Below are 144,179 nucleotides of genomic sequence, written 5' to 3'. Positions count from 1 at the left end.
GCCACCCAGCGGTTGCCACCCCAGGCCGTCATCCGTTTCGCCTGGCCGCACCGCTGGTAGCCGAACATCTGGCCGTTCACCAGCGGAGCAAGCTCCCCCTCCCGGCCATCTTAACAAGATGGCCGATGAACCTATAGAACAAATGGACGATGACTGTCCGCCTGCTGCTAGCTGCGGCAGTGCTCGCTCGAAGCCAGGCCCTCAGCGGCCTTCGAGATGACCCCTTCTTGCATCTTCTTCTTCTCACGATGGCACTTATTCACTGGAATATTCGCAGCATTCGCTCCAACCGAGAGGACTTGAAATTGCTGCTCCGCTTGCACCGCCCGCTCGTCGTAGCCCTCCAGGAAACGAAGCTACGCCCATGCGATCACATTGCCTTGGCACACTACACCTCTGTGAGTTTTGACCTACCCCCTGTGGCAGGTATTCCGACTCATGGAGGGGTTATGTTGCGGTCAGGGATGATATCTACTATGATCCCATCACATTGCACACTGGCCTGCAGGCAGTTGCCGTCTGCATTACTCTCCCCGCTTTTACATTTTACATTTGTACCGTTTACACTCCATCGTCATCTGCCGTTACCAGGGCAGACATGATGCAAATTATTGCCCAGCTCCCTGCACCATTTTTGTTAACTGGAGACTTCAATGCTCACCATCCTCTTTGGGGCTCTCCAGCATCCTGTCCGAGGGGCTCCCTGTTAGCAGACATTTTCAACCAGCTCAATCTTGTCTGCTTCAATACTGGCGCCCCTACTTTTCTTTCAGACACATCTCACACCTATTCCCATCTAGACCTCTCTGTATTTACTACCCTACTTGCTCACCGGTTTGAGTGGTATGCACTTTCTGATACATATTCGAGTGACCACTTCCCATGTGTTATCCATCTCCTGCATCATACCCCCTCTCCGTGCTCAACTAGTTGGAACATCTCTAAAGCAGACTGTGGGCTCTTCTCTTCCAGAGTGACCTTTCATGATCAAACCTTCACAAGCTGCGATATTCAGGGCGCATACCTTACGGAAGTCATCCTCACTGCTGCTGAATATTCCATCCCTCACACTACTTCTTCTCCACGTCGCGTACCGGCCCCCTGGTGGACCGCAGCATGTAGAGACGCTTTACATGCGCATTGTCGTCGTATTATTACAGAAAGCAAGAAAGCCAGCTGGGCTGCTTTCACAAGCACCTTCAACAGTTTTACTCCTTCTTCTGTTGTCTGGGGTAGCCTGCGCCGGCTATCTGGCACTAAGATCCACTCACCAGTTTCTGGCTTGACGGTTATGAATGACGTCCCTGAGGATGTATCCAACACCTTCGGCCGCTTTTTCGCAGAGGTTTAGAGTTCCGCTCATTACCACCCTGCCTTCCTCCCCCGAAAACAGGCAGAGTAGGCTAGGCCATATAACTTCCACTCCTCGAATCGTTAAAGTTACAATGCCCCATTCACCATGAGGGAACTCGAAAATGCACTTGCCCGGTCACGGTCCTCCACTCCAGGGCCTGATTCTATTCATATTCAGATGCTGAAGAACCTTTCTCCTGCGGGTAAAGGTTTCCTTCTTCGTACTTACAATCGCATCTGGATTGAGGGACATATTCCCGCATCCTGGCGCGAGTCTATTGGTGTACCTATTCCTAAGCCGGGGAAGGACAAGCACTTGCCTTCCAGTTATCGACCCATCTCGCTTACCAGCTGTGTCTGTAAGGTGATGGAGCGAATGGTTAACTCTCGTTTGGTTTGGCTGCTCGAATCTCGATGCCTACTTACCAATGTACAATGTGGATTTCGTAGGCGCCGCTCTGCTGTTGACCATCTGGTTACCTTGTCGACCTTAATTATGAATAACTTTTTGCGGAAGCGCCCGGCGCGGCTGTGTTCTTTGATATGGAGAAGGCTTACGACACCTGTTGGCATTCTCCGCACCATGCATACATGGGGCCTTCGCGGTCGCCTCCCTCTTTTTATTCGTTCCTTTTTAATGGATCGACAGTTCAGGGTACGTGTGGGTTCTGTCCTGTCAGACACCTTTCGCCAGGAGAATGGGGTGCCACAGGGCTCAGTTTTGAGTGTCGCTCTCTTCGCCATAGCGATCAATCCAATAATGCATTGCCTCCCAGCTGATGTATCAGGCTCCGTTTTCGTGGACGATTTTACCATCTATTGCAGCGCGCAGCGTACATGTTTCTTGGAGCGCTGTCTTCAGCGTTCTCTTGACCGTCTTTGCTCCTGGAGTGTCGCCAATGGCTTCCGTTTTTCTGCCGAGAAGATGGTCTGTATTAACTTCTGGCACTACAAAGACTTTCTCCCACCGTCCTTACGACTCGGTCCCATTTCTCTCCTATTCGTGGAGACAACAAAATTTTTAGGTCTTACATTTGACAGGAAACTTATCTGGTCTCCACATGCACAGCCGTCCATCTTACACCGCCTCAACTCCATACAACATCGGTGTTTATGTCCTGCGATCGGAGCATTTTATACTAGTCCCATCGAGAGTCTTCATGCTGAAGCCAGTGAATTGCCACTCACCTACCTGCGCGATATACTGCTTTGTCGTTATGCCTGTCGGCTACTGTCAATGCCTGACCACCCATTGTATCGTTCCTTTTTTGACGACTCTCTCGACTGTCAATACGGGTTGTATGTCTCTGCCCTCCTACCCCCTGGAGTTCGCTTTCGTCGCCTCCTTCAGCACCTTGATTTTTCACTCCCTGCAACCTTTAGAGTGGGCGAGAGCCACACACCACCTTGACCTCAGCTCGCTCCCAATGGAGGTTACCCCCAGTTCAGTATACCACTCCCATTTTGTCGAACTTCGTTCGAAGCTCATTAATATGACCTTCATTTATACAGATGGCTCCAAGACCAATGACAGGGTCGGGTGTTCTTTTATTGTCGAGGCACAAAGTTTCCAATACCGGCTACATGGTCATTGTTCGGTCTTCACAGCTGAGCTCTTTGCCCTCTACCAGTCTGTTCTTTACGTCTGCCGCCACCGACATTCTGCTTATGTCATCTGCTCCGATTCTCTGAGCACCATCCAGAGCCTCAGTGATCCATATCCGGTTCACCCTTTCGTGCACCAGACCCAACGCTCTCATAAGCTGGTGGACGACGGGTCTCCAGTTAGCTTTATGTGGGTTCCTGGCCATGTCGGTATCCCTGGGAACGAAGCTGCAGATGCCGCGGCTAAGGCTGCGGTCCTCCAGCCTCGGACGGCTTCTTGTTGTGTCCCTTCATCAGATTGTAGCAGGGTCATTTCTCGGCGCATTTTATCGCTGTGGCATGCCGATTGGGCTGCACTTATGGACAAAAAGCTTCGGGCCTTGAAACCTCTTCCCGCGGCTTGGACGTCCTCCTCGGCGGGAGGAGGTCGTTTTGGCCCGGCTACGAATTGGACACTGCCGGTTCAGCTATCGCCATCTGCTGACGGCTGCGCCGGCGCCGTTCTATCCATGTGGGCAATTGCTGACGGTCCGCCACATTTTAACATCCTGTCCGGATTTTACTACACTGTGTCTTGATCTTGGCCTGCCATGTACTATGGATGCCATTTTAGTGGATGACCCAGGAGCTGCTGCTCGCGTTCTTCGTTTTATCAACTTGACACACCTGTCTAAGGACGTTTGATTATGCTGTTGTTTTTTACTCCTATGTCTGTTAATACGTCTTTCATAGTGTTGTCCCTTTCAGTTGCTGTTTTAACTTTGTGCCTTGCGGTGCATTCCTAACTTAGTCAGGGCGCTAATGACCATTGTAGTTGTGCGGCCTAAAACCACAAACACAATAGCAAACAACAACAACACACACTCCCTGACCAGAGAAATTCTCCGACACAACCGGGAATCAATCCTGGTCCCCTTTGCATGGCATTCCACTGCACTGACCACTCGGCTATAGAGGCGGACACTTGTCTAATGTGTTCAGTAGAAGTCACTTTTGAGATTCTTCTTCATTATTTTACAGTTTTGCTCTAATTAACAATCGTGTAACATGATCATGTAACTAATGAGGAGGTATTGAATAGGATTGGGGAGAAGAGAAGTTTGTGGCACAACTTGACTAGAAGAAGGGATCGATTGGTAGGACATGTCCTGAGGCATCAAGGGATCACAAATTTAGTATTGGAGGGCAGCGTGGAGGGTAAAAATCGTAGAGGGAGACCAAGAGATTAATACACTAAGCAGATTCAGGAGGACGTAGGTTGCAGTAGGTACTGGGAGATGAAGAAGCTTACACAGGATAGAGTAGCATGGAAAGCTGCATCAAACCAGTCTCAGCACTGAAGACCACAATAATAACAACAACAACAATTAACAATCATAGGCAATGAGCACAAAATGGCAGTATCACTTTGAGTTCACTGGCACTCTACCGAATGTGAACTCTGTCCGGTGTGGTAACAGTCCATTCTTGATGAATTATATAGGGCCGTGTTGCTCAGATCTCTGATCGTTTGAAATGAAACATAAACAAAGTAATCATTTTATAGGGATGTTCATATTATTTCTGGTATAGATTTTTTAAAATGTGTTTTGTAAACAAAATTTATCATTTGTTACTGAGGTGATAAAAAATTCTGCCACATAATTGAGACATGTTCTGGCACACAGTTTTATGTGCCATATAGTTTCTAAAACACCATATACACTGTTGCGAAATTAACATTTCATTCTGGATGTACAAGCATTGTTGTCACGTGTTTGTTTTGTGATCTTCATTCCGAAGACTGCTTCGACGCAGCTCTCTGTGCTATCTTATCCTCTGCGAGTTCTTCGTTTCCGAATAACTACTACAGCTTGGACCTGATCACTGGACCTGATTACTGTACTCTAGCCTCAGTCTCCCTCTACAATGTACACCACCCTACAGTACTAAATTGGCGATACCTTGATATCTCAGTGTGTCTCCTATAAATCACCATCTTTTCAGGTTGTCCAGTTCTAAATTTATTTTTTTCCCAGTTTAGTACCCGGTCATTAGTTATTTGATTTACCCACCTAATCTTCAGCACTGTTGCATAACACACATTTCAAAAGCTTCTATTCTCTTCTTGTCTGAACTGATATCGTCCACGTTTCACTTCTGGACGAGGCTATGCTGCATGCATGTACCTTCAGAAAGGACGTCCTTTCATATAGTTTATATTTGACGTCAGTAAATTTCTCTTTTTCATAAATGCTGCTCTTACTATTGCTTTATTTGACATCCTCTCTATTATGACCAGAGTCAATTATTTTGCCGCCCAAATGAAAAATCTCTCCTGCTGCTTTTAGTGTCTCATTTCTTAATCTAATTCTCCGAGAATTTCTTTATTTAATTTTATTACAGTCCATTACATTGTTTTACTGTAAGTTCTTGTTTCTTCTTCCTGAACTTCAAATCTCTTTTCAACAAACATACACACAAAATTCAAGCTTTCGCAACCAATGGTTGCTTCATCAGGAAAGAGGGAAGGAGAGGGAAAGATGAAAGGATGTGGGTTTTAAGGGAGAAGGTAAGGAGGAGTCATTCCAATCCAGGGAGTGGAAAGACTTATCTTAGGGGGAAAAAAGGGCAGGTATACACTCGCGCGCGCGCGCACACACACACACACACACACACACACACACACACACACACACACACACACACAACCAGACATATGTAAAGACTTCCTAAGTAACAAAGATTCTGTAACTTACCAAACGAAAGCGTTGGTACGTTGGTGTGTGCGTGTGCATGCGCGCGCGAGTGTATACACCCCCCCCCCCCTCCCGCCCCACCAAGGTAAGTCTTTCCGCTCCCGGGATTGGAATGACTCCTTACCCTCTCCCTTAAAACCCACATCCTTTCATCTTTCCCCCTCCTTCCCTCGTTCCTGATGAAGCAAACGTGGGTTGCGAAAGCTTGAAATTTGTGTGTGTGTTTGTGTTTGTTATCGTCTCTATCAACATACCAACACTTTCGTTTGGTAAGTTACAGAATCTTTGTTTTTAGATATATTTTTTAGATTATTTTTTAAATATATTTTTTCCATGTGGAATATATATTCTTTGTAGGTCTTCTATTGTCAGGTTGGTTAGCAGCTGTTCACCACAGATTTCTATTTCGGCCTTCCTCTTGAGAGTGGTATAGGTGATGCAGCTGATATCCTCCACAATCTGATTGATGCATTCTAGACCCGGTCTGCCTTTTATATTTTTCCCTCCTACTGCCCCCTCGATGATACTTTTAATGGTACCACCGTGTCTCAGTCGAAGGCCGACCTGTGTGTCCCTTCTGGGTTCGATTACTGTCAGGAGACTAGGCCTCTCTCCCTCCAGTCTGTCAAGCACCTCTTCATTTGATATCTTGTTCACACAGGAAATCTCGAACATTCTGCAGTATCATCACATTTCGAAGGCTGTAATTTTATGTTTTTCTGCTTCTAGGAGTGTCCGTGTTTCACTTCAGTACAGGAGGACACTTCAAATAATCGTCTCTGTGAGGTTTTTTCTGAGATGTTTGTCTGTGCTACTGTACATGAAGAGATATCTTCTCTTGTTAAAAGCAGCTTTCACCTGGTGGATTCACTTGCACTAGCCTTCCTTGACCTTCCACCTGATGTAATTATACTTCCTAAGTAGGCAAAGAATTCAACGGTCTCTAGTTGCTCATTGTTGAGTGAGTGTTGGGCAACAGTGTGTTTTGTTTTACCTTTATTAATTTTCATATTATAAGAATAGCGGACGATGGTTTCCATCTGGGCCAGCATCACTTCTGACTGTCCTGGATGTTCACTTAACACTGCGGCATCATCAGCAAACATCAGCACATCTATTTTCTTAACATGAACTTTAATTCCTCCTGTAGCTCCTAGTTTCTCCCTAACTTTATCTGTTACCCTCTGAATATATCCCTTGAACAAAGGAGTGTGTGAGCAGCCCTTGCTTAATAGTAACTACTTCTTGGTATTCTCCACACTTTATCACAGTCACCTCTTCTCTTTGAAATTTCTACATTAATCTTCTATCCTTATAGTTTATGCCAGTCTCAAAAAGCTGTCACCAATCTACCCTATCAAATACTTTTTATGAGTTGATGAAGGCAATGTATTTCTCTTAACCTTGCTTTAGTATTTCTTCAAGAATTAATCATAAGCCGAGTATTGCTTTTCATGTGCTTCCACCTCTTCTGTAGCTAAGCTGGTCATCTGTGATCATTCCATCTATCCTGCCTTTTATCTGCCTTAGAATTATAGAGGTCAAAATCTTTGAGTCATGTGTTACCAAGCTCAGGGCCCTATCTTCACATCTGTCTACAGATGCTTTCTTTGGTATCGGTGCTTTGTTACATTCCTGCAAGGCTGTTGGGAGCTCCCCAGTTTCATATATAACGTGTATGAGGTGGAACATTTCTCCGTGTAACTGTTCTCCAGAACCCTCCGTGACTTCTGCCGGTATACCACTGACTTCAGTGGCTTTCCAACATTTTAGCTGTTAGACTGCCAGGTCGAACTAATTGTATAAGACATAGTATCCCTCTCCTTCCAGATCAATTTCCTCAGTGTTCTCCAGTTCCAGACCTTCATTATTTCTCTAAATCTACAAATGCTATAAATGTGGGATTATAATATGTACAGAAAGTTGTGGTTGAGAATTACAGTTTATTTAGGAATAAATGAGATAACTCATTGAAAGTCAGAAATGCTGCATCATTGACAAGTACACAAAATAAAGGTACAGAGCTTGGCTTGCTTCCGGAATGCACTTCCTTTTTCCAGTTTGTAGGAAAAAAACACACACACACACACACACACACACACACACACACACACACACACACACACACGCCTTCTCTCTCACTCACACATCCACATGCCTGTCTCCCTATTATATTGTGCTCAGTTGACTGCCAGCTCTTTCCCGGTCCATTGTGAGTGTACTGTGGTGAGGTAGGGGTGTGGAATGGGGAGGGGTGAGGGATGTAGAGAGGTGGGAGGCAGGAGGCAGGGAAGGGTTTAGGGGGAAGCATCTAATGGCTCGTGAGAAAGTGGGGAGCCACCTGTGGGCTAGGTAGAGAAGGTGATGGCAGGTGGCAGATTTCACGTGAATCCATAGACTAGGGCATGAGATGACAGCACACAATTAGTCAATATGGAGACAAAAATTGGGCGGGACTACTGGGATAGGGGATGGTGTGCGTGCATGTCCAAACTCCCCATCCCCTTGCGCGCACGCACTCGCTCTCACTCACTCACTCACACACACACACACACACACACACACACACACACACACACACACACACACACACAATTGGGTGCAGGTGAGGGGGGCCAGCGAGTTCACTTAGGTTTAGGTCAGGAAGTTACAGGAACGAAGGATGTGCTGTAAGAATAGCTTCCAGCTGCGCAGCTCAGAAAAGCTGGTGGTGGTGGTGGGGATTGTGAAGCAGGCATTGAAATCCCTCATGTTGTGCTTTGTTGCATGTTGTGCCACTGGGTGGTCCACCTTGTTTCTGGCAACCGTTTGGCGGTGGCCATTCATTATAGTTGACAGCTGTTTGGTTGTCATACCAGTGTAAAACGCTGTGCAGTGGTTGCAGAAGAACTGGTGTATAACACGGCTGCTCTCACAGTCGGCCCAGCCTTTGATGGGGCAGAATAAGCCTGTGACGGTACTGGAGTTGGTGGCGCTGGGTGGGTGGATTGGGCAGGTCTCGGATTCGGTCTTGCAGAGGAGTACGATCCCAGTGGCAATGGGGTGAGAGTGTGAGTGGTACTAGGATGTTGCGGAGGTTGGGTGGGCAGTGGAACACCACTTTGGGAGGGGTCGGAAGTATCTTGCGTAGGATCTCTCTCATTTTAGGGCGCGATAATAGATAATCCACAGAAGGCAGAGGTCCCGAGGTAGTGTCGGTCCGGCACACAGTGTTAATCTGCCAGGAAGTTTCATATCGGTGCACATTCTCTTGCAGAGTGAAAATTTCTTTCCAGTTTGAGGTAGTGTCCCGATATGATACACCGTATGTATCCTTTATCAAAGTGTTCATCCTGACCTCCTGTGTACTTCTGTGGTACATTGTAAACAATGACAGTGTATTTAATAATAATAAAGAAAATAAATAACTGTCCATCAAATATGTTGTATCTCAGAAACTGTTTGAAAAGGGGGGGGGGGGGGGGCACTTGTTTGTTTGAAGTCTTTTGCTACAAATAATCATTGCTGCCATATATCTGAATATTGACCATTCCTCCTGGGACACCATGCAGACTCCTTCCAAGATTCAGCTTTCCATTCTTTGGCTAGTACTGTCTTGCCACCTGAACTCTTATTATTTGTGTTCTGGATGTAGAAATATAATTGTCACAAGCGCAGTGAAACGTTAAAATACAAATATTTACCTCTGACAGCAGAGGGTCGAGTAATTTGTAACGTCGTGTGTTCGGTTGCAGACAAGTTGGAGGACGTGCCGAAGGTGCAACCGCTCTTCATCACAGTGGACCCGGAGCGAGACACGCCCACCGTTGTGGGCAAATACTGTGCCGAGTTCTCGCCGCGCATCATTGGGTTGACCGGCTCGCCGGAGCAGGTGCAGCGCGCCTGCAAGGCGTACCGCGTCTACTCTAGCGCCGGCCCTCGTGACGTCGAAGACGACTACATTGTGAGTGTTGGCGTCTGCCCGACTCTGCTGCCTCCTATCCCTGTGCCCGTTCACAGTTATTGTAGTGATCTTCAGTCCCGAGAACGGTTCGACACGTTTTCCACACTAAGCTATCCTGTTCTAGGAGAAAAAGTTTTAATTTTCCTCCTACAATGACAGATTTATATACTTCACATAGAATCTTTCTGTAATTTTTCTCTGAACAGTACGATTGAGTCACTGTTTACAATTCTGTGATACTGGCCATTTCAGTAAAATTATAGAAATATCAAAGTTGCACGTAAGTCCTACTGTAACACTGTAATGTTAGTACACTTGCCATATTTCTTCTTCAAGTGTCGAAGTGCGAGATACTGTTTGCGTATAACAATACAGTTCTGCGTGCAGCAAAAACCTACTGCACGCAGCAACGAATTATTGTATGCAAATAGTATCTTGCACTTAGCCACTCGTACGAGCAATGTGGCCACCGTACAAACATTGTGGTGTTACAGTAGGACTTGCGTGGATGGCTTGACAGTGGACTAAGATCTAAAACAGCTCACCATTTAAATAAAAACAAACTACTGCGCACTTTGACTATTTTGTAATTTCATTGAATCCTGTTAAGTTCTGCCTACTGTAATCGAGAATGCTGGAAGTGGGAAATACTTTTTGTCTGTGATCTGCAGTCAGTATATTTTACTGTTAACGTTTCACCATTGTAGTCAGATAAATCCTTCCATTACGAGCCAAGAATTTTCTGAAAAGAGAAGTTTTTCTAGAATCAAATATGAATTTAAGTTAACATACATAGTAGGTATTCCTGACCCACGTTGAGTCTCACCATTATCTAAGATAAGTGAGCAGGAGACCTGTATTTGAATGTTGGTGCTGGTACAAATTTTGATTTGTTGCTTTGTCCTGCATCATTATCTTTGATAAGTTTCAGTGTTAGGATGCCTTTAGTGAAGGTATTTTTGTAGGGTGTAGCCTTGTACAGTTGCGAAACGTGTGCAACAAACAGTTCAGACAAGAGTGAATAGAAGCTTTGAGATGAGGTGTTCAATATAAAATAGATATGTCAAATAACTAATGAGGTGGTACCGAATGACATTCGGGAGGGGGGAGAAATTTGTGGCATAACTTAACTAAAATGAGGATCAGTTGATAGGACACATTCTGAAGCATCAAGGAATCTTCAGTTTGGTGACGGAATGAAGTGTGTCAGAGTCATCGAAGGAGACTGACGCTCAGCTGCAGGAATGCCCAGAAAGTAGTGTGTCGCATATTTCTTTTTTATTTATTGCTCAGATACGTTCGACAAATTAAAATTCTTCAAAGTGTGGCCCTTCTGCTTCATTACATTTTTTACCAGTGCATTTTTTGTACATCATAAGCTTTCCGGAACTCCTCATTCAGGATGCTCTTCAGGGAAATGGTCAAAGCAGCACCCCTTTTCAGCAGAGGAAACAAAAAGGTCCACCGGGGCCAGGCTGGGATTGTGGTGCAGCTGTGCCACTGTTGTCACTATACTGATACAGGCAGATAAGCTGTGACAACGGGGGTGGTGTGAGCCATCGTGTTGTTGCGGTGCGGCTTTCACAATGCGTGGAACTCCTTTTTGGACGTGGGTGACCTGCCCAGGGCATACAAACTTGTGCTGCACTAACCGCATTACATAAAGAAAGTGACTAGCACAGACTTCATAAGGGAGCCTCCTGGTGTGGGGATGACTTTATGTGCCATTCTGCACTCTGCCTCTCTGGCTGCAGATCTGAGAGACCTGTCACTCGTCCCCAGTGATCACGTCATCTAGGAAACTGGGATCACCTACACAGAGTTGCTAGAGTCCTCCACACACTCGGTGTCGCTTTTGCACATCGGTCGAAATTCTGGACACGAGTTTCGCACGGATCTTTGGCACGGCCGAGTCTTCTGATGCGCCGATATGGTATCGTGAGCGAGCGTTTTTGGAAGTTTGGTAATTTTGACATCGAGTGAACGCTCGTTTGATAGTGTGAATTCAGTAACTGGCACACAGGAATCGCACGGTCGTCCGTTAACGATGTTGACGGGCGTCCGGCAAGGGCCACATTGGCGACCTCCTCCTGACGTTCTCTAAATGTCCTGTGTCACCTGTTTGACTGAGATTGGAAAGGCAATTGCCCCGGAAGGCTTCCTGAAGAACTCCAGAAGTTTGTGGCAGTGTCTCGTGGAGCTTCACGCAAAACTTTATCGTGTAGCATTACGCTCAAGTTTTCTCCGTCATACGTTTGAGGCGATCACTACGTAGAGGAACACGGAAGAAGCCGTTATAACTGTCCGAGAACGATTTGTGGCCTACTGCTGGAAAGCTGATGGACATCCCACCCCCCACCTCCCGACCCTCCCCATCTGTTCCAACTACTCTGCATTGCAAAATGTGGAACACATTACTTTCTGATCACACCCTCTACAGTAAGCACATTCAGTCGGATGATGTAAGTTGCAGTTTTTAGGAGCCGGTGAGTTTATGCTGTGCACGATAATAGTGACATTGAGTAGTAAATTGGGACTCCGGGGGGGGGGGGGGGGGGGGGGGTGTACGACAGGATAGGAAAGGGGGATGCTGGGAAGAGGTTTTTGTACAGGGGTTTAGTAGATATTGAATCCAGGACTCAAAGGATGTGTTGTTAGAGTAACTCCCATATAGGTAGATCAGAAAAGCTGATGCTGGGGTGGGCATACAGGTGGCAGACGTTGTGAAAGCAGCCACCAAAAACTAACGTGTGCTCGGCTCGGCATTGCAGTCTGCCACAGGGTGGTGGACTCCGCTCTCGGCCTCAGTTTGGCAGTGAGCATTCGTTCAAATAGACAGTAGGCCGCTGGTTGTGCCCAAGTAAAGTGCTGTGCAAAAACTGCAGCAGAGCTGGTATATGAAGTCACTGCTTTCACAGGTGGCTTTGTCTCTGCTGATGGGAATGGGTGGGTGAAATGGGAAGATTTTGCACCTGTGTCTTCCACATTCATGTGCTTCTTGTGGCAGCGGATTGGGAGTGGGAGTGGCATAAATTTGGAACCGGATGTTGTGTGGGTTGGGTGGATGATGGAATACCACATTGTGGAGGGTTATAAGAATTGTGGATGGTATGTTTCTCATTTCTGGGCACGACGATGGATAGTTGTAACCCTGACGAAGGACACAGTCCGGGGCCTTAATGGGTGTCGGTTGGGGCACTTCTTTGCAGCTAATTCTTAGGGGTAGTGGGGGCCTTAGGCAAATGTGGAGGTATGGTGCAAGAAATCTGTTGTTCAGACTAGGATTGGTGGTAATGCCTGTCTGTGACAGCCTTTGTGAGACCAGCGAATTCTCGTCACTGCAGATATGCCATCCACAGATAGCCAGGCTTAAATGAGAACGATTTTTTTGGTGTGGAAGGGATGACAGCTGTCAAATTGCAGATACCGTCATGCTTAGTGGTCTAGCTGTGGACAGAGGTATGGATGGAGTCATCAGAGAAGTAGAGGGCAACATCTAGAAATGTGACGCATTGAGCTGAAGAGGACCAGGTGAAGCAGATGGGGAAGGAGGTGTTGAGGCTGTGGAGGAGGAATTGAGGATAGGGTGTTTTCGACCTGGATCCAGATCGTTAGGATGTTATCAGGGAACCTTTTGGTGTTTTGGCAGGCTGGAAGGTGGTGTCCCTAGATGGCTCACGAACACTTTCGCATAGCAGGGTACCGTTCAGGTGCCTAGGGCACTGCAAGAGATCTGTTTATGTTTCTTGCCCTGAAAGGAGATTTAGTTACATGTGAGGATTAGATGTATAAGGAATGAGGTAGTGAGTTTGGAGTCTTCAAGATGTCAGGAGAGGTAGTGGTCTACTGCAAGGCCTTGCACAGCTTACGTCTCAATATAGGAAGGTGGCATCGACAGCGACAAGTAAGGATGCGAGTGGTAACGGGGAGTGTATCGTCTAGACTCGGTGAATTTGAAAGGGTAGGCCACAAGCGAGTGGTCGGATACGTTGCTTCACGAGAGTAGAGATATATCAGTGATAGCACAGTAGCTACACTGGGGCATTGGGGATTGTTAGGTTTACAAATTTTGAGGCGAGGCAGGAGATGGATAGGTGGAAGAGATTCTGGGATGTGATTGGGGATTTTGGTGGACTTCTGGCCCGGGATCACTCCGTAGGGCTCTTAGGTGGAAGGATCAGACAGTTGGCAGGTGCCCTCAGTCGGGTCGTCACTGCGATTCGTCTCGACGGTAGCGGAGACTCGGTGTGTGGGAAGGACGAAGGGCTGTCCTGAGGTGAAAGTTCTTTGTTCTGTTTAGAGGTTTGTGTTCTTTGTGAGGGGCCTAGGGATTGCTCCAGTTTCATCACAGGCCATTTTCATTTCATCAGTGGCACAGCCACACGTGAAAGCAGCCACATCGTATACTGGCTCTGCTACAGTCTCCTCACACCATTTTACATGGGCACAACTGCCGATTAACTGTCAGCCCGAGCGAGTGGCCGTCTCGAAGCTGTGGCAGAGAGTGAAGTCGACGGCCTAGTGGTGGAACACGATCGATTGCCGTGGCCACTTCGGAACGCATGCCCTCTGTATCCCGTTCCACAGTTCCGCCTGTCCTGAACTACGAGGAATGGAGCTGTCGTTGCAGCGTACCCTTTACTCCCACGGTCCTAGCCTCGGCGTTTGCTGTCACCCGTAACCAGACATCTCCTGCTCCTCTGTCCTGTCACCCCCTCCCAGTCCACTCCCCACATTGCCGCCAACGTGCGGCTCCGGTGCTCGTGTGTGGCATTCCTAATCTGTGCAACTGCTGCCTCTCCCTCCCAGACACCGGCTGCCTCTCTGACCCTCCTTGCCTCTGTCCACCTCTTTCTCCCACTACCCACTCCACCGCATCCGAATCGATCCGCCACCCCAGTACAGTAGCTCAAAAAAGCATTCGTCCAAAAGGTAGCAAAATTTTCATTCTTTTTGTCCACCTGTCGACAACTTCAGTCTTGTACTGTTCGTCGAACTCTTACTTTCACTCTGCTACATTATGAAACTCGTTAAAACTGTTTGTAGTTGCTTTACGAGGCTTAAGATACGTTCTGCCGGTGGCCTGTAAACTGTCATTACCACGAGATCGTGTGTTTTCCGGTCCTTTGTTGCGCACTGCACTCGGAGAGGCAGTTAGACTCATTTATTAAACTAAAAGCCTTGGGACTTTCTAATTTGAATCTGAAGCCACTACATTTTTCTTACACTGGTTGTAGAGGTGTATAATATTAGCATGCATTCATCAGAATTAATTTCTTAGATTTCAGTGAGCTTCATGTGATATGGTGTACATTATGAGTCTGGTGAAATTCCATCTACACATTCATTCCCCTATAAGGATATTAGAAGTTCATCGTTTCTTTTATTAATTAGATTTCTGTAGCGAGTGAGTGTTCTTTAAGATCCGTGACTTTGTCCCAGCGCGCACATTTACTACCTTCATCGTAACATTGCAAACGCCATTAACAAAAAGGAGGAATTTCTACTATCTGTACAGAATAATGAAAAGAAAAGATGGAGTACATGTTGATGGGTTGTACTTATCGGAACAATAAATAGAAACCACATTGCTGACTCCACTGTCATTTCCAAATTTCATTCTACACTGATGAAGTCTGTGGGGTTCGTGCAAAAAGTTCTCGGCCTCATCCGTAGGTCACAGCATTGCATGCACGGCTTATATCCCTCCAGAGTACGGTATGACTTTCGAGAAGGTTTTGTGTGAAATTGCGAGACAGTCCATCCGGTACCCTGTAATTCGAGGCCCAATAGCTGCCAAAATTTGTTCGAGCTTCGTAAATGTTTCTGGTGACTGTTCTCAGATTTACACTGTGACAAAACGTGCTGCCCCATTTTAAATGAGGCCGTGACAGTGTCAGAGGTTATTCACACGGAGAACATTCAAAATATGCTGCTATACGATCGACTGTAGTAAAAGCGTGTGATAATAGTCGTGAACACGAGGAATGTGAAATTGCCGAGATTGTAGAGATTTCAAAAATAACGCCGTCAGCTTTGTGTCTAAATTTATCATTTATTTAACTGCGAGTGGTTTCTTTGGTGCACTCCACCATCATCGGGCCTCTCTGTGGCAAGTGGTGGAGCAGTTGTTTGGTGGGCTGCACCAGGTGCACCACACGCTAGCAGGCCTGTGCATGTAGATGTTGCCAGTCCTCTTATGCTGTCAATTACCTCTGACTGTATGATCGACATTTGCCACAGGGGACTTTGATGACAGTGGGGTGGACCACCAAACCACTCGCATTAAGTAAATGGTAAAGAAACACACAGCTGACTGCGGTTTTTATTGGTTCACATATACTTAGCAGCTGCTGTGCCACTATCTGTTTGAAGATGGAGGAACGAAAATTTAAAAGAAAGTGCCAACTACATTGTGTACGAAGAATTTCACACTGAAAAGCTTTTTTCAGACAGGTGCCATTTCTCAGTGGATTATAAAAAAATGTGTGATGTGACTGCTCGTGCTAAACAGCAATTTCACATTTGAGTTCTGTTCCGGCACTAATTATCAGTTCTACATCTACATCAACATCCATACTCCGCAAGCCACCTGACGGTGTGTGGCGGAGGGTACCCTGAGTACCTCTATCGGTTCTCCCTTCTATTCCAGTCTCGTATTGTTCGTGGAAAGAAGGATTGTCAGTATGCTTCTGTGTGGGCTCTAATCTCTCTGATTTTATCCTCACGGTCTCTTTGTGAGGTATACGTAGGAGGGAGCAATATACTGCTCGACTCTTCGGCGAAGGTATGTTCTCGAAACTTTAACAAAAGCCCGTACCGAGCTACTGAGCGTCTCTCCTGCAGAGCCTTCCACTGGAGTTTATCTATCATCTCCGTAACGCTTTCGCGATTACTAAATGATCCTGTAACAAAGCGCGCTGCTCTCCGGTGGATCTTCTCCATCTCTTCTATCAACCCTATCTGGTACGGATCCCACACTGCTGAGCAGTATTCAAGCAGTGGGCGAACAAGCTTACTGTAACCTAGTTCCTATGTTTTCGGTTTGCATTTCCTTAGGATTGTTCCACTGAATCTCAGTCTGGCATCTGCTTTACTGACGATCAACTTTATATGATCATTCCATTTTAAATCACTCCTAATGCGTACTCCCAGATAATTTATGGAATTAACTGCTTCCAGTTGCTGACCTGCTATTTTGTAGCTAAATGATAAAGGGATCTATCGTTCTATGTCACCAAATATTTGTCGAATCGCACAGCTAGTGTATCTTAATATTTTGTACTGTTAAACACTCTCTGATCAAAAGTATCCTTGCATCTATTAGTGGACGTTAAACATTCGACTGCTTTGGATGTGTATACACGTACTGCTGTGCCAATCCCCAGTTGCTGTGAACACGTATACATGTGCCACTTGGGTTTTCCTAGTGCTGTGGACGTCTGTATGAGTTCTGAGCCACCAAACTCTCACTGCTGCAGATGAGTTGCTTCTGTATCTAAAAGTTTTGAGTATTTATTGTACAATATATGTACAACACTGCATGCTATCATTTGCAAAAAAAAAAAAAAAAAAAAACCTTGTTTCAATATCTTGAATTATTTACAAGGTATGACAATTGTTATAACAATGTGGTTCACGATTCACAGGGATGTCGCATGTGTCGTGTAACTATCCGTCAGATATACAGGCTGTGGAAAAAAAATCATTTCGTTTGGCATGTCTACATTTCTGAAACTAATAAACATATACAATTAATTTTTTTATTCGATGAATGGGTGTTCAGTGTGCCTCCCTTGAGATGCACGGCATATGTCAACCTGGTATTCAAATTGTTCCAATGATGCAGCAAACCTGTTTTGAGTTACAGCTTCCACAGCTGCTGTTATGCGATGTCTCAGTTCCTTCATTGTTGTTGGTAATGGAGGCACATAAACAGAGTCTTTTTATAAACCCCCCACAAGAAATAATCACATAGAGTGACCTTGGAGGCCAGTAATGTAGGGCTGACTCATTTGGTCTAATGCGACTGATCAATCGTTCAGAGGATTACTGATTTAAAAATTCCCGCACTTTCAGATGCCAGTGTGGCAGTGGCCCATCCTATTGGTAAACAAAGAAGTGCAAATCAGTCTCCAATTGTAGGGAAAGAAAGTCCTCAAGCATATTAAGACATATGCTTGCTGTGACAATGTTCTTGCAAAGAAAACTGGACCACACACCTTTTCCCATGAAACTGCACAAAACACATTAAACTTTGGGGAGTTCCTCTCATGTTGTACAACTTCATGTGGTTGTTCCCTACTCCATATTCTCACATCATGATGGTTCACCTTTCCATTTCTGCGGAATCTTGTCTCATCCCTAAACAGTAAGTGTGGAAAAAACTGTCATCTTCCATCTTGTCAAGAACAAAATTACAGAACTCCACAATTTGTTGTTTCTCATCTTCACCAAGAGCTTGCAATAGCTAACTGTGCACGGTTTCATTTGTAAACGTCGGCGCCACACACACACCAGACAAGCATCGGAGGCATGTTGAGCTGTCAAACTGCACAGGTCTTTATGAAACTACGGTAGACACATTCGACATCTGTGGCAGACACTCGGGGACAGCCCGCTGATTTGCCTTTATTCAAACAACCTGGTTCTCAGAACTGTTCATGCCATTGTCTAACACTCTGTGCTGTAGGATGATACACACTGTGCCTTGTACAAAAGTCATGCTGAACAGTTATTACAGACCTGCACTGCCAAAACTTTGAACACAAAATGCTCTCTTTTGTCCCGACACCATTTTTAGTAGAACTGAAGTGGGTGCACACTGCTGCTTATCTCAAAAAAGATTATTTTTTTTTATATCGGATGATTCTTTTTGATGCACCCTGTAAATTTCTTAATCAATTATCATATAATACATAAACTATATTGTCATTTATAAAATGCTTATTTTACACAACATTAGCTCAACAGAAACATTGAAATAGACATCCATTTTTCCACAGACACATGTAACAACATACAACAGACAAAACTTAGATTGTGTGTAGAAATATGTTTCACAAATACAGTTCAAACTGCATCCAGCCATCCTGATTTAGGTTTTCCATGATCGCTCCAGGCAAATTCCGGGATGGTTCCTTTGAAAGGGCAGAGCCGACTTCCTTCCCCATCCTTCCCTAATCCGATGAGACCAATGACAACAGCCCCCCACCACACACACACACACACACACACACACACACACACACACACACACACACACACACAAAATCTAGTATCGAATGCCTCACTCTTGGGGTGTGTATCAAGTAATGAACTGAAGGAATTTGGCCTGGCACATAAAAAATGCTACAGAATTCTTCCCCTTCCTAGCTCGTACTTAATGAGAATCCCTCACGTCGACAACAGTCCAACATTCATCTACATCTACATGACTACTCTGCAATTCACATTTAAGTGCTTGGCAGAGGGTTCATCGAACCACAATCATACTATCTCTACTATTCCACTCCCGAACAGCGAGCGGGAGAAACGAACACCTAAATCTTTCCGCTCGAGCTCTGATTTCTCTTATTTTATTTTGATGATCATTCCTACCTATGTAGGTTGGGCTCAACAAAATATTTTCGCATTCGGAAGAGAAAGTTGGTGACTGAAATTTCGTAAAAAGGTCTCGCCGCGACGAAAAACGTCTATGCTGTAATGACTTCCATCCCAACTCGTGTATCATATCTGCCACACTCTCTCCCCTATAACGCGATAATACAAAACGAGCTGCCCTTTTTTGCACCCTTTCGATGTCCTCCGTCAATCCCACCTGGTAAGGATCCCACACCGCGCAGCAATATTCTAACAGAGGACGAACGAGTGTAGTGTAAGCTGTCTCTTTAGTGGACTTGTTGCATCTTCTAAGTGTCCTGCCAATGAAACGCAACCTCTGGCTCGCCTTCCTGACAATATTATCTATGTGGTCCTTCCAACTGAAGTTGTTCGTAATTTTAACACCCAGGTACTTATTTGAATTGACAGCCTTGAGAATTGTACTATTTATCGAGTAATCGAATTCCAACGGATTTCTTTTGGAACTCGTGTGGATCACCTCACACTTTTCGTTATTTAGCGTCAACTGCCACCTGCCACACCATACAGCAATCTTTTCTAAATCGCTTTGTAACTGATACTGGTCTTCGGATGACCTTACTAGACAGTAAATAACAGCATCATCTGAGAACATTACTGAGAAAAGATTGCAGCTGATTGATGTTTACAAGAAGGGTAACATAATTACATGCCAACATCTCTAATGTCAGCCTGTGTAGACCCCAGGGCATAGCCCAATCTCGAATCTTCAGGGAACAGAAGTTTCTCCAAAAGAATCTTTGCAGCACAGATTAAGAAAGAGCATTTGTGTTAAAGACGTTTTACTTTTTTCACACAGGATTTTTCCACAGGCTCTTAAACGTAAACTTGTGCAATCACTCATTGTATTAAACCTCCACTATTGTGACATAATCGGACACGGAATGAATAGTGAGAACATGAGACAACTAGGACCAGCCACAAATTCTTGTGTGTAGTACACCTGCAGCATCTGTATATATGACTGTGTCAGTGCTTCGTACATTCAGTTAGGTCGGTTGCAACCGGACAAGTCAAGAGACTACCAGACGATATGTTTCCACCGACAGTTCCTCATTGCACGAGCCTCCCAATGCCTTGCATTAGACATTAAGTACATGTCATCTCGTCGTAACTGCAAGAAGAGATCTGACCTATCTAGTGTCCTTTAGTCGAGTCTGCGTAAGGAGATCACTGACACCTCAAAGCACTGTTGCCAGCTCACAGTTGTCAAATACTATCAGCTGCAGGGGAAAACATTAGCTGTTTACAGAGCTGTGACAATACAGAAGCATTGCCGTAGAGAACTTTACAAAATTGTGTTACACGATAGGTTGAGGTAGGCGATTGAAGCTACTGTGCTGCAGTTGTTAGGGATTAACTTAGCTGTGCCCGTTTGTAAAACAGAAACATTCACAGACTATTCTTCTTTTGCTCCTGTCTCTGTAACAAGCTGCCCTTCTCTCTGTGCACACTTCAAGGTATCGGAATGCTTATCGAAGATTTTGACACGTTCAGTTTTGCTGAATACACAGCTGTGAAAGAGAGAGTTTTGTGGTGGATCCCACACAATTTGACCAAAGCTAATAAATAGGAGGGAGAAAATCCTAAAATCTGTATACGATTTTGCAATGGGATACGAAACTCGAACGTATTTATACGATTGGAAAACTAAGCTGAAGTGGCCTTTTTCGATATTCCTTAACGACCTGTGTAGTAACCTGCACACTGCTACACCTCCGCCGCCACTACCGCAGTGTGCGTCACACGTGTCGAGTAGCACGCCATCTGGTCGCTCCGGGCCCCTCGCCTCGGATGCCTGCAGCTGATAGCCGGCAGCCCCTGCTGGGCAAATGCTCTTTGTTACCGGCAGTCCTACATCAGTAAACTGTATAAAACAACATATGTTTATGTTGTCATACTGTGACCTAATAAACAGTGGATTTCTTATAACTCTGTCTTTTATTGTTTCCAGCATCAGAACAAATTGCAACTGAGAAAAGTGTTATGTTCGCGAGGCACTTGTGAGAAAATAATTTAATGCTGGATGGTGTACAATAATTTTTAAAGGATTGAAGAGCAGTTACTGCAGAATTTGTTTGTGTTGCATCCACCTGATACATGATACCATTGTAAATGTGGCAGGAAACAGTAACTTAACATCTTTGACACAGGGCCAACTTCAGTTGACTAGAAATTTGCAACGCACCATAAGAACATGTAATGATAGTTTTTTAAAGGAATTACTACACTACTCGACCTTTGTTTGAAGATGTGGTATGGCAGTGCTGTTAAAAGTTCATTTACATTTTTCAGGACGAACACAGGTATAGTTCCGAAGTCAGTGAATGATAACTTAATTAACTAGTCGAATGTCCGATCGGGCTGTCCCAGCAGTGACAGTAACCGAGTCTCGATATGCTCACACTGTGACATCGGGCGGGTACTCGGCGGATGCCGCATCACCCTCTCAGTGTCTATGGCTGTGTACAATCTATTCAGCACTTTGGCACAAGTCATTGAAGACCGCGCAAAAAACAACTGAAAACGTTACCCCAGTCTTCGTCACAACAATGCCAGCAGTCGGATAGTGTGTCAAACAACTCACAATTTGATGCAGAGAAATGTGGAATTAATGTGTCATTGCCCGTGTGCACCTAAGTTATTGTCCGACAACTGCCTTTTGTTCCCGTACAGCAATTTTCATCGTTCTGAGAGGCAGTAGAATCCTTCCAAAAGCACATTTTTGACGTACCGACATCAGAGTGGAAAAATGTTCTCAAAATTGGTCAAATGCAACAAATTTCTAAATTATCTGTCGTGAAGCCATCATACAGCTGTATCGTTAATCTGTAGCGAGAATGTTACACACCAGTTGTTAAAAAAGTGTGAATTATTTGCCACAACATGTTCTCGGGTTACATTATCCAATTATGAAGTTCTGTTAAATGAGGAAATGCAAATCATTGCATCTCCATCCTACACACACTTAAGAACGTGTAAATCTATATATATTGTCCTGTAGTATTACAGACCTTAAGAGGTACTGTGCCATTACACACTATCAGAAGTAAAAAGCAGCAGCAAGGATATATTTTCAAAAAAATAAAGCTCTTCGTTCAACATCTCATGTTGACGCATAACACTCACACAGAGCTCAGTTATTAACTAAATGTATCTGCCCTTACCTACAAAAGATTGTACTGTCAGGTTACATATATATCACTGTGTGCAACGATGCTAATGACTGCAACAAAATCATTAAATGTTTACATGTCAAGTCCTAAAAACAAATATTGCACCTTATTTGCAGTGTTAACCTTATGCAGAATAACCGACAGTAAACATTAAAACTCAACTTAGGATTTGTTAGGATTCGACATGCAAACATTAAAGATTTTGCTGTAGGAGGTAGTTTCACTCGGGCAGCCGTGGCGATCGGATCACTACTGCCGAGCATGCCCCTCGCAAGAGCATGAGCAGTCTGGTTGTTCGGTAGAGTCCACACGTTTAACATAACTGTCGTACTGCTGTTTTAACAGTGCTGTGAAAATTGTCATGTCAGTTGTGTGTCATACAGTGGATGAGAGCCTAAACAGATGCAGGAATCGGCGGCGGCCTCAGTCACCAAATCTGCAGAGTGACGTTACAATGAGATGACTGATGGTTGACCGTGATATGATCGATGAAATTTTGAAGACGAGCTGGACGAGGTAGGTAGGACTGTAAATTCGATGAAAATGATGTAGTGTGCTAGATTCGTGTACAACCACACTGTGGAAGGAAGGCTGCAGCCAACGAATGACCACCGTGACATTGGAAAGAACGACAGTGACTTGTGAACTCCAGCCCCCCTTCCCTCCACACTCTGCCCCCCCCCCCCCCCCCCCCCCCCCTGTATGTTCAGTACAACAGAGAAGGCTGGATTGAGCAACCTGAAGCAATTGAGAATGTCGCTTCGTTCGACATCAGTTTGAAGTGCCTCGACAATACGCTGCTGCAGCAATGTAGTGTTCATAGTATCGGAAGAGATGGTGTCACATTAGAGCCCACACAATCGGAAACGGTCACCGGCGTCTCTTCTCTGTGTCGATCGTAGCTCAGCTGACAGTCATTTTGGCAGTCGACACTGGTTTCAAGTTATCAAAGAGGGAATGATAGAAAACATGTTTTCGTCTATTTTATTTGGCTACTGGCACACGTTCAAAGAGAAACTGTGTAATTTTACTGTGGTTTCTGGAACACATTTGAAGAAAAATTGAGGAATTTTAGTATAGTATCCTCACAGTCGAAGAAAAATGGCTCAATTTTATTACGAGATTTACAGTGCAGTGTAAGACACTAGCACATCATAACTGGCTCCCACTGAGGAAGGTTCAATAGTTCAATACGGATTGATTTATGCAGTTGTCAATATGTGTAGAATTGCAATTTAACGATTTGTTGTTCATTGTTTTATGGAATTTGATGACGGGGATAGTGCAGTGCCGAAACATGTTGTGGTAAATCACACATTCAACAACTGGTGCATAACATTTTCAGTACTGAAAGGTCTATAAATTTAAATGTGAACATTTTGCAATACTGTTAAAACAACATGTGTCAAAAACAATTTTTATTTGAAAGTTCTTGTAAAACTTTGCTTTATAATGTAAACTTCCATTCCTTCATTTCGTGTATGATTTACACGTTTTCTGTGGTACTGTTCCAGGTGGATCACACCATAATCACGTACCTGGTGAACCCGGACGGGGAGTTTGTCGACTATTACGGCCAGACGCGAACTGTCGAAGAGGTCGCGAACAGCATCCAGTTCAACATGGTGAAATACAATGAGGTGCATAAGAAGTCGTGGTTCTAGTTCGCAGCGCCGGCGAAGTGCCGGTGACGCGCGGGACTGCTGCGGGGCGCCGGGGCGTAACCGTTTCGAGGGACAGTCGCCGAACTGACCGGGGAGTGCCTCGTCGGTATCAGTCGGTGGCGCAACAACAGGACAGTCTGTGTTCTCATTCTAAGCCTGCCAGATCTTCCAGAATTTGCTTGCACTCGGGACAGGCTCCTTTCTAGTATCGCAGTCAGAGGCAGAAGCAGGCTGTGAATAGGAAGAAGGGTGAATTGATCACCGCAAGTAATATTTCAGTGGCAAAATATTTCTGGTAACACGCAGGCATTAGATTTACAGCAGAAACCTCAGGCGAGTAGTGGATGAGAGAGAAATGTATCGGTTGTGCTTTTGGTATGCACTCTTCGACAAACAGGATGTGGTTGCACATTGTTCTTCTACATAACTTTCTAGGAAGTAACTGCAGGCGAAGTAATTACTGTTTCTAATATTTTATTTTGTAGAGGAGGTATAGTGTAGGAGACTATTGTACGTTTCACATTGTTCCTTGAGAAAAAGGTGACTGTGTACCACACATTACATTTTCCTCATCATCAAACTCCGTACGGTAAACACGTGTCTTTTGTATTGGCCCTGCTCGTAAAGACTGCTGCGATTTTTTTCCATCGTTCCAGTATTTAACAACAACAGAGTTCGTAGGCCAGTACCCACACAATACCTACTTAAAGGAGTAAATGCGCTGTTCAAAAACACTGAAAAAAAGTTGGCTTTGGAATATTCTGAGCACTAATAAATATAAAAGTATAAAATATTTCGGACATTCGAAAGATAGCTGCGTTTTGCTCGGTGTGTAGTGTTCTAGTATTGTAACAGCAGTGTCATCAGTCCGATTCCCACTAGTCGACTTTATTTTTATTTATTTTCTTTACCTTTGGCTGTGGTGGTCTAGTGGGTAGAGCACTAGACTCTGGCTCTAGGGGTCCTGTATTGGTGCAGGGATTTTTCTTCATTCTTGTTTCTCCAGGAAGGCCTCAGGTCCACTCACTCTGCTGCCCAAATAAGTACTAGGGTGCACCCCTGTGGGTAAAGAATGAGCCGGCCTGGGGGCTCCACACACCTCCCCGTGCATAAGTAGGAAGGCTGTAATGCACCTGCATTCTGGCTAATAGTTTGGTCATTGACTTTACATTTACCTTTACTTTCATGTGAATGGTATATTTATTATGAAATTGGAATATGAATTAACAAACATTGGATAAAATGTAACAATATTATGAGAACGAAAATAGCTACTCACCATACAACACTGCTGCTGAGTCACAGATAGGCACAACAAAAAGACTCTCACAAATAAAGCTTTCAGCCATTAAGGCCTTCATCAACACACACACACACACACACACACACACACACACACACACACACACACACACACACACGTGTCTGCAGGCTCAAGCAACTGAAATCACACTCAGTTGCCTGGGCCTGCAGTTGTTTTTTGAGATGTTTTTGTGTGTGTGTGTGTGTGTGTGTGTGTGTGTTGGTGGTGATGAAGGCCTTAATGGCTGAAAGCTTTATTTGTGAAAGTCTTTTTGTTGTGCCTATCTGCGACTCAGCATTCAAACATTGGATCATAATTTTTTAATAAAAAAAACCTGCTATTTTTATTTAATAATTGTATAAAAATGCAAGTGCTCACAATACATCAAAAATTTTCTTTACATAAATGCAAAATGTAGTATTGTTAAATGAAATACGGGGTGGTTCTTATTAATGTTTAAAAACCTCAGAACTGATGTAGGTGATGCTGAGGCAATTAATTTAATATAAGAAACACGGAGTCAGAAATGTCGAGAAAAAACCAAAACTTTGATGACAAATGTCGAATGTGTGATATCGTCACGTGACTCGTCTCGCTGCACGTGCAACAGTTGAGCCTGTCAGTCCGCCGCACCTGATCGCCATGACCCGAATCAAGTATTCACTTTGGTGTGGTGCCGTGACTGTGGGCACAGCTATAGTGCACGGAGCTCGAGGGTTGAGTCGGTTTTTTTTTTTTTTTTTTTCATTGCAGAAGACATTTAAGTATTTCCATTGAGGTATTAATTTATTTATTGGTCTCACAGACTCTCCTGGTTTATTGCAAAGTTCAGCACAGCAAAGACCTACCATATAATGCCACAAGTAAATTAGTATAAGCTACCAAATTGCATTAGTACCACTAAATGACCTATATTTTCTTTATGACTAACTGTATACAACTAATTAACTGTGAATAAATAACGAAGGGGGTAAAGGAAAGAAACATAAAATAAGGGCAGCTTTTGCTCAGTTACACTGACGACAATAATCTGGCATCTTCTACATTAGAACAGATCAAACAATGGAAAATCCAAGATGAAATGTCATTGTAGAACAGTTCACATTTACAAAATTTGTTGAAAATTAGCACTATTTGCTCAAATGCAAATATTGCATCGCTCACTCATCCATTCACACGCGCACTCAAATATACGCACCCTATTTTGGATGGGACATCACGTGTCTTAATATTTGTCATCCACTTTTGGGGTATTTTTCAACATTTGCAGCCCCGTGTGCTTCAATTTAAATTACTTGTCTCAGTGACATTTACGTCGTCACTGGGCTTTTAAAACTTCAATAAGAATCACCCTGTATATGTTTTGCGTTTGATGTTTTGCATTTTTGTACCAAATTAAAATTTGTTATGAGCACTCATATTTTTTGCAGTTAGTAATAAAAATCTGAAAAAGTTATTTTTATTAAAAATTATGATTTAATATTTATTAATTGACATTTCAGTTTGTTAATAAATATAGACATCAAATAAAGAAGGAAGAAAGTTGAAAAGTTAAGAATTGAACCATTGACTTCGCTAATGTGTGACTATAATGCTATGGAGTGAGCTACAAGTGGCTGTTTTTAAACACACAAAATGTTTTGTTTTAATACTTAAAAAGTTTTTGAAATCTTCACAGTCAGCTTCCACATGGGAAAAATACATTAAAAACAAAGATTCCAAGACTTACCAAGCGGGAAAGCGCCGGCAGACAGGCACAATGAACAAAACACACAAACACACACACAGAATTACTAGCTTTCGCAACCGATGGTTGCTTCTTCAGGAAAGAGGGAAGGAGAGGGAAAGACGAAAGGATGTGGGTTTTAAGGGAGAGGGTAAGGAGTCATTCCAATCCCGTGCGGATGGATATGTGTGTGTGTGCGAGTGTACACCTGTCCTTTTTTCTCCCTAAGGGAAGTCTTTCCGCTCCTGGAATTGGAATGACTCCTTACCCTCTCCCTTAAAACCCACATCCTTTCGTCTTTCCCTCTCCTTCCCTCTTTCCTGAAGAAGCAACCATCGGTTGCGAAAGCTGGTAATTATGTGTGTGTGTTTGTGTGTTTTGTTCATTGTGCCTGTCTGCCGGCGCTTTCCCGCTTGGTAAGTCTTGGAATCTTTGTTTATATATATAAGGTTCCCTCGGCTGTACCAGTTTATTAGATTTGATTTCTGCACAGTTCCTCAGTACTCTTTCAGCGAATGCTGGGTACATCGTACAACTCGGCAGTCAGTTTCTTACCAGGGGACTGATGACCTCAGAAGTTAAGTCCCATAGTGCTCAGAGCCAGTTTCTTACCCAGTCCTCATCATAAGAGTGCCGAGGAGTCTGTGCGTCTGACAGACTTGCAGAGGACCTGCATTTGATTTTCAGTACCGCCAGAAAAGCAGCGACTCAGAGGTCTGGGAAACTGAAAATTCCCCGAAAAGAGGTGCATCGATCTGACAGCCCTCTGTTGCACGTCCGAATGACACCGTGTAGCAGAGAATGAAAAGGTATCTAGCCGGTTTCGTGTGGACCTCTGAGCTTGCTCTTGAAGTTTCTTTTTACTATTCCTTGTGTGAATGGGCTGGCAGTCTCCTCTGACTTTCAGGATCAGGTGACGTGATGACCTTCCCGCATGAGGTCTGAACCCCTAGCCCACTTCCGGATTTACAATTTTATTTTATTTTATTTATTCCCCCCCCCCCCTAAACTAATTAATTAAAGGCAGTTTCTTTCAGAATGGTTCAGACTTTTGCTGCCCCATTCCCATCTGTCCATGCTCTTATCTGTAACAACCATATTGAGAAATTATCACAATCTTCTTCTTTTCTTGTAGAGGCTTTGTCTTATCGCTGCTACTGTTGTCCCCTGTCATGTGCTGTCCTCTTCATTTCTTGATAATTTTTGGCCTTTTTGTATATAATTTTAACTCTGTAAAAGTCCATAAAGTTCTGTTTTCCTTTTTTAGGCAGTTGCTGTGCAGGTTCTCAGGCAACTGATCTCATTCAGAATATCTTCATTGGTTTTTATTTCTTTCCATCCGTCTGGCCCTCATTGGATTTCTTCAAAGCTACTTTTCTGTAGCTTCAGAGTGCTTTATCTGACCATGATAGGAACCAGTTTTCTCAGTTGTTCAGAAGCCCCTTCAGGTGAACTCTTGGCAAATTGCTGCCTCCCTCCCATACCGAAGGTCTTGTTCACTAGTTATCTCCCTTCATTGTAAACATGTTTAATTGTTGCAGTTATTTTTCTGAGTTCCATACTGTATCTGTCATCATCTAAAATAAAGTGTGTTAAGTGTTTCATAGTGGTTGCTTACGTGAAGGCAAGCTTCAGCTGCTGCCCCTTGCAGCCAAAACTGTCACATACCATTTTTCAGTGCCATTAGACAATGTAACAAGTGAAGTGTGAAGTAGCAGGGGTCTGTGCAAAAAGAAGGAACAGCCCTGAAGGTGGCCAGTGTGTGGCCGAAGCAGTGCATCTTAGAGTTCTCCCCTTTCTTCTGTTTGCTAAATTTTGAAATCGACAGCATTAGTATTGTTAGAGAGTCAAGTATTCGTATGTAATGACAGATGGTTGCAAATAAGGTACAGTGTTCACATTACAAACTGTCTCACATTAAGAAATTCCTATAAAATTTAATTTGAGACCACTGGTTGAACAGAAATATTTCAGATGAAGACTGCAGCGTCTGAATTTCCAGTTTAGTTGTTGTTCAATTTCAGTCTCATTGGTCTTATTCTTTTTTTCTAATTAATTGTACCTTGTGGACCAGTCCGTGCTCATTGTATGTTCATCCGCACACTTTCGTATTTTGTTCAAGGTATGGCATCCTCATTTATTCTTGTCACAATATTTTAAAAAAAATATCTGTTAAAAGAAGTCTTGCATTTACTGAATGTGATTATTTTGTCAGCTTGTAGCATTGCGAGCAGTTTACGGTATTTTGCGCTTGTCAGCTGATGTCTTCAGTGGAACTTTATTGCATTTATTGTGTATGGCTCATCTTGTTGATTTTGCAGTGTAGTTCTGCACACTTTATTTTCAACTTGGCCAGATTACTGCAGAAGAGATGGTCCTGCAGAGATTAATAGGAAAGAGAAATCACGAAATATGTTATTGGCAAGTGTGACGTGTCTTTTAGGAACGGGAAGGATTTAGGTACGACAGTAAGAGAGTCTCGAAGACAGTGACTTATATGAAGTGCTCTTTGTTGCTTAGTCAGTGGTGAAGTGCCTCACATATGATGAAAACTAATTAGTAATCTGCTTTCCTCACAAACCTCCCATCTGTCTGCCATGTGCCGAGTAATGCCGTACTGGCTGTCCTCCAAATCTGCGTGTTCTCACGCCAAATCCATTCATTACTTGAGAGATTTGCTCAGAACTGTTAATCCAGTAGTGCCACTTCTCATTAGTATCACATTTCCTGAAAGAGTGGAAACAGCTACTTCTTGGTTTTGAATAAAAATAGTGGAGCTTCTTCATACAATCACATATGCTTCGCTTGTATGTTTTTATATCAGTCCGAACTCGTCCCAATCTCTCGACAGCAGGCAGTATGTGTCTCATTTATTTTGCCTCAGTTTCATTATGTAGATTCTTATTTATAGGTGAATGTACCTATTTGAAATACTATCATTTAAAGCCCATGATGGATTTCAGTTCATTGTACCTTTTTGTATTTTTATTGTGGCACCTGTTCATATCGTTATGAAAGTGATTTTGGAGGAGTGTTGTCTGTGTAGTAATTATTTTTGAAATTATTGAGAAACTAGAATTATTAATTAGGATGACACTGTTATTCTTCAGCAAAACAAACTTTTTAATTTCACACTATTCTGTTCAGCGTACTCGTTATAGAGAGTACGCACATTGCGAGGAAGAGTTAGCTTTTTGTAGCATCTTTGTCCTATCACAGCATCGCACGCAGCTTGTGGCGTGCAGAGATTGTGAACGTTCCATATTGAGGACCTCCCGTCTGTGCTCGGTGGACTATTCTGATTAAATGAAACACACTTACATCAGCTGTTGGCCTATTGAGGAGCTAATGCTAATTAGTTTTTTGCCGTCACCAGAATAGTGTGTGCGTGTGAAGTTTAGCAGCTCGGAAACCTGTGTCGAGTAGACAGCTACGGAGCAATTTTGCACCGTTTGTCGAATGTCACAGTGAACTATATTTGTTTAATTTTTGTAAACTTAATTTATGTTACCATTTTCCATTCATTCTTATTAAATAATTTTTTTTAAATAAATGCCTTACAATATTTACAAACTTTTTGGTTGTTGGTGCTTTAGTAGTGTGTACCTAGTCATCTTTTGGGTGGTAGTATTTTGCTTATAGGAGTCTGTTGCTTCTAATTTATTATTTTAAATTTTGTGGACATGAATGATGTACACAGGAACATCCTGCACATATTGTTTATTACCACGATGTGTCTGTATAATTATTAATCTACAGTGTCTATTAACATAGTATTTAACTACAACTAAATAATGTGTTATATTTATGAAGCATTTAATTTCAATCTGGCTGCTTGCTGTTAACAAGGAATGAAATTTGAGTAAAGAATTATATTTGCTTTATAATTATTTCCATTTTTGCTACAATTTGATAAATTCATCATCCTGCACACTACTTCTTCATGTTTCATATATCTGTATTTTTTGCTTCAGCAAAAATTGTGGAATTATTTACAAGGCATTGTAAATCTATCATCGTGATGTGATTAAGCATACATTGGTAAGAACAAACAGGACTCTCACTTTCCTTTCATGCAGTTATGGTGGTTTATCTTTATAAATAGTATATCTTCACAAACCTGCTGCTTAGGTCATTAGAATCAATAGAAGTAAGAATGATCTACAAAAGTCACTTTGGCCCAGAAAGGTGTCCATTATTCTGGAACACACTTTTTCAATTATTTATCAGTAGCTATAAAAAGTTTAGCTGCTAATAAAGTTCAGTATAAGAGGACATTGAAGGATTTATTGGTGACCAACTCCTAGTCCACAGATGGTTTTCTTAATAGAACTCATTAATGTATTGTATTTACACGAATTTAATGTGCACTTTACTTTGCCCTATGCAGTATTCAAAATTTGGATGCGTAATACTCAATGCCACATTACCTTCACGTACATACTTGAATAAGTCATTCTCTTGCAGCAACACCATTGAAATTTAGGTTGGTCAACTACTGCATAGTGTGTTCGCATTAGCTGGTCACAGAATGGAAAGCAAGCAGAGACCAACATTATATGACTCTCCTTTCGAGCATAAAATAATTCTTCATGCTAGAAAATAAGGTAACAGGAGGGCAGGACAGGAGTTCAGTGTAGCTGAGAGTAAAATATGCTTACAAAAGAAATGGAAACTGGCATTATTTGCTACCACCACTAGAAATAAATTCAGTGGCCCTCACAAAGGAAGACATCCTGACAGTGAAGAAAAAATTTTCAAATTTATTGGCAACCTCTGACTCGTGATAATATAAGAAACAAAGCTCAAGAGGTTGCTGCAGTTCTTAATATACTGAGGCAAGAGTGTAAGGCTAGCTGCTGGATGGGTTTGGGTTGTGTGCTTTATGAAACAGGGGGGTGGGGGGCGGGGCTTATCTCTATGTAGTCGTACAACAGTATGCAGGAGGAGTCAAAAATAACTGGACTCAAGCTGTTGCATGTGCATACTTCGCAATTATGCGTTGAGCTACTAGGTGGTGTCAGTCATAGTTGAGTGGTTTGTGGTGCTCTGTTGTTTGCATTCCCATTTCAACCTTTATCAATGAATCACATGATGGATAAGAAGGAGCAAAGAGTCTGTGTTAACTTTTGCTTTCTGTTATGAAAAACTGCAGCCGGGACTATTGGGATACTTCGATAAGCCTTTAATGATGGTGATTTGTGGAAATCACAGGCCTAAAAGTCATTTTCTCATTTCAAATCTGGCAATGTGTCAACTGTCACCCTGTGACAGGAATAAATGACAAAAACACAACAATCAAATGTGCAATTGAAGATCGTCAAAGGACCATTAACTAAATTTATGAAGAAATGAAATTGTCACAGAGCGCAATCCAGCGAATTTTAACCGAAAATTTTGACATCAGATACGTGTTTGCAAAATTTGTTCCTTGCTTACTCACAGATGACCAAAGAAAAAACTACATGAATGTTTTCTTCATCTTGAAGAGTCAAGTGCAGAATGATACAAATTTTCTTAAAAGAACTGTGACTCAGGATGAGAGTTGGTGCTGCAGGTAAGCGAGCATCGAGCCACTTCACGACCCGAGAAAGCACATTGAATGCTATCCAGTGTGAAAATAATGTTGATTTGTTTTTCTATGTCATTGGCATTAGTCACAAGAAGTTTATTCCCTCCAGGACAAACAGTGAACCAACATTTTTATCTGGATTATGTCACGAAGATTACAAGAGAGTGAACTGGTTGCTCCACCGTGACCATACTCCAACCCTCTCAGCTTTGATGGTCCAACAGTTTGCGATGAAAAACAATGTGGTCCTACTCATCCAATCTGGCTCTGTCTGATTCTTTTTTAATTTTTTTTGTCTACAGATGAAGCAAAATCTTAAAGGCTGTGGTTCAGGCATTTGGATGACATCAAAGAAAACACTGCCTCAAGAGTTCTAGAATTGTTTTCAGCAGTGGCAAAATCATTGGGACATGTGCATTATGCACATCGATAACGTAAATACTTTGAAATGAACTAAGGTACTGTGGATGTAGAGTTCAATAACAATGCAAAATAACAAAAACTCAATTTATTTTTGGGTCCCCCTTGTCTGCTAAAAGTTTCCACAGGATTTTAAGAAAAACTTCAAGAATTTCAGCATTATATTATCACACTTGGGAAAGAATAATATTTCGATGGATCAAATGGGCAACAATGACTGGATGCCAATATGGTTCGATGTGACATGTAATTACACAATTGATGAGTAAGGGACAAAAGAACATCAGGGTGTGAAAAACAGTGCATAGCTATCAAGCCGGCAATCACAGCAGATTGGTGCGAACTTCTTCCCTCTTTAATAATCTTCAAGCAGAAAACAAAACCCCTAAAAATGGAAAGCTGTTACCTGATAAATTTCTGTTCTTCAGAAATGCTTTTTTTTGCCATTGTTATTCTACATTTTATATGCACTCTACTTTGGCCATTGTCAGTTATTTTGTTGCCTAAATAGCAAAACTCATCTGCTATTTTAAGTGTCTCATTTCCGATCTAATTCCCTCAGCATCATCTGATTTAATTTGACTATATTCCATTATCCTTGTTGTGCTTTTGTTCATGTTCATCTTATATCCTCATTTCAAGACCTTGTCCATTCCATGCAACTGTTCTTCCAAGTCTTTTTCTGTCTGTAGAAGAATTACGATGTCACTGCCAAACTTCAAAGTTTTTATTTCTTCTCTCCAATTCTTTCTTTGGTTTCCTTTACTGTTTGCGCAATGTACAGTCTGAATAACATTGGGAATGCGCTACAACCCTGTCTCACTGCCTTTTCAACCATCATTTCCCCTTTGTGCCCATCAACTCTTATAATGGCCATCTGGTTTCTAAACAAGTTGTAAATAGCTTGTTTCTCCTGTATTTTACTCCTGCTACCTCCACAATTTCAAGGAGAGTATTCCAGTCTACATTGTCAAAAGCTTTCTCTGAGTTTACAAATACTATAAACATAGGGTTGCCTTTCCTTAATCTATCGTCTAAAATAAATGTATGGTCAGTATCGCCTTGTGTGTTCAAAATCCAAGCTGATCTTCCCTGAGGTCTATCCATTTTCCATTCTTCTTTTGTAAAGAATTCATGTTAGTATTTTGCAACCATAACTTATTAAACTGATAGTTTGGTAATGTTCGCGCGTGAGAAACTGCTTTCTTCCCAACTGGAATTATTACATTCTTCTCAAAATCTGAGAGGATTTTGCCTGTCTCATACGTCTTGCACATCCGATGGAAGAGTGTTGTCAAGGCTGGTTCTCACAAGGTTATCAGTAGTCAAATTCTTCTTGCAGTATCATATCTCCTGTTTCATCTTCTTCCCTTTCTATAATATTGCCTTGAATTTAATCTCCCTTGTGTAGACCCTCTATTACACTTTCCACCTTTCGGCTAACCCTTCATTGCTTAGTAGTGGTTTTCCATCTGGGCCCTCTATATTCATAGAACTGCTTCTCTTAACTCCAAAAGTCTCTCTTATTTTCCTGTAGGTAGTGTGTATCCCCCCAGTGAAATATTCTTCCAAATCCATACATTGTCATCTACTTATTCTGCACTTCCTGTCAGTCTCTTTTTGAGACATTTGTATTCCCTTTTGACAGTTTCATTTGCAGCGTTTCTATATTTTATCAATTAAATCCGATAGCTCCTGTTATATCCAAGGATTTCTACTAGGCCTGGACTTTTTACCTATTTGATGCTCTGCTACCCACAATATTCTATCTCTTGAAGCTACCCATTCGTCTTCTACTGCATTTCTTTTGCTTGTTCTATTCGGATGTTGCCTAATGCTCCCTCTGAAACATCAACCACTTCTGGTACTCTCAGGTTATCTAGATCCCATCTCCTTAATTTTCTATATTTTTGCAGTTTCTTAAGTTGTAATCTACAGTTCATAATCAATAAATTGTGGTCAGAGTCCACTTCCGCCCCAGGAAATGTCTGGTGCCGAAATCTCTGTCTTACCATTGTATAATAACTGCAAAACCTTCCAGTGTTTCCAGGTTCCTTTCAAATATACAGCCTCCTTTCACAGTTCTTAAACCAAGTGTTAGTGATGATTAAATTATGCTGTGTGCAAAATTCTACCAGGTAGCTTCCTCTTTGATTTCTTTCCCCCAGTCAATATTCGTCTACTATTTTTCCTTTTCTTCATTTTCCTGTTATCAAATTCCAGTCACCCATCAGAATTAAATTTTTGTCTCCCTTAACTATCGGAATTATCTCTTTTATCTAATCATACATTTCCTCTATCTTTTCATAATCTGCAGAGCTAGTTGGCATAGAAACTGGTACTACTGTGGTAAGTGTGGACTTCATGTGTATCCTGGCTACAATAATGCACTCACTATGCTGTTCATAGCAGCTTACCTGCAGTCTTGTTCAGTATTACATGCACCCCTGTATTACCCCCTATGCAACTTTGTATTTATAACACTGTATTCACCAAACCAGGAGTCCTATCCATGCCACAAAACTACATTACTTCACCCTATCTATTTCAGTGACGCTCCAAGTCTCGACTGATACAGACTGCCACGTTAAGTGTTTATCTTTTCCTATCTTTTTCTCATAGTATATTTATTAATTTTTGTGCCTATTTCCATTTAAGAGACAAAAGCTCGCATTTTGTAAGTGTAAACTGGGGCTGTCTGTAATGCAGCTTTCATTTCTTCTGAACTGGCAGCTACATAGCTCATCGAGGCATCGTCATCTGTTTGTGACACATCGGGAATGTAGCAAGTTGCATATCTAAATTCCTGTTTGCTTTTATTGTTTACTTCTTCAGTTAGTCTTGCTACGAGCAGGATGTGTGCGTGCTGTGTGGGGACACAGGAGGAGCTGGCTGCAGTTCACATACAGCTGAATGCACTTTTCACTACGGTCAGTCACCTTCTGGCTGCTGCTTCGGGGTGTAGTGATAATGGAGAACTGGCACCTCGCACGGGACACCTCAGGTGTCACTTGTTTTGCCCATGGGCTCTGCTACCAACACCTAGCGTATCCGACACAGCAGACCGGCACTCACGGAAGAGTGAGTAATAGGTGATAACGTGATTGCGCCTCTCGATGGAGGGCCAGTGTGGAAACTGGTCAATCTGGCTTTGCCTATTCACCCTGTCAGTGGACAGGTGGGTGCTCTTTCAGCAGGATCGGAGCAGTCATACAGGTGTTAGGCAGGTAGCATTCAGGACTGAAAAGAAATCCAATGTCCACTCCATATGTCATCCGAGATGTGGAGGCAAAATTGCGTGTGGTAATCGAGTGTGCAGGGTGTAATCGTCCCCGAGTTGTAGCTCACGTTGGCACTTATGTCAAATGGATTCTGAGACCATCGTCAGTTCGTACAGGCTGCTGGCCTCACATGTGAAGTACAAGCAGAGCTCGCTATTTGTTGCCCCTGCGACAGTCTCTGCTGCAGATTTCTACACCAGAATTATCTGTTTAGGTTTTGTCGGACTCCCCTTGAGATGAAACTTCCTGGCAGATTAAAACTGTGTGCCCGACCGAGACTCGAACTCGGGACCTTTGCCTTTCGCGGGCAAGTGCTCTACCAACTGAGCTACCGAAGCACGACTCACGCCCGGTACTCACATCTTTACTTCTGCCAGTATCCGTCTTCTACCTTCCAAACTTTATTGCCAGGAAGTTTCACATCAGCGCACACTCCGCTGCAGAGTGAAAATCTCATTCTGGAAACATCCCCCAGGCTGTGGCTAAGCCATGTCTCCACAGTATCCTTACTTTCAGGAGTGCTAGTTCTGCATGTTTCGCAGAAGAGCTTCTGTAAAGTTTGGAAGGTAGGAGACGGATACTGGAAGAAGTAAAGATGTGAGTACCGGGCGTGAGTCGTGCTTCGGTAGGTCAGTTGGTAGAGCACTTGCCCGCGAAAGGCAAAGGTCCCGAGTTCGAGTCTCGGTCGGGCACACAGTTTTAATCTGCCAGGAAGTTTCATATCAGCGCACACTCCGCTGCAGAGTGAAAATCTCATTCTGGAAACATCCCCTTGAGATGTCAGTGGTGCACTACACAAAGGAAGCATCTAGTCGGGTGGCAGAGTACTTATGGAGTGCACATGAGACTTTTTTAGGCTAGGCGTTAGTTTGAAGTACTGTGATGGACACTTGTCAGTCGATATGCAGTAAGGGAAGTTAGACTGTGTTCAGAGTACACACACTGAAACTGTCAAAATTTTATCAGTAAATTCTCAAAGTATTTGTAACAAAGTTCCTGTATTTATTGCCCTACAGGGAAGTTCTCACTCTCAGATTGTTCTCATCTCATGGCCAAGAGCTGGCTAAAACCTGAAGTGAAAAGCTCAGATATTTAGTAAGTCATGAAATGTATATTGGAAAGACAGATCGAGGTCAAAGTCTGGTTGTGTATAACTGGTTTATGTGAAACCGAGCTAATTGTCAGATTTTTACCGGCCATCCAATTCTACTGTGACAGTACTAGAGTCATTCAGAGAACGTCTTCATCCAGTAGTGCGTGAAGACCCACGCCGTGCATTGCTAGTTGGAGGCACCTTTAACCTAACGAGTATAGACTGGGATGTCTATGGCTTCATTGCAGGCAGCACAGACAGACAGTCATGTGAACTACTATTGAACATGTTTTCTGAAAACGGTCTTGTGTAGCTAGTTCAGCAGCCACACTCAAAAGGTCTAAGATGACCTTGTAGATACAATAGGCTAGACCTTATCGATAAAGTCGGTATAGAAAAGGGGATTCACAATGGTGTCACTATACCGACTATGACTATGAAAGTTAACAAACAAAGTCAAGAAGGCTAGGATAGTGTTTCAAACAGAAAATAAGCAATTGTTAGCATCTCACTTAAGAGAGTGAATTGACATACAGGAATTATGGGCAAACTTCAAGCAGATTGTAGATTGTGGTCTGTAGAATTGCTTGCTTAGTAAGTGGATTAAGGATGGAAAAGACCCACCACAATTTAATGACATTCGGAAAACACTGAGCAACCAGACGCTCTTGCACTTTAGATTCAAAAGAGAATGCAAAAATCACAACAAGCGAAGATTAGTAGAGATTTGTGAAAAGATCTAAGAGTGAAGAATACAACTACTATCACTGTCATACAATAGCAAAAGATGTGGCAGAGATCACAAGAAAATTCTGGTCATGTGTAAAATCACTAAGTGGGTCTAAGCCTTCCATCCAGTCACTTGTTGACTACTGTGGTATAGCAGTTGAAGACAGCAGAATGAGAGCCAAAGTTTTAAATTTCACGTTCTAGAAATCATTCGCAAAGGAAAATTGTACAAGCATACCATCAGACAGACTCTCGTGTGACCCACATTGTAATAAGCATTCCTGTCACAGAGAAACAACTAAAGGAATTGAAAACAAGTCCCCTGGCCCAGGTGGAATCCCAGTTCGGTTTTTCACAGAGTACTTTGTGGCATTAGTCCCTTAGCTTCCATTTACCGTGAATCTCTAGCCCAGCTCAGTGTCCGGAGTGACTGTAAGAAAGTGCAGCTGACTCCTGTGTATCAGAAGCCCAAAAGAACTGACCCATAAAATTCCTACCAATATTTCTAACCTTGGTTTGCTGCAGAATCATTGAACATATTCTCTGTTGAAATATAACAAATTTTCTTGAGACCAAGTAGCTCATGGGTACGGATTTAGAAAGTATTACTCATGTGAAACTCAGCTTGCCCTTTTCTCACGGTATCCAGTGAACTATGGATGGAGGGCAACAGGCAGATTCCACATTTCTAGACAGCATTTGACACAGTGCCGCACTGTGGGCTGTTAAAGAAGGGAAGGACACACAGAATAGGTTCACAGATATGTGAGTAGCTCAAAGACTTCTTAAGTAATACAATCCAATATCTTGTTCTCGATGGCCGGTGTTATTCTCTATATACATAAATGATTTGGCGGACAGGGTGGGCAGCAGTCAGCAGTTGTTTGCTGTGGTGAATGGTAAGGTGTCGAAGGTGAGTGTAGGAGGATAGGAGATGATTCAGACAATATTTCTAGTTAGTGTGATGAATGGCAATCAGCTCTAAATGTATAAAAATGTAAGTTAATGCAGATGAGTAACAAAAACAAAACCCGTAATGTTTGGATACAGCAGTAGTGTCCTGCTTGACAGTCACTTTGTTTAAATATCTGGGCATAATGTTGCAAAGTAATACGGAGTGGAATGGGCATGCGAGGATTATGATACGAAAGGTGAATGGTCAACATCAGTTTATTGGTAGAATTTTAGGAAAGTGCGGTGCATCTGTAAACATGACAACATATAGGACTCTAGTCCGACATATTCTCGAGTACTGCTCGAGTGTTTGGGGTCTGTACCAAGTCGGATTAAAGGGAGACATCGGTGCAATTTAGAGGTGTGTTGCTAGATTTGTTACTGGCAGGTTCTAACTACACACAATTGTTATGGAAATGCTTCTGGAACTTAAATAGGAATCCCCAGAGGAAAGGCAATGTTCTCTCTGAGAAACACTATTGCAAAAATTTAGGAAATCGGCATCTGAAGCTGACTGCAGAACAATTCTGTTGCGTCCAACGTAACACTATGTGTGGACTAAGGAAGCGCGATACAAGAAAGTAGGGGCCCTATGGAGGCATGTAAGCAGTTTTTTTTATCTCGGTCTGTGTGTGAGTGAAACAGGAAAGGAAATGACCAGTAGTGGTACGAGGTACCCGCCGCCACTTATGGCAGTGTGTTGATGTGGATGTAGATTTCCCTTTTTAAATTTTTCAACCTACCTGTCTGATTAATGGATCTAACATTCCACGCTCCAATCTGTGGAACTCCAGTTTTGTTTCCCACGATGAGGACATCATCTTGCATAGTTCATAGCCATAGATCTGATTGGAGGACTATGTTATCTCCAGATTATTTTACCCAAGAGGATGCCATCATTGTTTTAACTGTACAGGAGAGCTTAATGCCCTCAGGAAAAATTACGGCTGTAGTTTGCTCTTTTTTTCAGCCGTTTGCAGTCTCAGCAGAGCAGGCTGACCTGGACTACTGAGAATTCTGGTGCCTCTTTTCAAGAACCACATTTGTTTGGTCTCTCAACAGATACCCCTCCATTGTGGTTGCATCCACAGTACAGCTATCTGTAGGCTGAGGTGCGCAAGCCACCCCACTGACGGTCAGGGTTCGTGATCCTTATGTGCTGTCGTTGGGAGTCAAACTAGGCTGTAAATAGTGGTGCAGGACTGACAACAGTTCGCAGTCTGGTTATCCAGGCAGTACACATAACAGCCAACTTGCAGCACCTGAAAAAGACGGCTTGTTTGATCATCAAACTAATGTGCATAAAATGGAAACAACTCAGCTGAATACCCAGAAGGCCACTTCCTGTATGGCTACCAGATAATCCAAAAGAAACTTTCCTTCTCTTGTCACTTTGACAAGGTGGTAATCGATAGTGAATCTTATCTTTGCTATGGATTATCACTGCTCATCACGTGTCACCTGAGCCACGCCCCCCTTTCTCACAATATATAAGTCGCTCTCAGACACCCGACCAGTCAGGCATGACTCAGCGGAGCAGCGCCTCTGAGGAAGTCCGGCGCAGTACGTAAGGAGCAGAAAAGTTCTCGGACCACAAGCTCACATCCCGGAAAGTATATTAACAGCCATGTCACCCGGTCGTGAAAGCCTTCATTCTACAAAAGTTTCAGACTTGTGTATATAAGAAATTTTGGACTTTTAACACACTGTGATGGTTACTCTTAAGTTTCACCTGTTAATTTTAGGATTTACCAATCATCTTACTTTTACAGTAACATATACGTTGGACTACTAAACTTTTCTGAATGTGACTTGGCTTAGTCTCCTAAGTTATAAGTGACTCTCTTTCCTTTGTGAATCAGGTCTCAAACAATTTTCCTTTCCATGCAGTTTTTCCCAAAGAGTTGTAAGGTATTTGCCAGTTATTTTCTTATCCTTTACAAAGTAATAAGTAAAGCAATGTCACATGACTGTCAACTACTGAGTGTGACTAAATGATGGGGCTTGTGCCATCCACATTCTCCTGGTATACTTATGCTATCTGATATTTTGTGTAGCATTAATCACCAGTTGTCCCACTGCATCATGTGCACATTCTCAATGCTTCAATTTGACATAACAATTTTGGGACATCCTAGTCATGAATCATGTAACACTACCAGTACTATTTTGTTGGATGCCACATTTAACGTTACTAGTACCTAGTATTATTACACACTGCTTCTATCATTCCCTGATATACTGCCTATTAGTGACACTGATTCCCTTGTGTTGGACTATCATACATGTTTGTATACCATTCCTAACACAGACATTTTTTTCCCCTGTTTGATGTTGTTTTGTTAATACCGGCGACCAGAAAGACATGATTTGGAGGCTGTAAAATGGAAACCGCTGAAGGTGTAATGATGTCACCAACTGTAGGAGGAAGAGTAGTCCCCATAAGAGCAGTGAGGCCCCAAACTCACCCGTAGAGTGACACGACACGTGACAACAGAGTGAGCACCTGTTGCACTCAGTAGTGCTGAAAATGGATAAATGGGCCTTCAAAGAAGAGCAGAGTAATGTAGTGCTTTTGCTGACAGCAAAGGGAGTGCACGGAACAGAAATTCGTCAAAGGATGGCACAAGTGTACGGAGAGCACTATACACCTGTCGAAAGTTTGACAAGCGATGCAACCTCTGGAGCAATGACTGCCATTGTAACTCACTGGTCTTCAATAATGAGGGCATCCACCTGCCAGATAACGGTAGAAGTAATGCGGTAAGGCTTTCCACCTGTCGTCCTTTGAATTGCCTGTACCATGTCTTCACCTTAGTAACAGACTTGCCGTGCTCTCTGTACACTTCTGCCATTATTCAACAACTCCTGCTGTCGGGAAATGCCCTACATCCCTCGCTCCTCTTTTGAAGCCCCCATTTCTCTGTTTTCAGCATAACAGTGCAGTGTGCGGTCAACACGTGGACAAGCTTGTTCCGTCGTCGTGTAGGTGTCCCTCTAGTGGCAAGTTTGGGCTCTCGGCACTCTCGTAGTGGCACCACTCCTTCTGTAAGCTTATTAAAATATTTAATTTTTTATTTTAAACAGGAGTCTCAAAACTTTACTATCCACTGTGTAATTTCTGAATTACTGATGATGATGATTAGTTCATTCAGAAATTTTTCTTCTAAAGAAATACTCGTGATTTACTATGCGAGGAGATTTTAAAAGAACTAATTTCAATTGCTCATTACAGACAAGCTATGACATGTAGAAGCACATTGTGCATGTCACTGGGTAGAGAAAACTTCAAAGTACTGTGTTTGCAGAGCCACTACACCATACACTCAACACGAGCACCGAGCATTGCTCGAAAAACGTCGAAGTGGTAGCCCATCTTGTGGATTTCAGGGGGTTCCGTGTGACCAGATCTCGGATGTGCGTGGCTGAGCAGTGCTCTTCCATTTGACTATGCAACCAGCTTCTAAGAATTTCAGTCATAAATCTGCTTGTGCACAGCAGGCTTCCTGCTGAATTGAAGATGGAATGCACGTTGTGAACAATGGATTAACTTCACACAATTCCCGACACACAAAATGATTTCTCTTGTGGTGTAGTCACCATGTTGCTACAAAGATACAACAGTATAGCTGTATCAGAACTTTGAACCTTTATCCAGTGACAGGCGTACTGTGTTTCTTTCGTAGTTTGTTTGCAATGAACAACTGAAATCTGTTCTTTCTTTTTGAATCAGCTGGTAAAGGTCAAATTTTCTACGAGCAAATAGTTCTTTAAATGTGAATTGAAGGGACTACTGGTTTCAGCTCCGTCGGTACATTGCATCGAATCAGCGGTGACGGTTGAAAATGTGTACCGGATCGGGATTCGAATCCAGGATCTCCTGCTTACTGGGCAGGTGTGCTATCCACAGCGTCATCCGAAACACGGTGTTATCGCAAATGCGCGGACTATCTCGGCACGCCAAGTGGCCGACCCACATTCCCACCGAGCGCCACCTGTTCTCGGCCTCTGCCCGTTTCCTCCGTGCTCGCTACTCTGAGATTCCAACAGGAGATCGGGCATACTCGTGCATCCACAGTGAAGGTGGTGGACTCATTGCCCATCTAGGCAAATAAATTGTACGAATGTGTGGTGTCTGTTCTTCCAGATGTGTCCGAAAGAACAGGCACCGTGCACTGGTGTAGCTCATTTGAAAGTCCACATTTTCCTCTTTTCAACACACACTTTACTTTTTCCGAAAACTTTCTATCACAGCAATTATTTGTATTCAAAATTTTCGTTTTTCAGAATTTTTGCATTTTAAAATGTACTTTTTTTTTTTTCTAAAGTGCGGTACCGTAGTCCATAACCCTGATTGTTCTGCGTCCAAAAGAGCAAATTTTTACCAAAATAATTTGTTAGTTTGTTAACTATTCCAATTTGAAAATGTCGCTTTCTCGAAACTTTTTGGTAGCCTTTGGGAATCCGAGAGTACATTAACATCGACCTGACAATGCTGTCCCTGTTATTTTACCTTTTTCTGATTGTACCAATCTTAGATAAACAAGGTTACATCATTGCCTATTGTGTGCCCCTTTTAATTTATTAACATTTAATAAGCATATATATTACCAAACTGCAATTTTTGGTATTACAGGCATCTATAAATAGGCTTGACAATAGTCAGAAAGCACTGTTACTGTGTCAGGTAATCTTGGTCTGTAGTGAAATTACAAGCACCAAGTCAGTGCCAAACTATTAAAATATGAAGCCACAATGATTATCAGTTGTGTAGATGAGTATCTATCTATGACCAGTGAACTTTATGAATGTCTATTAATAAGTGTAACTTACTGATCTGGTTTGAATATTGCGATTCGTGTTTGTTGCAAAGCTGGTAACCAGAAAGGGAGTATTTTGTGACAATAAATATGAAGAGATTGAAAACCATCTGCTCTGTATTTTCTTTCAAAACTGATTTACCCGACAGCTCCCCGCACCGTGACACCAAGAATAGTGCAGCTGTGTCTCTAACGTCGGAAAAGGTGGACCTCTCACCAGGTCACCACCACACTTGCCAATGACAGTCGCCAGGACCTCGATTTCTCACCGAACACAATCCGACACCGTTTGTCAACAGCCGGCACTTCCCCGTCACGGCACTATTCCGCACAGCTGTGATATCGTGGTGTTAACAGCAACCTACACGCAGCGGAACAATTCCCTAGTCCGGCTCTGCCAGTCTTTGACTAATGGCGTGGGACGACTTGGAATGCCGCAGGGAGTCCGTTACTTGATGTCAGAAGGCAGACACAGAGCAGCTACCCTCCCTCGTGGTGGCCAGACGAGGTAGACCGGAACCTCGACGACGAGTATGCTCGTCTTCACGTTCCCCTGCGGTCCAACATCGGACCACTGTCATCTGAAAGCCTCACAAATGTGGCTATTGGACAATTTGACCAGCCGGCAAAACAGACCCCCACTATGAGGACCTTTAGAAACCCTGTTAAGTGGCGATAACGGTGCGTACTGGACCTGGTAGCGACACTAAACACTGACAACACTAATGCACTCTGGCAGCCATTCTGCCTGTACAGAAAATTGCAAGTCTAAATCATTTAATACCCTCTGTTGGTGTGTAAATGCACATTTTTACACTGACATTCAACCGTGTCTTCTGGGTGCTTCACTTTTTCCAGCAAGTCTAAACTTATGAGAGTCTCCCAGTCAATTTATCTGGCCCGAGTATAAATTTTCAGTGTGTAGCTGTGCAGAAATCGTGTTTAAAGAATGTGTGCAGTATTTGCTCGACAAACACTTTCCAGGTTGAAAGATGATGTAAATGTGAGTTATAACATACAAAAGAGTTTATTGTCTCAAAAATAAAATTCACCCCAGGAATAAATCAATTAAAATCTTAATATGCCTTTAGTAAAATAACTTTCATTTCTATCATGGGGATTTAATTATTTTAACAACGGGCACAAGGAGTGTATAGCACCTAGAAGACACGGTTTGATGTCAATGTTACTTACACATAGACTGTATTGTAATTCTCCAGTGGGCAGAATGTCCGCCAGAGTGAGTTAGTATTGTTACCGTGCCTCATGGATATACGAGAGTGGTTTGAAAAGTTCTCGGAACGGAATAGAAAAAAAGTACTTACATCACTGAAACTTTTTTTAAATTTTTCAATGTAGTCTCCTTGTAGATTAATGCACTTTGTCCAACGATGTTCCGGTGCCTCGATCCCATCTCGAAAATGTGTTTCCTCCAGGCCTGCAAAATAGTTGTCAACTCCTGCTATCAGTTCTTTGTTTGAACTGAATCTTTGTCCACTGAGAAAAATTTTCACTTTTGGAAGAGACGGAAGTCTGACGGAGTCATATCACGTGAATAAGGCAGGTGTGGGAGCAATTCGTACCTTAGTTCGTGTAATTTTGCCATGGCGACAGCACACGTGTTTCGGGCGTACATTGTCTCGATGGAAGATGACTTTCTTCCTTGCTAAACACGGTCTTTTTTCGCGTATCTTTTGTTGCAATTTGTCCAGGAGGTTCGCACAGTATTCGCCAGTAATTGTTTGCCCTGTGGGGAGATAATCTATAAACAGAATCCCCTTCACATCCCAGAACACTGATGCGACGACCTTTCCCAGCAAAGGAATTGTCTTTGCTTTCTTTGGTGGCGGAAAATCTGCACGTTTCCACTATTTTGACTGTTGTTTTGTCTCTGGGGTACAGTAGTGCACCCAAATTTCACCTGTGCTCACAATATGTCCATTCTCGTGCGTTTTTGATCCAGCGTCAAGAGTCGCAGCACCCGTGTCTCCCATCTAGTTATTCCATACGTGTATTACAAGAGAACGGATAAGGCAAGCCAGACAGAAGCAGGTGACAACAGTAGATGAAGCATTCGTAGCAGCCAATGGCAGGGAGAGCTCTCCAGCATCAGTATTGCCAAGCATTACAACTGTGTGTTTGGAGATTAGCCAATTCCTGCTGTTAACAACAGTGTCTACTGCTATAACAATCTTTAAGTCATAGCATTAAAGAACTACATAACATATAATGATTTTTAGCCAAAGTTACACTAGTAATTATTTAAATAAAAGTATCTTCAAATATGAAGTAAAATATTGTTGACAATTAGATACTTACAGCAAGTAACAGATCCTGCTGAGTAAGAGAGCACAAAGGCAATGGGAGAAAGGAATGCTAATAGTGCGTACCTAATTATGCAGATGGGGAGTAAACAGGAAAAAGCATACATAATGTCGCAATATTTTAAAAGCACGGTTAGGGGGGTTAACATTCAAATGACTGACTAATTAAACGAGATTGTGAGTTGGGAAAACTGCATTCTCTGAGTTACATCTAGAATAATATAAAAATTCAGTGCCTAAAACTGTGTAGTTCGGCAGAAGTCCATTATTGAGTTCCAAACTGATACTGATAGAATGGCAGGACATTTTGTCCATGCTAAGTTAAATTGCTGTTCCAAAGATATTTGTAGTCAAATGTGGATGCAAGTAGACACACTAGAAAGAGCTTCACAATATAGTTACTTCTTTATGTACTTACTCATTGTTTGTTCAGAATTTGAGAATATCAATATTAACAAACAGAACACACACAATAAAAATGACACCCTGTGTTTTTGGGACAGTACGATCAATACAGAAAGGGCTAGATTATCTGGCCAACAAAATATTCCATCACTTGTGTGCTGAAATGATATCCTGAGAAACATACCTACAGTTCTAAATAAAAAAATAAATTTTGTTTGTTTGACAGTACCTCTTAACCCAAAAAGGGGGAGGAAATGAGAATCTTAAATTTCATGGATGCAAAAGCTGTGATAGGGGGCACCACATTTACATTAAATGCAATACTTATCCCAATTTTTAGTGCGCCCGGTGATGTCACACAGCTCTATGCCTTTCTATCGCTTTCTGTCTCTGCTGTTTGTCACAACTGCCTCAGACATGTAGAGTTGTAATCATTTTTATTCTGCATGTGGACTAATAGAATTGTCTGGCACAAAGGAACATTGCAGTTAATACTTACTTGAAATCACTCAAATTGGCCATCTGCAACAACTTCAAGTTGAACTCGTGCTTCATAATTTGTTTGCGTCAATTTACAATTAAACAGTCGTGTAAATGTCACATAAAATTTGTATAATTTTAATAAAAAAAAATTTCCTTACAACAGCTAAGAGTAAACAAACTTTTTGTCATTTCCAGACTTTCTGTCTAACAAGGCATTTTCATTTAAACATATCTTTCATCTTTTCCTCCGTGTTTTTTGGTTGATGCATCCGTGAATGTGTCAAAAAGTAGAGAGAGGACCGTGCGGATCTCGATCAGGTCAGACTGTATTGTCATGTCGCAAACGGTCACTGTGGGCTCTCATAGCTGCTGTTCACGACATATACGGCAACGTAGTTCTGCTCACTCCACATCTCGTGTCACGTTACATCACTTCGCTTCACTGTCAACATTCCAAGTCACATTTCTGAGACCAGTTTTTCGACACACTGAGGACATGTAGAGTCCCTCATTAACGCTAGCATCACATGTGCTCTGTCACAACTCTCTGTGGGACAGTTTTCAGAAATTCCTTTCACTCGGCAGGAGTTGACCGCAGCTACTTGCCCCTGCATCTGCCTCTGCACTGTGTCCACCCCCTGCCAGCTGCTGTAGGACTTCCTTCAGGTTTTCAATGCTGGAACACAACAATACGGGATTTATTGTCACTCTACAAAATGTAGTAAAACAATAAACAGAATTCAACTGTCCAATGCACCTAAACTTTGTTGGGCTCTAAAAAAAACTTTGGACAGTATAAACTGATAAATCATTGTGGATAATGTTAGCTTATGGAATTCCCGACTATCTCAGTGCTGTTTTCAGAAGCCTGAATTGCTGTATGAAGACATAAAATGGGAACATCCCTTTATTTAGCATTCTGACAGGCATCAGGTATCGGTGTATTTTTGTCACCATTCCTTCTCATATTAATTGTAGACTTCACAATGAGAAAACTGTGGACACCTATAACAGGGGTCTAGGCTTACAGATATGGATTTTGTTAATGCCACTCTTCTTCTGGCAGAAACCCCTCTGCAAAGTTTAAAACTAATGAGTACTGAGCTGGAGAGGATGCCCAGCTCTGTGGAGCTAAAAATAAATGGCGATAAAACAACAGAAGGGTACTACAAGATGTTGACCGATTTACATATCTCAACATGTAGGCAACAGCATCAGAATGGGTAAAATTTGTGTAGCACTTCTACAAGATATGTCAGCAAAGCTTTGGCTGTACTTCACACAAGCTCAGTGTGTTCCACCAACAATGCCCGAGTGTTTAGCACTATTGTGTGAAGTGAGGTTTGTGAAGTTCTGTTTTGACACAATGAACAACACTGATGTTAAAGTGCATGGTCTATAATCTGTGGCTGGTGCCACACACATCTCTGCTCTGAACATTTTTATGTGGTGATTCACAGATGTGGTGTAAATAAATGAAACAAAATTATGTGTCATTAAAGAAGTAGTGTAACACTAATTATTAACACGATTGCTGCAGTATTATAGAGCATGCACTGTTAAAGTGAAGTAAATTTGCAGAAGATATGCTATCCTTCAACATGAAAGGCATAATTAAATTGTACATTACAAATTATTTACATAACAATTCATCAGTGACTCCAGTTCATTCATTATCATTTTAAGGTATATTTATAGCTGCAGAATATAAATACAAGAATACTGTTAAAGTGATAATAAATGTTTGCGTGCGCAACATTGACATAATATGTGCTACAACCAAATTTCAAAACTTGTTTGGCAGATGTGTTCACCTGCACCCCTCCCTCCCCCACCCCGACTCTGCTACCCTCACTCCTTCAACATCCTGCTAACAGGAGAGCTCCGGTTGTCACTCCGCTGTACAATACTTCGTGCCTGGGCATCAGACGGCTGTTGTGGGAAGGAGTGAGGACAAACAACCACTGCAAGTAAAAGTTTAAAACCTGTACTTTCACAAGGTCATTACCGCATAGTATCAGAATTATGACCTACATTTTCGCATTGGGAGGATTGCTGGTATGGTAACTTGCAAGTGTGCTTTTTCTCCCTTAAAATATGAGGCCAAGTTGGGATCTTTCCTTTTACGTCTGCTTAATAGATCAGCACCTGACCCCTTCCACTCCCCTCTTTCACCACAAAATCCCCCCCTCCCCTCCCCCTCTCAACCACACCCCCTCCCCTCCCCCTCACCCTCTCTACCCCTCTCTCTCTCTCTCTCTCTCTCTCTCTCTCTCTCTCTCTCTCTCTCTCTCTCTCTCTCTGTGTGTGTGTGTGTGTGTGTGTGTGTGTGTGTGTGTGTGTGTGTGTGTGGCGCGCGCGCGCCAGCTATGAAAATAGCACCACATAAAACAGATTTTTCCCCCGCGCGCACATCAGCTATGAAAATAAAAGATTTTTCCCAGCCATCAAAGCTAAGTAAAAGCAAAAAAATTAATCAGCTGCCTGGAGACATTATGCTAAAGCCGTGTAACACCACCTCTATCATTGGTAATGACTTCAATTTGATTAGGAAGGGGGTCCACAGGTTTCCTGTGATACACCCCATCCAACTATGGCCTTCATCAATGATTCCATCTGACAGAGGTATCAATTTGCACGAAAATTGATTGCTACATTTCACCTGCCCATCCAAATACTCCGAGACATTTCCCACGGAATTAAACTCAGGTGATTTAGCAGTCCGCTGAGATGTAATAAGGTGTTAGAGTCTTTGTCGAACTAGGAACAGACTTTCACCCCTGTTAACCTAACAGTTGTCATGTAGGAAGATGAGAGTGTGCACAGTATATTTCTTCTTTCTATAGTTATCTGTTACATTTTTATTGTTTAGTACAGGGTTCACTTTTTTCTAAATTGTGTGCTATCTATTTGGAAATTGTGTAAACTTTGTCCTCTCTGTTTTATTATATTTTATTTATTCGCATACTGTATTCTCTGAGGCAGATGTTGGGCACCAACCGAGCATTTGCCGAAATGAGTGTGGGAAACCACCTAAGATTTGAAAAGAGTGGCAACGTTTACACATAAAATGATTCATTATTCAAATTCATGGCAAGGTTCAATTGAGGTCAAATAATCAAATATGTTTTAGTTCTATAGGGATTAAGTTGCAATAGAGGGGAGGTACAGCAAAATATAATGTTAAATGTATGCTGGAAGGGACATAAGGGTCACGTATCATGGCCAATAACCACAATTTTGAAAGTAATTATCGAAGGTCATTCAAAGACTGAGGTTTTTTTTTACCGAAACTCCTATTTGTGACATCGGATTTGGAAAGAGCAAAAAGTGATTTGATTTGTTCTTTGGTTTTGGGGAAGAGGACCAAACAAGGTCATCGGTCCCATCCGACTAGAGAAGGATGGAGAAGGAAGTCGGCCATGTCCTTTCAAAGAAACCATCCTGGCATTTGCCTGAAGCGATTTAGGGAAAACCTAAATCAGGATGGTGTACACGAGATTGAGCCACTGCTCTCCCGAATGTGAGTCCAATATGCTAACAACTGCACTACCTTGCTCAGTCCAGAGATTTTAACTTTATGTTTTAATTATGTTTAATGTTAACATGTTTATAGACAAAAATGAATATATCTCTGCATATAAATGTTATTGTGGCATCTGCAACACAGAACGAACATAAATAAAATGTAGATCATTGATTTACAAGTCACTGTACAAGCCCACTCACCTCGCATTCCTCAGGATGCTCGTTCCACTTTGTATCTAACATTTTATTTTGCTGTATTCTTCCTCTGTTCTAAATTAATCCCTACTAGAACTAAAAACATATTTGCTTATTTGACCTTCACTGAACTAGCCATGACCTAAAATAATGCATCATTTTATACGTAAAATTTCTTGCTCTTTTCAAATCTCTAATTAGATATTAGGGTTCACATTTTTAAAAAAAATCACTTTACCCTCCAAATCACCTTGAAAATACTGTTCAAAATCATGGGGATTAGTGGCAATGAGTGACCCTCTTTGCCACCTACAACTTTTAGATAAATCATTTTGCTGTATCTCATCTCCATCCAGAGTTATTCCCCATTATGGATTAAAATGGTCTACCCTTTACGTGAGTTGCCACCATCACAACTTTCAATATGTTATAGATGCATACAATTTTAAAAATAATAATAATTTAATTTGTTTTAATATAGTAATAACAATAATCAAAAATAAAATACACTACTGCATAGGGGTGGGGAGGGTGGCAGGGCCTTAAGAGAAAGTGGTGGGGGGAAGTGTGAAACAACCAGAAGACATTACCAAATATCAATGTAACGTAGTACATTCCATTGGTAAGTACAAAGAGTTTCAATTTTCTAAATACAGTGAAACATTCTCGTAGAATGTAAATAATTTTAGGAGTAAAGGAGACTATTCACAGAATACCAGAAGCATTGAGTTGTTGACAAACTACACAAGGGCACAGGAGTGTGCATATGTGCGTGCATTTTGTGTGTACATTTGTACTCTAGCTCGAAAAAGGATTAATTCTGAACACTAGCAAGTTTTCTTTTTCTTTTCTCTGCAGTTGTCGACAACTTGGTGCTTCTGCTATTCTGTGAGCACTCTCTTCTACTCCTAAAATTATTCAGCTTCCGTTCTCTACGGCAGATAGTACAGCTGCCAGAGTACATTAGTGCTTTTCATGTTCAGTGTTGTTACCTGACCTCATAGGGAATATAAGGGATGTGAACAGTTTCAGATGTTGTGAGATCACTGTAGAAGACACGGAGGTGCCGCATACTGTACAACATTATCAGCACAACAGAATTTGAAAGGGGCCTCATTGTGAGTTTTTGTTTGGCCCGCTAGTCAAATTGTGCAATATCCAGATTTGTGGGACACTCAGATGTGACAGTGCCCCCACGATGGTCTCTACAGGAATGCGAGGTTCCGCTCTACCGCATCTGGCTGCCACAAGGGGGGATCAAAATGTCGCGCACCGAGTGTGTCGTAAACCCTTCCAGCCTGTGCTTCCCATGTGGGAGTAAATATATATAGACACACACAAGATGACATAGCAGTGCACCTGAAGTTACAAGTGACACTGAAATATGTAGCATCTGAAGACCTCTTTATTATCAGTTAGTATAATTACTAGATTGTTAAAAGCACTATATAAATTTTTTTAAATTCTGGCTGTTATTTGCAGTAACATGATGGTACTTTGGGAAGTAAGGATTTTGTCTCCACAATTTTGCTTTGCTTTTACTTTTAGAAATAGTCAAGGTCACAGGGCTGCAAGTATAACATTCTTGTACTTAACCTTGTAACCAACCTCTAGACTATTGTGCAGAACAGGTCATCTTTCAGTTACTGAGCCAATGGATGTCCACTGGTTTTAATACTCACAAGTATCTTTAAATCTCTGAAGGCGTAAATAAATTTTCAATTTGTACTTCATCATATTGTTTACACTCAATAACCAAAGGAAAAAATCATAATAATAATAATAATAATAATTTAAAAAAACTTCAATGTATTGAATTACTCACTGCTTGGGTTTTGTAGAGATATATGTTTGTAAAAGATCACATTTCTTTGGAACAGCAGTCTTTGTGCAGCTATAATCTCTCACTGATGGTGTGTGGGTTACCTATTTAGTATTAACTTGTCTCACAATGGCCTAAAAAGCCAAAAACTGATTCATAACAAAGTATAAAACAAAATATTTTGTCTAAAATCAATGGGTGGGTTTAAGATTTTAGTCCACACATTCAGTTACTGCACATTTGAAATAAGTTGCATCGCTTCAAATAATACTTCGTTACTTTATTGCGAATAAGTGAGCATAACGATTTGCCGAAGGGTGCAACAAGAATTCTATCGCGGGGTTTAAGAACGTCTTAAGGTGCAAGAGGCCAATAAGGTAAACAGATTTAAAGTTTTCCGAGTGTCAGGCTAGCTGGCACAATAGTGAACCACGACGACATTTCTTCAAGTCAGTTGCAGCAGTGGGAGAATGTGCAAGAAAATTTTCAACACCTGTGGAGATGGGCCACAGGCTAGCCTCGTGTGATTCTCACCTGTCGAGGGTGAAGAAGTGGATGCCATCCACGCCGGCTACCAGCAGCTGCCGACACATCTGCACGCACCACCGCACGCCCGCGTCTCTGCCGCCACTTGACAGCTCGGCCGGCATCGCCTCTGGCACCGGGACCCGGCACAGCTCGCAGAGCCGCCCTAGGATTCCCGTGTCCTGCACAGAACCTCCCATAAATTTTTTAATCCCGTGCACGCTTTCGTGCCCGGGGTCTACCCCTTGCTGCGTTGCATAATTTGATAAGACTGATAACGACATTCTAGACCACAAGCAAACATTAATTACCACACACTGCATAAAGTGCAACGTGTAAAATTCCTTAGGGTCTAACTGGATTACAAGTTAAAATCGGGTCAGTACACAGATAAACTAATTGAGAAGCTGAGTTCAACCTGTTATGCCCTTAGCAGCTTCTCCCACTGTGCCGACCTAAAGACCGGAGAGTGCGCATATTCACTCCCTGTTTTATTATAGATTATCTTCTGGGGCAGTACACCTAAAGTAAATAAAGTGTTATTCAAAAGAAGTGAGCAATAAGAATATTTAATTAATGAAAAATTTGTGCAGTTGCTGTTGAGAACTTTATTAAGCCCACTACGAGTTCGAGCCTTTGCATTCGGACATTTTGAAACGGTTTGGAAACTGCTGTAAACACGATAGACGTATAAACCCTGTACGAGGGTCAGTCAAAAATGGGGCCTCCTATTTTTTTCTCCTTAGAGTTTGTTAAGTGAAAAATTTGAATTTGGCATTTTACACTATGCTCCTTCTCCAGTCTGCTGCAGTAGTAACTTTCTGCATCAACATATGGCAGTACCTGCAGTCGCTTGCAAATTGACTGACACCGACATTTGTATTGGGCAGCATTCTTTGATATAATTCTTGAATGCAGAAGGTGAAATATCCATTAACATTTATGAAACACAGAAAAATGTGTACGGTGATGCAACAATGGATACGAGCGCAGTTAGACGACGAGTTCATCACTGTAAAAAAGCTCAATGGCAAATACCGTCAGTTGATGAAACACAGAGTGGCAGGCTGTTGACTGTATTCAGTGAGTCGATGACATTGTTCGTAGTGACTGCCGGATGACTTGTGTCACAATACCAACTCCCTCAGTAAGTACAGTGTGATGACGATTATTCGACAACTTAGATACTCGAACATTTGTTGCAACGTAGGTTCCAAGAATGTTAATTAATCAGAATAAAGAGACATGAAAAGCAATTGCCTCTCAAGTCTTGCAGTTTTCTGGAAAAAACTGTGACTGGAGACAAAACATAGGTTCATTTTGTTGCACCAGAATAAAAGAGGTAGTCAATGAAATGGCGTCACTGAAACTCACTGAAGAAGAAGTAGTTTGAAACTGTGTGGTCATCAGGGAAAGTAATGGTTAGAGTATTTTCAGATGTACAGGGAGTGAGTACAGTTGATTTTTTGGAGCAAGGATGCACAATCAAATCTGTCCAATAAGTTAGAACCGTGAAACAACTTAAAGCGTGTGAATTTTAAAATTTTCCCAGAGAATTGACTGTTCAAACAAATTTCGGGCTCGCAGCCAGTTGTCGTTCAATACTTTGCACGATATTTCAACTGGTCACCTGCCAGTCATCTTCAGGTGTGCCGTCACACACTGGCGAAAACTTCCTCCGTTCCACAATATATAGCGTACTGTAACTATTCTGCGCATGTGTCGAAAACTTGATAGATGAACCACACTGCCCGCCGGCAGCGCCCTCGCTGGTGGACTAGCGGAACTCAGTCGCCCTCTGCGTTGCTGTTTGCCACGGCAGTCGACGCACTCTGTCGTCTTCGATTTGAGCAAATTGTGGAGATGATGGGATTCCGTGCACTGTCCAGCTGGTAGCCACTGTCACGGTTTAACAGAGTCCCGCAAAGACGTTGCTGTGGACAAAATCATTGTTTTCTGATACTCCATTGAATGTCCAGTAGAAATACCATGTTCAACAATAGCGGACTTCCTTGGCTGCAAAAGGCAGGTGTAACGTTGATGTTCACTGCAGCGTTCTTTCACGGTGCGTGTGGTTTGACCTATGTAAGCCATACCACATTGGCACAGTATCTTGTAAATTCTGGCCTTTCGTAGTAACAGATTGTTCTTAACTGTTCCCACAAGGTCCACAATCTTCGTTGGTGGGTGGAAAACCACTTTTACCCGGATTCTTGCTATTTTAAACGAAGTATTGCCAACAAAAGGAAGAAAAGCTAAAGTTTGTTCTGGCATGTTCTCCTCTTTATTCACTTCCTGCTTCTTAGTTTTAAATGTTAGTGCCCTGTTAATCTGCTGGATGGAATACACATTTTTGCTGAATACTGTCTGTAGATGGGTGAGTTCTTGAGGTAAGCTATCTAGATCTGAGACAGTATGAGCTCTATGAACAAGTGTTTTAAGCAAACTCATAGTTTGTGACGGGTGATGGCAACTCAATGCTTGCAGGTACAAATCAGTATGAGTGGGTTTCTGGTAAACTGAATGCCCTAGAGAACCATCATTCTTCCTTCGAACCAGGACATCCAAGAAAGGCAAACAACCATTTTTCTCTATTTCCACGGTGCACCGGATGTTACTATGAACGGAGTTGAGGTGATATAGAAACTCCGTTAATTTAGCTTGTCCATGAGGCCACACTATGAAAGTGTCATCCACATACCGAAAAAAAACTGTCGGTTTCAGGGCAGTCAATTCAAGCGCTCTCTCTTCAAAATCCTCCATAAAAAGGTTGGCCACCAAAGGAGACAGGGGTCTACCCATGGAGACACCGTCAGTCTGTTCAAAATATTCTTGATTAAACATAAAATAAGTTGAGGAAACAGCATGCCTGGACAAAGCAGCGATATCAACAGGAAACATGTTACCAATCAGTGTCAAAGAATCTGCAAGAGGAACTTTTGTAAAAAGTGAGACCAAACCAAAACTTACTAGACGGTCTACACTGCTAAGACGAAGAGCCCCCAGTCTATTGATAACATCAGCTCAGTTTCGTATGTGATGTGAGCACTTGCCTATGAAAGGTCTCAGTAAGGAAGCGAGATGTTTAGCTAAATCATATGTAGAAACTCCAATGTTGCTCACTATTGGACGCAGAGGAAGACCCTCTTTATGAACCTTTGGAAGGCCATACACTGTCGGAGGCACACAATCGTGGTCTTAACCTCTTGATGGTCTCTTGCGGTAAGGAGGAGGAATTTAATGGTGCTGAAGTTTTCTGTTGCACACGTCCTGTAGGATTGTAATAAATCCTCCTATAGGCAGAGTCACTTAGCATACCATACATCTTATCTTTACACACACCACGAGGTAACAAAACAGTTGAATTACCTTTGTCAGCTTTCAATATCACTACATCAGGGTCCTCTCTCAGATTTCGTAATCCATCCCTTTCTGCAGAGGTTAAATTACTGCGTTGAGTAGGAGCCTTCAACAGAGCACGGCAAGTTTCCCTTCTTATTTCGTCTGCAGCATCCAAAGGAAGACGTCATACAGTTTCTTCAACACCACTCAAAAAACTTATTAATGGCGATGCTGTAGGTGTAGGTGCAAAATTGAGTCCCTTGCTCAATACAGACAGCGTCACATCGTCCAAATTCTTCTCCGTGAGATTGACAGCGGAACGTCGTACCATTATCCCTTCTGGCGACAGCTTCTGTGGCAACAGGCGATCAAATTTTGGTATCTGCTGACAATTGGCATCCTTGCGGATCCACTCGAACTTGGCCGAAGTCAATCCATCAACCCAGTCCCATGATACAGGAGAAAGATACCTTACAACCTTCAGATGTAACTGGTAAAGTTCTGCTGAAATAGCATCTAACCTTTGTCTTGTATAGCAAATCCTCTCTTTGACAATAGCGTGACTAGCCTTCTCAGTAATCTTCCGTGCAGCAGCGGTCTTAATGAAATGAGTCACTCTAGCAAATTTTGGTATAATATCATGGTCTCGACATCTCAATAAGCAGGTTTAAGAACTTAAAAGCTTTTCTCTTTTACCACGTAGATTCTCAAAACTTCGGATATGTGAGACCATCTCCTCCCCGTAAAGGCGACTGATGTGAATTTTAAAATTCTCCCTCGAAAATTTCAGGTAAAATTGGTTTTCCACCCACCATTGATGATTGCGGACCTTGTGGGATCAGTTAAGGACAATCTGTTACTACGAAAGGCTGGAATTTACAAGATACCATGCCAATGTGGTATGGCTTATATAGGTCAAACCACACGCACCATGAAATAACGCTGCAGTGAACATCAACGTTACACCTGCCTTTTGCAGCCAAGCAAGTCTGCTATTGCTGAACATTGTATTTCTACTGGACATTCAATGGAGTATGAGAAATGGACTTAAATCCACAACACCAATGATGTTGAAAGAGACTTCTTTCTATGTAGTGACCAAACAGTAAGGTCACCGGTCCCATGTCCGCGCCTGGTGGCCGAGTGGTCAGCGCGACGAAATGTCGTGCCTAACGGCCCGGGTTCGATTCCCGACTGGGTCGGAGGTTTTCTCCGCTCAGGGACTGGGTGTCGTGTTGTCCTTATCGTCACCATTTCATCCCCATCGACACGCAAGTTGCCGAAGTGGCGTCAACTCTAAAGACTTGCACCAGGCGAACAGTCTACCTAGCCAAACGTTTTTTTTTTTTTTTTTTTTTTTTTTTTTTTTTTTTTTTTTTTTTTTTTTTTTTTTGTCCCGTGATCTATTATGGCAGAAATCAGGGAAGAAACAACACAAACAGCACAATGCAGTCAATGGGAAGGGATAACATGTAAACAAAGAGGGGGGAAAAAAAGACGTCAGGGCAGTAGGTAAAGGAAAGAGCAGGACGGGGGTGGGTGGAAACAGGGAGACCAGGGACGCCTCAGAAATGCCTCGCGTGGTGATGCATCAGCACCAGCACTGACCCATCACAACACCCACACCATAACATTAACACAGTACAATGTGGACAGCAGAGGGGCAGAAGATACGAGAAAAGCACACAGCTATCAGTGCCCAGGAAAATAACAAATGCTAGAGCAAAAGCAAAGAAGTTGTCGATGAAGACACATTTTGTGTTGTCTTCATTTCAAAAACTTGGTACCACAGAAAAACTAGAAGCAAAAATGAAAGTACTGCAAGCAACTTCTGATGTTGAGCAACGCATGTGGATCTCATTCATCAGTTGCTGTTTCAGAAGAGCTTTCAGTTGAGATATATTTAGCAGAAGCAGAAATTGACAATGAGGGTTTGACTTTGTCAACTTCACTCTCTAATTTCAAGTAAATGAAACCTAACTTTGTAAACTGCACTGAATGTTTCACTTGTTAAATGTATTTTTCTTATGCCAACTGAAAGACTTTCAGTACCTGAAATACTATTATGAATGACATTCTGATACTTAAGGAGGTGAAATAATTGCAAGTAATATATCAACATTGTTGATAGACACTCTGGCATACTTCCAAAGTTTTTCAGGGTGTGATCTTAATCCTTCATACAACCTACCAAATTGTCCTTTTACTTGTATTGGACCCAAAATTTTAGCTGTAGTTTCTTCTACACAGAGCAAACACTTGCAACCATTTCAAAGTCCACATTAATGTCAACTGTTGACTGTTTAATAAATCGGTCATGCAGAGTTATTGAACAATTTGCAAGATACTTCGCTCCTCTTTATTGGTCGAGTAAAGTCAGACGATTGAAAAATTATTCGTGTGTGCCTATCCTTACATTGATCAATTTAACCCTGTTAAGAGGAAGTGCTGAATCTTGTCAACAATCTGGTGCAGTAGTTTATAACAATTTTACACATTTATATAATAACTGATAAATTGAGGTTTACATATATTCTGAAACAAGCACACACAATTTTCCGAAGTCAACTTACCGTTACAATTGGTACACCCGCCAGAATGGGCACTGTTATCCCGATGTGTCTGCAATCCTCAACAAACCGAAGGAATGTAGTCGCATCAAACACGACCTGTGAGATGATGAAGTCTGCTCCAGCTTTCACCTGTAACAGTATTATATTTTATTTCATTTGGTCAAAATCGGAACGAATTATGAACAGGCTAAATTTTACCAATAGCTTCCTGAACATCTTATCATTTAAGGAAATGGCATGCCCAATCCACAATGATGTATCTCTCACTCACGGGAACTAACTAACCACATCTACAAGATGGGAACTTTGCTTCATCAAAAGGTTTCCCGAATATTCACTTTGTGTGTGTGTGTGTGTGTGTGTGTGTGTGTGTGTGTGTGTGTGTGTGTTTTTAACTTGTTAGCTCCCATTTTCACCATAATACAAAGGGCATTCAAAAAAGTTTTGCACAGTCGTCTCTAATTTTTATTTTTTGCAGGAGGAGAATGAATTTTTTTATGAACACACTTGGAACATTTAGCTATAAGTTGCTATATAAAAGTATTTTCTTTCATTTACAGGTGGGCATGAAGTAGATGTCAGGTTACGACAATGGTCGGTGATGGAGTTTCCCTTAAGGACCGGCGATGACTCTGCCACATCAATTCAGAGGAATTGAGGAGGACACAGAGGATCGCGGCAGTATCCAGTGGTGGTTTCAGAGGTTTAAAGAAGGTGGTTTCTCTCTACTGGACAATCCACAATGCGGTAGACAATCGACTGCAGTTTGCTGAACTGACTCGTCACTTGGTAGTGTGGTATCACTAGTACAGTCACTAGGGTACAGAAAAATCTGTGCACGTTGGGTACCTAGACTGTTGACAAGAGAAATGAAAATGCTGAGGAATAATGTGTGTGAGGGTCTCACGAAGACCTTTACTGAAGAGTGGAAACAGTGTTCTGACAGCATCGTTACCCAGGATGAAACACAGTTGTTTTTGTCCAAACGTGAGAGCAAAACTCAGTTGATGGAGTAGTGCCATCTGGATTCCCTCGGAAGAAGAAACTGAGACTTTCACAAGCAGCAGACCAAGAGTTGATGACCGCCTCCTTCTGGGATCAGTGTGGTCATTTTCATTGACTTTTTGGAACCTGGCTCCACAGTTGACTGGGACCATTACTGTTCATCACTGGACAAGCTGCGACATGCCATCAAGACCCACATACCGTGGCTTCAGGGGCAGCTCATCAGACTACATTGTGACAATGCCAAATCCCATACAGCCCTTGTGACGCAGAAGAAAATCAGAAAAATGGGTTGGAAAATTGTTCCTCATCCTCCCTATAGCCCGGACTTGGCTCCATCTGATTTTTGCCTCTTTGGTCGTCCGAAGGCCAACCTGTGCATTAAAACATTTGATAGTGAGAAAGACCTTATTTGCTGTGTCAAGCTATGGTGTTAAAGTCAGTCCCCCGAATTTTACCAAAGTGCATTTACACCATGGAAAGAATGCTGGGCCAGCTGCATCACAGGTGATGGAGGCTGCAATGAGTAAGCTCAATGTATAGCTAAATGTTCCAAGTATGTTCACAAAAAATTCCATTCTCCTCCTGCAAAAAATAAAAAAAAATTAGGGATGAATGTGCAAAACTTTTTGGATGACTTTTTTATATACCACAGATACCTTCAACAATAAACTGTGAGTGGAAAAAAGCACAGGTCACATCTGTGTGCAGGAAGAGTAACATAAGTGCACACAAACCAGCTGTTCAATCTCACTGACGTCCATCTGATATACAATACTAGTACAGACAAAGTATTCTGAGTGCCAACGTAGTTAGGTATCTGGATCAGAATGACCATATCCATGCCAACCAGCATGTATTGTAGTACCCCCAGAATTTTACGAAAGTCTGGAGTCACTTGTGTTCCAGCCGATTCGAACACATGTTATTTTGTAGTGGATTGTAGCATAAACAGATGCACACTGCCGCAGAACGTTATTTGTGCAAGCTAACTGAGAAACAAGAGCAAAACCGGGCCAACAAGTGACGCACTCGGTTGCAGCAAAGAGAAAAGAAAAACTTCCGACCGAGAATTCCATGGATGAATTTCATGCACGGAAAACATAGTTGATTGTTGTGGAGAGACAATGGAAGAAAAAAAAAAGATTATTATTAATAGTGACTTGGTCTTGAGCAGGCGGACATGTATATTAGTATTGTATCATTGAGAAAAAAATGTTCTTTAATTTGGTTGAATTCAGTCGTGTGCAAATGCCCTAAGAAAGTGCGGGCTTACTCTTTAATGCGGCAGTGAAATGGTGTATTGAATTTTGAATATAGAATATGTTAACAGCAACTGAATTTTGAGAGAGTCTTTATTTGGACTAGATAATAAGATTTTGAAATAGTAGATGAATTTTCACCTTCTTCAAAATATGGAATCTTTGGAGAAGAGTTTGATGCAAGCAGAAGATGCCGTAGCTGCGGGTAAGCTGAGCCTGTATCCAGCATTCAAGTAAGTTCACACTGATAGTCCAAGGAGCGCGACTAAGTTTTAGAGAAGATACCACGGGGCACCAAAGTATTCCAAAAACATTGGTCAACCAAAGCCCAACCACTGCTTTTTTCCCTGTGACATCCTGAAAGCACTGGGTTGAAGCAATTAATTGCATACAGTGTTTCTCACCTTTCAAAATATATTAGACTTGGTATGTTTTATTAACAAAAGTTTGATTATATGGAATACCAAACAAAATTTATCACTGAATTGTGGATTTCATGGTCGGAGGACACAGCACGATATCTCGGACGGAGTCATCTATACAAGTAGAAGTAATTTGAAGCATGCCACAGGAAAGTGTATTGGGACCATTCCTGTTCATGTTGTATATTAATGATCTGTTAGATACTATTATAGCAACATCAGACTTTCGGCAAATTATGTAGTTGCCTATAACACAACACTGCATGAAAAAAATCTGCAGAAATATTCAATAATATCTTTGTAAGATTTCAAAGTGGTGCAAGACTGCCAACTTGCCTTAAATGAACAGAAATGTAGGCACTGTGCAAAACAAACAGATTTAGTAGCCCGTGGTCTAGGGGTAGTGTTTTTGATTCATAATCAAAACGTCTTCGGTCCCGGGTTCGATCCCCGCCACTGCCTAAATTTTGATAAATAATCAGCATTGGCGGCCGAAGACTTCCGGCATAAGAAGTCAGCCTCATTCTGCCAACAGCCTTGTTAAAGAGGGCGGAGGAGCAGATAGAGGTTCAGGGCACTCTTGTCCTAGGGGTGGGAAATTGCTCCTAAAGGCGGAAGAATCAGCAATGATCAACGACATGAGGATGCAGAAGGCAATGGAAACCACTGCATTAAAGACACGTAACGTGTATCCACAGGACATGTGGCCTGTACTTCAAGAAGTGTCATGATGATCTCTCCATTGGCAAAAGATTCCGGAATAGTCCCCCATTCGGATCTCCGGGAGGGGACTGCCAAGGGGGAGGTTACCATGAGAAAAAGATTGAATAATCAACGAAAGGATAATGTTCTACGAGTCGGGGCGTGGAATGTCAGAAGCTTGAACGTGATAGGGAAACGAGAAAATCTGAAAAGGGAAATGCAAAGGCTCAATCTAGATATAGTAGGGGTCAGTGAAGTGAAGTGAAGTGGAAGGAAGACAAGAATTTCTGGTCAGATGAGTATCGGGTAATATCAACAGGAGCAGAAAATGGTGTAACAGGTGTAGGATTCGTTATGAATAGGAAGGTAGGGCAGAGGGTTTGTTACTGTGAACAGTTCAGTGACCGGGTTGTTCTAATCAGAATCGACAGCAGACCAACACCGACAACGATAGTTCAGGTATACATGCCAACGTCGCAAGCTGAAGATGAACAGATAGAGAAAGTGTATGAGGATATTGAAAGGGTAATGCAGTATGTAAAGGGGGACGAAAATCTAATAGTCATGGGCGACTGGAATGCAGTTGTAGGCGAAGGAGTAGAAGAAAAGGTTACAGGAGAATATGGGCTTGGGACAAGGAATGAAAGAGGTGAAAGACTAATTGAGTTCTGTAACAAGTTTCAGCTAGTAACAGTGAATACCCTGTTCAAGAATCACAAGAGGAGGAGGTATACTTGGAAAAGGCTGGGAGATATGGGAAGATTTCAATTAGATTACATCATGGTCAGACAGAGATTCCGAAATCAGATACTGGATTGTAAGGTGTACCTAGGAGCAGATATAGACTCAGATCACAATATAGTAGTGATGAAGAGTAGGCTGAAGTCAGGAAGAATCAATACGCTAAGAAGTGGGACACGGAAGTTCTAAGGTATGACGAGATACGTTTGAAGTTCTCTAACGCTATAGATACAGCAATAAGGAATAGCGCAGAAGGCATCACAGTTGAAGCGCAGAAGGCATCACAGTTGAAGAGGAATGGACGTCTCTAAAAAGGGCCATCACAGAAGTTGGGAAGGAAAACATAGGTACAAAGAAGGTAGCTATGAAGAAACCATGGGTAACAGAAGAAATACTTCAGTTGACTGATGAAAGGAGGAAGTACAAACATGTTCCGGGAAAATCAGGAATACAGAAATACAAGTCACTGAGGAACGAAATAAATAGGAAATGCAGGGAAGCTAAGACGAAATGGCTGCAGGAAAAATGTGAAGACATCGAAATAGATATGATTGTCGGAAGGACAGACTCAGCATACATGAAAGTCAAAACAACCTTTGGTGACATTAAAAGCAACGGTGGTAACATTAAGAGTGCAACGGGAATTCCACTGTTAAATGCAGAGGAGAGAGCAGATAGGTGGAAAGGATACATTGAAAGCCTCTATGAGGGTGAAGATTTGTCTGATGTGATAGAAGAAGAAACAGGAGTCGATTTAGAAGAGATAGGGGATCCAGTATTAGAATCGGAATTTAAAAGAGCTTTGGAGGACTTACGGTCAAATAAGGCAGAAGGTATAGATAACATTCCATCAGAATTTCTAAAATCATTAGGGGAAGTGGCAACAAAACGACTATTCACGTTGGTGTGTAGAATATATGAGTCTGTTGACATACCATCTGACTTTCGGAAAAGCATCACCCACACAATTCCGAAGATGGCAAGAGCTGACAACTGCGAGAATTATCGCACAATCAGCTTGACAGCTCATGCATCGAAGCTGCTTACAAGAATAATATACAGAAAAATGGAAAAGAAAATTGAGAATGCGCCAGGTGACGATCAGTTTGGCTTTAGGAAAAGTAAAGGCATGAGAGAGGCAATTCTGACGTTACGGCTAATAATAGAAGCAAGGCTAAAGAAAAATCAAGACACATTCATAGAATTTGAAGACCTGGAAAAAGCGTTCGACAATATAAAATGGTGCAAGCTGTTCGAGATACTGAAAAAAGTAGGGGTCATATACAATATGTACAACAACCAAGAGTGGACGATCAAGAAGGAAGTGCTCATTTTAAGAAGGGTGTAAGACAAGGCAGTAGCCTTTCGCCCCTACTCTTCAATCTGTACATCGAGGAAGCAATGATGGAAATAAAAGAAAGGTTCAGGAGTGGAATTAAAATACAAGGTGAAAGGATATCAATGATATGATTCGCTGATGACATTGCTATCCTGAGTGAAAGTGAAGAAAAATTAAACGATCTGCTGAACGGAATGAACAGTCTAATGAGTACACAGTATGGTTTAAGAGTAAATCGGAGAAAGACGAAGGTAATGAGAAGTAGTAGAAATGAGAACAGCGAGAAACTTAACATCAGGATTGATGGTCACGAAGTCAGTGAAGTTAAGGAATTCTGCTACTTAGGCAGTAAAATAACCAATGATGGATGGAGCAAGGAGGACATCAAAAGCAGACTCGCTCTGGCAAAAAAGGCATTTCTGGCCAAGAGAAGTCTACTAATATCAAATACCGGCCTTAATTTGAGGAAGAAATTTCTGAGGATGTACGTCTGGAGTACAGCATTGTATGGCAGTGAAACATGGACTGTGGGAAAACTGGAACAGAAGAGAATCGAAGCATTTGAGATGTGGTGCTATAGACGAATGTTGAAAATTAGGTGGACTGATAAGGTAAGGAATGAGGATGTTCTACACAGAATCGGAGAGGAAAGGAATATGTGGAAAACACTGATAAGGAGAAGGGACAGGATGATAGGACATCTGCTAAGACATGAGGGAATGACTTCCATGGTACTAGAGGGAGCTGTAGAGGGCAAAAACTGTAGAGGAAGACAGAGATTGGAATACGTCAAGCAAATAATTGAGGACGTAGGTTGCAAGTGCTACTCTGAGATGAAGAGGTTAGCACAGGAAAGGAATTCGTGGTGGGCCACATCAAATCAGTCAGTAGACTGATGACAAAAAAAAACTAAAATATCAATAAATTGCAATGAGAATTGGTGAACCCATACAGATTTCTGAAAGGGAAACTCCCAATGACACCCCTCCCAGCTTTAGTGGTAAAATGGCCCAGTGGATACCCTGTCACAAACTGAACACAGATCAAGCATTAAAACAGGAAGAAGGGGTACTGACCTAAAACAAGAAGCAAAATATGAACAGTGAACATCCGAGCTCAAGCAGTGCAACATTGAGCGAACTGCAAGAATCACGGTTGTGTGGTTACAGTGTTGGACTGCAAAGTGGGATATCTGCGTTCAAACCTCCTTCGTGCCCCCCATTTTTTTTCACAAAATTATAAACTGTCCATCCAGTCAGTGAAGTGTCTGTTCTCCTTCTGTAGTCCTGGTAATTGTCATACTATACATATATGAGTCATGTGGTGAGATTATATTACAGTCACAAGAAAATGTGACAAATAGTGAGAGCAGACAAGATGCCGCACAGACCTCTCACAGAAATCAAAAACAAATAAACGGGTATGAACTGTGTTACAACAAAGGCATTGAAGAGTCAAAACTTCAAAAATGTTGAAAATATCTGTTTTGATAGAGCACAGGGAAAACTGTGTGACGGTGAAACTGTCGAGTTCATCTGTTGCAGCTTACGCAACAAACTATTCTGTTTTCACCAACAATCAAATCCATACACACGCCTAATCAGGCATACAAGTTAGGTGTGTCGATAAAACACAGTGTCGTGTATGATACAGCAGACTTATTTTACGGTGGAGGATTTGGTTGACTTGTTGCCTTGTCATCAAATGTTTGCAGTTTCCATTCGAGAGCCACTTTCTTCTTGCTGATAATAGAGTAGTTGTGAAGCATCATCTTTTATTATAGGTCCCTTCCAAGCACTTTCCTGTTTCAGACAGACATTACACAATGACACAGACACAAATCTGAATACAGCTTACAGACACATCAATGACTGAATGGTCAATTCATAATTTTTGTGGAAGGGGGGGGGGGGGGGGGGGGTAATAAAAAAAAGGAAAAAAAAAGAAAAGAAAAGAAAAGAAAAGGGAGGTGCATGAGGGAGATTTGAACAAGGATTTTCTGGTCTGAAATCCAACACTGGCCACAATTATGGTGTTATGGTGCTTCCAATTTGCTTGATGTCACACATCTTCAACTTACACTATTCACTGTATAAAGTTTGGTTCTTTTTTCACAGTTGAGTAAACCTTCTTCCTGTTTTCATGATTGATGTTTGTTCATGTCTTGACAGGCCACCCACAGAGCCACTTTAACTAAATTCAGAGGTGGAGGGGTTCCTGCAATGGGGAGTTTCCCTAGTGAGTATAACAATTTGCTGGGATATAAAACAGAATAATCACAAAGGTTCAATCGTAGGTAAGGCAAGTGACAAAACTTTGCTCTGTCACCAGGATACTGGGAAAATGCAGTCTGTCTACAAAAGGAGACAGCTTACAAATTGCTTGTCAGCCTACCGAGTGTATTGGACTTGTGCCACGCAGTACTGACAGGGGATACTGAACATATACAAAGAAGGGCACCACAAAAGGTCATCTGTCTCTTTCGCTTGTGAGAGAATTTGATGCAAATGTTGAAAAATCTGAACTGGCAGATACTTCAAGGAAGACGCCAATTATCCCGTGAAAGCCTACTTACAAAGTTTCAAAAACAGGTATTATATGTAGAATGTAGGAATAAGAAACATGTTCAAGAAAAGGCTGAACTTTTGAAATAGTGCACGAACTGGCAGTGGGGGCACACTGTGTTTGGATAACAAACTGACTTTAGCCTCATTTTGCTGTGACCATTGGTCGACAAGCTACAGATATTGAAGTGGGCACTTGCACAAGATGTTTGTTGGTTTACTGACAATGAATGAGCTTGAATAACAATCTTCGAGGAGGGACTCAAAAATAACCGGAATTTCTTTCTGGAAAGCATATACTTTATTGTTTTCAAATACAACCTTAATCTCCTACAAAATACTCCCCTTTAGGATTAATACACTTGTCCAAACGTTCATTCCAGTGTTTGAATCAACTTTTAAATTCGTCCTCTTTGATATCTGATAGCACTTTCATGACATTGCGTTTTATGTCTTCCATATCCGCAAAAAACTTCCCTCTCAAGTCTCTTTTTCATCCTCGGGAATAGGAAGAAGTCTGAGGGTACTAAATCCGGCAAATAGAGCGCGTGGGTCAAGGTAGTCGTCTTCGTTGAGGCCAAAAACTGGCGAACGCTGAGAGCTGTGTGCGCAGGAGCGTTGACGTGATTCAGGAACCACACGCCAGAATCCCACAAAGCTGGACGTTTTTGAGACAAACATCTGTGAAGCCATTTAATAACCTCCAAATATAATTGTTGGTTTACTGTCTGTTTTTCAGGGACAAATTCAGAGTGTACGATCCCTTTTATGTCAAAAAAACAGATAAACATCATTTTCACATTCGATTTCACTTGTAGAGCTTTTTTTGGTCGAGATGAGCCAGGTGACTTCCATTGTGATGACTGTTGTTTACTTTCTGGATAGTACCCATAGCACCGTGACTCATCCTCTGTAATGATTTTGTTGAAAAAAATGTGGATCTTTGAATGCGTCCTTCATTTCGAGACAGGCTTGAACGTGACGATCCCTTTGACCTCCGGTAAGAAGCTTCGACACGAATTTTGCTGCCACTCTTCGCATACCCAAATCAAAGGTCAAGATGCTGAATTGAGCCCCACGACAACCCGTACAAGTTCTCGAGTCGGTCGATTGTCCTGCATCGATCTTCACTGATGAGATCACAGATTTTGTCGATGTTGTCTTCGCTTCATGCCATTGAAGGCCGACCAGAACGGGGCTGATCTTCAACCAGCATTTCTCCCTTTTTAAACCGAGAAAACCATTCGTATGCTTGCATTTTACTAAGAGTGTGGTCTTTGTAGGCTGTCTGAATCATTACAACAGTTTCTGCTGCATTCTTGCCGAGCAAGAAACAAAACTACACTGTTGCACATTGTTTGTGTGGTACCGCGCGCCGTGGAATTTGAATCTGCGCCAGACGTCATGGACGTCGAAGACCAATAGAGGTCACTGCACCATAAGCTGTGGTGGTGCAAACCTCCTGGCCCGCTTTTAGTGTGGGGGTGCCACAGTGGAACATGTGGTCCCAGCGGCCAATAGCGGTGCCCCCGAGAGCATACTTAAGCGCCGGCCTCTCGCTCATCCAGTCAGTCTAATCTCGCTTACGTCGGTTTACACCTCACTTGCGCTAGACTGCTTTCTTCCTGGCTCATGTACGAGTGTGTTTCCTTGTGACTCTGTTGTTCGGTCTTGTCATATTAGTTCTCTCCTACGTTGATCGTGTCCATCCTTTTCCGTTGTTGTTCACGGGCCTCTCCGCGGGTCCCGCAGTACCTTCCGTCAGTGCTACCCCACGACCGTCCTGGTCGCAGTTACAACAGTTTGTAAGAACTAGCCATTTCCTCGTGTCACATCTGCACTGTACGCACACTCGAAGAACTGCCAAAGAAACCACACTTCTCACTGTTGGGTGACACCATGTGGCAGAATGACTCAGCAGAGCTCCTACTACAACCCTCTGGTGGTGCAACCTGCTACTACAAGTACACGATGTGCAGCATTATGATTCCAGTTACTTTTGGGTCCCACCACGTATGTATGTGATATTTTGCTAAAAACGTAGCAAAACTTTGAGTCATTTCAGATGCTCAGTCAAGTGTACAGAGAGAACTGTATAAGTCACACAGAGTGTATTTTGAATATAGCAGAATGTCAGTTAGTGAGGGTCCCAGGCCCGGACAACCGTTTACATCGACAGATGAAGACAATGTCGAGAAAGTTTTAGTTGAGATTCCTGGAAACTGTAGTTTAACTGTTTGAGAAGGTGCTCACAAAGTGGACGTCAGTGTAGGATTGTGCTTCAAATTTTGTGTGACAATGTTGGGATGCATCATGTTAGTTCAAAAGTATTGCCACATTTATTGACTGACGCTCGAAACAGACCAGTGTTGAAATTAGCCAGGGACTGTGTTGCACTGGAAATGGCAATGAAAACTTCCTTCAGCGCATCATAAAGAAGATGATACTAGGGATCATGGCTACGATGTTTAAATTAAGGTGCAGTCTGTGGGATGACTTACTTGCAAATTGTTATTCTTCCCTCAGAGGCCCACTGATGAATCTTCGTCAAATCGCTGTAAAACTGGGGTGCCAGGAAAGCTTGCATAATGTTTGTCACACAGCATTAGTTAATAATACCTTTCAGCAATTACTGTCACTATAAACTGTGTGATGACCAGTTCTAGGGATCACAAAGAAGATTATTTACAGATAGTCACCTTCATTGTCCCAGCACACATGATGACAGTGGTGGGTACAATCACAGCACAGTTTTACTCAGAATCTGACAGATGGACGTTGGTATTGAATTATACAGTCATTGGAAACAGTAAGTTGCATGATGACAGACAATAAAAGACATAAATATATTTAGTTGGCACGGAAAAATTAACACGACAAAGCTCTGAAATACTGCACGATCGATGATCGAGCACGAACTGAACTTTGACCAAAGAACTTTGCAAAGATACAACATACAAAATAATGATGTTAAGGTATTGATACATACAAAGCAGAAACCGATGGAGGTGATAGTTGTGTCATTACTGGCTGTGGACTCTTTACACAGATGTTACCATTACAATTCCGACCCCAGACTTTGGTGCGTGATGTTACATGGCTGCATGCCAGTTGTGGACTTTATAACATTATTACAGATACTGACAGACTGTTGTTTGTTCATTACTTTACCCAGGATTGATTATTTTGGAGTGTGATGTGCTATATAAAGACTGCCATATTAACATGCTCTGATTTCATAAAGTACATAATGTTTTGAAAAATGCCTCGGTTAGATTTTGCTAATTCGGATGAGCTACATGTTATTACAGTTATCCTGCTTACAACATATGTCAAGGGCTAATAAAAGGAACAGATCATGCACTACTCTATACATCCATATTGTAAATATCCTATTTATGAGCAGAGGCATTATGTTTTGATTTATAACCACTGATGCAAATTTCAGCAAATTATTAATTTATCAATTAATCAACTAGTGAAAGATGTCATCATATTCAGAAAAAAGAGCAACAAAGTATGGTGGTAGAAAGCTGGAACCTAGCAGGTACAGTGGTACAAATGACAAAACTAATTTTGGATAAATTTGAACTTTGATTACAATTACTTCTCAAGACAATTAGTTTCAGGGAAATCAATTTATATTACTATACAGTCTCGGTGTCGGTCTATATAGTGAATGCTGTTAACATACCCAACTCGAGTGACTAGCTCAAAATTCCCTGTCATACTATGGAACAGATTATAGCTCTTAATAAATTATAATTAACACAATTTTCAGCAAAATTAATTACACCAACAGAATCAACACATTGAAAAGAAAAGCCTGAATTATAAATTTACACGAAGCAAAGTATGATTCAAGTTTTGATAAGTTCAAGTACTTTTTGTGTAGATTGTGCTTTGTAGATACTTGAATGAAATGTTAAACAAGAGTAAAAAGGAAATGATTAGTAATAGGGGTGCAATAAGAGCAGATGGGAGGTTCCAGCTTGCTCTGTTTAAAGTCATCACAGTGGGCGGGCACAGGCTTTCCTCATCTAAAACAAAGCTCTCTGTAGTAAGTCAAACATGAAGATGACGATGACGATAGTTGTGCTTTTTGATGGCAGTCGGCTGTACTACCTGGTTAGATGGAAAACAAGAAAGTCAACCACAGAATGTTAGCACGTCTGAGGAATGCAGTATGCAGGAATAGGCCAGAACCGAGGAAAAACCGGACTAGAGCACTGCACTGGGACAATGCACTGGCTCACGCGTCGCCCCTCGTCTGCAGCAATATGAAAAACGATAGCCTCTCACTGCGACCCATCCACCCTATTCTCTGGACCTAGCCCGAGCAGATATTTTCTGTTTCCCAAACTTTAAACTGCATCGAAAGGATGTCGTCTCCGACCATAACGGAAATTCAGGTCGGTGTGACAAGAGACTAGCTTGCCATCCCAAAAATTGTGTTCCAGCCGGGTTTCCAAAAATGGACGAAAGTCTGAGAACAGTGTGTTGCCAGTGGACAGGATCACTTTCTTCTTTTGAACACACCTCATACTTCAGCCTTCTACATATTGCTCTGTAGCGAAAGTTAAGAAAACAGACTGATCACAGCCCTCTCACAGGAATTTGGACAGTCATTCTTCCTCCACTCCATATGCAAATGGAATGAGGAGGAACCCCAAAAATGAGGTACAGTTGGAAGTGCCCTGTCTGTGATTTGCAGACGTTTGTAGATGCAGAAAAACTAGCCGGCAACAGTTTAAACAGCCTTGCTTTCGCAGTGACACTACTGGCACTAGAAAAATTTTTAAGCGCAGCTGCTTAGAATCTGTTATAAGGTATGAAATTATCTTTTGACGGAATGCGAGTAGAACAAATAGAATGTCATTACTACTAAAACATGTTACCAGAAACATGAGTAACACTGAGTAAGGAGAAGCATGCTCGTCACTATTTAGGGACATGAATATCTATAGGATGGTCAGAAACAGTCTCTAACACTTGTAACAGTGTTGTAGGGTAGAGAAGCAGTACTTAAGGTATTTAATTTCTTTTTGTGGGTGAATTATTTGAAAGCATTTTATCTTGTGTGTATTTGTGCTCTATATATCATAATACATATTTTAAGTTCTTTATAAAAAGTGTTATGAAATGTGTAGAAATTAAATACTGTGTAATTTCAAAGGTTTTAGAAAAAGGGAGGAATGAAGCTTTTATCAGAAAAATTGGCTGACTCCTCATTTCTGTGTCATTCTGAGTGGACATACTTTTGTAAGTGTCTCTGTAGCAGCTTATAGATTTCATTTACAGTTCAACAACAGAAACTCCAGATACGAATATCAACAATGTAGGAAAAGACAGATTGCTACTTACCATAAAGAAGACATGTTAATTTGCAGCTTTCAGTCACAGCCTTCATCAGCAAAAAAGGAAACACACACCATTCATACACATAAGCAAACACACCTCGTGCATACGTGACTGCAACTCCAGCATCTCAGGCCGTAATTCTGCCTGATATGCTGGAGGTGGCAGTCACGTGCACACGAGGTGTGCCTGCTCGTGTGTACGAATAGTGTGTGTTTCTCTTTTGCCCATGAAGGCTGTGGCCGAAAGCATTATGTAAGTGTCTTTGAATTATGCCAGTTTACAACTTAACGTGCCTTCTTTACGATAAGTAGCAATCGCTCATTTACAATTAAATAGGTTCAAAATGTCTTACATTCTTCTTATCATTCATAACCTAAGTTCTCCCTGCAATTATTAAGGTGTACACGAATTTTAATTTTGTGATATTTGTTTCAGAAAAGTTAGGTGGAGCTGTGAGATCAGCAGATCAAAGCAAAGGGACGCAATGGCCAAAGGCAATTTGCATTCAGCCACTGATTTTCTTCAGCTTATATGTGAAGCACACCCCTGAATTTATTTGGCATTCATTTAATAAAGTCTTGTGATTACTCTGAGCAACCACTAATTTACTTAAGATCTGGGCACTGTCACCGAACTATGAATGAGGTGTTTTCGTGTCTGTCGGATACAGGCCCAACAAAACTGATAATGATGTAAAATTGCTACGAGTATCAAATGACGACAACTTCGTGAGCCAATTTTATTCCGAAATCATTATACTCTGCACTGGCACTGGTGTATAGCGCTGCAGAATACTGCGCCCCAGTCTGGAGCAGAAGCCCACAAGCCAAAAAAGTGGACGTACAACTAAATGACACTCTGAGAACCGTCACCAGCACTCTCAGGCCGACCCCCATCGAGTGGTTTCCTGTGCTGGCAAACATCGCTCCTGCTTCCATACGTAGAGAGAAAGCAAGCCAGGACATAGTAGAAAACCAAACCCAAGGCTACCCATACATGCCGACACGGGAGGACCCACGAGAATCGAGTCCAGGAAACCTATCGTCTGGAGCAGAACATTGGGCACAGAGGGTCTCGATGCTGAACGGAAGAATGCACGGCAGGGCCTGAGAAGAGGCGTCGTCGAAAACCGTCACCTAATCCATGACCCAACCAAAACGGTTGAAGGCTTCAATCTCAATAGGAAACACTGGTCGGCTCTAAACGGGTTTTGCACGGGAGTTGGACGATGCAGACAGCAAACAACCAAATGGGGCTATACAGACGATTCGTGTTGTGACTGCGGCGAGGTACAAAAAATGGACCATCTTCCGGTTTGTAACATTTCTGGTTTCAGAGACGGCTCTCTGATGTTGCTCAACAAGTTAACGGACAATGCCGGGAAATGGCTCCATAATCTTAATGTGACTATGTAATTAATTGTCTTCAATTTATGAGATTTTTGTTCCTTTTAATGTAATAATGTAGCTTCCCTGACATCATTGTAATGTAATAACTGATAATTTGTTTCCACATTGTAAGTTCCAAATGTTTATTGTGATATATATTAATCTTATCTGTCCTTCGTAAAATGTATCTGGCAGATCGAACGAGAAATAATACACTCTGTTTCTTAGATGCAGTAGAGAGATAGCGCAACACACTCAAAATGACCACTGCTCTATTGTTCAATGAGAAAGGTACTAAATTCATTTAACAAGTTAATTTTCACAAATTTTGCTACTTTACTCAAACAGCAGTGCAAGCGCTTTAGTAGGTTGTGCCAAGAAATAGTCATTAAGAAAAAATTCAATACATTGCACTTTTTCTGAGTTAATTAGCTTCGAAGTTAGCCATTCGGGCTGTTGCTCGTGCAGATTCGAGCAGCCTGCCAGAGACAGTGTCACCAAATGTTTTCTCCATATGGTTTCCTAAAACCGAGCAAGAAACTGACACAAAAATTGGACACAGGATGTCAGTAAGGATCGAACACGAGCCAAAGGCCGAACAGTCTCGTGAGTTGTCTCCTAACCTGTGAGAACAGCTGACACTAATTGCATGTGGTGAGTCACTCGTTCGTGCACGTGCAACGGGCTGATTGGCTAACTTCAATGCTAATTAACACTGAAACGGTGCAACACACTGAATTTTTATCAATAATTATTTCTCAGCACAACCTACCCTGTAGCACCCTTACAAGATTTTCAATCTGTTTGTGACTGCTAAAGCTAATAAAACACTATCCCAGAACCCAGGACCAGCTGCCGCGTAGAGGCAACACACATTCCATTTCCAGTATTTCGATAATTATTGACCGAATTTAGACATTTTTAAGTGCTGTCAGAAGCTACTCATTAATAGGTATAATCCTACATTAGAGGTTTAATACAGTAAGATAAGCATTACAGTTAGAAAATGTGCATGTCTCTTGAGAAAACGTAACAAATGGAATGCAAATACCCACATTTCATTCATCCAGTATTTGAGATTGAGAGCACTTAGCAGCTTCCAACCAACCTTACACATAATTTCACAGCTTTACAAAGCTTTTTACAAAGCTTTTTCTCGCTGCTACACACAGCGAAATAAAGGAATGCAAAAAGTTTATTGCTTAATCCAATTTTGTTGTTCGTGCAACCAAAGCTCAGAATCAGGTTTGACACCTTACTTTATTACTGCTTTGCTACTAACTCTACTTGCAACACAATTTTTCAGACAGTATTCACATATACTTTTGAATGTACATGCGAAACTAAATTATATCATTGTATGACACACAATAAGTGGTATGACAACCTAAAAATTTTGATACTTGAAAAACTAGATTCTACTTAAACTAGCAAATGGAAAAACTTCAACACATTACATTTAATTCTGTTGTTTCTTTACTACTAACTCCATTCACAACACACCCTGCGCACAATAACTACATACATCACTGGATGTACCTTAAACTCAGAAGAGTGTTGCTGGAGCCACCCTGTAGCAATTATCGACGTGTGGGGTGTCACAAGTCCATCGGAATGCACAGTGGACACAAATGGATGCTGCTGATCAGACAGGATGCTTATGTATGTGTCGCCTGTCAAGATTCGTATCTGGAAGTATCAGGGATCCCATATCACTCCACCTGCACATGCCCCCTACCATTACAGAGCCTCCAACAATCCCCTACTGACATGCTGGGACCACAGATTTGAGAGCTTGTCTCCATACACATACACATCCATCTGCTCAATACAATTTAAAATGAGACTCGTCCGACCGAGCAACACATTTACAGTCATCAACAGTCCAATATCGATGTTGATGAGCCCACCAGGTGAGGCGTAAAGCTTTGTGTCGTGCAATCGTCCAGGGTACACGAGTGAACCTCCGGCTCCGAAAGCCCGTATTGATGATGTTTTGTCGAATGGTTCACAAGCTGACACTTGTTGATGGCACAGCATTGAAATCTGCAGCAATTCATGGAAGGGTTGCACTTCTGTCACGTGAACAATTACCTTCAGTCATCATTGGTCCCGCTCTTGCAGGATCTTTTTCGACCACAGCCATATCGCAGATCTGGTGTTTTACCGAATTCCTGATATTCACGGTACATTCGTGAAATGATCGTACAGGAGAATCCCCACTTTATTGCTACCTCAGAGATGCTGTGTCCCATCGCTCAGTGCCGACTATAACACCAGGTTCAAACTCAGTTAAATTTTGATAACCTGCCATTGTAGCAGCAGTAACCAGTCTAACAAGTACACCAGACATTTGTTGTCTTATGAAGGCATTGTCGACTGCAGTTCCGTGTTTTGCCTGTCTACATACCTATGTATTTGAGTGTGCATCCCTATACCAGTTGTTTTGGCACTTCAGTGTGTGATGTTATAAACACTGTGATGCATGTAAAACTGGCTTTTGCTTAAAGTGGAGAGCAGATTACCCAGAGTGTATTCACCCAGAATTTTAAAATGAGAGCACTTAGTAACTTGCAATAAACTTTAAGCACAATTTTAAATCTTTTCTCACTTACATCCACAAAGGAAAACATTTAACACACTAACTCATTTGTACAGTAATCAAATGTTTGAAGCTGTTTTATGCATGGGAGTTTGATTTCTTTCACAAACGGGGGGTTTTCTGGTTTTAACCCTTTCCATATATTTATATTTATGAACTGTTTGCACTTCCACATTATAGTTAATAATTAACTATAGGAAACCACTTTCAACATGAATATGATACCAAAAAAATAAAAAAAATCATTTTTCTTGTCAAATATTAAAATACCACGCCCACACTGCACAGTACATAGCTATGAACATCCATAAAAAATTACAAGGGGAAAATAGATTTGTCGAAAACAAAATTACATACCATCCTATTGTAAAAATGCTATTATTTCCTTACAGAATTTTTAAATTATGTCAGACATATCTTTGGAGAGTAACATGATAAACTCTTACTTCTGGCTGTACAGTAAGATTAACTTAGGATTTAACCACTACAAATGTGTCCTAATTTTATTACTTGCATATAATGTCAAATCACTTATGAGACAATAAAATCCTGGTTCTGAGAATCTGTTAATTCCTGAAAGCATACCATGGAATCAAATTTTATGTAAGTACTAACATGGATTAAAATTGAAAATTGTAATTAATTCTCTAAATGAGGCTGTTTGGACCCCCTTTGTATGGGATTAGGGTGTGAATGTGCAATTTTTGGTCACATGTTATTTCATTACAATTGAGTACCGGTTTCAGCTTTGTAGCCATCATCAGATTTAAAAACTACAACAACAACATGTACGCATGTAGTCAAGCAGCTCGGGTATAGTGCAATGTTACAGAGTCTGAAAATGTAAGTACGTTCAGACTGCGAGTACTGTTACTCTTATATTTTGAACTGCTACCTCTTGAAATACTGTTAGTACAACCAATGTAGTTGTTCTTGATGTGGACTTCTTCACCTCTATAGCTGTCCCTGTGCTGTAACCTGCAAGCTATGATCAACTTTCAAAATAGTAAAACGCACTTCTGACTTCTTCTTACATTGCGTCTCTGGTTACAATGTTGTTGTACAGTAATACTTCACATACAACTTGTGTGCATTCATCTGCTATGACATTACACGCCTTTTGTACGAAATAACGACAGTTCTGCACGAATCTCATAGGTAATGGAAACTTCTCTCGTCCTCCACGATGTAAGTACCTTTGTTGTGGCACACCTCTTTTTCGTTGTCACATGCTGCTTCTCTGAGGCAGGGCATCACAGCAAAGAGAAACTGTCACATCAGCAGGTACTAAAACAGGTAGTAAAACTGCTTTAGCTGTCCCACCTCGAAGACACACCATGTCCATACTAGCCACTACATGTGCACAAACAATAACTAACTTCCATACTGTATGCAACATCTAAACTGATTAGCATCAAAAAGTACTTTCACTGCGGCGATCACCATTCATCAGCTGTAGACACTGCATAACACATCACTTTTCCAAAGGTGATATTTTGCTTCACAAGATTATGCTAGTACTGACTACATGCCTATGTGTCGCTACTGAAACTTTTAGACCTTATGGTGTAACATATCATTCTGTTAAAGTGATATGTCACACAATGTCTACAGTACTGACAAATGACGATGGCTACCCGGGAAGTATACTTTCTTTTATTTAAGTAATTTAGAATCTCATACTGACCAGAAACCTGTGATCAGAACACATTCACAGGTTCCAGAACAGATAAAGTGTTTCTGCAAGATGGGACAACAATAGCGACTGTATCACTATTCGCAGTCCCTGCCAGTTAACACAACTGCCCGGCTCTAATATGTGCCGCATCCCACAGGTTAACAAGTGTACTGATGCCGAGTCTTACATTTCGGAAAAAAGACAAGCAACTGAACTGTCAATCTAAAGGTAACTGTCAATTGACTCGTACCGAGCAAGTGTAATATTGTAACTCGTATTGTGTATGAACATTGTATGAAGCGTTGAGGTACTGTAATTGATGGATTAATATTATCACGCGTGAGATGAAGTGTTTTCTATGAATATATTGGAAATTCACAGAAACAGATAACAACTATCAGATTTTCAGCACAGATACAGTTTCAACAGAGAATAAATCATCTGCCGGAAGAACCACACAGTAGAGCTGGACCGCAGTTCGAGAGAGGTACATTCAGAATTTAAGATCATTATAGTTTGCAATCTGAACCTTACACATTTCCACAAACAATTAAAAAATTTCATTTTGTCTCAGTTCTGTGAGAGGACTGAGAAACATCTCAATCTAATGATAGTTGCAGTGCTGAAATCAGTAGTTAGTTCATTACAACAACATAACATGTGACCAAGACAGACTTGCTGTGTAGCTGGCAATTTGCAGGTATGTACTTATACTAATCTTCTGTTAGTCCATTTTCTTCTTCCCCCTCTCTGTCCTTCCTCCTGTCTCTGTCAATTTCTTCCTCCCCCTATATGTCCATCGCCCCCACCCCAGAAGCAGGTGGGTGGTTCTTACCACCACAGTATTTATTTCCTGGTAATAAGTAACACGTAACCAAGTTTGGCTCAAATCAAACCAGATTTTTACCTGTGGCTTAAGCTATGTATGCACACGTCAATCTCAGAAAGGTTCAGCACATAATCGTACGCACAAATTGATTTGCGATGTGAATATAAAATGGCTCACTCCACATCAGTACGCTTTTTCGTGCAAAATGATCCGCGGAACATGAAACTGACTGACTGACTAGTATGATGCGGCACTTTATCGAGCGTCTGAACTGCACAGTCTGGTCCTGCAAGTACAGTCAGTGGTATACATAAATACTGTGTGAAAATTGTTTTGCAAATACAATTAGTAGTAAAAAGGTTATAAATTAAATGGTCATGCCTGATGCAGCAGTTTGACTGCAAGAACAGTGAAAATATAGTAAGCGATAAACTTTTTTTTCTTTTGTCATTTTGTGGGGGTGCCACTGAGAAAAACTCTCATTAGGGTTTGAAATTATGTCTAGTTTTTTCAAGTCACCGACCATTCTTATTCTTAAATACTGGGTGAATAAAGTCTGGGTGCTTATGCATCATGAGCTTAACTTCTTTTTGACCCCCAACCCTTTGAGAGGTAGACGGTTCACTTCTATCCAGACAGTAAATGATGTGTGTACCAGGTTTTGTTCAGATCGATCCAGTAGATTATTAGGAAAAGTGGAACATATGTTGTTCTAATAAATATGGTTTCTAATTAATTAATAAATAACTTACTCCAACAGTGCTGCTATATGAACCAGTCAATCCTAAATGTCTGTATGACAATTAGGCAGAGTAAGCTAGTAATAAATTACATGTACTGCTAATAATTATGGGAGTTACTTCTAAATCTCATCAAACAGAGTGTCTGAAAATGATTATACCCTTTCTTCTGCTCTTCTTCTTTTACGGAAGAGCTGCAGTCGACTACAGTTATTTTAACAGTTTTTACTTTTTTTCTACTGTATTTCTTTCATCATTTCTCAATCTTTCTGTGTCCTTTGTTCTGTCTAAGTGGCTCCAGACATCTTCTTGGGTTTCCTATGGAAACCAACAGAGTCCTGTAATTCCTTTCTGAGGGGCAGTCTTCCCTCAGTAACTTGTGGGGTAATTTGGCAGTCTGGCCTTGGCACTAACTGGAATCACTTCCCTAGACGCTCGTGTAGTGGATCTCTCTGACATGGCTTCCTCTACGAGGAGACCTGCCGTAAGGCGGAACACAGAGTTTAAGTCTAGTGACAGTGGTCACGTGTCTGTGAGCTGTGTTTGCGTGTATGTACGTTTTGTGTGCGTGTTTGTCTATCTCAGAAGAAGGCCTTCTGGTCGAAAGCTTACGTGTTTAGTAGTCCTTTCATTGGTGTGTGCCTGCAACTTGGCGTCTCTGCTATATGGTGAATAGCAGTCAATCCTTTTCATAATATTATCATTATTCCATCCTGGTTTTTCCATTGCATGCTTTTGTATAAAGTTCAATGTAATGACTTCTTTTGTACTCTGTTTGCTCTTTAAGTAGCCCGAAAATTTTCCTCGGTATTTTTCTTCGAGTGATTTCCAATAATTCCATCATTGTCTTTTTGTTCAAAGTTAGACATTCCGTTGTGTAAAGTGCTTCTGGGTGAATCGCTGTCGAGTAGTGTGTAAATTTAGGATTGATTGATGGATATTGATTCCATATTATATGCATCCTTAATAAGGTAGTATGCTATTTCATCCTATTAACTCTTTCTTTAATGGGCTTCTCTCTCCAGACTTTCTTGTTCCATCAGGCCCTCCCAGTGTGTTGGGAGCAGTGTCAGTAACAATGACTGCTATTAGATACTCCAAGCTTCAAGCTCTGCCTGAAATACCGGCATTCCCAAGATAACAGGTTTTTCAAGACAGGTGCTCACACGACAACAGGAAGCATTTTGTAATGTGGAACATGCGAAGATGACACCCATTACCACAGTTTGAAGCAATTTCCAGTGACAGTTCGAGATCGATCACATAATGAGAACTACAAGAGTTATTTGAAAGTAAGGTCCAATCGTTTGCAGAATGAAATCCACTGTGAAAATCGAAAATGTTTTGTTTGTGACAGTTAGCTACACCTTCCAGCTACTTCTCTACATAGTCGCCACTCTGACTTAGACATTTGTCATAGCGTTGTGCCAAATTTCCAATTCTCTCATCGTAAAAGGCAGCTGCCTGTGCTTTCACCGATACAGCCAGTTGACTGTGCCAAAATGTTGTCTTCAAAGACAGCGGTTTATGTGAGCAGAGCTGAAACACAGGGGCAGCTGTACTGTGGGTTCACACACACGTCCCATCGAAAACGCTGCAGGAGCAACTCCATTCATCTGCAGAGGGCAGCAGAAAACTGTTAGGAGGAATTAACTGCACAACACCTGCGTTATGTGGGCCGCATGACATCAGGCGAAATCTCTCACCGGGCCCTCACAATCGGTAGGAGACACCGTTTCCTAGGCACCTTCACGTGCTCTCTGTGCACTCAGAATAAAAGGAGCGACATGGTGTGATCGACCGGCACACTAGACACACTGTCTGACATATGTGTGCACAGCTTCATCAGATTTTCACAGTGGTTTCCAGTTCGCGTCCGACCGTAACTTACTTTCCAAATAGCCCTTGTGCATTAAGCATTGGCACTGATAGAGATAGGCTGCCTATGCAAACAGCAAAAGCACTTCACAGCTCCCGTGTTATAAGAGACAGTGTATGGAATGCAGTAATCCTTCCAATGCAGCCCCACACAGTCAGTCTGGGATTTAGCAAAGCCCCAGTTGACAGACTGGGTTGTTCTGCCTAAATGTTTTAAATTCCAGGCTCACGAGAAGCAACTTGTGCAGATATTTACAAGGAGGGGGGGGGGGGGGGGGGGGGGGAACACCACTGTCTTCAGTGTAGACATGTTCGGTTTCCCAGAAAAATGACGATTTCATGGACAGTGTAGTCTTCAGCGACAACACAGATGACTGGCCTAATGTTCAAATCTGGTATTTGGAACACCCTTGACTAATCGTTGATTGCGTCAGAGTTTCTCGTGTCCTCACCACCACGAGCATAACAAAGCTTTTATGGGCAATTTGTCTTTGTAGGACGAATTGGAATGGGATACTCTATCTGGGAACGCTCCAGATTTCATTTCCCGACAGAATGCAGCTCCACTCCACATCCACAGTGTGACAACACCTGAATGAAAATCAGTGTCAGATGGGTTGCATTGATCTTGCTGACAAAGCACTGTCAAGATGGCAACAGACACGGCACCGTGCGACTTCTTTTTACGGGGTTCTGTCACCGTCACCTCGTGGTGGCAAATCGCAGGAGCCCGTGCCACTGCTACACGAGAACATGTTGATTCCATTATGGGAAGAAATGGACTATCTATTATCTATATCTACATAATACTTCACAAGCCACTGTGTGGTGTATGGCTGAGGGCACCATGTATGACTACTAGCCATTTCCTTTTCTGTTCCACTGACAAATAGAGTGAGGGAAAAACAACTGCCCACATGCCTCATACAAGCCCCATTTCTCTTATCTTTTCTTCACGGACCTTACACAAAATATATGTTAGCGGTGGTAGATTCATTCTGCAGTCAACTTCGTATGCTCGTTCTCTACTTTTTCTCAATAGTGTTTCATGATAAGAACATCATCTCCCCTCCAGGGATTGCCATCTAAGTTGACGAAGCATGCCTGAAATACTAGTGTGTTGTGACCAGGGGCTGAGTCTGGACACAGGGCCCAGAGATGGTGGTTGTGTGTGAGTTGCATTTGCATGACTGTATGTGTATGTTGTGTAATTCAGATTAAGCCCTTTTTGTCCAAAAGCTTTGACAGTCTTTTCGTTGTGCCTATCTGTGACTGAATATCTATGCTATGTGACAAGCTCCAATCTATCCTTTTTGTGATAACGTCACATAGGGTACTCGACAAAATCTGCTATGTAGTGTGTTATAGGACTGATAATGTTATCCCATGTAAAACACTTTGATTTATCAATAAAAATCTCTAACACAACAGGGACACAACAGCCGTATAACTAGAATAACCAGTCTTTCATACATTTTTAATTTTATCACACAAAACAACAAGTTTACTGTTACCAGTCAACAGTAATTTCTCATATTATTTTATATCGATAACAATCAGTGTGAAGCTAAAAATGTTCAAATTTTAACTTTTTAATTTTAATCAGCATACTAGATACATTTTTCCAGTTTTATTTTTGGGTAAATTTATGTGCTTTTAATGTTAATAAAAAGAAATATGAAGCTTATGCTCATTCTCTCCATTCCCACCTGATGGAAACATTTGAAAATTTATCACATTTCTCTCAGCCCTCGTTGCACCTTTGAGCACTTCAGCAATTTTCTAACAATATTTCCTTCCTTTCCTTTCGCAAGGAGCACCTACGGTGCTTATATTCTTATGTCACCACATCATATTCTTCTCAGACCATCCTTTCATGGCTCTCCATAAGATATGGAAACCTAACACAGCACAGCCGAACTCTACTTGCTTGCACTTGCTTACTGAGAGAATTCTTGTTTGCTGTTACTCATTCTTTTGTGTTCACTCTAGTTTAAACTGTCACTATATCTTTGAAGAGCCTTCTCTATGATGTTTGCTTATCAACTTTATACTACATTCTTATTGCCTGCTTCTGTAGCGTGTATAATTTTTTTATCTTAGCCACTTACACCATACGAATATGCCATAGGAGAGCATGGGCTGAAATTATGCTAGCAATATCTGCAGATCAAAACAATGAGAGATTTCAAAGCACAAAGCAGGCAGAAATGAGCTATTTGGTTAACTCATCCATGTGCTAGTGCCACATCAGTTTATTATCTATCTAGATGCTCAGGAACTTCACATGTGGAGCCTCACCCAGTAGTAAGCCCATTGATCTCACTTCTGGTGCCTGTGAAACTTGAGTACTTGCAAGATTAATGGATGAGATTTTTACTGTAAATAACCTGTAAGGCTGTTCCACTTCTCTCCAGTCTGAAATCTGGTAGTGATGTGTTTGTGTCCTTTATCAATACACTTGTCATCAGCAAACAAAATTCTGGAAGAGTCCACAAATATCCTAGGTAAATCATTAAAATAGAACAGGGATATTTTAAAAAATAGTTTCACTAGATAAATGAAACGCGTAACACATAAAGGAAATAAAAGAATTAAGGATATCACGCATGAAATAAAGGAGCCCTACAATGGGCAGAATAAAGGTTAATTTTTTTAGCAGAGTATACTGGAATTGTATTTATAAGTATGTGAATGGAATGGGAAGATGCCCTGATGACTTGTAGAACATGAAGTGGCTTCTGCCATGCACATGACAGTGGTCTGAACAGCACGGATGTAGATGTGACGGAACAGAAATGGGCCAAGCACAGAATCTTGGGGGACGCACATTTAATGTCCCCCACCCCCCCCCCCCCCCCTGATCCTGTGGATTTGTTTCATTCCTGCCATATCATTTGTTAATGTGTCCTTTGATTTCAATACCATACCATCTTCATATCCTAGTATAATTTTACAATAAGTCAAATGGTGCTAAGAAAGACCAAACAGCTGAAAGTTATATAGAAGTTTTTTTGACAAGCTCTCTACATGTTTTTGAGGGTGCCAATTTCAAGTTTTCAAAGTCCCACCAAAATTTCTGCCCATAAATGGGTCAAAAAATAAAAAAAAAAACTTCAAAAAATGGGACCTTTTTGGGTTTTCTGCTTATAACACAGAAACGACACAATTTCCGGCAACACTGATGATTTATGAAAATAAAAGGATACAGTTTCCCAAAAAATTGGTCTCGGTGACTTTTTTCATCAGATCGACTATATGGCGTGCAACACCTTTCGAAGTTAGCGCGATTTAGAAGCCGAGCTGGGCCACCTCGTGGCCCTGCACTTTGTCGCGCATCCATTGCCGAATCCACCCTCTAGTGTCACAATGTTATTGGACTGGTTTGTGGCTGATGCTTGCTGTGGTGAAGGATTAAAGTGGCACTGACCTCCCACGCCTATTACATCGAGCAGTTTGGCACACTGGGCAGTCATTTTAGGATATCTGTGCCAGTTGTGTTCCTTAACTCAATGGAAGTACAATTCAGGATATATTGTAGTTTTGACAAGTATCCTGGCAAGCTTAGCACTAGCACCGACGAGAACGAGTGAAGAAAACTAATCTTCAAACAAACAACAGTAACACGTGTCACTCGTGAAAAATTCCTCTTTAATTCAAAGATCGACGATCACTCCATATCAGTAGTAATAAACATATTGGCCAAAGCAAGATGTGGAAGATGCCGATACCTCGATTATCCACACTGCATTATCTTTGCCCCACACATTCAATTGTCATAATTGGTGGGTAAGTCGTGAATCTTCTCGTCACTCTATCAGGCCTCATTCGACAAAGTAATGTAGTATTATTGAAACTAGGGAAAAGGATAAATACTAAAGCAGCTTTATTTTCCACTCGAGAGGGTATCCTGTCGCGTGCAGTCGGCGGCTGTGATATTACTTCTGCACTTTTACAAACAGCACGAGGTAAAATACATCACTACACTGACGAAACACCGTGAATTGAAACAGGACATATAGATACTGAAGGATCCACATGTAGACAAGGAGGCTCTTGTGGAGTGTTGTAAACAATTCCTCATCAGGCTATGGAAGTGATGTTATTCTGACATATATCACATTCAAATGCAAAACTGTGTGTCATGGGTGCTCATGTAGCTACCAAAAAACAGGCCCCCACTGCTTGAAGCTTTGCAAGAAATGTGATAGAGTTCATGAGAATGTCAGCCACTTCAATCCACAAGACTCAGAAGAAACCACATTGGAAGAATAGAAAGAACAGGAGAATGCTACAAGGACTCCTACAGACAAAAGTAAGCAATATTTCACATTGTTGTTGTTATAATTTCATGTTATGAAAGCCCATGATCTCATTATTGTGATAAATACTGTACATCACTTTCAGTTCTAATTATTTACCTATTATGAAGTGAAATTAGTCTTCTGCTATCTTACTTAGCTGTAACATACCCATATACAATCCCATTTTGCAGACAAATCAAGTAAAGACAAGGGTAGTGGTGCACTAAGTGCAAAGAGGATGAATCTTCTTTAAAATTACTATATTAATATTATAATATTATGATAATTATTATTCAACAATTGAAAATCTAGGAAGGAATGTAACAATGTTATGAAAAGGACAGTTGCTACTCACCATATAGCAGAGATGCTGAGTTGTACATAGTATTATCACAAATAAAGCTTCCGATCGGTAAGGTCTTTGTCAAAAATAGATGACTGATACACACACACACACACACACACACACACACACACACACACACACACACAAACGTAGCTCACACACTCGTGACCACAACCACGGTCTCTAGCAGCTGTAGCCAGATTGCGAGCAGCAGAGCATTATGGGCAAGGCTACCAGGTGGGGGTAAGGTGGAGGCTGGGGGCAGGGAGAGAGGGTAAGGGTGGGGGACGGTAAAGTGCTGCTGGCAGCGTGCAGGGAGGGGGCGGAGAGTGGGGCAGCTAGGTGCAGTCGAGAGGTTAGACGGAGGGCAGGGGAGAGGGGGGGGGTAGGGGAAAACAAGACTAGTAAAAAGACTGGCTGTGTTGGTGGAATAGAGGGTTGTGTAGTGCTGGAATGGGAACAGGGAAGAGGCTAGATGGGTAAGGACAATGACTGATGAAGGTTGAGGCCAGGGGGGTTACGGGAATGTAGGATATATTGGAGGGAGACAGCTTGTTAGTTGTCATGCCCACACAGAATGAGCCCAGTGGTTGCAGCATAGCTTGTAGATCACTAGACTGGTTTTAAAGGGATAGATGTTGTTTGTGGCCGAATTGGAGTAGGTGATGCCGGGAGGATGTATGGGACAGGTCTTGCAACTAGGTCTATTTAGGGATATGAGTCATGAGGTAAGGCGTTGGGAGCAGGAGTTGTGTAGGGATGGACAAGGATATTTTGTAAGTTTAGTGGGTGGCAGCAGAATACTGCTGTGGGAGACGTGGGAAGGATAGTGGGCAGGACATTTCCCATTTCAGGGCACGACAAAAGGTAGTCAAAACCCTGGCGATTAATGTAATTTGGTTGCTCCAGTCCTGGGTAATAGTGTGTTACGAGAGGAATACTCCTCTGTGGTTGGACCGTGGGACTTTGTGAGGTGGTGGCAGACTGGAAAAATAAGACACAGGAGATTTGTTTTTTTTTTTTTACAAGGTTGGGAGGATAATTACGGTCTGTGAAGGTTTCAGTGAGACCCTCGGAATATTTTGAGAGCGATCACTTGTCACTGCAGATACAATGGCCTCACGTGCCTAGGCTGTATGGAAGGGACTTCTCTGTATGTAAAGGGTCACAGCTGTCAAAGTGGAGATATTGCTGGTGGTTATTAGGTTTGGTAGGGATGGAGGTACTGATGTATGATGCAGCCATCCATAAGGTGGAGGTCAATATCTAGGAAGGTGGTCGTGTGTGTGTGTGTGTGTGTGTGTGTGTGTGTGTGTGTGTGTGTGTGTGTGTGTGTGTGTGTGTGAGGGGGTCTAATTTGGCTAAGACCTTACTAGCCCGAAAGCTATATTTGTGACAGTCTTATTGTTGTGCCAATCTGTGACTCAGAACCTCATCTATATGATGAGTGGCAACTTTCCTTTTCACAATATTGTCAAATACAATAATATCCTACACCTGCAGATAGGATTTTGAAATCTCAGAACCAGTCGTGGTTTGAATAAATATTAGTACAACTGAAGTGGGTCTCTCTAAATAATTATCATGCCTCTGAGTTGCAGAAGTCCTACATACCAAAGCTTGCATAAACTTAGTTTTTAAAAAGATTAATGAGTAAATATAAGGCCTGGCCATTGAAAGAAAACAATACAATTTTTTTTAATGTAGTACCTCATTTTCTGTCACCTTCCAAACACAGAGAAACTATGCACACTCACAAACATGGGCACACACACTTAGCTGGTAGGTGCTGGGTGGGAGGGGAGATTGAAGAGGAGGGAATTATGGGGGTGTGCTGGTGAACAGAAGGCGTGTGTGATGCAGGAGTGGGAGTGGTGGAGGGGATAGAGGCAGGTGGAAGGCGGGGACTAGAGAAGATCGAGGCCGGCAGCCCTCCAGGATTGGAGGATACGGTGCAGCGAGAGTTCCCACCTGCGCAGTTCAGATTCAGAAAAGCTGGTGTCAGTGGAAAGGATCCAGATAGGACGGACTGTCAAGCAGTCATTAAAGTGAATCACAGGTCGTTGCACAACAGTTTACTATCAAATATGTCTGACTGAAGTTCAGTACCTCCTCTATATGGTGAGTAGCAATCTCTCTTAATTTTCCTATTGTACAATAACATAATATTATCAGCTGAAAAATATGTGTAATATTTACTCTTATCACCAGTATAAACAACAAAGTTTTATTAAATATACCAGTACACATTGCGTAAACTGTACATGCAGGAATGAAACAAAATGAATCTGATGACAGAAGAATATCGGTACCCCTATATCACCTCCAGAGGAGCTGTGCTTAATGCCACGTACTATGAGGGAACTGGAGAATTGAGCCGAGGGCGAACAAGGCAGAATTGGTCATTTCAAAGTGCCTCATCCCTCTCGTAGTGTCACATTACAAATATCGACATTGAAGTATTTCCACCAGCCGCAACATCGGGTAATTATTTATATACTTTTATTTCAGTTATTGGTGTTAGTATTATTTCAAACCATTCACACAATTTAGTTCATTTTCTGTTTCGTTTGGAGTATAGAAGACAATAGCAACGCGGCACTGTACTTTCTCGTCAACACAGATTTTTGCAGTGCAGCTCACCGTGACCGTTTAGCTAGCACGTGGTATCCGGGACGAGACAGTACCCGTATATCTCTAAGCGTCCTTCTACTTTATTGTATTAATGCAATAAAAGAACTAAAGATACTATTGTAATTGAGTTTTGTATACCACCTGACAAAAAAGTGAAGCACCCAGAAGGGGAGGAGGACACAAAATGAAACTTCACGAGCTAAGAGGGTTTGTGACATTATTTCATCGACCACAAAATCGAGTCAAATTTATGAAGAACTTGGCAGTGTGAGCTCATTTACCAACACGACACTGTATCCTGGATGCCCGTACACATGCACCGATGCAATTGGGAAGGGTGTCACAAAGCCTCCGTACCGTGTCCCGAGGTAAGCCGGGCTGCAACTCTCGATATCTGAGCCACTCCCACAGAGGTTCTATCGAGGACTGATCTGGGGATCTTGCCAGCAATGGGTATTCCTCAAAGCTTACGGGTAGTCCGTAGAACACGTGCTCTATGTGGACTGACACTGTCTTGTTGAAAAATGACACCACAGTACTGTCACAAGAGAGGTACCACATGTGAACGTGGGGCGTCTGCAGTGTCCCGTCATGCTGTCAGAGTTCCCTCGGTCATTACCGGCCGTAATCTGAAGTCGTACCTGGCAGCTCCCCGTACTACAGTGCCACGAGTAACACACTGTGCCCCTAGAAAATGTCAGAGGAGTTGAGACCTCTCCCCCCCCCCCCCCCCCCCCCCCCTGTTGACACCATACTCTCCAACTATGATCACCCAGAGTAGTGCAGAAAGGCCATTTGTCACCAAACGCAGTGCAATACCGTTCATCAGTGTTCCACACTTCCCGGTCGTGGCGCCACTCCGAATGCAGCCATCCATGTCGTCACTGTATCGGCAGCCCGTGCGTCGGACGGTAATACCCCAGTCCGGTTGCCACCGATCTCCGACCGGCAGTACAAAATGAAAGAGAATGTGGTAGGGACCGTTACTTGTTCTTTGACGGAAAGCACATACGTGAAGTGGTTATGGTGTTTGTGGTGCACGGTACTGTCATCCTCCTCTGTGACTGTCAGAAGTAGTGGACCGGGAACTCGCTACGACTGTCCAACATGGGGCCACAGTCGCATCTGAACGTTCCACAATTCCAGATACTGCACGATTTGTCCGGCCGGCAGCACGGAGATTGACAAAAAGGCCCCTTTCTAACTGTGTCAAGAACTGATAATGCTTTCTCACACCAGTCCATGGCACCTCCGTGTCCTTCACAGTGAGAACTCGAGATTTGACACCATTTGTACACTTTACATACCCTCCCGGGCCCAGTAAGACATTAAACAAAAACGACACTTAATGCACTGTGGTGGCCATTCTGTCACATATAATTGCCAAACTAATCATTTATGTACACACTGATGGAACATACGTATACAAAGTTACACTGACATCTGCTCGTGCCTTCCGCATGTTTCACTTTTTTGATCAGGCCGTGTAATTAATGCGATGAAAATGGGTCGTTTGTGTTAAGAGTCATTTGATGGTGAACGCTGATAACATCTGTACCGTATACAGCCAGAGAGGGATTTATCAATGTAAGAAACATTCACTACATTACAGTGTGAGAAGATTTTTAGAAAAAATAAGTAAACCATTGCTTTTTATTTCAATAACTTTAAATGGTGCACATACAAGGTGAAAGTATTAAATATGTCAAATGCAGATCTTATTTGCAGATGTCTCCAGACTGAGTATATTGTCAACAAACAACATTCATCTCTCCGATTTGATAATTATGAAGTTTTATTCCATAAGTGAAAAAAATTAATCTTGGAATAATACCCTGTTCCCTCCCTAGAATTATCAGCCAGGCCTGCAGATTTATGAGGAAACTACTTCAAAGCTGTAACAGAGCTAATATTTTTATGAAAATAAATAAATAAAATTACTGCAATATGAGTTCCAGACGTATGGTGTTTCATTAGATTTTCAGCAAGTGCGATGCTGATAAAGTAACAAATGCTTCAAAAAGAAACAATTTAAAGAGAAACTCCCCAGTCACATGCCCACTCCTGCACACATTACCTTCTCTCGGAGGTGCAGCAGGTCCTCTTCACGCGACCGGCTCTCGGGGTGGCCCAGCGGGTACCCTGCCACACCGATGGCAAACTGCTCGCCCTCTGTCCGGCTCCGTACGAACCTGACGAGGTCAATCGCGTGCACAAAGTCGCTCCGGCTGGTCTTGTTGTCTGAAAATTACAGACTGGCTGAACGTAACACCTCGTGTTATCGATGTTAATAAAATATTCCTGAAATATTAATTCTGAAGCTAAACCTTGCAAACCAAAAACGTTAAAGCATGAGTTGTCCAAACCAGAAATTTACTTGTCAGAATAAACTACCTGTTCACTCATTCACTCAATGTGTTCCATAGATGCAGTGCAGTTTGAGAATATTTTTCCACACTAGATATTTATCATCTTTCTTTTTTTTTATCTTCTGGCATTTTGTATGCTATTGATCTTAACAGTCTGTACAAATTGAATGATACATACAATAATAATAAAGAACACAGTCAAATTTTGTAGATTTGCATACAAATGTGCAATTGGTGTAAATTAAATTTTTGATCTTCTTTTGTTCAATCAAAAAATTGTCTATGGCATAGAAAGCCTTTTTTAAGCCATTTTTGTAAAACATTTCTGAAGGTCTTTAATGAGGGAATGTGTCATGGTAACAGTGGATCCTCCAGGGTAGCCAAGTGCGCTAATGCACTGCTTCCTGGACTTGTAGGTGCACCAGCCCCGGTTCGAACCCGCCTGGAGGATTAATGGCGAGGGCCGGTGTGCTAGCCAGCCTGGATGGGGATTTTAGGCGGTTTTCCACATCCCGCTAGGTGAATACCAGGCTGGTCCCCACATTCCGCTTCAGTCACACGCGTCGCGGACATTTGAAACACATCCAAACTATTTCATGATTTACAGTAAACGCAGACAGTTGGGGTACACTGATCCCCTCCTGCATCTCTAGCACTAACACTACCAAATCCATTGTAACCACGCCGACCCTGCAATCGCTGCGGGACTGTGGTGTAAGCGAAAGAAAGAAAGAAAGAAAGAAAGAAAGAGTCATGGTGACAGTGCATTGAACAGTTTTACCCCAAGGTATGTAAAGCTGTTGTCAGTCTTGCTTAATCTTGTAAAGATTTTGTTGTGATAGTGCCACGACATTTAACAGTGCCGCCACGACAGTACGCACAAATGGCGATAGAGGCGCTCCGCAAATCGGCTGAGCGTGGGAGCGCCACCTAGCTACGAACGGCGCCGGCCGCGTGTCACGGCACGGCAGTCCAATACGAGAGACTGAGTTGTAATCATGTGATCAGCTATTGTTTCTAAGAGAGAGTGTGAATATCCATGCAATTATTGTGATTAAAGGTTACAACAGATTTGATAAATCTTTTCTTTGTGTCACGTTTTGTGACAATGAAATTATTGCCTTAATCTGTAGCTCTGCTGTTTTTCTTTCATGTAGGCTACGCAATTAAGTATATATAACAAAGGGACTGCTACGATGCCCAGTTTCTCGAAAAGTGGCCTGCTGGGTACATTGTTTTTGATAATACCCACTACCCATCTGATACGCTTTTTCTTATACCCGTGAACTCTTTTCACCCCAGTAGAGCTGCCCCAAAACAGTATGCAGTGTGTCATGTGACTGTGAAAAAATTCATAATGTAGGATCTAAGCAACATATTTTCACTCACACATGCTCTAGGTTTATGTAACAGGAATATGACCTTTGGTAACTTAGTGCATACAGAATATGTGTGGAGGTTACAAGTTAATTTGGAATCTACTTGTACACCAGATGTTTGACAGTACAATCATTGTTGGTATTGCATTAACTACATAAATTGTCAATTTTATTCTGGTTTACAGTCATTCATCGTCTTTAAACGGGATACTAGAAATTCTTAGGTTGGCTTTGCTTCTGTTTCTCTAGGTCCTCCATGTCATTTCCAGCTGCAATGAAAGTGGTATTATCAGCATACAGAACAGATTTACATGGCTTAATATTAGGTACATCATTGATATAAATTATAAACAATGAAGAGTCCCACCATACCTCTTGCTACATCTAGAAATCCAGAGCAGAAACATTAAAGTGTACCTTCTGCTCACTATTGGCAAGATACAATTCTGTAAGAGTGAGAGGGACTTCAAAATGGAAAACCATTTCACATGGAGTACCCCAAGGTTCTGTCTTAGGTCCCGTTCTGTTTTTGTTTTACATAAATGATCTGCCACTTAATACTGAGTGTCACTAAGTTTTATTTGCAGATGACACATCTTTAATCATTGAAAGTAACATTGCAGATCAAATTCCACAAACTGTATTAAATACTTTAGAAATCTTAGATAGCTGGTTTGATTTAAATGGGTTAAAATTAAACATGGAAAAGACTCAGTTAATGCAATTTAAGACAAAACCAGCAAAATTAAATGATATTCAGGTCAGTCATAGAAACCAGGATTTGCAGGAAGCTAGTGATGTGAAATTCCTAAGAATGCAACTAGATAAAAATCTATCATGGGGGTCACACATACAGTCCCTTGCAAATAAATTAAATAGCTTAGCATATGCAATGAGAATATTGTACAATGTTACCAGTATGGACATAAGAAAAGTAGTATAATACATCTACTTTGAGTCAGTAATAAGGTATGGAATTGTATTTTGGGGTAACCCAAACCATGTGTGTCGAATATTCAAACTTCAGAAAACCATCATTAAAAAAATGCACAATGTAGAGCGAAGAAAATCATGTCACTCACTCCTAAAAAATCTGAGTATACTGAGTGTTCCCTCACTATACATATACAAGCTGATTATCTTTGTACGCAGTAACCCTGATTTATTTGCAGCAAATCATTTTCAACATGATTACAACACCAGAAATCAAAATAATTTTATACTATGCACCCACCATTTAAAACTTTATGCTCAAACTCCACACTATATGTGTATGAAAATTTATAATAAAGTGAAAGGAAGAGAACTGCTCAGCATAAATTTAGAAACACTGGAAAAATCCTTACAAGAGAAACTAGTGCAGAAATATTACTATTCAGTAGAAGAATTCATAAATGACAACCTGAAAGTTTGAGCAGGAGAGAGCAAGTACTTAGGACTGTTAATCTTAAAAGTTTGTTACTTTTGAAGAAAAATTATCAATTGCTTAATTAAGTTATTATTCATTACTGTATATTATATTACTGGTATTATAAGGAAAATTGTAAACCAGTTTTTGTGTACTGACAAGTCTCCTATAGTTGGCTTGAAATAGCATGTTATGAGACAATAAACTTCTATTTCTGTTTCTATTTTTCATTTCTGTCATTTGAGAGAGAAGTTTCATGAATTATTGAAATCATTCTGACATCCTACTTGTCTCTCCACATGACGAGAAGAATATCACATTGCTCTCCGCATGATGAGAACTTTATCGTATTATCTACAGAAAACTATGAGATCTTTCTTCATTCTTGATCTTGTTTTCACAGTTTTGCTCTCCTAGTACCACAGATCTGGTTTTGCTTTCGAGTAGTAACTCTTTAGTAGACATGCTGTTATAACAATTAAACATGCTATTATAACAGTTATTGTGGCAGAAATGGTGCTACATACTAAGATAATGGCCAAAAACCCATTCTTCCAGTTACTTCTCTTCACCAGTGTAAATCACTATACTGGAGATACAGCCTACGTCTCTCTCACACACCATCCTAACAAATAACCCATACTTTTGTCATCGTTGCAGAGTTGTGTGATTGAAACCTCATCTGTACACTCTGTGAAATCATCCCATCATTCAAAGACAATTATCTCTCTGGTCTGTGCAGTGTCCCGAATTTATGGAATAAATAATCCAGCACATGTTGTACTTTGAAGAGTCTCCCAGTTCTATTGTTCAATTTCATACCAGAATGTCAAAATCTGTTCAAGGGGTCGATTTCGTGGAAGAAAGCAAGCACTGAGGTCATCAGTCTCGTCCAATTAGGGATGGAACCATCCCGGCATTTGCCTAAATCAGGAAGGCCGGACACGGGATTGAACTGTCGTCCTCCTGAAAATCTGTTCAAATCTCTCAGTCTGTGACAATAGTGGGGTACCTATTAGACAGTCTGTTAAGCGATGCTCTTTTATCTTTTCTTGGTTGTCCCATCAGAACAATTAGGTCAAGGAATCTCCTCATGTAACAGTAAACCATTCAAGTGTTTTGTGTGATGTTTTATCTTTCACTGAGATCTGAAGATGACAGGAGCAAAACACCTTGCAAAACATTTCAAACAAGTTGTCACCAAACGTCCAGCTAATCACAGTGGCTACACAGTCACACTGTGTTGGAAATGTAATGACCACAGGATAACCATCAAATAGTTGCAAGTGTGGCTGAATATCAATCTCAAACCAATCATTGTTTTCATTATGACAAAATGAATCATTCTCACAATCAGTCACCTTCACCGTTGCTGTCGGAATGACTTGACACCGATGCCACATTACACTTCTTTGTACGTCTAAAAATGACACTGTCCCTAGAATCATTCTCAGGCCCATACAAACATTCCTTAACACAATCATCTGGATCTTCATTCTCACTAGGGACATCTTAGCATGCATCAGCAAAAATAAACCCAAAAATATTTCAGTGTCATTCATTTCCTTCCGTTTTCTGAATAGAGCTATCTCTAAGAGCAGGAGAAACTTCAAGACGAAAATTATGGTTAGGTTAGGTTAGTGTTGTTTAACGTCCCGTCGACAACGAGGTCATTAGAGACGGAGCGCAAGCTCGGGTTAGGGAAGGATGGGGAAGGAAATCGGCCGTGCCCTTTTCAAAGGAACCATCCCGGCATTTGCCTGAAACGATTTAGGGAAATCACGGAAAACCTAAATCAGGATGGCTGGAGACGGGATTGAACCGTCGTCCTCCCGAATGCGAGTCCAGTGTGCTAACCACTGCGCCACCTCGCTCGGTACGAAAATTATGTAACTATTTGAAATATCAAAATACACTCACAATACTGAATAAGTAAAAAGTACACAAAGCAATCACGTTCGCTATGTTGCCTATGGGTGTAAACACGTAACTACACACAGTCTATGGGCAGCTTGTAGTAAACACGAGTTATCTCACAATCCGTCCACAACAGACGGTGTTTGAAAAACGAGAAATTTCAGTATCTGTCCACAGTGTGTTAAGCCACCTACAAAAGGCAAACATTGGCAGACACTCCATCATCTTGGTATCTGCAGCACATACAAAATAGTTCCTAGAAAAAAGTTCTGGCAGGCAGAAATTGTGACAGTTTCAAATCACTGGCCAACAAATTCAATGATTACTATCTCTGCATTTGGCAGTCCGACGTGCTGATCACTAGCACAAAGCAAGACGTTGAGAATCCCAACCAATTTGTAAGGAAATTGCAAAACGATAAATAAATAAATGTGTCAGATTAGCCTCATTTTCTGCAAACTATCCAGTTACCTAAATTCAGTGATTGAAAAGTTATTTTTGCTACATGGGAAATAGTAGTGTTTGTTATAAAGTTCTGTAAGTAATGGTGTACTACCAGTAATCCCTCAATTTTTAAAGAATCAAACTCCCATTTATAAAACAGCTTCAAACATCTGATTACTTTACAAGTGGCTTAATGTGTTAAATGTTTGACTTTAAGCACGCAACTGATAAAAAGTTTAGGAAAGCAGACATTAAGTTGCAGTCAGGTACAATTAAAGGACACTTACACAAAGCTTTCAGCCACAGCCTTCTTCCACAAAAGACAAAGACAGAAACACTCATCACTGATACACACAAGCAAGCACACCTCTCACGCACCTCCGACAGTTCAGGTGAACCGTGTCTGCAACTTCTTCTTTATTTTATGTAGCAATCTATCTTTTCCTACACTGTTGATATTCCTATGTGGGTTTCCCATTGTTCATTTAAAGTTTAGGAAAGGTTTGAAATCGTGCCTCAAGTTGGTAGCGTGTTGATAAGTGCTCGTGTTATCAAACACTGGATGAATATAATGTGGGTAATTTGAGCTCATTTTTAAGCAAAAACTAGTTGCTCTACACATTTCACTGTTTGTATCATCTTCACAGAACTACGTGTTGTACAATGATATAATTATACACATACATTCAGTGGTAGTCTTTGATTCTTTTATTTTAATATGGTCAGTGATAAAGAAGAAATAAATTAAAACATTATGTCTGACACTGAAGTTTTACTGCACAACAGCAAATATGTAGTAAGCAATATTTTTTTCCCTTTCATTAATGTGTAGAGAGTGTCAGTGAGAAAAAGTTTTGTAAAAGTTTGAAATTACATACAAAGTTTGTCGGAAGTTCCTAAGTGCCATTATTCTCAAATACTGGATGAAGAAAGTCAGTTAGGCAGCCTCAACACAAACAAACAGTTCCAAGGGTTGTGATACACCTGAGAGTTTTTTACTCTCAGACAGTTCTGTACTCTTAGAGAGCACTCACTGAATTGTTCATACTATAGTTCGAGTTTGCATCATGTAACGACTTGGTCCAATTTTCAGCCGTTCTGCACATTCCTCTCTGTTAACTGCTGGCAGCCAATAAGATTCATTCTCTCTCCGAGCGGCTAGCAACGAGTAACAAACTAGGCTGCAAGAATCTCTCTCCCACACGCTATGCTGTTGCCGTACGTGGCGGCAGTACAGTTTCACTCCCAGAGTGATTCAGTTATTCATTCAGATGTCGGTGTTACTTTCTTGTTGCAGTATAGCTGTGAATGTTTATCTGTTAATGTTTTAGTGTGATTTCCAAATAAATATGTCAGTTAACAGCAATAAATGTGAAGTCCCTCTTAAGCAATTTCTAATCAAATTGCATGCCTACAGAGTATCTTCTCAATTGTGGGACTGGCTTCACGATTTCGAATCATAGAAAGGTTGCAGAGTGTAGTAACTGATGGAAAATTGTTGGGTGAAACAGAAGTGATATCTGGCATTCCCCAAGGAAGTGGTATAGGTCCTCTGCTGTAACTCATGTACCTAAGCGAATTAGGAGACAATCTGAGCAGCCCTCTTAGACTGTTTGCGGATGATCCTGCAACTTACCATCTTCTAAAGTCATCTGACAATCAAAACAAATTTCAAAACAATTTAGACATGATATCTGTTTGATGCAAAAAGTGACAACTGACTATAAATAATGAAATGCAGGAAGTCATTTGCATGAGTACTAAAATGAATCTGCTAAATTTCAGTTACATATAAAACACACAAATCTAAAGGCTGTAAAGTCAACTAAATATTTAAGGAGTACAATTATGAATAACTTAAATTGGAATGATCACATAGATAATGTTGTGGGGAAAGCACACCAAAGACTGATCAATCAGCAGAACACTTAGGAAATTCAACATGTCTACTAAAGAGACTGCCTACACGATGCTTGTCTGTCCTCTTTTGGAGTACTGCTGTCCGCATCAGATGGGATTGACGGAGAACATCAAAACATTTTATAGAAGGGAAGCTTGTTTTGCATTACCATGAAATAGGGGAGAGAGTGCCATGGATACGATAAGCGGATTGGGGTGGCTACCATAAAAAAATTCTTTTTTGTTGCGGCAGCCCCTTCTCATGAAATTTCAGTCACCTAATTTATCCACAGTGTGTGACAATATTTTGTTGGCACTCACCTACATAGGAACAAATAATCATCGTGATAAAATAACAGAAATCAAATATTTAAGCAATCGCTAGTTCCAAAAAATGTTCATAACATAGGTGGGAGAGAAACTGGTCTCAAAACATAGTGTGGAAAGAATACTATGAAGCATATTCTGATTTCTACATACTTACACTGCGGCAACATAAAATGAATAAAAATGTCGATACAAGTAATACTGATACAAAAAGCAATTGAACTGGGCCACTGGTACAACTATTTTTGAAAAACATGCTTATAGCTTTATAGAAGATGTGGGGGAAGGTAGTGATACTAACATCGAGAGCCAAAAACACTGAGCAGAGGAGAAGAAGTGAGAGAAAGAAGAACACAAAAAGTGAAAAGTTCTAGAAAAGAAACAATAGGGATTAGGCAAAAAATTTAAAAAGAAGCAGAAGGAAGAACAAAAATGACAGATAAAACACAAGAATTTTATGCTCAATGAACCCATACTCCACAGACAAAAATTTCTAAGGTTGTTCAGAGACATTTCCTGAATATTTTGGTGAGTGGGACTTTTTGGCCCCTGATGGATAATTACACAGTATCCAATCATCTACATCCATACTCTGCAAACCATCAAGAGGTGCATGGCAGAGGGTATGTCCCATTGTTATTAGCATTTCTTCCTGTCCCATTCACATATAAAGTGCGGTATTCACATATAAAGTGCGAGCGGTACATAGGCGGTTGTAGTACATTCCCAGAGAAATCATTTAAAGTCAGTTCTTGATATTTTCTTAATAGACTTTCTCGGGGTAGTTTACATCTATCTTCAAGAGACTTCCAGTTCGGTTCCTTCAGTAACTCTGTGACACTCTTCAACAGATTAAACAAACCTGTGACATTCATGCTGCCCTTCACTGTATACATCCAATATCCCCTGTTAGCCCTTTCTGATTCGGGTCCCACACACTTGAGCAACATTCTAGAACTGGCCACAAGAGTGATTTGAAAGCAATCTCTTCTGCAGACTGATTGCATTTCGCCAGTACTCCACCAATAAACAAAAACCTACCATCTGATTTGCCAGCGAGTGAATCTATGTGATCCCTATGAAGTGTTACACCCAGGTATTTGTATAAGTCGGCTGATTCCAACGGGGACTCATTGATGTTATAGCCATAGGATACTACTTTTTTTGTTTTGTTTTGTCAATTGAAGAATTTTGCTATTCTCAACATTTAGAACAAGTTGTCAATCTCTGCACCAGTTATCAAGATCCGACTGAATATTTATGCTGCATCTTTTAGTCAGTACTTCATTGTAGATAACTGCATCATCTGCAAAAAGCCTGATTTTACTATTAATATTGTCTACAACATCATTAATACACAAAATGAACAGCAAAGATCTCAACACACTTTCCTGGGGCATATTCGAAGTTACTTCTACATCTGACGATGACTCTCCATCTGAGATAACACACTGTGTACTCCCTACAAAAAGTCCTCAATGCAGTCACAAATTTCGCTTGATAGTCTATATGATCGTACTTTTGATAATAAGCGTAAATGCAGTACTGAGTCAAATAGTTTTCAGAAATTAAGAAATACTGTATCTACCTCGCTGCCTCGATCCAAAGCTTTCAGTATGACATGAGAAAACTGCAAGCTGGATTTAATGTGACTGACGTTTTCGATATCTGTGCTGGTTGCCACTGAGAAGGTCATTCTGTTCAAAATGTTCAAATGTGTGTGAACTCCTAAACGACCAAACTGCTGAGGTCATACACACACACACACACACACACACACACACACACACACACACACACACACACACACACGAGGGGTGAGTCGGTGGGAGGGGATGCGCAATCTGTGGCAGGGTGCCTCAAACCATTCGGCCACTCCACGCGGCTCATTCTGTTCGAGATACCTCATTATGAAACAGTCACAATAATAAAATATCTGGGAGCTTGCATACTGTAATGTTGTGATTTGTCATCAATTCTTAGATGAAACTGAAAATTATAACTCTCCATTTGGCTTCCTTTAAGTACCCAATACAAAGCACATAAGACATAAAATAAGTTTGATACTTCTGTTGTACAACAAATAGTCATAATACCTCTCTTTAATCTGTCAACAATGAGGGTGACCTACACCGATGAGCCAAGACATTATGATCATCTGCTTAATAGCTCGTTTGTTCATCTTTTGAATAAAATACATCACTGATTCTGCATGCCAGAGACCAGACAGTTTGTCGGTAGGTTTGTGGAGGTATTGTGGCATTAGATGTCTATGCACAGGTCATGTAATTCGTGTAAATAGCTGGCCACTGATTTGCGTACATCGAGCACGACGGGATGCAGGTGGTTCGCAGCTGTCAGTGTGTCTTCAATTACTACCACAGGTCCCACGCAAGCGCAGAAGAATGTCTCCCAACAGTCTGCGTCCGTGGCTCGTTACACGCTTACCTCAATGGTGACATTTGTGGAGACGGCCAACAACCGAGCGTGATTCCCCTGAAGAGCCGACATGTTTCCATTGACTGACAGTGAATTCTGATGGTCCTGTGCCCACCACAATCATAATCGACATTGTCGGGTCAACATGCAAACACACAGGGGTGGTTTATTGCACAGTTCCACTTCCAACACTTTACTATGAATGGTGTGCTCCGAAACACTTGTGCGTGGACCAGCACTGCTCTCTTTCAGCACAGATGCCACAGATCACCATCTATCCTATTTTTCAGAGCAGACAAGCCTCCGAACCCCACATTCTGTAAATAATTGTGGACATCCAACCATTTAGTGCCTAATGGTAGTTTCACTGTCCTTCTACCTCTTTCTATAATGCTCACAACAGTAGTGTGAACATTCCACCAGCTTTGCCATTTTTGAGATACTCGTTCAGAGGCTCTGTGTAATAATAATATGCCCTTGCTCTAAGTTGCTTATTTCAATGGATTTCCCCATATGCAGCCCAAATCTTCACTAGGGCAACCCTCTGTTCATGTCTGCTCTGCTTACATACTTTTGTTTCTGTGCCACATGCCCGCAATGACAACACATCCAATGTCACAGTGGGCAGTGGTCCTAAGTTTTGGCTTATCACTGTATTCATTGCTAAAACCTAATATTGCCCAGGTTTTAATTATATGAAATTTTTTTATAACTTTCAAATGAAAACATTAACACATTGTTTGACTTCTAACTTCATTAAAATGTAATTTATTAATTTTTCTGAATACAGACAAACAAAAGTTGATCTAGTAACAAACTAGAGCTGATTCACAAACAAACTAGCACACAATAACAATTACACTGCCTTCGCAGGCTCAGCTGCTTAAGTATTTACAGGGTTGTGAACATCAAAACTAGTGTACATATTGTTAATGTTACTATTTTAAGAAATTTACAATTACAAGAATTAATTTAACCTTAATTAAATCACACTATGGTGTACACAATGAAATGTGAATACAGACTGATTTTTCAAAGAAACAAAGTGTTCAGTGGTTACATCTGACATTTGTAAAATATGCAGTTTTACCAGTATGTACTCATTAGGTGTTAAATAATCCAGTAATTGATTAATTTCCAATTTTACTGACATCTTCAGTATACCATGTGTCGTGTATTTTTGAGTGGTGTATATTATATGTTTTCATTATAGTGACTTACAACTTGAGCTTTTACATACCTGACAAAAGAATTCTGTTATATTGCCATGTGCAGTAACAAATTTATGACTAATTAATGTAAATAAACAGGCAAATTTGTGGATCTGACTATACTGATTGGTTCATTTATAGAATATGTAGTGGTTAATAAAAAAGAAAATGAGAAGAAAAGAAAAGGTTGAAAATGTGGGAAGAAATCGTGAGTAAAAAGGGTTTTTTAAAATTATTAATGACCGTGAAAAAGGGAAAGAATGAAATGCAAGTCAGACTTCGTATAAGAGAAAAGTTACCGGACTTTGTGATTCGGAAAAGCTATTGTTGGGGTGCTCCTTGTGGCGTTTCTGAGAAAACTCAAACCAATTACCACAACAAAAATTATTTTAAAAAGAACAGATAATAACAAAACGTGATTAACAGGGGGAAATGGTGTAGATAAGAGTTCATCCTTTACCATGTTAACATGTCTTCTTTCGTGCGGCATCCAGGTCTTCAAAAATCTCCTACTTTGTTTCTGCGTGAAAAGTAGTAGCTGCTCCGAAATCTTGCAATTGTCCAGGAATCACTAATTTATACAAATCAAAATCGTCTTGAGATTAAATGCAATGTATTTTATGTTGCTGCTTCCATCCTCTGAATTTCGTACAAATTTCCACAATACGTCTGCACATCAATAAGTTGTTTTTTGTCTTAATCAGACTGAGACTAGCTAATAAGTTTTTACGTCTGCTTTAAGCTTCCGCTCTCAAGAGACAAAAGATGGATAGAAAACAAAGAGAATTACATTTTTAGTACTTTCCTTTTCTTATATATTTTCTCTGTCATCAAGCGCTCACACAGCTGCAGCGGTATAATTTATATCTGAGGGAACAAGTGCAGCGTGGTGAAATTCAAAGTCCCGCTACAAATAGAGTCTCTCGGATGACACCTTACCATATGGAGTGATTCAAAGTAGAATGACCACATAAAATTATGTAAGCACAGGCTTTTGTGGCCATTGTCACTGTCAATAAAACTCTTTACTTACCAAAAACACCTCAGGGAAGGCCATTTGCACAGTGGCCAAATGTCAGATAATGTTACACATTCACAATGCAGTCACACAACCAGAAGTATTTTACTAACAAGATAGAACTAATTCTACAAAAACATACACCAGGCTGTAATTAATTGGAAGAATCTTAAGAAAGTGAAATTCATCACTGAAAGAAGTGACTAACAAAAGCCACATTCAACTAAAACTTGAGTACTGTGCCTCAGTCTGAGCAACACGTTAGAAAAAGAAACACATACAAAGAAGAGTAGGCTCTGTATAATAATCACGAGAGCATTACAGAGCCACTTGTCCAACCCCAGTGGCAGATGAGGGAAGAGAGAGCTGTTGTGCATCATTGTGTGCTTTACTGTTAAAATTTGAGAGCTTACAATATTATAAATACTCGAATGTTTGATTCAAAGTGAACTAAAAGAATTCTGTTATATTGCCATGAACAGTAACAACAAAATATATGTATATTGCAGTGGCAAAGGCCACAGGGCTTTTTAACATCCGTAGTAATTCCAATATCAAAGAAACTGGGAACAGAGTAACACAGTGAGCAGAGGAAAATTAATTTCATTTCAAATGCAGCAGAAGTTATATTACGTGTCGTCATAAACAAATGACTGGAAAAGATAATGGAGACTTAGAACCAGTTTGGTTTCTACTTTGATAGCTGCATGTTCCTGATCGTGAAGTGGCACAGGTCAGATTAACAATTACAGTACACTGTCTCCATGAAAAATATTGTATCATGCTGATCACCTAGCATCATTTGTCAAGGGATTTTTCTCTCCATGCATACAGCAGTTTTTTACTAACTATATTCACTTTCTCTATACCTATGATAATTTAGGAATAAGAAATGCAACTGGACTCTTGAAAATTTTGGGAGAGAGATTTATTGAAAAGGGAAGAGGCTTATGCATCTGCTTTGTACACCTGCAAAAGACTTTTCACAACATGGTTGGCAATAAGCTTACAACTACATAAATAAAAAAAAAGCAGCATTAAGAGTAGGAGGAGAAAGTACCAACTGGATTGTATTAGGAAAAGGTGTAAGATAAAACTGTGTCTGCCTCCTGGCTTTCCGATCTGTGAATAGAGAACATGACTGAGCATTGCTCACAGGAAGACTTGGGGGGAGGTGGGGGGGAGGTGGGGGGGAGGTAGTGCTGGAAGAGGAAAATGTTTGAGGTTTGCCGATGTCTGCCCTCCTAGGAACAGATGACTAGGATGTGCAAGAAACAGAGGAGGTTAGTGGAGCTGAAGGAAAAAAGCAACAAACAAAACAAAATAATGGCACTAGGAGAAAATCATAGGGTAAAGACTATGTTGCATCTAGAAACATTAGAACATGTACTAAGCAGAGTAGAAACCAACAGGAAGTATACATAGTATCCTACACGGAAACACCAAAGAAATTGCTATAGGCATCAGTATTCAAACACAGAGATATGTAAACAGGCAGAATATGGCGCTGCTGTCGACAATGCCTATATAAGACAACAAGTGTCTGGTGCAGTTGTTAGATCAGTTGCTGCTGCTACAATGACACGTTACCAGATTTTAAGTGAATCTGAACGTGGTGTTATAGTTGACACACAGGCAATGGGACACAGCATCTCCGAGGTAGTGGCGAAGTGGGGATTTTTCCACAGTACCATTTCACGAGTGTACTGTGAATATCAGGAATCCGGTAAAACTTTAAATCTCTAACATCGCTGCAGCCGGAAAAAGATTCTGCAAGAATGGGATCAACAACAACTGACGAGAATCGTTCAATGTGACAGAAGTGCAACCCTTGCGCAAACTGCTGCACATTTCCATGCTGGGCCATCAACAAGTGTCAACCATTCAACAAAACATGATCAGTATGGGCTTTCGAGCTGAAGGCCCACTTGTGTAACCTTGATGACTGCTTGACACCAAGCTTTACACCTCCCCTGGCCTGTCTACACTGACACTGGACTGTTGATAACTGGAAACATGTTGCCTAGTTGGAAGAATCTCATTTCAAATTGTATTGAGTGGATGGACATGTACAGATATGGAGACAATCTCATGAATCTATGGACCCTGCATGTCAGCAGGGGATTGTTCAAGCTGGTGGAGGCTCTGTAATGGTGCGGGGCACGTACAGTTGGAACGATATGGGACCTCTGATATGTCTAGATATGACTCTTGACAGGTGACACATACGTCAATATCCTTGTTGTGACTCGCCGATCTTTCAAAGTGCCGCCGCGCAGTTATGCGCGTCCTCTACATGCAGCGCTGTCTGCCAGCCGTGCAGCAGCCGCGCCGCTTAAGCTGCCAGCCAGCCAGCAGCCTCTAGGCTCGGACTCAGTTATGATTTGACTGTTAAAGTGTACACACGTCTTACTCTGTTTACTTGATCTGTGATTTTCATGTATTGCGTCTTCCTCGAAATATATTTGTTCAACTTGAAGTTATAACAATTGGCGACAAGGTAATGATTTTACTTTTCCATCATTGACCCACGTTTCCCTGGCTACTTTAGAGCAACTACTGCAAGATCTCGTAAAACAGCAAATGCTTCTCACAAATGCGATTCATGATTTCGTCACGACATCAAATGCCGTCTCTACCTCCTTTTCCTCCTTACTACGAGACGGCGGAAGACTAGTCTGATTACGAAAAACGTCTTCAACAGCACTTCTTGGCATTTCGTGTCGTGGACAAACAAACGTGTAAGTCTCTGTTCCTTTCTTGGATTTCACCTCAAATGTATCGGCTGTTGTCGCAATTGGCTCCTTTGAAAGATCCTGCGTCTTTGTCCTTTGCTGAAATGTGCTCACTTCTGTCCGTCTATTTTCAAAAGCAAATGCACGTGGTAGCCTCTCGTGTTGCCTTTTATCATTGTCAAAAACAACCGAATCAATCCTATCGCGCTTGGGCTGCTGAACTTCACGGCCTCAGTAGAAAGTGTCAATTTGTTACCGAAGTTCACAAAGAATCCTACGCTGATTCCATGCTATTATCCGATCGGCGCCCGACAAAGAAGTTAGGCAACGTGCCCATTCAGTTAGCAAATCCAACTCTAGATGAAGTCCATCGCTCAGTCTTTTGAAAATCTTTATGCTCAATTGGATTCCTTGTCAATGACATTTTTGTCCCTTTTTTCTCCTGGGTTAGGCCGTGCAAATGACTTTGAAGCTCATATCATGCTCAAACCCACTGCTCGGCCTAAGTTTTTTCGGGCTCAGCCCATTCCTGTGTCCCTTCGTGATAGGGTCAAACAGGAGCTGGATCGTCTCACTGCTTCAGGAGTCTTGCTTCATGTCACTTCCAGTGAGTGGTCCTCTCGTGTTGTCGTCGTTGCTAAGCCAAATGGTGATATTCGTCTCTGTGGCGACTTCAAAGCCATTGTAAAAGCTCATTGCCTTATCAACACTTACCCTAGTGACCTGAAGAATTGTTGTTGGAGGCCAGTATTTTTCTAAGCTTGACCTGTCAGAAGCTTATCATCAACTTCCTCTCGATGTTGCCTCCCGGCAGTTTCTGGTCCTTAACACACCTTTCGGCCTCTATCAATACCAACGATTGCCATTCAGGTTTGCCAGCGCCCCTGCTCTCTTTCAGCAATTCTTGGAACAATTATTGATCACTGTCCCTGGGTGTATAAATTACCAAGACGACATTGTTGTCACTAGCTCCACCACTGACGAACATCTTCAAAATCTCCGCACACTTTTTCATGTCTTACAGACTGCCGGTCTTAAGTGTAATCTTCAGAAATCAAAATGTTTTCAGGCATTTATCACGTACTCGGGGTTTCAACTCTCTCGGGATGGTATTCGTCCGCTTGAGCAAACTGTCGTGATCGATGCCCTTCCTCACCCTACACTGTTAAGGAACTGCAGGCCTTCTTGGGGAAAATAGCATACTTTCACAAGTTTTTACTATCTGCTGCTTTGGTGGTTCAGCTGTTGCATCGCCTGTTGCATAAAAATGTGCCCATTCACTGGTCCGCGTCATGCGATGCGGCTTCCCAGAAATTGAAGACTATGCTGAAACAGGCCTCGTGCCTGGCTACTTATCGACCTGGCCAACATCTTGTTCTTGCCATTCACGTCACGGCCCCTCCGTTCCATCCACAGTCAAAAGGTGAAACTGAACGACTGATCCGCACATTTAAGGCTCAGATGAGGAAACTCCTGACTTCTTCTGCTGATGGTGCACTTCTCCAATTTCTGGCTTCTTACCGTTTCACACCCATGGGTGACCACAGCCCGGCTGAGCTCTTACACAGCTGACAGCCCCGCACGCTACTTCATCTTCTGCGGCCTCTCACCTCACGGCCGCAGGTGCCTTCGCTCGGCCAGTTCACCGCCGGCGACCTTGTTTGGGTACGGGGATATGGCAGGCGGCCAAAATGGAGTCCTGGCCACATCTTACGACAACGTGGCTGATGCCTGTATGAAATCCAGATGGACACGGGTGTTGCAGTGCGTCATTCAGACCAGCTTTGGCCTCGTGTACAGGCAACACCTGTTCCAGATGCCACTACACCACCTTCGGCTCTACCTGACGCTCGGGATACTGGAATCTCTCATTACTCACGACGCAGTCCTCTCACTATCATATCGGTGCCAGCATAAGAACTGACACCACCAGGAGACATGCCCATGCAGGAACCAGATGATCACTATCTGTTGGAGCAACTCTACTCGCCTCCTTCTCCTACGGATGCGGACACATCACCCGTGTCTCCTATTATAACAGCCGGACTTGCCGCAACGGGCAGATTGGTGCACGGGGCCCCAGCAGATTCGACCCCCACGTCTCTCGTCATCTCGACCCATAATCATCAGGGGACACTTCCATCCGTACGGGAAGCCTCCTCCTCAAGACTTTACGGTCAGTCAAACAACACCTATGGACTTTAGCAATCTACAGGCCACCTTCATCAAGACCTGTGCAAAAACTTCAAAGGGGAAAAAAGTGTTGTGACTCGCCGATCTTTCTAAGTGCCGCCGCGCAGTTACGCGCGTCCTCTACATCCGGCACTGTCTGCCAGCCACGCAGCAGCAGCGCCACCTAAGCGGCCAGCCAGCCAGCGGCCGCTAGACTTGGACTCAGTTATGATTTGACTGTTAAAAAGTACACACGTCTTACTCTGTTTACTTCATCTGTGACTTTCATGTATTATGTCTTCCTTGAAATATATTTGTTCAACTTGAAGTTACAGCAATCCTATCTGACAACCTGCAACCATTCATGTCCATTGTGTATTCTGACAGAGTTAGGCAATTCCAGCATGATAATGTGACACCCCACATGTCCAGAATTGCTACAGCGTGGCTCCAGGACCACTCTTCTGTGTTTTAAAAGCTTCCACTTGCCACCCAACTCCCCAGACATGAACATTACTGAGTATATCTGGGATGCCTCGCAACTTGCTGTTCAGGAGAGAGCTCCACCCCCTCGCACTTTTCAGATTTAAGGGTAGCCGTGCAGAATTCGTGGTGTCAGTTCCCTCCAGCACTACTTCAGATATTAGTCGAGTGTATGCCAAGTTGTGTTGCGGCACTTCTGCATACTTGCAGGGGCCCTACATGGTATTAGGCAAGTGTACCAGTTTCTTTCGCTCTTCAGTGTATATCTACAGTATGAATGAGGTACAGTTGGAATAGTTAACTTGCACAAATATTGGGTCTCAGATGCCTGAGATGGCAGTCATGTGCATGTGTGGGTGTAACATTCTGTAGGATATGAAGTGGAACTATCGTATGGATATAGGCTGAGTCGTGGGTAAAGCAGGTGGCAGAATACAAGGGAAATCCAATTAGTCCACAAAGGAGATTGCCTACAAAAAACTTGTGTGATTCCTCCTCAAACCTGTACCATATAGAGCTAACGGGGGATACTGGATGTATAAAAAATAGCAGCATTGATGGTCACAGGCGTTTTTGGCTCAAAACAATCATGTCACAGATATGCTTTAAAAACAGAACTAGCAGACGTTTGAAGACAGGTGAAAAATATCCAGTCAAGCACATTTACAAAATTTCAAGACCCAACTTTAAGTAACGAATCTAGGAATATACCAGATTCCCATACATATCACTCCTGTAGGCATCGCAAAGACAAAATCAGACTAATTACAGTATGCACAGAGGCATTTATGCTCTCTTTCTTCCTGCACCCCATATGTGACTGGAATGAGAAGAAGCACAGAAATTAAAACTAGTACCGTATAGCAATAGCAAAAGAGGTATTTCATAAGAAAAGGAGTTTTCTGCACTAATATGGACAAACGTCTGAGGGAAAGATGATAAAGTGTTTTGCGTGGTGTATCTCCTGCATGGTGCTGAAACGTGGACAATGAGGAGGAAAGTAAGGCAAGATTGAAGGTCTTTGGGGTGTGCAAGTGGTGAAGGATGGGAAGAATAATTTGGAAGTGTAGGAAGTAAGATGAGCAAGTATTGAGGAGAGTAGGGGACAAGACAGTTACTGAGTTAGGAGAAAGAAGGAAAACACACTGAATAGTACATACAGTGTGTCCAAGAAGTTCTCATTCCCCTAGGTCAAACCGGTACATTGTATAATGAAGTATTTATGTATATAAACTATGATCCAGCAGATTTGTCTGTGCATCATCACACCTAGATTTGATTCAACCAGGGAGATAAAACAACAGCAGTCCTAACCCCGTGTCATCCACACCAAAACTAAGTTTATCCTGTGGTGTCTCCCATGTCATTTACAAAAGCCACTAGCACCCTTGAACAGCAATAAGAGCCCCTTTATGACGTCTCCATTAACCACAATTTCTCCAGAAATTAACACCACAAATAATTTGTGTGTTTTGGCCTCAAGTGCTTTCCAATGGAACATAAAATGTGGTGTGGTTTCATCTCATGTGCCACACAATTTGCATTTATGGGCTTCTTCCCTATTTCCACTGTGTGCAGCTGCTTCCTTAAGTTCCCACAGCCTGTCATTAGACCTACCCTGAGTTTAAAAAGCATCCTGTTCAAGCTCAGGATCACAGAAATTCTCTTTAAACACTGTTTTGGCATCATCACAGTTTTGTTTTTTGACTTCAGTTCAATGTTCTACATCCTGATCCAGGCAAGTAGTTTACTTTTTACCATCGTCCAAATGCCAATTAGGACAGGGTCCAGTGCAACAGGATTTGTCGCCTCGCCCTGGCCAGCCTATCCGGTCATATGGCACTACTAGTTCCTGAGTGACCGGGAGCCCACAGTAGGTTTACCCTGCTGCTTTCCCCTAGAGCTCCACAAGGGTTTCACGGCATTCTGCAACAACCTCCAATCTCGTCACAGGGGGCCGGTGGAGGTTTCAAAGCTGCTCGAAGTCTGAATAAGTGTAGATTCTACAATCCTCGAAAGACCTAAATAGATTTCATTTTATTTATTTTTTATTTTACACATCTAGTTCTGTAGGACCAAATTGATGAGCGAATCTCCAAGGTCGTGGAATGAGTCAGTACATGAAATTATGACATAAAATTAATAATAGATAAAATAAAATGTCTATGAACCCAAAAAAAGAGATCCACAAATTTATGTAAAGATAATCAACAACAAAACACAAGAATCAGCTTAATTTTTCAAGGAACTCCTCGACAGAATAGAAGCTGTGACTCGAGAGGAATCTCTTCAGTTTTGATTTCAAAGCGCATGGATTACTGCCAAGATTTTTTAATTCTTGTGGCACCTTATTGAAAATGGATGCAGCAGTAAACTGCACACCTTTTTGCACAACAGTCAAGGAAGTACGATCCAAATTAAGATTGGATTTCTGCCTAGTACTAACTGACTGAAAGCCGATATTGTTAACAAGAAATGACAGTAAAGAATACAAATATTGAGAGGCCAATGCCAGAATACCCAGATTAATAACAGGGGCTGACAAGAGGTTCATGAATTTACAACACTTACTGCCCAAACAGCCCATTTCTGAGTCAAAAATATCCTTTGATCATGGGAAGAGCTACCCCAAAATATAATATCATATGTCATATGCAAAGGAAAATAACCAGAGTAGACCACTTTCTATGTCAAACTATCACTTATTTCAGGTACCATTCGAATAGTAAAAATGGCAGCATTAAGTCTTTGAACAAGATTCTGAACTTGGGCTTTCCGCAGCAGTTTACTATCTATCTGAACACCTAGAAATTTGACCTGTTCAGTTTCATTGATTATATGCCCATTCTGTGAAATTGAAATGTCAGGTTTCATTGAATTGTATGTTAAAAACTGTAAAAACTGAGTCTTACCTTGATTTAGCATCAGTTTATTTTTTTACGACCTATGAAATTATTTCGAAGGCATATCATTTATATAAATAAGGAACAGGAGTGGCCCAAGCACTGATCTCTGTGCCCCCCCCCCCCCCCCCCCCCCCCCCCACCCCCGGGCCGCTCACATTCAACCCCACATCATAGCCATTCTCAACAGTGTGGTCAATGGCCTTTTACGGCCTATTATTAAGGTAAGAGGTGAACCAATTGTGAGCTACTCCCCATATTTCATAATGGTCCAACTTCTGAAGCAATATTTTGTGATCAACACAATCAAATGTTTTAGTTAAATAAAAAAAAGATAAGTAGTGTTAGAAACCTCCTGTTTAATCCATCCAGTATCTTACAGAGAAAAGAGAATTAGCATTTTCAGTTGTTAAACCACTTCTAAAACTGAACTGTACATTTGGTGGCAAATTACATGAAATAAAACGATTAATCATCCTTACATACACAGCCTTTCCAATAACTTTTGCAAATACTTATGGCATAGAAATAGGTCTAAAATTGTCTAGATTATCCCTTTCTCCCTTTTTACAAAGCAGCTTTACTACTGAGGGGAAACTGACCATTCCTCAAGGAAAAATTACAAATATGGGTAAGTAAAGGCCTAACATGTTGTAACAATACGAGTCAAAATAGATGTAACGGAACTTGAATAGCATATTTGCCTCTATTGGTTATGGTAGGGAGATCGATCTTTTGGTCCTGTCTGTATATTTAAATATAATATTGCATGACTAAAGACTGGGTGAGTGTAAAGCTATCGTTAAAAATGCATGCCATACGATTTGTTACGATTTGGTTGGTCATAATAATCGTAACATGCTTTTGAATACAATTAAAATATAACGGCGATACCTGTTTAGTGTTATTGGAAATAATATGTAGTAAATTAATGAGTAAGGTAGCTGATCCTATAACAAGAGGTAAAATTGGGCATATTGAGGTGTTTTGCTTTATACTGACAAAGCTGATGATACGGCGTCATTTTTTGTTCACTCTTAGAAACAAACAAGTAAAGAAGTGCTAATTGTGTGTAGAAAAAAAATATAGGGGCGAGTTTTAAATAACTACGGTATATGATCAGAGTAACAAAAGGACAATTAGTTACATGAAATCGTGGATAGCGAAGTGTGAGCATTAAATTGAGTACACCTACAGGGCGGTCAATTCCGGGATAAATCTATATGCATCTCACGAGGGATGCAGTATTGAGACCTTTTTTTTTTTTTTTTTTTTTTTTTAATTATATCGCAGAGAGCAGGCTCCAATTTATGAAAAGGAGAAAAACTTTAACTTTTACATGGACTCTTAATAATAGCGGATCGGAGAGAAAAGTGAATAATTCTCTTACGCCTAACAAACATCTGTGGAGGGTGGTGGCGAAACTAGAAGAGTCAATAACAAATTACTGATCATTATCATTGACTGTTGGTGTTGAGCAACCAAAACTGTTCATCAAAGGGCTTCAATGGAACTTGGGAGTTAGGGTTCAGGCACTCGCATATACTCCACATCATGGTGTGAATGAGTGGTGAATGCGAAATAAAACTGTGAACAAAGTTACGTTAAATAAAAGAGAAGAAACAAGACAGTTTGGTCATATCTGTTATTATTCCATAAACTGTAACATTTCTTATCTTTGTACGAAGCCTTTATAGACGATTGTTGTCACAATTTGCTTCGAAGGGATCTCATTATGAGTTAAGTTTTGGGGACCTGGTCAAGAGGGGGTAGTTCGTAGACCCTAACTACTGCAGCTATTCTGGAATCAGGTGCTACCGTGACCATTGTGTGTTGTCAATGACGTAAGGTTACCATGTCTCATGCTCTAAGATCGACGCGCCTTTCCACTAGTTATAACGGAGCCTCACGGCAACAACGACAATGCCGACGACGAAGGAAGATACGGTAGAATGTGTAGCACAGTACTTCAGTATTCTGCAAAGTAGTCCATCATATCTATGAGAGTCCTCATGTGCACATACTCTGACAGTGAATATGTCTTATTGGAATAAGATAGCCAGCTTCACAAGAGAGATTGCATTCCCTGGTTGTGGCTGTATTCCGTTTACCACAGCTCCAGTACCTCTGTCCACTGTCGACTTGTCGGCAAACTGAACTGTGGCACCTGAAGGGTATCATTGTTGCTATTTTATTGGACACTGGAATTTTGAGATTGCAGCTGTGCACAAAGTATACCTCAATTTGTGCAGGGAAGAAAATAGCAATCTACCACTTTTAATAATGCTATTTATTCGCATAAATAGCACCACTACGGGTTTCCGACTGGCAGGATCATCATCGGACAGCTGTTTACATTAAGATACAAATTTGCTGTCATTTCCATTAGTTATCTCTTCTTATTTCCGCTTTCGGCATAAATTCCTTAGGATGGTGGCCGTATGTGGTGTGAGAAATGGCCTGCTTAACAATAACTGAACCTAATACCAATGGAAAACAATGTAAACAAATCATTAAAGTGAAGCTCTTTTAGTTTTAGGCTACTTACTTAAGTAACCTAAAACCAAAATAGTTTCAAACATGATTCACAAATTGTGAATTCAGTTTGATGTCGGCTGTACTACTTATCAGTGACACGAAAATCTGTGCCTGGGACTGGATCCTGGATTTCCCTGCTTATTGCGAGCAGTCACCTTAACCACTTTAGCTCTCTGTGTGTACTCCCCAGACTGCCCCAACCTTTCATATGCCACACTATCCACATTCCCACATGCATGCATGTCTGCAGTACATTGTATAACAGCATACAAACATTGTATAACAAAATATTTACAATTTCACTTTAATGATTTCTTTACATCATTTTCAGTTTGCTATTAGGTACAATTACAGTCAAATAGACCACATACCACATTATATTTCAAATGCAGTGCACCATCGTCCCAAGGAATTTTCACCACGAAGGGAAATAAAAAGTGAAAAACTAGTGTAAACAACAACAACTTTGTTCTTTAATGTGAGCCAACGACAAATTTATAAAACTTCCTGGCAGATTAAAACTGTGTGCTGGACCGAGACTCGAACTCGGGACCTTTGCCTTTCGCAGGCAAGTGCTTTACTAACTGAGCTACCCGAGCACGACTCACGAACCGCCCTCACAGCTTTAATTTTGCCAGTACTTCATCTCCTACCTTACACACTTTACAGAAGCTCTCCTGCGAACCTAGCACAACTAGCACTCCTGGAAGAAAGGATATTGCAGAGATATGGCTTAGCCACAGCCACAATCCGTGAAAGGCAAAGGTCCCCAGTTCGAGTCTCGGTCCGGCACTCAGTTTTAATCTGCCAGGAAGTTTCATACCAGCACACACTCTGCTGCAGAGGGAAAGTTTCATTCTGGAAACATTCCCTAGGCTGTGGCTAAGCCATGTCTCCAAAATATCCTATCTTCCAGGAGTGCTGGTTCTGCAAAGTGTGCAGGATAGCTTCTGCGAAGTTTGGAAGGTATGAGACGAGGTACTGGTAGAATTAAAGCTGTGAGGGCGGGCCGTGAGTCGTGCTTGGGTAACTCAGCTGGTAGAGCACTTGCCTGCAAAAGGCAAAGGTCCAGAGTTCGAGTCTCGGTCCAACACACAGTTTTAATCTGCCAGAGTGTTTCATATCAGCGCACACTCCGCTGCAGAGTGAAAATGTCATTCTTCAACAAATTTATATTTTAACACGAACAGCTCTCTGGCGATGAACTGGTCAGTTCAAATCAGCTAATGGCACTATTTACGTGAATAAACAGCATTATTAAAAGTGGCTGCTGCCATTTTCTTCTCTGCAACAATCAACAGGTATCATGGTACTTTCTTAAACTACTCCCTACTTCGTATGGTTATATACAATGGTTTACTGAAGTAGCTAGAAGTTACTATGTAGTCAGGCAGCAATTCCCCAACCATTCCTATATTTACCCTATTCATTAGATTAGTGTGAACTTTTGGATATCCTATATACCACCAGTTTTTTTTTTTTTTTGGTTTTTAACCTGAATAGCTCAAAGATGTAATGGACCCACATCCTCCTCGACATTTTGCAGAGTGCCTCAGAAGTTATCCTTCAAAAAGATTCCTCGACACTTTAGAACAATTCTCATTAAGATCTTATCGATAACAAGCCACGTGGGACTCAATTATTCACAATAATGAGTTCACTGGTGAAGTAAAGTCCAGGCTTCATAGTGGTCACTTCAATGAGGCTGGAGACATTGTGAACCAACCCATTCTAGCAGCATAACAATTATTTGCGAAGGAATTCACACACCTGATAAGAAGAGTACGACAGAGCTTGTAACCTGGCAGAGAAGGACAATATGTACAATTACGATTGATACAAACCCAACTCTGGATTACAATAAACTTTCAACCAGGGTATACAATACCGATGTCACATATAGTACTTGCACTTGTGTATACCAATTAATTTCATTTGTTCATCTGCTTATCATAGTTTAAGTGTTAATTTGCTTCCCATCTAATATTTGACAATTATATAATCACACACTCACTATAATTATGCAAATTAATTGACTATATAAAATAGTCTTGCTGTTGCTAATATGTCTACATTTCTGGTATCAGGTCCTAATGCTTTATCACTGCAGAAGTTGAAACTTCCTGGCAGATTAAAACTGTGTGTCGGACCGAGACTCGTAAATTGAAGCTGTGAGGATGGGTCGTGAGTCGTGCTCAGGTAGCTCAGACAGTAGAGCACTATCCCGCAAAAGGCAAAGATCCCGAGTTCGAGTCTCGGTCCGGCACACAGTTTTAATCTGCTAGGAAGTTTCATATCAGTGCAAAATCCGCTGCAGAGTGAAAATCTCAATCTGACATCAAAAGTTATTTATTTGGCAAAGCACAATTCATACACAGGTATTGAAATTGGGTCAGCAAAATTGCCAGCCATAATTTAATAACAATCTGAATATTATTTAAGAGTATTGTTAGTCTTTTTGTTAATTGTCACTTTAGCCTGGCAGACCGTAAACACTCTCTACATCCCTCCATCAGTTATCCTGTTCTACATCTACATCTACATCTACATGACTACTCTGCAATTCACATTTAAGTGCTTGGCAGAGGGTTCATCGAACCACAATCATACTATCTCTCTACTATTCCACTCCCGAACAGCGAGCGGGAAAAACGAACACCTAAACCTTTCTGTTCGAGCTCTGATTTCTCTTATTTTATTTTGATGATCATTCCTACCTATGTAGGTTGTGGTCCACTCAGCTTTCCTCAGGCCCACTGCCTCCATATCCCTGCTGATGTAATCCTTCCATCCCGCCTGTGGCCTTCCTCGATCCCCTCTGCCCTCCACGGATGCTCAGAATGCTACTAGCAGCAGTATTCTGTCGTATATGCTAATCAGGTGCCCTGCCCACAACATTCTTCTTCTCTTCATCATTTCATCACTATCACCTTGTGACTATAGATTTGCCAGTTCTTGGTTTCTTAACATCCTCCATTCGTGTGACATGTGGGGGGGGGAGACAACTACTTTCCTCCACATCTCTCTCTCTCTCTCTCTCTCTCTCTCTCTCTCTCTCTCTCTCTCTCTCTCTCTCTCTCGAAGACTAGCAGTTTTTGATCATCTGTTTTCCTTTATGTAAATGTTTCAGACTCGTACAGAGCTACTGAGAAACTTACACTCTGGTATAGTCTGATTTTAAAACCTCTCAAAAGTGCTCTGCTGCACACCAAGACCCATCTACCAAAATATCCTCTATTTGTTGGTGCAATACTTGCCTTAATCTAAATTTCTGTTCTGTTCTGCTTGCTAAAATGATTCCTAAATGTTTAAATATAATTACATAAATTGTCAGTGGATGCCTTGCGCATGACAACACACTCAGTTTTCTCTTCATTAATATGTAATATTAATATTCAGGTAGTGAAGGGAGACGAAAATTTAATAGTCATGGGTGACTGGAATTTGTCAGTAGGAAAAGGGAGAGAAGGAAACATAGTAGGTGATTATGGATTGGGGCTAAGAAATGAAAGAGGAAGCCGTCTGGTAGAATTTTGCACAGAGCATAACTTAATCATAGCTAACACTTGGTTCAAGAATCATAAAAGAAGGTTGTATACATGGAAGAAGCCTGGAGATACTAAAAGGTATCAGATAGATTATATAATGGCAAGACAGAGATTTAGGAATCAGGTTTTAAATTGTAGGAGATTTCCAAGGGCAGATGTGGACTCTGACCACAATCTATTGGTTATGAACTGTAGATTAAAACTGAAGAAACTGCAAAAAGGTGGGAACTTAAGGACATGGGATCTGGATAAGCTGAAAGAACCAAAGGTTGTACAGAGTTTCAAGGAGAGCATAAGGGAACAATTGACAGGAATGGGGGAAAGAAACACAGTAGAAGAAGAATGGGTAGCTCTGAGGGATGAAGTAGTGAAGGCAGCAGAGGATAAAGTAGCTAAAAAGACGAGGGCTGCTAGAAATCCTTGGGTAACAGAAGAAATATTGAATTTAATTGATGAAAGGAGAAAATATAAAAATGCTGTAAATGAACCAGGCAAAAAGGAATACAAACGTCTCAAAAATGAGATCGACAGGAAGAGCAAAATGGCTAAGCAGGAATGGCTAGAGGACAAATGTAAGGATGTAGAAGCTTATCTCACTAGGGGTAAGATAGATACTGCCTACAGGAAAATTAAAGAGACCTTTGGAGAGAAGAGAACCACGTGTATGAATATCAAGAGCTCAGATGGCAACCCAGTTCTAAGCAAAGAAGGGAAGGCAGAAAGGTGGAAGGAGTATATAGAAGGTTTATACAAGAGCGATGTACTTTAGGACAATTTTATGGAAATGGAAGAGGATGTAGATGAAGACGAAATGGGAGATAAGATACTGCGTGAAGAGTTTGACAGAGCACTGAAAGACCTGAGTCGAAACAAGGCCCCCAGAGTAGACAACATTCCATTGGAACTACTGACGGCCTTGGGAGAGCCAGTCATGACAAAACTCTACCAGATGGTGAGCAAGATATATGAGACAGGCGAAATACCCTCAGACTTCAAGAAGAATATAATATCAATCCCAAAGAAAGCAGGTGCTGACAGATGTGAAAATTACCGAACTATCAGTTTAATAAATCACAGCTGCAAAATACTAACGCGAATTCTTTACAGACGAACGGAAAAACTGGTAGATGCGGACCTCGGGGAGGATCAGTTTGGATTCCGTAGAAATGTTGGAACACGTGAGGCAATACTGACCTTACGACTTATCTTAGAAGAAAGATTAAGAAAAGGGAAACCTATGTTTCTAGCATTTGTAGACTTAGAGAAAGCTTTTGACAATGTTGACTGGAATACTCTCTTTCAAATTCTGAAGGTGGCAGGGGTAAAATACAGGGAGTGAAAGGCTATTTACAATTTGTACAGAAACCTGATGGCAGTTATTAGAGTCGAGGGGCATGAAAGGGAAGCAGTGGTTGGGAAAGGAGTGAGACAGGGTTGTAGCCTCTCCCCGATGTTATTCAATCTGTATATTGAGCAAGCAGTAAAGGAAACAAAAGAAAAATTTGGAGTAGGTATTAAAATTCATGGAGAAGAAGTAAAAACTTGAGGTTCGCCGATGACATTGTAATTCTGTCAGAGACGGTAAAGGACTTGGAAGAGCAGTTGAACGGAATGGACAGTGTCTTGAAAGGAGGACATAAGATGAACATCAACAAAAGCAAAACGAGGATAATGGAACGTAGTCAAATTAAATCGGGTGATGCTGAGGGAATTAGATTAGGAAATGAAACACTTAAAGTAGTAAAGGAGTTTTGCTATTTAGGAAGTAAAATAACTGATGATGGTCGAAGTAGAGAGGATATAAAATGTAGACTGGCAATGGCAAGGAAAGCGTTTCTGAAGAAGAGAAATTTGTTAACACTGAATATAGATTTATGTATCAGGAAGTCGTTTCTGAAAGTATTTGTTTGGAGTGTAGCCATGTATGGAAGAGAAACATTGACGATAACTAGTTTGGACAAGAAGAGAATAGAAGCTTTCGAAATGTGGTGCTACAGAAGAATGCTGAAGAAAAGGTGGATAGATCACGTAACTAATGAGGAGGTATTGAATAGGATTGGGGAGAAGAGAAGTTTGTGGCACAACTTGACTAGAAGAAGGGATCGGTTGGTAGGACATGTTTTCAGGCATCAAGGGATCACAAATTTAGCATTGGAGGGCAGTGTGGAGGGTAAAAATCGTAGAGGGAGACCAAGAGATGAATACACTAAGCAGATTCAGAAGGATGTAGGTTGCAGTAGGTACTGGGAGATGAAGGAGCTTGCACAGGATAGAGTAGCATGGAGAGCTGCATCAAACCAGTCTCAGGACTGAAGACAACAACAACAACAATATGTAACCCTGCTTTCCTTGCAACATGTCTGTAAGGACTTGTCATCAGCTGCAAGTTATCTTTGCTATAACTTGCTAAAATATCATCACCCACATACGCAAGCTGATTTATTGCATTATTACCCAGTCTTATTCCAGCTGAGTTTAATTTATGGTGTTTTCTATCAATCTTAACTCAAATTAAATTAAAGAGTATTGGAGATAGTTCGTCTCCTTGTCCAAAACAAGTTCTGACTTCAAAATGCTCCGAAATCACCATAGTAGGTTTCCTCTTAACACATCTGTATTAGATGTATTAACTTTTGTGTGAACTGACATTCTTTCGAGACACTGGTGATTGCGCCACTATGTACGCTGCCGTAAGATTTTCTGAAATTAACAAAACCCATGTGAATGTCATTGTAATGTTCGTGACCTGTCTCTGTTATCTGTCTGAATGCAAAAAGCTGATATGTTCCTTCTGAAACCACATTCAAAATCCCCTACAATTCCTTCTGCACTTGGGATCATTCAGTAGACACTGAGATAGAATTTTGTAGCTTACATTAAAGAGTGTAATCACTCTATAATTATCATCATATACCGGGGGTGTTCTTTCTTAGTACAGGGCAGATTATGGCCATTTTCCAGGCAATATCTCATATTCCCAAACATCCTTTAACAGTTTTTGAAATCTTTTAAACAATCTCAGTCCTCCATTCTTTATTAGATCTCCTGCAGCTTATCTCTGATGAAAGTCATACTGTTTTTTAGATTTTTGATTATTTGTGGTATTTCTTCTTCTCTGGATGTCACTACTTTGCTGTCTACAGTGCCTGGTACATCACATGTAAAATACTCTATTAAGATCACTACAGTTTAGTAACTCAATGAAGTACTCTCCCATCACTATGCTACTTCTGTGTCATTTGTGAGGATCTTTTTTTTTATGAATGTTTCAATTTTTTCTTGCATTTCTGTTTTACTTTCTTTACTTTTTGGTCCATTTGTCTTGACCTGTGATGAACACAGCCCTCTTCAGCTTCTCCTGTTACCTCCTTGTAATATTTATATTTCTTGTGCTACGGTGCAGTTGTTTCATCAATAAACAAACTGTCACATTGAAGCCTAACAATGACCTCACAATTCCAGCAGAGAAACACCGCTGTGACTGCAGCCCGTCCCAATACCACCTGAGGGGTGAAACAATATTTTCTAAGAGGTAAAGGGTTCAATTGAGTTTGACACAAAACCAAACTATTTGTAAAATATCATTGCTTTACTATTTAATAAGACTTTAATACTGATACATAAATCCCCAACAATTACGTTACGAACTAGTTTCATCCTTTTAAAACTAAAAGTGATCAAAGAAAATTCTATTACATTCTAAAGCTCAGTTAAGTGCAAATGTTGGGGAGGGCATACCAGCTAATATCTGATTGCACTCAGGGCTAACCAATGATCCTTCTTCCTGGACACTATTGCAAATTGCACATGTAAGAGAAGGGGGGAGGGATTAATGTTAGAGTGGTACAGGTAATATCTCTGCCACACACTACAGGCAGCTGACAAGAGTAGAGATGAAGATATACCACCAATAATCATCGCAAAATCTGAAAGTGCGCGCGGTTTGCTTACCTCCGCGCACCAGAAAGAGAGCGCGCACGCCCCCCACTCCACAGGCGGCCGCCAGCACGTCCGCCACGTCTCGCTCCCTCAACCCGGCAGCCGACAGGTGCAGCAAGACGCCGTGCTGCCCTACGAGCTCTGATAGGCCAAGGGCCGTACGAACGGCAGGTACGGAAGGCCAGCCCGAGGGAGGCCGCTCCCTAATGGAAGGTGACAGGTGCCACGTCACCGAAGCGAACGCGGCGAGTTCGTCACCCACGGCGTCTGCCGCACTGAAAGTACACGAAACAGTTTGGTTTCTGGAGATTTCTCAGGCCGATAGAGAGACGGTATATTTTTTGGTGTCATGTGAAATATAACTAGCCTATTGGGACAGCTGGTTAATGAAATAGCTCAGACTAAATTCGTACAGGAGTATTGCTTTCTGTCACACATATTAATCATTACGTAACATCATTTGAAGTAATTTAATGACCTGGAGAAGACAAACTTCATCATGTCATTCCTTATGCACAATTACTATTCTGTACATGTCTCTCTTCGGTCAGTTCAATACTTTCAAATCCGGGATGACAGAAACAAGTTCATGTAATGCAATTTTCGTACAAAATATGTAGAATGTACAAACAATTTTAAAATGTTGTAGTCAATCCGTCAAAATGTAAGCATTTAGAAAAATGACAACTTTTAATCTGATTTCTAAAGGCATTTCTTAGTACAAGTAAACTTTACCATTTGAACACTGGAAACTGTAAGCAACTAAAATAGGTAATCTACACAAGCACAGGTGTTTTATATCTAACAGGAATCTCAGTTTCAGATGTATAACTTTTTTATGGAGAATATGCTTGTTACACTTCAGGTATTGTAAACATTTAAGTTTTCATTATCTATACTACTACTTAAAGAAAAGTCATTATTTAACGCTGGTACCGAAAATATCAAAAAATTCTTGACCGATTAACTTCAAATTACTACACGACACTCTAATGAACATTTGGACGGACGAGGGCTATACCTTCTTTAAAAAGATAATCTATAGGTTTTCTGTTAAAACTGACTGCAAGAAAGAAAATGCTGTGCTCTGACTGCAAGAAAGAAAATGCTGTGCTGCAAAAATGAGTGGTTTCATTTTCTTTTTTACAGCCAGTGTCAAGCTCGATAGCAAAGCATGTGAACCATTGAACAAATTGTTCCTCACACGTATCTTTCCTTTAATATATAATTTCAAACAAAAATTATATAGACAACAACGTGCTGTTTTGTTTTCTTCATTGCTGTTAGTTTTACAGAAAACAGAAACTGTGTATTTACGACATACCAGCTTATTTTTAGAATACTACTACAGAATCTGAATCGTCCAAAACTTTGTAATCCTACCCATTCACAGATTAAAGCTGTGTAATATACTGTCACTGAAGCTACTATCCTCACAGATCCAGTAGCTGGAGAGGTCTCACTTATACCTCATATACCAATGATCCCATCTGATTTACCCAATCATTTGAAGCTACTTCAATTACTGATGAAGGTTTCTCGTTTGCAATAACAGTAAATAAGGCTTAAGGTCGGAGAGAGGAGTAAGAGGACAGAGAGGTGAGGGGCGGAAATGGTGATAGAGAGGGGGAGGAGGAGGAGGAGCTGGACAGAGAGGGTGTGGAAGAAAGGCAGAGATGGGAGAAAGGAGTTTAGGGTGTAAAGAGTCATCAGTTAGTATCAATAATGTGGCTGATTTTTTTGAAACAGAAATGTCTCGGTCATCAGCAGTTTATGTGAAATTTTGATGTTGTATTGAGTGACAAGTCAATATATAACTACACAGTACAAAAAGATTGCTGATTCATTCTACATTTTGAATTACATCCTGGACCTCTCATCGACCTCTTGACCATGTACCAACTTTGCGAAATAATCATTTTTAATACCCTACCCTACCCAACATTATGTGTAAACGTGGCTATTTTAAAGTTGGTTGCACTGTTTTAGTCACATATTTGACTACGGACAGTCGATTGTATTACACCTGTCACTGCAATGGTCCATCTTAGGCCTGACAGTGTTCTGGGTTTGTGACGGCAGAGTGGGAGGGAGACAGTGCTACCATAATTGAAATCCCTGCAACTCACGTTCGTCGCATCGGTGCACTGCTGCTGCCAGTCGAATCCAATGTAGCCAGATAGAGACAGGTTTCTCGCACCATCAAATATGTGGCCATTTTTAAGACTGGCAGGAATTTTCAATCAAACACTGGACTTTTTTATATTAATTTAAAGTATAAGATGCTCCTAAAGTTTGAAGACAATTTTTCAAAGGAAAAGTGCATCCTGTAGTGTGTAAAATACAATATATTACTAAACCACTAAAACAGTGTACGGGTGCCAGTTTCAGGTTGCATATCTAATGGCTTTCAGGGTAAATAAAAATTTAACTCTCCATATTTGATGTAATTATTGATCAGATTTAAAATGCTGACATAATCTCTTCATTAAGAGGTTCAAGCTTACATTAAAGTCTTAACACAATAAGACAAGCACTAAAGTTTGAAGGTGTGCGTATGTCTCAGAGCAACATAACTCAAGGCGTATAGATTATGCAGGCTGTATTCATCCAGTATTTTACAATGAGACCACTTAATAGTTCCAACAAAGTTGTACACATAATTTCAAAAAACTTTTTCTTGCTGACACCCTGCCCCCCACCAACAAAATAACAAAAAGGAAAAAGTTTATCGCTTACTACACTTTTGCTGTCCGTGCAATAAAAGCCAGCATCAAGCATGACAACTTAATTTATTACTGCTTTACTTCTTACTCTATTTGGAAAATATTTTGAAGAGAGTATCCACATATTTCATTGAATGTACCTGAAAATTTATATCACTGCACGACACAGTTCAGGTGATGCAATGTTTTATGTGAGGGAGTACGATTCTTTAAAGGATATGGGGGGGGGGGGGGGTTCATCCGCAAAACACTACTGTATTTGAGTAATCTTCAAAGATCACTCGCACCCGCACAACGTCTTTATCTTGTTGAAAATCACTACCTTTTGTTTGCCCGACGACCAGCATTTCACACAGTTGGAATTTTAAATCCCAACATAATATTTTTTTGTGACAGGTTCGTGGCAGTGTGCACATCGACATACGGGTGACGACAATGTTTTCAGGTGTCCTCGATCTTTTGTCAGAACCCGGCAGCTTCCAAAAGTTGTAACCAATAGTAGAATCGTATGGGTACTCACAAGCCGAGTGACCGAAATGGCGACAAAATATTCTTCACTCAGACTCACCGTTTAGGGAAATCGTGCAGTGTGCGAACGGACGGCGCTCTACTGCCTGCCGTTCCATTGCTACTGAAATGCTGGACAGACCAGAAGTGAATGACATACACTGTACGATTAAAAGTTTCCAGACACAGCTATGCAAAGTGGAACTGACCACTAGATGTCACAAGAGCTGAACCTGCCAGTACAAAAGGAGGTGCAGAGTACTGTGTTGTGGGTGGAGAAGCACTGACAGCAGAACATGTGGGGATGGAGAGCTCAGTGGCTTTGAATGTGGAATATTTATTGGATGTCATCTGACAAACCTATCAGGGACATTGCAACCCTTCTAAAGCTGTCAGCGGTATAATTGTGAAGGGACAAACACAGCTAAACCAACACCAGGTAGGCAGACATGCCATCTTTCAAATGTGAAAAATCAGGAGAATTTTAGTGCTGCACTATTGTGAATTACAACACATCCCTGACAAAGTTGCAATAATTCAATACCTGTACCTGGCGCGCCCGTATCGTTTCGCAATTTCAGAATCGGGAAACGCTTTGCGAAACTGAGGCCCAGCGTGTTGGCACAGTTTATAGTAGAGTTATGCTCTACAATAAATGAGGTAAATAAAGCCTCGACATTTGTCACAGAATCTACATTTTGGGGTTTACGCGAGAAGTTAAGTTTCTGGTTCCATTCTACACAATGGACACTCTCCTTGTGTTTTTTAGTTTGCACATGTTTAAGAATGCCGCATTTCCCGCCACGAGCCACTGAAAAGTCACATCTACACACATAACAAAATGCGTAAGCTTGTCCCTTCCTCGATTCACTTAAATGTGGAAACTCGTCCTTATACACTGCACCGCATTTCTTCGCCATTCTGCCTGAAAAATAATCGACACCTCCATGATATGCAGCCAGCAACTTCTACAGAGTACACAAATCGCGCAGCAGAACCGAGAACACAATGGTCCTACGATCTAGACAATGGTCTTGTAGCAATTATGCCAACCCTGGTGCACATTTCCCCGTACTGCACTTCAAATTCCCCTAAATAATGGGGTAAGCGAGTGGGGGGAGGGGAGGGGGAGTGGAGAGGCAGGGAGGAGAGCATAGTAACCCCAGACATTTTCCCCCCTAAAATATTTATCCCTCTAACTTCCCCCTAGGCAGCTTAATTTCCCTAAATTTAGGGGGAAATCCCCCAACTTAGCAACACTTCCTCGCAGAAAGAACAATGCTAATCACTTCGCTTGGAACGACTATCGACTACTCCACAATAACTTTACAATTGCACTGATGCTACCAGAAGCAGAGGAAATGGGCACCGGTTGAAAGATAGCCTACTGCCGCTCTCGACAGCCACCACACGAATCTTCTGAGTTAACATAGACAAGTAGCAGCCGTACATTGACATCCACCAATATATCGAAGCCGCAGGATTTTCAAATAGTAAGGAAATTATTGAAACTGCTCTGAAAATCAGGAGATCGATCTTCACGGTTGGGAGATCGGGAGGAAGAAGGAAAAATCAGGAGTTTCCTGCTTAAATCAGGAGAGTTGGCATGTCTGGGTAGGCATCACGTACCGTCAGACGGGGGCTGCCGAACATTGTGGAGGGTAGTTGTACAAAGTTACGTCAAATCAGTAGGATTCACTGGCGAGTTTCTAAGAGGTACAAGCAGTGCAGGTACAACAATGACAGCATGTACGGAGCTACAAAGAATGGGGTACAATGGTCAAGCCACACATAAAACACGTAAATGTGGAAAGATACAAACCCATTTTACATCATCTCATACTGAGTACAGCAGAGGAACAGTTCATATATGTCGGTCGTTTGTATCGGCACGAAGTGCACCGAATCTTAAAGCGGCATCTGTGAGCAATGATTTGTAGACAATAACATTCCTGATATGGACTGACCTTCCCAGACTACCAGCACGAACTAAATGGAAGACCTTTGGGATGAGTTACAATGTCAGCTTCACTCCAGACCTCATTGTCCGGCATCACTACCTTCTCTGGTTTCAGCTCCTGAGGAAGAATGGACAGCCATTCTTGCACAGACATTCAGACACCTTGGTGAAAATATCCCCGGCAGATTCGAGCCATCATAAAAGCAAAGGGCGGACACACCTCATACTAAAGTTCACTAGTAGGTGTCCAGAGCTGCTAATTTATCTACTGCTTCATACTGAGAATTTGTGTAATTATGTAGATTACAGAGACCACTATCACTTATTTATTGATTTATCTACCCATCCTTAGACAATATACATTGTACTGGCGTCGTCAGTGACTGTATTAAATATGGTACTAAGTCTAAATATTTTCTTAACAAATGCCATTTTACATTGTTTAATAAGCAAAGGTATTATGATGTAGAACTGACATAAATAAATATGAAGCTCTGCATACATATTACATAAATGAAAAAAAGATAATTTATATTGTTTAAATAAATATGCTAGGTGTGTTGATATGGAACTAGTAGACATAAATACATAATACCCCGAATGAGAAAAAAAGAATGATGTCAGGTAGAACTTATGCTAAGTGTTCCCAACAATTCTTTGGTTTTCATTTAAGATATTTGTCCAAAGTGTAGAAACAATGCTCTTGCAAAAACAGTTTTTTTTAAAGAATCCATACTGCCAATTTCTTTAATATTCTGTGGCAGCTTATTATATATTATCACGTCTCGATAATCACGACTGTTATGAGCTTTTAACTTATTCTTTCTATCTAAATGGAAGCAATGATGCAATCTTGTGTTATAATCATGAATAATGTTATTCAAGCCATAATTGTCAAGTTTTTTTCTGATATGCTGGAAAAATTAAAAGCTTGTTTAATATTAACATACACTTTACATTTCCAGTCTGGATATTCTACGGAATGATAGAAGGGGTGGCCACTAAAGCACTATCTTACTTTAGTTTTGAATACTTGGTGATTTTTCAGTTTCCCATCAGCTTTCGGCTGCCAATCTGTCATAGATATTTCCACCAGAATATAATATTTCATTCTGAATCCAAGACAGGAATGCATAACCTGTACGGAAATTATTTTCATCTCTAGTCTTGTTTGATGATGATGATGAAGTTTGATTTGTGGGGCACTCAACTGTGCAGTCACCAGCACCCATATAAAGTCCCAATTTTTACACAGTCCAATTGTTTCAAAATCCAATCTAGCCACTGTCACAAATGATTATGATGAAATGATGAGAACAACACAAACAGCCAGACCCCAGGCAGAGAAAATCCCCAACCCGGCCGGGAATCAAACCTGGGTCTCCGTGATCCAGAGGCAGCAACACTATCCAGTAGACCACGAGCTGCGGACCCTCTAATTTGAGTTTTTGAGTTCACTCTAAATTCACTCGTTATTAACCATAATTAACATTAGTAAGTAAATGTATTGGGCCATTCCATGTGACACGGTAGCATGACAATTAACATGTTTCATATTCCAAAATTAAATTTTCATTGAAACTAACACTTTCCATGGGCAAAAAATTTTATAGGCTTATATTTAATTTTAATATAATGATATTATAGAAATGTCCTTTGGAATTGAGTAAACAAGTAAAAATAGACGTGTGGCAGAATGGGATCCAGACAGGATATAAAATACATCTGTTGTTTCATAGCATACAAATTATACCTACCTGGATTCTTGCATGAAAGGGACTGTCAACAGTTCAATTTCCATTTTTTTTTTTAAATTTTCATCTGTTATTTTAATAATAAAACTATTCTTTCAAATGATATAATGGGACTGGTAGAAAAAAGAATGTTTTCTTTTGAAAATAAACATGAACAAATATACAAATTTTACACTTTAACAAATACGCCAACCTATGAAATATCATGGATGTCAAAAACAGGGAATGAAAAACCTTTGTTGATGATCAATATCAGGCATACTGATTTGTTAGAATAACTGAGGTGTTTGACACAGGTTCGCTAACACGCAACCAAAAAAGCTTTTCAACCTGAGGTCGATGTCAGGCTATGTTACAGATAAGTATATAGCCATATTGAAGATTTCATATTCACATTTGTTGGCTTCACCAACTCACAACCCGACAGTTACTTTCTGACCCAGTTACACTACAAATCAATCTGTTGCCACTCTCTTCCCGAGTGTGCACACATGGCATCAGATGCTGCATCATCATGGGATGAAGCTGACAGCTGGTATCATTAGGTTCAGTTATTCCAATCTGTTGTCTACACTGCTTTTTCTCAAGAGGTCACTTCTTGTGCATTAATATCTACTCTTAGAACGTAAAGGGATAACAAACTTCTGTGTCCAAAATTTGTCAACAACAAAGGAACTCACATGAATATCTTTCTTTTCATCGCTTGTTTGACTACTGACTTCATTATTTAGCATGTGCTCAGGAATCACTGTTTTACAGTTTTCCCTCAAACACAGTTAAATTCAAAAGCATTTTTGGTGACATAATGTTGTTTCTAAATTATTATATAAGGGGATGTAACTTCCTTAAAGTGCACAGTGTGTCAGATATTGCATGAATACCATGCTGTCCATCTTGATCGCTGAGACAACACATCACTACAGTTGCTTTTCCCTCTCTTTTTGACAGTCTCTTGTAGAGGAAGCTGCATTTGTAACCAGATACTTTCCATAAAAAAATCACATGCCATTCCAATCGTTTTCTTCTCTAACTATCAAGAACATGACAATGTGTGGATTCCCTTCCAATAATGTGCCTAATAAGGTGGCTTTGCCAGTCTTAATGCACTAGACTCACATTCAGGAGTGGGGTCTATTCCCCGTCTGGCCATCCTGACTTGGGTTTTCCACGGTTTCCCTTAGTTGGTAATGTGAATGCTGGTACGGTTTCATTTATTGGGCCACAGCTGACATTGTGCCCTACCCTCGCCTAATCCTACCCTACTTTGTTTTATTTATGTATTTGTAATATTTCTGATATGTCAAATACTGTTGTTCTGAATGGTCCAAGGACAAATAAATAAATAAATAAAATTAAAGCGAATAAAGTTCACAACCAACCCCATCAACTCTGCCTTCCCCATGAATTTAATACCTTGATGTATTAGGATAATATTATATACAATGTAATCACTTTAAGCACACTAGGCCAACTGTGAATTGTAGAAATGTGAAGAAAAACACGTAACTTAATAAATATCAGTCATTACTTAAGACATAAAAATCTCAAAATGATCTATTTTTATTGTCAGAAGAGAGTGTACAAAGGAATATTGGATGCTATAAATATTGCCACAACAAATAATAAATGTTTATCAATTCCTCATACACATCAATAGGTGAAAATCCTGACAGTTTATTACTTCACTCACTTTACAACATAAACTTAGTTGTTCAGGAATGAAGACCACAGTGCAACAAAGCATTCAAATATGTGAGGTTGGAAATATTACAAAAGAAATATTTTACATTCCCCAACAGGTATGATAATTCTCACTCTAAACATACCGTGTTCAGTGAACAGTTTCCAATACAATTATCGCTAACATCTGCCATTTTAGTGATTCAATAAATAGGGCAGTACATTTCAAGACATCAAATTGCTCCAACAGGCACAAGGAAACATTTAGAAAAGATAGTGAAAATTCTTGCCCGCATTCTTTGCAGCAGATCCAAGTTCTTCTTCAATGCACAGAAAGTGATTGTATTTGGCCACCCACACTGAAGGACATGGAGTATCTGTTTTAATCTGTCCTGTTCAGAGATCCACAACAAGATCAGTTACAAATATGACTTTTGTCTCCCCAGATCCAAGAGGCAGCATTGTGCACCAAACCGTCGGTCTCCGCCAGGCGTGCTTGCATGCTTTTTGTTATAACACAAAACTGGTTTAGTTTCAGTAACTGACTGTTGCGAGCCTTCATTTCTGGGCAACATGTTTGGGGTTAGCAATTGTTGGTCGGTTGGTTTGCGGGAGGGGATCAAACTGTGAGGTCATCAGTCCCACAATCTAGGATGGCAGGAAGCAAGGGATGAACAACACAAACAGTACAATCCAGTCAACATGCAAACAAAGACAGAAAAGGAATGTCAGGGCAGCAGGAAGAGGAAAGAACAAGAGGGAGGTGGGTGGAAACAGAGAGAGCAGGGGTGCCCCAGAAGCACTACGTGCTGTGGGGCACCTGCACTGCCACAGACCTGTCCCGACACCCAGACACCATTCCATTCCATTATCACGATAGAAAGGGGCGACACCGGGGGAAGAAGACACGAGAAAAGGAAAAAGAAAACAGCAGAACAGACCGGACAAAAATGTTTAGAAAAGGCAGGGAGAACCTGGCCAGTGAGGATGCAAGGTCAAGGCCTTCAAACCAATGCCTATGCTAATTGAGGGACTAATTCCAGAGGTAGATTCGAGGACTTATACCAGAGAGTATGAACAACTTTCATGAAGAAAACTGAGAACCGACATAACCACACGGGGAAGGTGGAGGGACATATTTAGTGTGAAGGGCCAAAAGGCACTGACAGTCCAGCAAAATGTGGATCACTGTGAGACGAGCCCCCACAAGTACAAAAAGGCAAGGGGGAGGGGGGGGGGGGGGGGGGGGACTCACTGCAGAGTAAAAAACCACCGGTCAACCTACTACGGCCAATATGAAGACAGCAAAGGATGGTAGATTTCTGCCAGGAGATGCGAAGGTAAGAACGCCACACGGCAGAAGTCTCCTCGATGATGCAAATTTTTGTTAGATGTGGGGGGGGGGCATCCTGAGAGGAGGCCCATAATTGAGCAAAAAGGGATTTGATGTAAAGTTGTAAAACTGCCCCCAGAGGGGTCATGGGGATGATCACTCCTCCCAGAAAGTTCATTGCCTGGGATACCTAAGTGGCTAGAAACCCAAAGGAAGTCGACCAAACAAGCAGAGTCACCAAGATGAGCAATAAGGCTGCGGAAGGCACAGACCGCGGTGTGGCAGGAAAAACGGTGAGCGATAGTCTGAAGCCCACTCATCAAGTCCATACATAAAAGCCCCCTTCATCGAGCCCATACATAACAAAACTCGGGTCAGGGAAGAATCTTTAATAAAACAGAGGGTCCGTGGATGGCAGACAATTCCGAAGTAAACACACCACACGCGGCAGGCGAGAGATGATGTTCCGCGCCAACAGAAGTTGTGGAGGTGTTAGTAACTGTTAGATCATCTCCGAGCTTCACTTGTGATGAGAAATGGGTCCATGCTTAAAAGTGATCTTGATCAAATGGGTCCTCAGTAGATAGCATTGGGTATTCGTTGATAAATTCAATATAATGATCCAAGTTTTCCTATGCTTTTCTCAGAGTTAGGGTTAAAATTCTGATGCTACAACATCCACTCCAATCTCCAAAGACCAGTATAGCTTGCTCCTGCAACAGTTTCTGAAACAAGAATAAGGTCAGCCTTAGTGTTCAGAACATTAGATGCAAAACCTCCATCTTCTGCAGCTATAGCACCAAGACCACAACGTATCTTGATGACACTCTTCAGGTTGTGATACACTTCATTACCAATTTTCAAGGTCTCTGTAAAACTTCTTGCACCTGTTGGTAAGATCATAAATTCTCGCATAGCTAACTATTTGTTGGCAAGGCTCCCACCCTTAATGACACTGGAAAGTCGCAGGATTATTGGAAGTGATATAGGAAAACTTTGGAATGAGACATGCATGGATCACAACCTTAAGTATGGCTGATGCTCCAAAGGCAAAAGAAGGATAGTAATGAACACATCCAGATGCACAATCTAAGCAAAATTCAGTGGGAAAATTATTTTAAATTGCAGTATAAGGACGTAGCAAAGGCGCAAATTGGAACTAGTCAACAAGGCACAGAAGATGACAACCAAATAAGGAAATATGCACTGCAATAAAATGACTTAAAAATAGAAAATCTCCACGACCAGATGGCACATATAATGATTTAACGAAACACAGGGGACAGGAATTATATCAACAACTTCATTCTTTTTTAATAGTATCACAAAGGAAGACAGAATACCAACAGAATGGAAATGAGATAACCAAGTATCCCATAATTACCAGGGAATTACATTGCTCAATACCACATTGCTATTAACATCAGTAATTAGGCAGAATGCAGCATTATATAGAAATAGTAAAAGAACAGCGAGGATACAGTAAAAACAGGAGCACAATAGATGCTATTTTCACTTTAAGACAGATTGTGGAGAAATCCAAAGAGTTTAATAACCCAGCCCACCTGTGCTTTGTTGACTTGTCAAAATCCTTCGGTTTAGTGAAAAATCAAAGAAGATATAGGTAATAACATGAGAATTAAAACACACAAAGGAATCACAGATGAAATTATACTACACAAAGGAATTAGGCAAGATGACTCATTACTCCTGTTCAATTTAATAACGGACCACACCTTTGATAACGTAAGGAAGACACTGGGCGATAAAATGGAAATAAAGTGTTCTGTTACACTGATAGCAAATAATGAAGATAATTTACAAACATTACTTCACCAATTTAATAGATATGTTAAATGTTATAGGATTCAAGCTAGCTTCTTACTTCTGTAGAGACAATATGGAAAAAAGATGAGTTGCCACATTTGTCAGACACTGTTTTCATTTCAAGAGTATTGATATTAATAAATTTTGCTCAGAGCAGCACTTAGAAGCTTGTACAACAATGGTAGTATTTCATAGTAAGTCCTTTACAGTAGTATGTATATACAGGGCATCTTCAGCAAAATTTAACCTCGTCATTAAAAAAATCTGGAAGCTCTGTCGTTCCATCTCACAGTAAAAAAACAAAGAAATAGTGGTTGCTAGTGATTTTAATGTGGCTTTATTGAAAATCTCTGTCAGTGAACATTTATTTCAATCAATAAAACTATCATTCAATTGGATTCCTACAGTGAACTTTGCAATAGGGAATCTAAATACTCTGAGACTGCTATTGATAATATCTTTGTAGACAAATCTAGGGAAAAAAGTCATATCACAAAACCAATCGTAAATGAGCTCTCTGACCATGTGTTAAATGTTGAAACTTGTCATGAAAAAAATTCTATTAAATCTTAGAGCAGGAGGATAATAAACCAGTCAAAAATTGAGAATTTTAGGAGACTGTTCAAAGACATGAACTGGATAGATGTTTATAGTACTTCTGATTCATTAACAAAGTTGCTTCCTCTTTTGAAAATGTTTTCTGCAAAAGGTAATTCAAATGAAACAGAAGTTAAAAAATAAATCATGCATTACACAATGAATATAAAGATATCATGTGGTACAAAAAGGAGACTGCATCTACAATAAACAGACAGCTCTGATGTTAGCACTGTAATGCATCACTAAAAATACAGCAAAATATTGAAGCAAGTAATCCAGAAATCTAAGCAGTTTTATTATGAGAAAAAGATAATTACATCAGGCAACAAAATAAAAACTATATGGGATATAGTGAAGACAGAGAGAGGTGGGCCAAAAACTGAAGAGGAACAGATAGCTCTAAAAATAAATTAGGCATTGGTAACAAGTGCATATAGTGTTGCAAATCTCCTAAACAAGCACTTTTTTTCTGTTTCTGAGAGCTTAGGGTTATCAAGTTCAGAAAACAGTGCAAAGGAGTATCTGAGACTAGTCTTTACAAATAACTTTAGTAAAATGGAAATGACACTCATTTCTCACAAAGAAGTAACGTCCATCGTAAAAACCTTAAAATCAAAGTATTCTAGTGGTTATGATAATGTATCAACAAAGTTAATCAAAGAGCGCTCCTGCGAGTTGAGTTCTATCTTAAGTTACTTGTGTACTCAATCTCTTATCGGAGGATCATTTCCAGACTGGCTAAAATATGTTGAAGTTAAGCCTCTTTATAAGAAGGGGTATAAAGAAATGCCTTCAAACTATCGACCAATTACACTTTTGCCAGCTTTTTCAAAAATATTTGAAAAGTTTGTGTTCAAGAGTCTCAAGCATCTGACTGCAAATGATATATTGTCCAAGTCACAGTTTGGGTTTCTTAACGGTTCTGATATAGAGACAATTATTTACACGTACAGTAAGAATGTAATTAATTCATTAAATAACAAATTAGAGGCTACTGGTATTTTCTGTGACATTACAAAAGCCTTTGACAGTGTGAATCACAGCATTCTCTTAACTAAATTAGAATATTATGGTCTTACCTAATTGGAAACAAAGTGTGTTGTGAAATACCTACGCAGTAAGCAATCAGTCTTCATCTGACTGGGAATTATATATGTGAAGACAGTAACTGTTCTCGAAAGAACAGAATACTGTTGATGACCGTGCAGCTTTTCCCTGGAATAAATGATGACTAACTGAAAACCCTCAGCTGCCGACAGGGAAAAGCTGTACGGTCATCAACAGTATTCTGTTCTTTCGAGAACAGTTACTGTCTTCGCATATATAGTTAAAGGCCACCCAGCCATCGACCTTCGTCTGTGCGAATGCGCACAGGTTGCCCAAACTCTTACGGGAAACGCAAAAGTGTGCGAGAGTAATGAGTGGGTGGGCAAATGTCTATAAGGTACATTACATATGTAGAATTGTGGACAGTTGGGATTGTGAGTCTCACGGGAAGCGTGCAAGGGATAAGTCCCTGCAGTCGTGCTATTCATCTGTCACCTCTGTGGCTCAGATGGATAGAGTGTCTGCCATGTAAGCAGGAGTCCTGGGTTCGAGTCCCGGTTGGGGCACACATTTTCAACTGTCCACATCGAGGTAGATCAACAACACCTGTCGGCAGCTGAGGGTTTTCAGTTAGTCATCATTTATGACTGGGAATTAATTACATGTGGTATTCCTCAAGGTTCCATCTTGGATCCGTTGTTTTTTCTTGTGTACATTAATCACCTCTAGTCTGTTACATTGCTAGCTGCTAAATTTGTTTCGTTCACAGATGACACGAACACTGCAATAAGTAGCAAGTCAAGTACAGATTTAGAAATGGTTGCTAATCAAATTTTCACTGACATTCATACATGGTTTAAAGCTAATTTGCTGTCATTAAACTCTGAAAGGACCCACTATACGCCGTTCAGAACCTGTAAGTGATTTCCTTCCAGCACGTGTATAGCATATGAAGACATGCAGATAGAAGAGGTTGACAGAGTTACATTTACAGGATTACAACTCAATAATACATTCAGTTGGGAAGGGCATACCACAGAATTGCCGAAGCACCTAAATGAGTCTGTATTTGCAGTGAGAATGATGTCAGAGATAGTAGATATAAATATGAAAAAAACTTGCATATTTTGCTTACTTTCATTCTGTTATGTCATATAGGACAATATTTTTGGGGTAACTCATAAAACCAAGCAAAAGTTTTTAGTGTGCAAAAGCATGTCATAAGACTCATTTTTGGTGTAAATTCAAGATGATCATATAGAAACCTCTTCAAGGAACTTTGTATTCTAACCACTGCTTCTCAGTGTATTTATTCCCCAATGAAATTTATTGCAACTAATATATCTCTCTATTTCCAACCAATAGCTCAATACACTGTATCAATATCAGGAACGAGAACAATCTACACAAAGACCTAAAATCACTTACCTTGGTCCAAAACGGGGTCCAATATTCAGGAACACTCATTTTCAATAAATTGCCAGTAACCATTAAAAACTTGGTCCAAACAGACTCTTAAAGATTTTTTTGTAGGCAACTCCTCCTACACTGCAGATGACTGTCTTAACAGGGACTGATAGACCAGCTTCAGTAAAAACATGTTACATTCCAGTTTTGACAGCACTTGGTCACAACATTTAAAGATTAGGTATTTTGTGTGTGATAAATTTATTAAAAGTGCAGAACTACATTTTATTTTGACAGTGTATTAATTCTTTAAATATTACCAGTTCCCTGTCACTATAATCTATTCACCTATTTTACAACCTTCTGACAGATGATCAGGGTAATGAGTATTATACTCAAATGTTTTACGTCTTTGTTTTACATTTTCTGACTTGTTCCGTGACCATGAGAATAATTTCATTTTTGGGTCTATGGAACGAAAACTGACTAATCAAATCAAATAAAATAGCGAAGTAATGTAACATTGAAATCTCATCTAAAAAAACAGAGTAGGGTAATATTAAAAGCACTTATACAATGCAAACTAAAAGTAGCTGGTGTGTAAATTGAACAAGTGATGAACTTTAATTGTCTAAGAACAGTTATCACCAGCTGTAGAGACTTAACCATAGAAGTGAAAAATCAAGTGACAAAGGTAGTAATGGTTGCCGGATGCCAGCAAAATACTGTATGGAGAAACAAATTTATAACAACTGAGGGGAAAATAAAAATACAGGGCGATTAAAATTAAAGTTAAACTTTCAAACCACTATAGAATAAATACTACTGGCCAGAATGACATCAAATTGCAACAGAATGTTATCGGAGAAGCGGGAAAACATATGGCAAAAGAAAAATGAATAGTTACAAAATGTAACAATAGATGGGGCTGTAAGCATCATAATTTAACTACAAATGATAAATGAATCATACAACAATGCCTAAGGTGTACGTCTGATGTTAAACAAACTGTACTACTCAGTGTGCATGGGTGTACAGGTGTGATACTGTTGGTTACGTAAGCCCACCCACCACAGCAAGGTCATATCGCATTGGATCAGAAAAATCCATTTTTAGTTGTCCTGAGGCAAAACCCACACAAAAGCATCATTCACATCAGTTTTTAATAGTCCCAGTGACAAAAACTGCATAAAAAGCATCAATCACATCAGTTTTTAATTGGCCTGAGGCCAAAAACACGCTGCAGACCTAGTTAGCTTTTTTCTTCTCAGCGCATTTGTTCTTTTGTCCAACATGGTTGCTCCTTGAATCTTAATATCTTCGTTTCCACTAACATTAACTTTTGTTTTTCTTTTTTGTTTCTGCTCTGATTTCTGGTGCATGTGTTGTAAAAGGATGTATCATTGTTTCATATACAGGGTTATTATAATTAAAGTTAAACTTTCAAAACACTGTAGAAATAACACTGCTGGTCAGAATGATGTCAAATTGCAACAGAATATTATTGGAGGAGGAGGAAAACCTATGGCAGAAAAAAATAGTGTGAAAATTGATCCGTAGATGGTGCTACATGCATCAGAATACATAAATGAAAACACCTGTCACAACCCATGAAGTTGGTATAAAGACACCGGGTACACGGGTTTTCCTCCTTTTGCGTCCGTGACGTTCGCCATGACTGTCCCAATGCAGGATCATGCTCCGCTTGTAAAGCAGCCGTATTACAAGAATGATGTGACTTCTGAAATTTTCCCGGCGTATTTGTTCTTCTAATAATTTCCGGGTATGCAGCCGGATCCCGTCGACATTCTGCCACAATATTTCGGCCCAGAGACGTCCGGCCATCATCAGGTGAGTACACAACTACTACAGTAGTAGTTGTGTACTCACCTGATGATGGCCGGACGTCTCTGGGCCGAAATATCGTGGCAGAATGTCGACGGGATCCGGCTGCATACCCGGAAATTATTAGAAGTACAAGAATGATGACTGTGCACACATCGCTCTGCAGAAGTTCCAGATACTGAAGGGTTTGAAAAAAGGCGTTGGTCCGCGTATTGTCATGGGTCTGGAGAAAATGATTTGGAAATTCGAAAAGACGGGTGATTTTGGTGTGCATTCTGGTAGAGGGAAGCAATTAATTGTTCCGATGTCAGTGGAAGCAGTGGCCACAGCAGTGCAGGAGGAGACGGGTGGTGGTGTGCAAACGTGTGGTGCACGGAGAATTGCCCGAACACTGGACATACCCGTGAGCACGGTGTGTAAAATCCTACGAAACATCTTTCTTTGTTATCCATTCAAAATTACCCATGTGCACGAGTTGCTTCGTGTTGACCTGCCAGCAAGAGAAACCTTTGCTTTGGAATTTCTTGCTCGCATGGAAGTGGACAGTGAGTGGCTGTGGAAGGTTTTGTGGACAGATGAAGCCCGCTTCCATCTGACAAGAAATAACAATACATAGAACTGTCAATACGGGCAACGGAAAATCAACACGCAAATCAGCCAGTACCACTTCACCCTGGAAAGGTCACTGTGTGGTGCGGGTTTATGGCATCGTTTATCATGGGGGGGCCATATTTTTTCTAAGACAGGTCCTGTTACCTGTACCATCATTGGTAAATGCTACGAGTGTCTTTTGCCCAACCACGTCGCTCCAGCTCTCCAACAGCGTAGATGTGCAGATGCTATCATTTTTATGCAAGATGGCGCCCAATTCAACACATTGAAAATACATTTAAGCAGCTGCTGAAGTGCCATTCCAGAAATCTAGAATTACAGAGGAACAACCTCCTCAGCTGCTCCTGCTTTGCACACTGCAAGCAAGACACCCAGGATAACATTAGCACCCAATTTATCATTTTTATCTGTTCCATCTAACTTCAGTAAAAATTTGTTGGTTTCCTTCTGCTCGTGGCTTCAAAATTCTGTTTTGATAGCTCTGACCATTTGATTTAATTGATGTTATCAACATCTTTCTTTACACCCTTATACAGGTAGTTTTTTTTCCACCATCTTGAAGTTCCAGTGCTTTGTGGACTTCTGTGCTAGCCCCTAATGGGACAATACCATAGAAAAGAAGTTCCTGGCCTGTCACCGAGTTTACCTCAAGAGTTGGCTTTCCTCTGGAGTTAAAGATTTAGTACACATGGCACGTCTTAAGCGCCATCACGAAAGAAAAATTCCATTGAAAACTTACAGCATAGCACTTTTTTTTTTAGATTTAGTAAAACAGTAAGTTGAAGTTCATTAAAAGTAGGGAATGATTAATGTTTTTGTGAGTGTCTTCAAACTAGCTGTGATAGAATGGGACAAGCTATAAAAAATTAAATTGCATTAAATTTTTAAATTATTGATTATTTGCATGTGGCATTATTTTTCTTAGTATTTCTTACTTATAACACATCCTTGTACTGAGTATATGGTTAGTATGGTATTTTTTTTAATAAGATAAACTTTTATGTTTTCCAGTGATGGAATGGGACAATAAAACTTACAATTTTTGCTTGTATTAAAAGTTATGTGTGCATTATACCACAACAATTAAATTTTATGTACCATACTAGTAATAGATACTCTAAAAAAAGAAAAAAATTAACCACAACATATCTTAGGAAACTTGCCTTCTCAAACTGTTTTTCAAAAGTTTTCCTTCCATTTTTGGATCCACATTTACAAAGCAATTACTGTTTTCTCATGCAGGGACCCTTTATACAGTGTATGCAACTTTGAACTCTACTGCCATGCACTCACCTACAATGCTCAACGATTTTAATTTTTTTGGCGAGTTTGTTTTCACTTCTGGTGGAATGACCATACTGGCAACTAAGCGTAAGAATTCCACAGCACTGAAGAGACTTCTCCAATGTGTTTTGTTATTGACTTTACATAGCATTCTCACAGCACACCTCTGTAGAACGCTTTTTCCACCTTAGTTGTATTTCCCAAAAGGCGATGTCATAGGAAAATACTGAGTGAAAGTATTCAAGTCAACATAATGAGAGGTTTCTAAGTGCAAAGCAGCCATAACTGCCGGTGCCATCTCAATTCAGTGTACTTCTGCATGCTCTATAACTTAAAGCCTCACCCAGGGTCTAACAAATGATCTTCTCTACTTCTGGTATCTGTTGCTTCTCCCATCATGCTTCCAGCGTGGCCTTAGTGGCCAGAGACAGTAGAGAGAGAGAGAGAGAGAGAGAGAGAGAGAGAGAGAGAGAGAGAGAGAGAGAGTGTGTGTGTGTGTGTGTGTGTGTGTGTGTGTGTGTGTGTGTGTGTCTAATTTAGAAGAGGTCTGTCATACCTGTCTGTGACTCAACATCTCCTCTATATGGTGAGTACCAATTTATCCTTTGCATAATACTGTCATTATTCCAACCTGGATTTTCCATTGTTTGATTCTGATACATGTAAGTCATATTTATTCACTTGGAATTGCATAATGCCGCTGTAACTATATGTAGTTGATCTATTATAAGACTTTTCAATTTTTCTCCTGGCTGTGTCCGATATGGAAGGGTTTGGTCCCTTATCTGTAAACTTCACTCAAGAGGATTTGTCCAGTTACTGCATTCAATTATGAGGGAAAACTGTCCTCATATGGCTATCTAAAAACATGGTATTTATATACAGGTAATGACTATTTATTCAGTTTCACGGAAGTTCAAGTTGTTCATTTTTATGATACTGCATATACTACCATATTATCATGTCATGTATTTTGTCACTACTGACGCTATGTTGATTTACAACAAAAGGTTAAAAACACACAAATCTTGTATAACTATCAATAATGTTATGTGACATTTTTAGCCGCAAATTAAAAATTATTTGCATTTGCTGGAAAACAACACATTCACTTAATTTACATTCATGCACACACTAAATTGCTGTAAAGGCCTAAGATAATTATGCATAAAATTATGATGGTATAAAACTACTCAAAAAATAGACGTTTAAATGATCTCTGTAGTATCATTATATAACAGGCATTTAATTTTGTCTGCTGTATGAAGTTACCCACATTGCAAGGAAAACTTGTCTAAGAAGTAATTACTGCTAGGAACAAACAATTGAAAGTACCTCTTCACTAAGTTTTGGAAATCCTTTTCGGATTTCGCTGGCGATATTTCAAACGAATATGACGGTTTCTTTTGTTCCGGAATCCGTTTGATTTTCTCTGCGAAACTCTGCTGTTCACGTTCATTTCTGATGAGTGGCGTTTGATGGCTCGAGAGCTCCGGTTTACGATCACCGTCTGCCAAATTTGTAGCATTCGTTAATTCACAATTCGAGAGCAACAGTTCTCTCATTTTCTATACCCTTTCCAACATAAAACTGCCGGAAATGTTACGTAAGAACAAATCAAGCGAAGAAAAAAAACTGTTTGCTACGGACAAAAATTGGGCCTTATCGGTAGAAAATTGTAGAACACCAATTACATAAATGGTGAAAAGACACGGTTCGTAAACATAATCAATATCGGCACTGCACTAACCTCATAAAAATGTGAAGGTTATGGGCTTTCGATATGCAACTATTAAGATGTTGCGAATAAATAAGGAGCTAATCGGAGTCTCGTGTGCTCAGACACGCTTTCTTTCAGTTATAAATAGGGATTTCCGTTAAAATGTTCTTATTAGTTAAGGTTACTCAAAACATGTGGAATTATATTGAAGTGATTTAATTTCGAATGAAATGAGACAAGTCTCTAAGTAATTAATATATTCTACGATTCACATATTTATATATGGTATATACTATAAATGTGAAAAGACGTTTTTCGAGTCATGCATGTACTATGAAAGTTAATATTGAATACTGCATATTGCCATAATGGCTTTCTCATTGAAAAAAGACAATAACGTTTGGTGTACTTGTACATTTCGAACAAAAATCATAAAGTCCAATGACAGTTCAAACCACCCGCTACCTCTTCTTGCACTCTTGGAAGTTGGAATTGGATTAATGGGCTTCGTAACAATTGACAATATACAGTAGGGTAGCCAACCTTGGAATGCAACATCCTTTGAGATAGACCTCAAAAGGCATAAACTCGCACACATACCCCTTACCATCACACCGGCCGATCAACTGCCCTCTGGAAACAGTCTACTGGCTCACTGCCACGTCAGCTAGCTTGACAAAAAAGGCATAGAGTTCATTACCTATTTGAGAGGTCTCTACAGAAGAGTGATCCAGACACGGCAACCAAAGGGCCCGACGTGGCTCTCAATTTTGTCAGTATGCTCTCGGTTTCTTTCGAACAATGACGGGGCATTCCTCCTATTCTATCAAAAAAGAAGCAATTTGCCACTGTACTGGTAGATTCTTATATGCCTATTATCAGGAAAAAGAAATATGTGGAAGAAACGATTACTTACCGACAACAGTTTAGTTATAGGACTAACAAACATGAATCGTGAAGACATTCGTTATCATCTGCTGATGGACAACGACAGTTCATTACATTGTTACGTTTGGTGCCTGTACTAATCGCGAAACAGAAAAGTATCATGAGACAATCATTTTCTGGTGAAGAACGACTGGTCGCCGCTTAACGTCTACATCTACATCCATACTCTGCAATCTAGTATGAATTGAGTGGCAAAACATACTTTCCTCTGTACCAATTGTTAGGGCTTCTTACCGTTCCATTCACGAATGGAGTGCGGAGAGAATGTATGTTTAAATGCCTCTGTACACGCTGTAATTAATCTGATCTTATCCCCAACATCCCTACAAGATCAATCGTAAAATGTTGTAGTATATTCCTAGAGTCATCGTTTATAGCCAGTTCTGGAAATTTTGTTGTTAGGCTTTCTCAGGATAGTTTCCGTCTGTGTCTGCCAGTTAAATTTCTTCAGCATCACTGTGACACACTCCCACGGATGAAACTAACTGCTGATCACTTTACAATCCTTCAGCATCCGCTGCTAGTCCTACTTCGAATGGGTCAAACTACTTCAGCAATATTCTGAAATGGATCGCACAAATGATTTGTCAGCTATCTCTTTTGTCGACTCAGTGTATCTCCCAAATATTCAACCAATTAACCGAGGTTTATGGCGTGTTTTACCTATGACTTAGTCTGTATAAGTATTCCATTTCATATCTCTACAAAATGCTACACCCAGATATTGGCCGATTTCAACTCTGTGCTCCGACAAGAGCATTTTCCCACTTGTTCAATTTTTTTCCCTGCTACACCAGTGTGTGCCATTTATACAGTTTAAAACGTTTTCTGTAAAAATTGAAAGTAAATTTTTGATAGTTTATTTTTATACTTCGGTGCATTTACAAGCTTTGACATATTTATAAACAACAAATAAGTAGGCAGAATATAAGGTTAGCTCAAAATCGTCTCCCATCCAACGCAAGTTCACTTTACACTACATAACAACGTACAACATTTTTAGGCTACTCCTACAGTGTACCAAAAAATCCAATGTTTGGTTTATTTACAAGTATAAAGAATTTTGTGTGACAAAATAATTATTGTACGCCGACACATCATGTCATAAAGTTTTATCGGTGAAAAAATAACGACTAAAAACATGGTTTGGTGCCCTCAGTAACCATGCAAAGACCCCAGCAGCTTTGCC

At 41.0% G+C, this 144,179-nt stretch overlaps 2 protein-coding genes across 2 annotated transcripts in view; one reads left to right on the top strand and one right to left on the bottom strand.

Annotated features, from left to right (window-relative positions):
• Positions 1-24,865, top strand: part of LOC126295280 (protein SCO1 homolog, mitochondrial) — a 54,235-nt gene extending 29,370 nt beyond the window's left edge. Inside the window, exons 4-5 of the mRNA XM_049987709.1 lie at positions 9,431-9,639; positions 23,972-24,865. Of these exons, the coding sequence (XP_049843666.1) occupies positions 9,431-9,639; positions 23,972-24,121 (359 nt within the window). The 3' untranslated portion in view covers positions 24,122-24,865. The remainder of the gene's footprint in view (positions 1-9,430; positions 9,640-23,971) is intronic.
• Positions 24,866-47,339: 22,474 nt separating this feature from the next.
• LOC126295015 (methylenetetrahydrofolate reductase) lies at positions 47,340-142,640 on the bottom strand. Its single transcript, XM_049987267.1, has 7 exons — positions 142,508-142,640; positions 141,658-141,832; positions 121,753-122,015; positions 91,089-91,252; positions 59,217-59,345; positions 53,311-53,483; positions 47,340-47,907 (listed from the first exon to the last, which is right to left on the bottom strand). The coding sequence occupies exons 1-7, from the start codon at positions 142,638-142,640 to the stop codon at positions 47,793-47,795; spliced, it is 1,152 nt and encodes a 383-aa protein (XP_049843224.1). The 3' UTR covers positions 47,340-47,792.
• Between the last annotated feature and the right edge of the window lie 1,539 nt (positions 142,641-144,179).

Source organism: Schistocerca gregaria, chromosome 11, assembly GCF_023897955.1.
Source record: "Schistocerca gregaria isolate iqSchGreg1 chromosome 11, iqSchGreg1.2, whole genome shotgun sequence".
Classification (NCBI taxonomy): Eukaryota; Metazoa; Arthropoda; class Insecta; order Orthoptera; family Acrididae; genus Schistocerca; species Schistocerca gregaria.
This window is presented reverse-complemented; position numbering and strand designations above follow the sequence as displayed.

What these genes read in the sequence shown, in the direction of transcription:
- LOC126295015 (XM_049987267.1), bottom strand. Translation starts at nt 142,640, where the DNA reads ATGTGTGCGAGTTTATGCCTTTTGAGGTCTATCTCAAAGGATGTTGCA. An exon ending in TTCCAAAACTTAGTGAAGAG is followed by an intron (nt 122,016 to 141,657) that starts GTACTTTCAATT and finishes GTGTACTTTCAG; the next exon opens with TGCGGCAGACGCCGTGGGTG. An exon ending in TCTCTTTCTGGTGCGCGGAG is followed by an intron (nt 91,253 to 121,752) that starts GTAAGCAAACCG and finishes TGTAATTTTCAG; the next exon opens with ACAACAAGACCAGCCGGAGC.